The following is a 144,179-nucleotide window of genomic DNA, read 5'->3' on the forward strand; positions in this document are numbered from 1 at the left end:
TTTCCCCTGCTTGCACCAAGGCTCATGTAATTTTTTCTACACTGCTGTTTCCACACCTGTATTGAGTGGCAACCGTGAAAATCGAACCAATTTTATTGGCCAGAAAAAACGACCGGTAATATTGCTTAAGGGTCGGGTAGGGGGTACGGATGCAAGCGCAGTTTAACCCCTGCCGAATCTCCTATGGCACGCAGGGAGTGTGGATTACCCCCTCCAGTCCCCTCTCTCCAGCAAACCTGAGCTGCCCCTGACACCCTCCTCACCACATACCTGCAACCCCCCCTTCCATTTACCCTGAAAGTGTCAAACCCTGAGGAATGAGGGATTACAGGCACATGTCTGCTCGGTAAACCTGTGTCCACGCTTTTGTTATTCCACATTTCTTGGGATTTAACTGGTAATCACAGGCTACTGGAAATGATGGGAGCGGAGCCTGCGCACTGCTGCTATTGCACTGTTTTGCAGGTTCATAATTGTCAAAATTCAAAGGCCAGGCTGCAGGGTCCTTGCTGCTGAACCCCCACGAGCTTGGAGGGACCACTGAGTTTTAAGGAGCCAGCCCCCACCACCACCTCCTCTGTTGCTGGCAGGTCTGTGCATGTCTAACTCAACCCGGCGCCTCTCACAGCTTGGCCAGGAGGAAGCAGATATTCGACATCGGCAGACGCGTGACTCCTGAATGTTGTTCTGTGACATAGAAAGTGCATAGGAAATTAAAAAGTACCACAGTGTGCAGCATGTCATGACACAAACGGACGTCTGAATATCAGTTGGAGCCTGTAGGAGAGAGAGACTTGTGTCCTGCACACAGTATCTTTGAAGCTGCAGATGGCCTATCCCTGGTAGGAGGAGCACGATTTAAGGGGTGGGGTGGAGGGAGGATGGGTGTATAGAAGAGAAATGGGATGGGTGGGGGAGAGGGCAGTGCGGACTCGGACCTAGTAGCTCTAACTGCATGGAATTGAAGAGGAGGATGTGGTGTAAAGAGAAAAATAGCGACTGGGAAAGTGCAAAATTCTGCCATGTGGGGCGAAAATGTAATCATCAGGAGGACGAGAAGCACATTTTGCGGGCAGTTTTGTCGAAATCGCGGCATTTTTACAAAACTGCCGATTTTGCGTTTTTTTTCAGCTTGGGAAATCCTGGAGGGTCTGATTTTAGCTGAGTCCTGCAAAGATAACAATTATCTTTCAAGATAAAACATATTTTTTCATCTGAAGTGAAGGCCAACAAGTTTCTGGAGAAGCTGGAATAGTCTAGAACAAATTTAGAAAATATTATTGGAAAATTATACTTGCCTCAAGAGGCTAGGAATAATCTAACTTAAGGGGTAAAAAAGGGGAAAAGAAAAAAGGTCAAAAAATGTGGGAGAGAAAGAATTGGGAAATGGATGTATTAACGGTTTTTGGGCAGGGGAGTACGCTGGAATGAATGTTTTCATTATAACTCTCATTACCCTGTTTAATTAAATAATGTTTATCTTCATTCAAGAGGGAGGGACTGGAATGAAATGAGCATGTTGTCTGATTTCTAGTTTTAATTTTATATATATATATATATATATATATATTACCTACTGGCGGTCGCCAGTAGGTAGTTATAGTTAGGACCACGTTTCCATAGGAAAACCTCAACATTCTATTTTGAATAACTTTGGCGCCGGTCGACGAATCCTCGCGAATTTCTCAAAATAGGTGGGGCGCTACGCTCCGCTCCTACCCTGAAAGTCTCGGGGGGATCCGTCAAGCGGGGGCTGAGATAAAAGGGGGGTCCCAAAACGCGTTTTTCCCATGCATTTTTCCATAGGACCTTTAGAACGAGCTACAGCCCGAACGGCTGAACAGAATTACTCAAAATTTGGCAGAGAGGTAGTCCCTAGGTCAAGGAAGTGCCTTTTGTAGGTTTGGTGTAAATCTGTTCAGTAGATTCTGAGAAAATAGCCTTTAAATCAATATATATATCTGAGCCCGCTTACGGTACGCTTACCGTACGCTTACGGTAAGCGTACGGTGGCGTGCGCGAGCGCGATTCTGATTGGCTCTTAGATCTTAGTAAACATTCGAATCGGTTGAAACCAGGAAGCGGCGGCCGCCATTTTGTGTATTTCACTCTGAAAAAAAAGAGTGAAAACAAGGAAAGGGGGCAATGAGGAGAGTTACAGACCCCCTAACATTTGTAAGGGGGTCAAAGAAGGACAGAAAAGTACAAAAAAAACATTTATTGATTTTAAAAAAAATCACGGGGTACGCGTACGGTAAGCTTACGGTAAGCGTACGGTAAAAAAAATAAAAAAAAATAAATGAAAAGCAGATTTAAGAGTTTAGATATTAGGGAGCTCTAAAAAGAGCTGTTGTGTTTATGAAGTAATTTTTTTAGTGGTACCTACAAGTAAGTACCGATGCAGAGTCTAAGGTTCAAGAGGAAGACTCTGTTCCCTTCATCATTGAAGTGCACACCATCTCCATCTCCCAGAAAAAAAAAAAATAAATAAATACATAACTTAGCATTTAAAAAACCGTACAAATTCACTGAAAAAACCATAGGTTTCACACACGTTATAGTTAGGAATTAGCATTTAAAAAACCTTGCAAATTCACTTAAAAAACCATAGGTTTCACACATGTTATAGTTAGCTGTACATTTCACTCGTAAAAAACCAATGAAATTCCACGTTATAGTTAGATCAGGTAACTATAACTTGCGCGCCCACAATAAACTGCTGATGACGTCACATATTACATCACTCATGACATGGTCAGTGACATCACTCATCACATCAATGATGACATCTGAAATGACACATTGTGGATTGCGGTCGCGCAAGTTATAGTTACCTGATCTAACTATAACGTGGAATTTCATTGGTTTTTTACGAGTGAAATGTACAGCTAACTATAACATGTGTGAAACCTATGGTTTTTTAAGTGAATATATATATATATATATATATATATATATATATATATATATACACTGAAAAAACAATAGGTTTCAGGGGTGTTATAGTTAGCTGGACTTTTCACTTGTACAAAACCATTGAAATTCCCCCGTTATAGTTAGTTCAGCTAACTATAACTCGCGCGCCCGCAATGCACTGCTGATGACATCACATATTACATCACTCATGACATGGTCAGTGACATCACTCATGACATCACTGATGACATCTCAAATTACATCACTGATGACATCATCCAGTGAATGTGTGTTTTTCTGAAAATTAAATATGTTTTATATATGTATATCTCAAGGTCGATGGAAGAATAAATGGGTATATAAGTGTCTAAATGGATGATTTGTTTTTGAAAAATTGATTGTGTAACTGACTGATTAAGTGTATCATAGTGAATACATGGCTTAGTGAGTAATGTTTAAATATGTAAATATCTGTATCAGTCTCTCACTTTGTGTATAAGTGGCTGCATGGGTTGGTGAGTAGCTACATGGGTGTCTATATAGGTTATTAGTTGGTTTTTGAGTATCAGTCTGAGTGTCTGCATGGTTCGGTGGGGGGTATTACGTAGTGCATAGGTGCATGAATGAGTGACTCACTGTTTGTATGTGTTGAAGCCAGCATGTGTGCAGGACTGTATGGGTGGATGAGTGTGTGTATGGGTGTGTTAGTGAGTGAATGACTGTCTCAATAGTGTCTTTATGAGTAACTAGATATGTTTTAAACTAGTATATGTGACTATTGGTGTATATGTGAGAGTGAGAGATTGAAAGAGTTCCTGTATGAATAAGTATGTGTTTCTATAAGTGATTGTTTAAAAGACTAAGTATGTGTAAGTTTCCGTAGAAGTAAGTGTGGTGGTGTGTGTATAACTGTATATGCAAGTAAATGTATGTTTGATTCTTTATTAGCATGAGTGACTATGTGTGTGAGTAACTCTATGGATGAGTGGCATTGTGTAACAGGATGTATAGGTGTATGAGTACATATGATGAGTGAGTACATGTATGAGTGACTGTATAGGACTGTTGGTGAATGAGTGGATGTGTATGTGGATCTTAGAATTACTGAAGAGGTTGTTGTAACTGGTATTGGTATGTCCATTGTTTTGAAAATGTTAGTCTCTATTTTTGAATGTGTGTATCAAAGGTTATATTAGGGTGAGAGGAGGTCTGCCACTCTATCACAAGGATGATGTAATCAGTGATGTAATCAGTGATGTCATTTGAGATGTCATCAGTGATGTCATGAGTGATGTCACTGACCATGTCATGAGTGATGTAATATGTGACGTCATCAGCAGTGCATTGCGGGCGAGCGAGTTATAGTTAGCTGAACTAACTATAACGGGGGAATTTCAATGGTTTTGTACAAGTGAAAAGTCCAGCTAACTATAACACCCCTGAAACCTATGGTTTTTTCAGTGAATTTCTGAGGTTTTTTAAATGCTAATTCCTAACTATAACGTGCCTGAAACCTATGGTTTTTTCTGTGAATTTCAAAGGTTTTTTAAATGCTAATTTCTAACTATTCCTACAGAGATAGGACATGTGAAGAAAGAAGAAAAAATGCACAGAAAGAAAAAAAAGAAGTGCAGAAAGAAGCAACAGAAGTCCTCAAAGATGAAGAAAAGTGCAGGAAGAAGGATAACGTGCAGAAAGAACAAAAAGAAGAGCAGAAAGAAGCCTTGTTGCAAAAACATCCTGTACCCTCAACTTTTTCAGACGGTTACTGGTGGTAACTGAGTCTGACTAACCAGTCCTAGAGCCAGTGCTATGTTAAAAGACACTCAGAATACAGTGAAAACACCTACATACACTAGGGAACATTATGCGTTGGGGTCCCCCTGTGATTAGCATGACCTCCTCTGTAAGCCCCTAGTATATAACAGGGCAGGGGGATTAAAGCTACCTCTTAAAACAGGCCACAGGGCGTTTTTGCACACGTTAACTCAGGCCCCGTCCCCTCCCTTCACCACTGTGTAAACACGCCCTGTGTCCGTTTTTAGTTGGGAGATTAAGTTCATTTGAATCCTGAGGGTCCCTAGGGTCCAACTAGCCCACTAGGTACCTCCAGTAAGTGCCACAGAGCTGCGTTGCAGAGAGGTGTAAAAAGTGGCACGACCTGGACCACCTCTCTGCAATGCAGCTCAGTGGCGCTTACTGGAAGCACTTGGTGGGCTAGTTAGCCCCCAGGGGCCCTCAGTATTGAAGGGAAATTATATCCCCAATTTAAAACGTGCCATAGTGCGTGTTTGCACACGTCACCTCAGGCCCCGTCCCTCCCTTCACCACTGTGTAAACGCGCCCTGTGGCTGTTCTAAGTTGAGAGATTAAGTCCCCTTGAATCCTAAGGGTCCCTAGGGTCAAACTAGACCACTAGGTACCTCCAGTAAGCTCCACAGTGCTGTGTTGCAGAGAGGTGTAAAAAGGGGCTTGGCCTCAGAACACTTGTCTGCAGCGCAGCTCCATGGCACATACTGGAGATGCCTGTTGGGCTAGTTAGCCCTCAGGGACCCTCAGTATTGAAGAGGAATTAATTCCCCAACTTACAACTCGCCAGGGGGCGCGTTTGCAGAGTGCTGCAAGGAGGGGGCGTGGCCTCCGGCAGGATGCCAGTCTTTTATTTATTTTAATTTTTTAAAAAGGGGGGCTGTGTGGTTCCCCTTCTTATTCTAATTTATTGGCCCTGATGACCCCATCCCCCAGGGCCTGTCTCCTAATTATATTTTTTTGACCCCAATCCCCAGGGCCGGCCACTGTTTTTTATTATTTTAAAAAAAAATATATTTATAGACACACCTAGGACATGCTGGACAAACCGTACGTACCTATCACCATGACGATTTGCGTGATATTCATTAAAAGGCGACTATGCATACAATGAATCCACGTGGAATGTATTTACACCACTAGTGAAGCTCTGACATGTTTGATGCCCTGCCGTGCCTAATCCCGGTAGACACCCTTGTCGTTTATTTATACAAACATGGGTAGCTATTGACGGGCACATTTAATACACATGCACACCAAGCCATTCAAAGGGGATTCGACAAAAATTCGACCAAAACTATGCAAGAAACCCCTCTCACGGTTAATAAAACACACATCCACTGCCGGATGTGTAATACTTTTTATTTTACTCTCTGGAAAGGGGACGAACATCACTTGAGAGTCACAGCGCGCTCCTGGCAGAGCCCAATGCTGTGTTACACCCACCATTGCCTGCTGAGTGCCACACACCTCTGTGTTGTATTCCACTAGCTAGCGCATATGCTATGACACTCTCTAGCCCATGTGCACTGTAACACCACCCCATGAATATGTCATGCCACACTTGTCTTCGCACGGGTTATATTGCCCCATCTAACGTGCCTTCCTCGATGCCTATGTTATAACGCACAGTGCTATGCCATACATAGTACAATCTGGGATCCATATCTTTGTCACAGTGCATATGCAACGTTTCACTCCCCAGCACATATTTTATATTACAACTTTAGAGACTAGCTAGGTTACACAACACTGCCCTGTGCATATTACTCTCCAAGGCGCATATCGCATAGCACGCGCTAGTGCCTGTGCTATCTCGCGCTCTCCAATGAATCTGTCATTGCGCACAATGTATTGCATATTATATTTCACGCCCGGTTCATCTTATATCACACTTTTTGGTGCATAGTTTATACCATACACTATATCTAGTTTTCATTTTCAATCGTGCTCTCAGGACTATGTTCTATATAACACTGTGTTCACCTACCCTTTTCACGGGCATTACATTTTGCGAAAGGGGGTGGAAGGTCAGGGGGTGTTTCTGCCAAGTGAGCCCGGAGTCACAGTCACAAACATCCTCTTCTTCCTGAATAAAAGTGAGATTATGCTGCATACTTGTTCATATTTTAAGTTGTTCGCACAGACACATGTTTTAAAAACAATAAAGTTCCTAATACCCGCCTTCTCTGAACAGTTAGCTTGCTGCCCCATCCCCCTCCTCCCTATCCTCTGTTGTGTGAATCCATAGACTAGCCTCCTCCCTCCTGCCATGCATGGTCTGATGTGCTGCCACTGCCCTCAATTTAGTATGATGTACCAGTCCACTCCTCCTGCCCTCCATTGCCCAATTCTATGCCCCATCATTGACCTCCTGCTTAAACACTGTGCTTAGCTTGCTGCCCCTATTCTCCTTCCCCCTGCCCTCCGATGTCTTTGTGCATGCCCCTGCTCCATCCTTTTTGCCCACCATGTTCCATGGACCTGCCACTCCTATCTACTCTGAGTGTTCTGTTGAGCTGCCACTCCCCTCCCACCTGCCTAGCATTGTCAGATGACTGTAACCTGTCCCTGCCACCTCCACCCTGCCTGTCCACATGCCATGCCCCTATCCTCTTCCTCCTGTCCTACATGGTCCATTGTACTGCCACACCTTTCTGCCCTCCCTGGTCTGTTGTGCTGCAACTGCTCCTCCTGCCTGCCCTGTGCGGTCTGTTGTGAGGCCCCTTCCCCTGAACTTTCTTGTCTGTGCACAGGTCCTGACCCTCCCTTCTATCCTCCATCGTCCTTTGTGCATGCCCCTGCACCCTCCTTCTTGCCCATCATAGCCATTGTGCTGCCACTAACCCTCCCACTTGCCATGCATGGTCTTCTGTGCTGCCATGGCCCCTCCCACCTTCCCTGTGTGGTCAGTTAGCTGCCCCTGACCCCCTCCCACCTTCCCTCCATGGTCTGTGTGTATGCCATCACAGTCTCACTGTTGCTCTTCATGGTGTGTCTTGCTTCTAGTGCCCATCCTGCCTGACCTCCATGGCTATCTTGCTGCTCCTGCCCTGCCCCCTTGCCCCCAGCCCTCTGTTTACATGTGCAGACCCCTACTCCCTCCCTCCGGGCTTGTCTGTTCCATTGTAATGCCCCTGATCCGTCCCTCCTGCCCTTTATGGTCTGTTATGCTGCAGCTTTCTCTCCTGTCTGTCCATTATGGTCAGCTAGCTACCATTGCCTCTTGCCCCTCTGTTCTCTGTTGTCCATGTGCATGGTCCTGTCCCCTCCCTCTTGCTTTCTATGGATTGTTGTGCTGTACTCCCGTCCCGCATGCCCTGTGTGGTGTATTGTGCTGCTGCAAACCCTGATGCCTGCCCTGCAGGGTCAGTTTGGTGCACCTCTCCATGTCCCTCCTGTCCTCTGTTATCCAAGTCCATGTCCCTACACCATTTCCTTCCATGATCCAATGTACCATACTTGCGAACATTTTGAACTTGGTAAGAGGGAGATTTTGAAAAAAACTGGGGTATAGATTTTCCCCTTTGAGTTACATTGAAAAAGAGGAGATTGTAGACAGGAGACAGATCAAATAAAGCCCATTTGAGCTTAAAAACATTGGACGATTCCTGGCTGAATCGGGTCTGTTGGCATGTATGGTTGTACTACCATTGCCTCTTCCTTCTGCCCACAATGGTCTATTACATTGCCACAGCCTCTCTTGCAAGTCCTGTATTGTTGGTTTGTTGCCCCTGCCCCCCTTTCCACTGCCCTCCATAGTCTGTTGTGCTGCCACGGCCCTTCCTGCCTGCTCAGTGTGGTTAAGTTGTTGCCTTTGCACCCTCCTACCTGCCTTCAATTTTCAGAGTCCGTGCCCCTGGCCTCTGCCTCTCAACAGTATCCTAATGAACAACTAGATTGCTAACATTCTATATTTATTACAAAAGTGTGGAACGCCTGACGTCATCTTGATGTAATCAAAACTGTAATACCTAGAGCATTTCCTTTAGAAATTACATATATGAGAGGGTCTTATTGGCATCAAAATTATGGTTAGTGCTCTAAAAGACTAAAATAAGGACATATTTTCTGAGTTTTCAAATAGCGACAAAGCACTTTTAAATTATTTGTTATCTTTATGTTTTTTTATCCAGTTGACCACTTGATTAAATGTTGCACTTAGGGGAGAGGATGTGGTGTTACTTCCAGAACTGCAGACTTTGCAACTGGGGAACCAGGTTGGAGTTTCTGCTTCAGCTCGACATTCTGTGATTCTGGTCAAATCACTTAGTCTCCCCATGTCTACAACCAAAATGAATTTGTTCTTGTGTGATGGAACCAATGCTCATGTAAAGCACTCCAATACCTGACAAGTCTGCACTATATAACACTGCAAAAACACAAAATAATAAGTGTTTTGCACACATCTGTCATTGGGCTATATTTGGGCTACATCTGGGTGATTTTGGGCTACATTTGGGCTCTTTTGTCTCCGGTGGCCATCTTGGGAGATTTATTTGTTATGAAGTTTCCTAATTTCCTCATGTACTGCAGTCTCCTCAGTAGGAAATGCTTTCAGTTTTTTACTCTGATTCCATCATGAAGTATTCAGATATGTCACACATTTGCCATAAATTCTGAATGTTAGCACTCTAGTTGCTCATTAGATCACTGTAGTAAAACTACTGTTCACCATGGAAGTCTGCTCCTGGTATTAAAAGTGCATGTTTCAGTCTGCATGTCAGAATTGTTTTATGAAATAGAATAGGATTTGAGAAGTCACTCAAAATGTGCCCTCATTTTTTTCTTCAGCATTAATCATAATTTCTATGGCAAAATGAACCCCCTCATTGTGTTCCTTTTTAAATTAAATGTTTTAAGTGTTACCAGTTTATTCCAATCAAGATGGCTTCAGGTGTGCCATACTTTTGTCATAATGAAGACAGTAAGCGCTCTAGTTGTTTTTAAGAACACTCTGGGACATTCTGTCATTGGGCTATACTTGGGCTACATCTGGGTGATATTTGGGCTACATTTGGGCTCTTTTGTCTCTGGTGGCCATCTTGGGAGACTTATTTGTTATGAAGTTTCCTAATTTCCTCATTTACTGCAGTCTCCTCAGTAGGAAATACTTTCAGTTTTTTACTTTGATTCCATCAAGAAGGCATTCAGATGTGTCACACATTTGCCATAAATTCAGGATGTTAGCACTCTTTTTGCTCATTAGATCACTGTAGTAAAGCTACTGCTCACCAGGGAAAACTGCTGCTGGTATTGAAAGTGCATGTTCAGTCTGCATGTCAGACTTTTTGAATGAAATAGAAGAGGATTTGAGAAGTCACTCAAAATGTGCCCTAATTTTTCTTTCTGCAGCACTAATCATACTTTTTATGGAAAAATGAACCCCCTCATTTTGTTCCTTTTTAAATTAAATGTTTTAAGAGTTACCACTTTAATCCAAGCAAGATGGCTTCAGGTGTGCCATACGTTTATCATAAGTAGGACTGTTAGCGCTCTAGTTGTTCTTTGGAACACTCTGGGAAGCTGCAGTAGAACACAAAGGAATCAACTGACAGTCTCTGCCCTTGTTGGATGTACATGTTTTACTGAGAATGTCAGACTTCATTCTCACATGACTGAGAAAGATAATGTGAATTTACAGAAAATAAGCTCTCAGTTTAGCTTATAGATCACCTTCCAAACCTCTGTGGAAAAAGCATGAGAAAATATTTTTCTCTCAATCATGATATCCCAGCAGAAGGCTTTTTCACATGGTGAAATCACCTTAGAACATACCACAATTCCTAAAATGAGTATGGTACTATCAACAAATGGTTTATAATGTAACTAAAGTCTTAAAACCTTCTATTAACTGCAATGCTTTTTAATGAGGTGCTATCATGTATATTGGTCCCAAGATGGCTGCCAACACTTCTTGGATGAAGTGCTGACAGCCAATCAGATCTCAGGATGAGATGTGTGGTTAGGCTCCGCCCACATATATATATGAATTTACTTTTGATTTTCTCAGGAACTACTGAACAGATTGACACCAGACCTGCAAAAGGCACTTCCCTGAGCTGAGGCCTACCTCTCTTCCAAATTTCAAGTAATTCTGTTCAGCCGTTCGGGCTGTATCTTGGACTAAAGGTCCCTATGGAAAATTGTATGGGGAAAACGCGTTTTGGGACCCCCCTTTTTTCTCGGCCCCCGCTTGACGAATCCCCCCGAGACTTTCAGGGTAGGAGCGGAGCGGAGCGCCCCACCTATTTTGAATATTTCGCGAGGATTCGTCAACCGGCGCCAAAGTTATTCCAAATAGAATGTTGCGGATTTCCTATGGAAACACGGTCCTAACTATAACTATCTACTGGCGACCGCCAGTAGATAATATATATATATATATATATATATATATATATATATATATATTCACTGAAAAAACCATAGGTTTCACACATGTTATAGTTAGCTGGACATTTTACTGATAAAAAACCAATGAAATTCCCCCGTTATAGTTACTGTAGGCAACTATAACTCACGCGACCGTAATCCTCTGCTGATGCTAATACTGTATTTAGACACTTATTTGCCCATGTCTTCTTCCATTAAATTTTAGCTATACATATATTACAAATATTTTTTTTTCATAAAGACACATATGTCATCAGCAGAGGATTACGGTCGCGTGAGTTATAGTTGCCTACAGTAACTATAACGGGGGAATTTCATTGGTTTTTTATCAGTAAAATGTCCAGCTAACTATAACATGTGTGAAACCTATGGTTTTTTCAGTGAATTTGCAAGGTTTTTTAAATGCTAATTCCTAACTATAACGTGTGTGAAACCTATGGTTTTTTCAGTGAATTTGTACGTTTTTTTTAAATGCTAAGTTACTTTACGCCATTTGTGGCGTGCGCGCCTACTTAACGCAGTTCGTTCCGTGCGCGCACGGTGCGCTTCGCGCACCGTGCGCGCACAGTGAGCACGCGGTGCGCTTCGCGCACCGCGTGCCCACGTTACGCTAGATTGCCCATGAACACACGATGCGCTTCGCGCACCGTGCGCACATGGAGGACATATGATGAGCATCGTTGTGACAGGTAAAATATATGTTTTGTTTTGATGTAATAAGACATGCACAAATAGTGCCCTGCGGGCACAATTTGCACACGGGGTGGGGAGAATGTGGATATTTTTTTTTTTATTATTATTGATTACCGTACGCGTACGGTAAGCATAATCGGCGAAATTTTCGAAAAAATTAAAATTGCCTTTTTTCACTTGGGGGATCGTTGGAGACTCCCTCTACATGGCTAGGTGCTTGGGAGCTGTCTAAACAGCCCCTTTACATGTTTTTGCACTTTGTTTTTCAACCCCCTGTCAGAGTGCGAGAGAGAAAATGGCGGCCGCCGCTTCCTGGTTTCGACCGATTCGAATGTTTACTAAGATCTAACGGCCAATCAGAATCTCGCTCGCGCACGTCACCGTACGCGTACGGTAAGCGCACCGTAAGCGCACCGTAAGTTGGCTCAGATATATATATTGATTTAAAGGCTATTTTCTCAGAATCTACTGAACAGATTTACACCAAACCTACAAAAGGCACTTCCTTGACCTGAGGACTACCTCTCTGCCAAATTTCATTAAATTCTGTTCAGCCGTTCGGGCTGTAGCTCTGTCTAAAGGTCCTATGGAAAAATGCATGGGAAAAACGCGTTTTGGGACCCCCCTTTTATCTCAGCCCCCGCTTGACGAATCCCCCCGAGACTTTCAGGGTAGGAGCGGAGCTCAACGCCCCACCTATTTTGAAAATTTCGCGAGGATTCGTCGACCGGCGCCAAAGTTATTCAAAATAGAATGTTGCGGATTTCCTATGGAAACAGGGTCCTAACTATAACTATCTACTGGCGACCGCCAGTAGATAATATATATATATATATATATATCGCTGCTCCGTGGTCTCGCCTGCTGCTGCACTCGTGAGCGGGTGCCCGGTCCAGCGGTGGCAAACCGCTAAATATCAAGCTCCTTACTTTCAAGTAAATTCAGACCAGCACTCACGTTGGGTATAAACTTGTTACGGTTTATTTACGAGACAAATAATAACAAACGCGTTTCGGCGTCAGCCTTCGTCAGTGTCGACGACCGCCGTTGCCGTGACAGCTTAAATTCAAATCAATTTCATGCAATGGACGAAGGACTGTTGCCTGACGCGTTTCAGAGCTATCGAGCTCTTTCCTCAGAGGCAGTTCAGATGCACATCTCATTTGGGGTTCCCACAATTCCTCACGTGCTTTTAATCATTTCATGAGCCTCCGGTGTGCTGTTTCAGGTAAGTTCATTTTCATGTGCATTCTGGGAGTTGTGGTTCAATTACCCTGATCCCATGCCTCAAGTGGTCGTGTGCAGTCCAAACCTATCTATGGATCAATTGCTGCCCTCCTTTGGGCTCTGAGAATAAGTGAGCAGGAATGACTGAGCAAAAGGTTCTGTACTGTTTCCATGATCCCTGAGGGGTCAAGGTTGTCATGTTCAGTGGTTGCCAGAAAAACATTCTCCATCTGATAGGTTAGGGGGCTTATGGTGGCACTGTGAGGTAGCTGATCTTCAGGCCCACACAACCTGCGGGGGTGTCCGTTATCGATCTAGACACCAACTACACAATAAAACACAAGACTGAAGGCTGAGTGGTTTGTAAATGTCACTAGAACCCTGAGATGGCAATACAAGGCAACTTCACATGTTCGTTATCTGGTCTGTATTTTTTATATTACATTCTTATTGATAGGGCAGTTAGTTTTAGACCTTTCTTTTCTTTCAACTGTAGCTATTAATGATTAAAGTGAAAACTTTGAGGTTTGCCTCTCACAAATACATTGTTGGCAAAACATGGACAACTGCGAGGGTTATTATATTTGTGTAATTTAGTAGCCAAAGCTTTTACCGAATAATCATACATTAACAACAGTCACCATATATTTGCAGATTTTACAAAAAATGTGTTTCCACCTCAAGTGGTTGAAAGTAATGCCATCAGAGAATGTGCCACACAATTTGCCCTTTTAAGCATAATTCAGACAACCTTTCAATTTAATTTCGACTCAGATATCCTTGATTCATAATCCCAGTGGCCTTGAAAATAGTAACACTATGCAGAGCAGTTTGGGAACTGTCATTGAGATAATGATCGTATTTCTTGGGCAACTGCGAAATATTCCCCATGTTTGACGGTTCCCTGTGAAATATGAGTTTCTACAACATCTACATCTCATTTATGTAAGATGTAGAGGGTATAGAAACTCATAGCACCCAAATGTGTGATAGATAGATAGATAGATAGATAGATAGATAGATAGATAGATAGATAGATAGATAGATAGATAGATAGATAGATAGATAGATTAGATGATAGATAGATAGATAGATAGATAGATAGATAGATAGATAGATAGATAGATAGATAGATAGATAGATAGATAGATAGATAGATAGATAGATAGATAGATAGATAGATAGATAGATAGATAGATAGATAGATAGATAGATAGATAGATAGATAGATAGATAGATAGATAGATAGATAGATAGATAGATAGATAGATAGATAGATAGACTACCCACAACATGTGTGAAATATGTCTGTCAGTTACACCAGGTGATGGTTGGGTGTTAAATCAATTTCCACCAGTTTTGTAACAGTGAAGAGTACTAGGATACAAGTGCAAAGTACATTCCCTCCAGTTTTGGCCATGGCAAATGAAAAATGTGGTGTAAAAACATGGGCAAGCAGTCGAAAAAACCTTTATCACCACAAAGATCTGCATTAATGGCACATTATCTAAGGCAGTTGCAATCAAATAAGGTGCACGCATGTCTGCCTTCTCACGCCCATGTTGTGCGCGTTATAAATTGAGCCACTAGAAATCTAAATTTTTTTAATAGTTGCAGCTAAAGGGGAAGGGTGCACAGTCAATATAACTGCATATGTAGACAAAGCTGTGGTTTATGCCACAAATTCCATAATCCCAAATCAAGGAATATAAAAACAGGCTGCCGCGCTTGGGTATTTGTCTGGAGACAAGCGTAATCAGTTTAAGTCGCTGGTATTACTCTCATGAGGCTTGTGATCCAGTGAATCACAGGTGCTTCAAGAGTAAAAAACATTGGAGTGATCCTAGCAAATAATAATGATGAGACATTCAATAATGATTGTGTACAATTTTATAGGGAGTATTTTTCAACTGTTCATAAGTGGATGCAACTACCGGTATCTCTGGCTGGAAAGAATAAACATCGTAAAATATATAATGTATCTGAAGCTGCTTCACAGGTTGTTGGCCCTCCCTGTTTACGTTCCATTGCTGTTTTGTTGTTTGCTCGAAGCTTTAGTGTCCAACTTTATCTGATAAAATTTCAGATCCAGGAGATATCTGAGTTTACTTAATCCTCCATGGATAAAAAAGGGATGGACACTCCCGACATGGTTGCTCTAATATTGGGATCCATAGGTTAATCCAAAATGTCAATCCTACACTCAATCTTTGATATCTTTCCTTCTCCAGATAGACACTTTGTTTTGGTTACATTTTGAAACCCACCATTCTTTAATCAAGTACAATTTTAGTAACTATGGATATTTTTGAAGTGTGGCGAGAGACAAAAAAAATTATACAAATACCCACATTACATGCAAGTAGTTTTCTACGGGAGAATACAGAAATGTCAGTAATTTTTAAAGATCCCTTTTGCAATAAATGCCCGGACTGACTCTAGGAAGGAGGGAGATGGAAAAGTTTCAAATAATTGCAGATTAGAGACCAGTTCAGTAAGTTGATCCTGAGTGAAATGTGGGTCACGATTGGTAAATGCGACTCTCCTAATGCTTTTTCCTTATCTAGTTAATTAAATATAACCAAGTTTATGACTTGTTGATGCACATATAATTCAGATGACTAATGCAAATGGGCAAGGATATTGACCAACTGGACTGGCTCGCACCCTGGGTGAGGAAAGCCTACAGGGAACTTTGATATTTGAAATAGGTACCCACTCCAGTGCGGTTACAAGTCTTGCACTATAAGTCCATCTTTGACTTCTACTGGACTCCGGACAGGATAGTTATGTAATAAATGAGGGCGATGGCTATGTTCCCGATAGGGAGTTAGAGTAAGAGTAGGCTCTTCAGAAACTTTGAAGAGCGGTATTTGAGGCAATTAACCCCATTTCAGCCAAGCAAATCTACCCTATGCTGCCACAATAATCTTTGGAGATAAAGAAACACCTATACCTCTCTATGCATCTGCAATTTTCAAGAATCTGATTCCTAGAAGGAAGACAAATCGCCTTCCACCAAGTAATGGTGGAGGGAATTGAGATAAGCTCAAGACTTAGATTATCAGGTTTCAGTAGCAAGAGGTTGCATTAGAAGAGATACGTAGGTGTCTGGAGCATTTATACTAGATCTTAATATTGCTAATATTATTGAATCAAATAGGTCTTAATGAGGGTAGTGTATTCTCTTTTTTCTTTAATTATATCAGTATGTAGCACGGCTGTTAAGAGCTGCATTTAAAAATAAACAGGTATGTATGTAAATGTTAGTGCTATAAATATTTTTTAAAAGAACATGCAAAGTCATATCAGACTGTATGAAATACAAAAGAAAATGGATGATTTAAATGTATTTTTGAAAAAAAGCATTAATGACAACCGAAGGGTCAAACAGCATCCCCAAAATAAGCTATCTGGGACATAAGGAGCAAGGTGGCCAATAGTGACAAGTATCATACAGTAGTTTGCAGTAACTTTAATATCCATGCATCCAAAGGCCTGTGGGAGAAGTCACCATGCGAAGAGGAGGCAAATTGGGGGATTCCATCACCACATTTGGGAAGCTTTATCCCACTCAGCAGACAGGAAAGGGAACATTTTCATTAACCTCTTCTCTGAATTGTACCTAAGCTTCCTAGATGGCTGAACTACCTCGGATACCCTGTGGCACCTACATTTCATAGCAGCAAGAGAACTTGAGTGATTGATTACATCCTGCTCCCAAATGAGCAGTTGGATTTGGTATTGGACATGGAAGTAGTCCAGCGACCTAAGAGTGATTTTGACCCTCTGTGTTTCAAGTGTGAAATCTTGGCTGGACAGAAAAGTGTCAAGCGGTTCACCACTAGCATTGCACCCAACAATAGTAGAAGAGTGGGAAAATGGAGTGCGTAGAACTTCCTGAATGGCACGCTAATGGGACCTATAGGCCAATTCTAGCCCAGGATTTGTGTCATGAAGAGTGAAGAGTATGATGCCATATTAACAAACTACAACATACTGTCAACTGAACTTACTCGCTACTAGTCTGCTCCACGGGCATCGAGGAAAAATGGTGAGAAACATATGTAGGGAGTGCACAGCCGCTAAATGCGAACTGAAAAGAATGTATTAGGAATGGCACGCTTTCTCCTGAAAAGAACAAGCATTTAAGGATGCAAGGAACAGATACAAAGACTTACTGAGAGAAAAGAAACTCAACCATCAACAAGGATGAAGTAAGATCTGATTAAGGCAGAAGAGGAAAAAAACTGTAGATCTTTCTAGGGGAAAATTGCAGAAATATTCGGGAAAGGCTCAAGGAACCAAGACCATCGCATCCAAGTGCAAACCAACAAGTACATGTCACAACTGACGGAGTATGCTGCCCCCACGCAAACAGGGCAATTAGCGATCTTGCAGCTAGAAGTAGAAATAGCAATCCTGGAACAGAAGCCAAATTAAGCACCTGGCCAGATTACGACCCAGCCAACATTTTTAGCTCTGACTTCAAGCCCTGGTCAACAGCCTTGACCAAGATCTTAAATGCTGCCCTGGGAAATATCACACCCCCTGCTCCTGGTGATCTGCCATAATAGTACCATTCCCCAAAAAAGAAATCATGTCATTGTCCAGCAATTGTAGTCCAATATCATTGTTGGACAGCAGTGGTAACATACTTGGCCTGAACAGGGTGCATGCCTGGGCAGACAAAAATACGATCCAGGTAGAGGCACAGGCGGAGATTCACCAGGGCATCAGCACCATTGACCAAGCTTTAAAACCATGCATGGTGTGGATCAAGTATGCAAAAGTACTGAAGTCTCCACTATGTTTATCTATTAAAGCTCTCAAATCTGCAATTGACCTGGTGAAAAAGCCCAAGCTTCGGCAATGATTGGAAGAAGTGGAGGTGGAAAAGTCCCACTTGCAAGCTCTCAAAATTCTTCACATAGAAAACCTGTGCCTGTGATCGCAATGAAAGTAGAGGGAAATGTACTCCATATTTTAATATTCTCTTGGAGGCACAGAAGGGATGTGTTCTCGCCCCGTTGCTGTGCTCTCTCTTCCTGAATGATTCTGAAGAATTCCTCAGTAAGGGGAACTCGGTTGTCACAATGCTGTGCAACAGAAAGATAGTCACCCTCCTGTTTGCTGACGGCCCTATAATATTGTCCTGCAGACAAAATGAATTGCCCAGGAGGCTGGACTGCTTTGAGAGCTAGTGCCATAGCAAAGACCTGCATGTCAAAACGCAAAAAAGCAAATAATGCCATTGCGGACATCACCATCCTTGATAAACCCCGCAAGGATTGCAGGCCAGGTGTTTGAAACTGTTAAGGAATATGACTACTTGGGGATTTGCTTCAACAGGAAACTGACTTGGTGAGACCATGTTGATAAGGTAGACAGTTACATCGTCCGCGTTTTTCCCACGCATGGCTTTACATCGCAAGTCGTTTCTACGACTTGCACTAGATATCGCGCTGGACTTAGGAATAGTATAAATTACTATTCCTACTCCAGTTAGCGCAACAGCAGGAAATGTGTTGGATTTAAAATCCAACACATTCCCTGGTGTTGCACGCCATCTAGCGCAAGTCGTAGAAACGACTTGCGATGTAATGACATGCGTGGTAACAACGCGGACGATGTAACTGTCTACCTTATCAACATGGTCTCACCAAGTCAGTTTCCTGTTGAAGCAAATCCCCAAGTAGTCATATTCCTTAACCTACCAGCGTAGTATTGACAGCGTTGTAAATGCTGTTTCCCATCTGAGGGCCAAGTATAAAATCGGATGTCAGGCACTAAGGGCTTGTCCACGGACGACCAGACTCATGGGGGCACGGCGGTGTTGGTCTCCCGACCACCCTATTGCAATTAGGGCAGTCAGAGCACCATTGACCCGCTGCAGCCACCAGGGAACCACCATTCCCTGGCAGTGTTGCAGGACCGCTGCGGTCCCGCTAAGCATATTACAAGTTTCCTCTCAGCTGTGGTTTTCATGGCAGTTCCACCGCCATGAAAACCGTGACAGAGAGGAAACAATGGGGGCTTTACAGGGTCCTCATGTGCTTCTGCACCCTGGGGTGCATGCATGGGGGCACAACATGTGCCCCCCTGTATGAGTGCACCACAGTTCCTGTAAGCATGGACTTTACAGTCCATGCCGTTCAGGAACTGGTTTTGGCGTTCCCATTGCGGTGGCCCTATTCAGGGCACCGCTGTGGGAACGTGAAAAAAAGCCTGCCAGACACGGGAATAACTCGGAATCTGGCATGCATCCTGACCACAGGTTTGGTGGTGCGGCGGCGGGGCAGATCTGACGCTGCATCCCCAAACTCATTATCAGCATCTAAGTATCATTCTTCAAGTTTATAGGCAAAAAGCAATTGCAGCAGCAGTTTATGGCGAAGCGCTATGGGGATGTAGTGACTGTAAACATCTCCATAAGATAGAAAATTCTTTCCTGAGGTCGTTTTTGAACCTGGACTGTGGTGCACTGCTTCTTTCCCTATTTTTGGAGCTGGGTCGGACTCCTATCTCCGATACTGTTCCCCTTGCTTCGGTCTTGTACTGGTTAAGTTTCAACCAAATTCGCCACGGGGAGTACTATCTGAGAGTAATACTATAAGTATCAGTTCCAGGAAGGATTCGTCACAATCCCTGGTCAAACTATATGAAAAACTGCCTTAAGGAAGTCAGTCTTGTTTAATTTTGGTTGGACCCAGCCCTTATTGCTGGAGACACAGCTGCTCAGGTCAAAAACACTTTCTTATGTGAAAAACTCAAGATGTGCATTAAGCTTGCCCATTCCTCCAAACAGAGCCAATGGTGCAATTTAAGTAATGTGAAAATGTCTGTGCAAAATTGCAGTGTCAATGATGTAATTTACGTAGTCCAAATATGTTGAGGCAGTATTTATTTTCTATTTTTGCATTTATATAGTGCATTAAAACCCTGATTAGGCATTGAAATGCAAAAGCGGACAAGTATCACACTACACTGAAGATGTGCTTGTTTATAGGAGTATTGAAAGTTCAGGGAGTCCTATATGGAAAATGTTTTGGTGTTGTGTGTGGGTGACCAAAGTGATGCACCTATCTTGTCTTAGATCATTGCATTCAGAGATGTAATGGGAGGAGAGGTACGGAGGAGTGAAAGATAGAGTTCATGAATTTTACATCAATTTATTTTTGACTCTGCCAGACTATGTGGTTCTGCATGGGTGTATCCATGGACAAGAGTTGAACTGTCTTTTCTGGATGGTCTCTTTTATGCCTTCGGAAGTGAGGAAAGTGACTTTCCAGGGAGGCATACATTCAGTCATGGTGGATGGTTTCAGGCAGTCTGTGGCTTGCACTGAAAACATGGCAGTTTTGGTATAAGTTTATGTAGTTCCCCGGGAACAAGAGGCTACCGATCCACAGCCATGGTGTGCATAACGTCAACTGTGGTAGATGACCATGAGTCCATCCAGATGCACCTTAATGTGACTCACCAGGGAGGCATGACACTGCAGTGGTATTGGTGCAACCTATTCAATCCCATTATAGAATTCTATAAGTATTAACCAGCCCCTTACCTGGCCAAAATGTTAAAATTACAATGTTAAAAAATAATCTAAAGCTGTTTTGCTCCTGTTTAGATGGATGACATATGCCTGGGTGATTTTAAATATATGCGGGCACATTTACTAAACTTTCACACAAAGCAGAAACTATGGGAGCCCAAGGCCTTCCCAGGATGGTTTCTATCTTAATATACACCCACTTACAAATCTCATCGTAGAGTATCCTTGTGGCTTGGGAGAGCTCGACGGACCTTTTCCACCGTAGATGAATTACAGCTTATCAAATCAATTAAAATATCAATGACATTTATATTTTCAACCAGTCAATGATGAGAGGGCTGTTGAAAGTTTCAAAACCTTGATTTATCTTAAGGTTAGAGTATCCATGTCTCTTTATTCAGATTAGTAAGTTTACAGAAATATAAAATAGAATTTGTTAAGAGTCAGCATTTGAAAACTATACACAGTGTTCCATAAAGAAACTCTGTAAACTAACTAAAGGATCTAGTCTAAATCGAACCCATGAAGAGTTCTTCTGGAGAAGAGCGAATCAGAAATGAACTCCTCATGAAGAGTAGATCTGGAAACTCAGCTGAGTTTCTTACAGCTGCAGAAACAACTGTAAATAAGAATGTGATCTTTGCAGTAGCTTTGAGCATCAAAAAATCCAAGTGTAGTCACCTTAGAGAAATAGATGAAGAAATCAACTCTCCAAAAAGAAGAGTTTCAGAATAAGGAGAGATCCAGCAGTGAGACCACTGGAAAAGGGGTCTGAGTCTGAGTCTGTAAAACCCAAGAATCTCTGTCTAACTACCTAGGAACACTTATTTTAATAGATTCATACATTCGTAACATTTCAATAGGCTGTCGATATCCAATAGGAATAACGTTTGAGGTGGTGTTGTCAGTCACACAATGCTCCTTCTTCTTCCGATTCCCACAGTCTGCACATTTGTTGCCATTAGTTGATACAATTTATTTAATACTTGTTACATAAAGGAAGGTTCTCATGAGAACCCGCTTACCTAAGCTAAAAGATGGGTGCTGTATGAGCTCGATGCATCAACAATAGCTAGTCAGTAGGAAGAAAACATCTATCAATGTTATTCTGAAACATCATTCATAAAGTCTCTAAGTCATAATTTTGCATAAACAATTTAAAGGCTTGTTGTATTCTAACACATAATCTAACATGGGATGAGGAGCTAAATAAACACAATGTTACAGTCAGCTCATTTTTGGAAGATTTCCCTAATGGTAAGCAGTTTTCTAAATCTCTCATTCCTGTAACTGTAAGCAAGAGTCTTTAATTTACTTTACTTTAGAAACTTTGTTCGATCTTTTCTGTTAAGATCATAAAAGTACATAAAACAGAAAACTGCCAAGAGACTACAGCAGTCAACATACAATCCTCTTTCATATTATTAAAATGAAGCCCAAGTAAAAAGTTCATTATGAAAATTCCTGATACATATGCACTGATATAGTCACTTAAAAAATGAGTCAAAATACAATTTCTAATATTATAATGATGACAGGAAAATTGCAAGGAGCACCATAGCCAATTTATGAGCCCAACTGCTTCCTGTGTTTCATACATGCCCACAAAAATGTTGCTACCACAAAACAGACTTAAGGGTCAGACAATGATTTTAGGAAATATAGTGCAATCCGGCATTGTTTAGAATTGTACTGCTTTAAAATTGTAGCAATATATTCCTTTCTTTCCTTCTGATATAACCTGCAAAAAAATAATAGGTGAAGATCAGTCTGAGAAGATTGCTTGACACATGGACACTGTGACAGTTATGAGTGCTTAAACCTTTTCCCCGGCAAACCTAACATCAATGGTAAACACCTGGAGGAAAATCACCTCTTACACCCTAACCAGGCAGGTTTTAGGGCAAAACACTCCACAGAGTCAGCCCTTCTACATACTGTAGAGACACTTAAGGTGGCACTGGATCAAGGAAAAAAGGCTGTCCTGATCCTGCTCGATCTATCGGCGGCCTTTGATACGGTTTCACACCCCGTATTAATTGGCCGCCTGGCAGAATCAGGACTAACAGGAACCGCTTTCAAATGGCTGAAAATTTTTCTAAGCCATAGAAAACAAATCACCATATTAGGAAGCTATTGCTCAGAGGAAAAAACTTTAACAACAGGGGTACCACAAGGCTCAAGCTTGAGCCCGGTCCTTTTTAACCTTTATATGTCCCCTTTGATTGAACTGATTACATCATTCAACATCAGTACAATATCTTACGCGGATGATACCCAACTCATCCTTGTATTGGACAACAACTCAACTAAAGCAGAAGAAAATCTGAGAGATTGTCTCACCGCAACCTTTGAATGGATGAGAACTCACCACCTTAAATGCAATTCAGGCAAGACTGAGATCCTCCCTTTTGGTCAGAATAACCTCTTTTCCCCTAACAACTGGTGGCCCCAAGACGCCGAAGTTCCACCTAATACCATCACGTCAGCCCGCAACCTCGGGATAAGGTTTGATGAAGCCCTATCCTTCAAAAAACAAGCAGGGACTGTGGCAGGGTCCTGTTTCAACATTATTAGAGGCCTCAGAAGGTTCTTTGACCTCCTCCCCCTGACAGCCAGAAAAACGGTAGCAGTAGCCCTCATTACATCGCGGCTAGATTACTGCAACAGCATCTATGCAGGTTCCAACAAAGCTGTCTTACACAAATTGCAGATGGTTCAGAATGCTGCTGCCCGCTTAGTGCTAAGACTACCCAGGAAATCATCTGCATCCATGGCACTCAAAACCCTGCACTGGTTACCCATTCATAAGAGAGTTTTATTTAAAATCCTACTCATCACTTTCAGAGCTTACCACCAGTCGGGCCCCTCATACCTATCCCAAAGGTTTGGAAGATACACTCCCTCCAGGTCACTCAGATCATCCAACTTAAACCTATTAGCTGTCCCCAAATTCAGACTGACCACAAAAGGTGGAATATCCATCGGAGTGCTAGGAGCTAGAGCCTGGAACAAGCTCCCACCCCAGATGCGTCTGATTCATTCAGAGAATCTGTTCCGAAAAGCCCTTAAAACATGGATTTTTAAGGCCACTGACACACTATGTCTAGCGTTAATTTAATTTATTATCACTCACCCTCTCTGTACTAAGTACTTCTCCACTTTCCTTTATGTTTTCGGACAACTCTCCTTCCCTTCTCACCTATGACACGTGATGTTTTTAGCGCCAAGATGCTCCATGGAGTGTAAGTTGCGCTTTATAAAAGCCAATTCATCATCATCATCATCATCATCATCATCATCATCATCATCATCATCATCATCATCATCATCAACAAGTTCAAGCGGAATCTTAATAAAATAAATCTGTGCTGTATTGTAGGGATATCCACTATGTAAGAATACCCTCCCTCTAAGATGAGTGGAGTTAGTTGATAGGCAAGGACCGACTGTTTATTATAGTTCCTCTCCCTTCAGATATATTGGGCCCTCTGCATAAATATGTCAACCAGGCTCTGCCTTGACGTCTTTCTACAGGCAGTTGGGTCCATAAATATTTATTTTAGAACCATAACAGTCAGCTCCCGTTCTACATAGTTCAGCCATCTGATCCTGCTTTAGCTCTCCAGTTTTAGGCAATCTCTAAGTATATTTTGGGTTAGGGTCACTGTATCCCTACACCATATGGAGAGCCACAGTAGGAGCGGCGCTAGTCTGATTGAGTATGTGATGTAGGGTAGGCCCTGTTCTATGTGTGATATGTAGTTTGAGTCAGATTGCGGGAAAGACACCAGGGACTTAAAGAAACTATTCTCAGTTGTCTGAAGTGAGTCAATCGGTGACTACCCCAGACTCCTGCCCCGTATGTTGTTGCAGACTTTGTGTTAGCGTAATAGATCTGTTTAATGGGAACTAATGGCTTTGCACACAACATACTGGAAAAGGAGTTTATCACTGTTAGCCTCCTCTCCATTCCCAGAGCCCTTCCCTCAACCAGCTGTGACCATGTTTGGTTTTTATCAAAGAGAACCCCCAGGTGAGGGAATTAGTCCACCACCTAAATTTTTCCCAAATTCATATGGAAATGCGGGGTTTTCTCTTGTTTACCAGCCCCAGCTATAATTACAAGTGATTTTGTTTCATTGACTTTGAGGTCCAATGGGTCCATAAAAGCCGTGTAGGCTGATATGAGAGATTGGAGGCCTAACCCTCTTCTAGCCATCAGTACAGCACCGTCAGCATAGGCCAGGATAGTTAGCCATTGGGAATCGGACACAGGAACATCCGGGGTTGCGCCTGCGAGCGCCTTTTCAACGTCGTTCGTGTAAATAGAAAAAAGGAATGGGGAGAACGCAACCCTGCTTTACCCCCCTTGAGATCTTGAAGGGGCGGGTGCTTTTCCCGTTTTTCCCACAGCGGACGCATGCAGAAGCATTGGTGTATGATTGGCGAATAAAATCAATTATAGCCAAATCGAACCCCATCTCTTCCATTATAAACTAGAGCTTGGAGTGGGACACGCAGTCAAATGCTGCTGAGAGATCCATGAATGTAAGATAGATTTTCCCACCCTTCTCTCTAGTATATTTGTCCATAATTATTAAGAGATCCAAACACTGGTCTATGGTACATTTTTCTCGCTGAAATCTGTATTGTGGCTGCATTAGAATGTTTCTTTCCTGCCCCCAGGACTCCAGCCTAGATAAAAGAAGTCGGGACATCAGTTTGGCTGTTGTAGCTAAAAGCAAGATTGGCCTATGGTTCTTGGTCAATAAAGGGACCCAGAGAACTACATTGTCTTGAAAAAGGTCTACCGTCACCCCATTGGGGCCCAGGGTGTTCCCGATACTACAGGCTGCTAACCCACTTCTAACTTCTGCAAGTGAGAAGGATAATGTATCCTGAATGCTGGGTTGGATGATAGCGGGAAGTAGAGCAGAGGAAGTGGTGGGAGAAAAGATGTTTACGAAGTGGGCCACCCTCTTCATCTGCATTAGTGTCTAGAGTAGGGTCCCTATTGGTTTTAAAAAAGGGTGAGTTGATTATCTCCCAGAACTCTCTGCTATTGCCTGTAGTTGTTGCATACTCGAGTTTGGCCCAAATCTCCTCCCTCAGGAACCTCTCCCTTTCCCTTCTTGCAAGTTTGTATTCAAAACGAAATGAGGCAATTTGGGCCGCATTTCTGGGTTGGACTCTCAGGGCTTTGATAAGAGCCTTCCTACTTATTCGAGCAGGGTGAGTCAAACCAGCCTTTGCTCTTATCGGTTTTATCTGATTTATATCGGGTAAGTGCCATCTTTATTTGCTCTAGAAATTCTCTAAAAGACAAAAACAAAACTGCTGGAGGTATTTTTAAGTTTAAACAGTTACTGATGTTATCCTGAGTATTCATTATTATATCAGGGATAAGCTTGAGCTTGTCCATGTGGGCCGACTTTAGTTGATAGCCATTCTTCCTAGCCAGTAGTGGGGGTCCTATTTTTTGCTGTTTGATCACTTCCCTGGGGGTCAAAATTATCTCACAAGTTGGCATGGAATGGTCACTTAGCCTCGTAAATTGAGCATCTACGTGATTAAAACTACCCTTAAGAGAGCTGGAGGCCATTATAAAGTCAATAGTTGATTCATGGGCATCTCAGCAAAAGGTTTTCTTAAGGGAGTCTGTTGGGGTGTTTAAGTTGATAGCTATCGCCATGTTCCTGGTAAATAGTGTCCTATTGAGACTATTTCCATTTTACAATAGGAGAAGTGGTAAACCGGGTGTCCCGCCGAGTCTTCCACGCCACAGACACGGTCTTGACTGTACTTGCATGGATGGTTAAAGTCTCCCACCCAGATGATACTTAGAGCCTTGTTTTTCCTTATTGAGCTTGAGGCCTCCTCAATTGCCCTATTTACCTAATCTACAACTCACTGCACGTTTGGGTCAAAGTTGTTGTTATAATAGTTTATTAAAAACCAAATACCTTCATTGGCCATCTCCAAAATGAGAAGATGGAAGTAGGGGCTAGTGCCCTCAACCTTCTTGACTTTCATTGCCAATGTATTGGGAATTAGTGTTAGAAGGGCCCCCATTAGCCCTCCCTGATACTGACGGGATTGCCTTTGTCTGTAAGCAAGAGTCAAGTGCAGTGGTGGCTGGTGACATTTGAAAGTGGTAGGGCGTAAAAGTTGGGTATGAGTGTTCCGCCTCGAGCTTACGAAGCGTGCAAGCAAAACCAACAGAAAAGGTGTTTGGGCGTTCTCCTCCAAAGAAAGTTTTGAAGAAAACAGTGACAAATGGTGCATTTTAAAGCAATTTTGAGAAAAGGAAGGAGGTTCATAAAGCAATTGTGAACGTGTAGTCTTGAACTATTTAAACCTATTAAAAAACTGACCCACATCTTAGTGCATTAAATATGTTCAACAGTTACTATAGTGTGAAAATTGTACAGTACGCTGAAACTATGGAAATGTTTCACAAGCAATCTGAATATCCAGATTAGACAAATTTGCTTCAAATATGAATTTCACCATCAACCCTGGACATAACTGCCAATTAACAAATAAAAAAGCACTGAAGGCCAATTCCGTTGATTCAAATGTGAATCTCACAATCGACAATTCTGACTAGCTTTCCCTTCTTCAAGACTGTGTGGCATTATTTATGTTTACTATCACTCTACACACTACAGCAGGCAGCAGTAAACACTCACCGGGAGAAAACATTTCAGCTTAAAATGTATGTCTTCACAACAATAAAAACAATAATTTACAGAGCTTCAGATCAGATTCCTTAGCGCTCCATACCTCAGAGGTGGAGGAGGAAGAGCCTACATATACTGCAGGGGTCCAATACTTGAAAGATACACTGACTGCCTCTATCTATCGCCCCTACCCAAATCTGTCAGTATGAAGGACCCTCAAGCACATTAACCCAATGGGATAAACAGCCCTCCTGTGCATTAACAGCAAACTCTGTCCGTGCACATGATCCGTTATAATGGAGTCAATGCCCATTCGCGCTTCATGCACACGATATGTTCACACCAGGGCAGGGGGCACCCATGCACACTTCACGAGGACACAGGCCAGAGACCCACCCCGACACACACACATCTTTCCAAGCACAGACTGTGTCAGAAACATGCATACATTAATTCTTTAAACGAAGCCTCGCAGAATGATTTTGTTTTATAATAATGAGGAATGTGGTCATTCGTGGCTTCTTTTTGTTTGACTACATATTCTGCTTAGGAGGACAGATTTACCATACAGTTGAACTTTTGCATCACGTCCAAATCTTTTGCAGTTACATTCATCCACAGTACCTTTATGCTGATCCCGCCCGGTGGCTGACGGGGACTGCTCTCACTTTCTACCACCTTCAAAGGTTGATCAGGGCTCCTTGGTTTTTTCTCGCGCCGGAGCCAGTTCTTTATCTTTGCTGCCGGTGCTGGTTCTGGTTTGGTTGCAGGTTTCCCCAAGGGTTTCTTGACTCGCAAATTCACTCCTTCTTTGGTGCCATGGTGCCGAACTTGAGCTGCCTTGTGGAAATGTGGATTTTCCTGATCAGTTATGTCCCCTATCTTGGACCCCAACGGTTCTATATGCATGTTACAAATACATGTATGTTCCCTCCAGTTCCAGTTTCTAAGACGCAAACATATGTGTGTCTACCGTCGACATGTTCTCTGTCAGATCCGCCATCGATGGGCTGGATATTCGATTCCTAAGTATGAAAGGCCACCGACTTTATATGGCTAAGTTACTCCATTTTTACAGTTCAGGCAAGTAGGCCCGATTCTGTCCTCAAAGCCTTTCCCTGCTCTCTGTCTTTTGACAGCTTCAGCTTGAGCTCGCATCTGTATCCATGAACTTTGTCCTACTCCCTGTGCAGCTAACGGTGCCTGCCTCGGCCAGTTTTCGCCTGCCTGCCAAGAAGCTGTATTTCACCTTCGAATTATCTATCTTGCTCTTCAGCCGATGCATTCCTGTCTAGTGATTTAGGTAAACATTTCCTTTAGCTCACAAGCAAAGGACTCAGCCTTTCCGTCCTCCTGCAAATGATTCATAGCCCTGTTGCCATGGCAAGTTTTCTGCCCCTCGCATCTCATATAGACATTTAGGCGTTTGTGCACGCACACAGTCAGTATAGACTAGATTCTGTCCGAGAGTCCTTCCTTGTGGATAACATAGTTCTTTAAACATAGGATGTTAGATATGATTTGGGATTAGGTTGACTTGACCCCCCAGACTTCTCGTCTCCACATGTAGAGCTAAATGTCAAGTCCCCTTCACCCCCTAGTTGCACGTCACTCACACGTCATGCTGCTGCGCGCGCATCTATGCCAAGTATTATCTTATAGATCCACCTATGTCTGATAATCCTAACCAATCATGTTTCTTTTATTCCTTATTACGCCTAGTTTCGATTACGTACCTGTTTTGTCACTTTTCTTATCAAATGTTACGCCTTCTACATTCGTTTCATTGTAATGTACTTATTATAAAAATGCATGTCTGTCAATAAAGTATTGTACTTCACTTCCTGAACCCTCGTGGTGACGGAACCTGAAGGCCGCGACTCGAGTCGGCCATTTTTGATGGAATAAAGCCCATTTAGAAAACCTCTTATACCACGGATTCTGCCTCTTGTTATTTTGAGCTATTTTATTTTATTTCAAGATCCCGTATGAAATTCAGTCCGGTAAAGAAGATTTTATTTACCACATAATGGCGCCCGAATAGGGACACTTTCTCATCTCACGCGCCGGCGGTGCGTTGCAGGCCCGGTCTCCTGCCACAACTGGACGGACCATAAACGCGTACCAGCAGGATTTCCTGTAAGCTCCCTCCGGTCAAGCGGGGGCGACTGAGGCTGCGATCAACCCAGACGAGGCGGTGAGAAGTGCGAAGTATCCCGACCAGAGCCTAGCTGAGAGAGCAAGATCCGAGGTATACAGAGGCCCACCAGGTTTCTCGAAATCCCGATGTCCAGAGGGTCCGCTGTCCGCAGTCATCGAGTCCTGTCCATTCTCTGAGGCCTTCCGTTTCAAGGAGCTACTCGGTGAGTACCATCGCCGGGGAGGCGTGTTGACGCGCACATAGGTTGTGCCGGTCAAGACGGATTTGGGTACACAAATCCGGTCTGCACTGTTTAGCAGTGTATATGTACTGTTTAGCAGTATATCAAGTATTCCGAAGTATTCAGTTACTGTCAAGAATTCAGCGTGGTGATTAGTTAGGCAGACTGTCATCATTGTCGGTCATTGTTAAAATATTTAATGTTCAATATTTAAAGTGTTTAAATGTCTTGCATATTGTGGTATGAATGATTGTTTATTGTTCACTGTTCATTATTGTGTTTTTCGTATTAAGTGAATTCAAGAGTAAGTATCGGATCAGTTGTCAATATGCCGCTCTTCTCGAAGTTAAGACAGATTACTACCAGAAAAGGGGTGCTTGAAGAAGCAGTTCCTATTCCTCCTAGGGACACTCCAGGGCATTTTATGTACCATAAGCATGGCTTAGATGCCATATTGTTTCTTGATCTATGGGTAGATTATACCAAGGGATTGCCGGAAAGTCAAAGGTGGCCCGCAGCGGGAACCTGGGATGCAGAGTGCATCATGAAAGTGGAGGAAGAGTTATGGAAAAGAAAGGTCAGACAATCACAGAAAGACGCTGTTGAGTTATGGCGTAAAGAATCTCATAGACGAACAGAAAAAGCACGTAGACAAGAAGAGAGGAGTAAAGAAAGTTCAAATAAAGTTCAAGAAAATCTATTAATTGAGGAAGGTATCCGAGTGAAATCAGAACAAGTAAATAGACAAAGAAATGCTCTTATGAATGGTATGTATCCCCTTCTAGCCGAAGGACTACCTAAGGCTGTTACAGAGATGCCAAAAGACTTGCCACCCCCATTATTTCCAATTAAGGTACATCAAAAAGGGCATCCCAGAACCGCAGAAGATGTTTTTCTTTCCTCATATCTAGACGATGCAGCTCCCGAGTATGCTAACGCCGCACCACATAGACCGTCTGGTGTAGGGGTTCAACGTCAGGATCAGGTATCTGTACCCGTGCAACAGCAAGTCCCGACACAAGCTTCGGCAAGCACATCTGTTTCCGCATCTGTCTCCGCAGTCGACTCTACAGAGGTATCGACACCCATAGTTTCTGTGTCACGTTCAACGAACCCATTCACACCCGACGCCCCAGATGGGGCCACGGGAGGTGCTAGCATTACCTTTACACCACCTAGAATAAATAAACTTGTCTTTCAAGAGTCAGCACATTCACGTACACCTAAATTCGTAAGTGAACGTACGCTTAAGGAACTCCTTGTAAATTGTAGATATGACCCGGTGGTTGGTAAAGAGGACGAAATGGTCCTGGCATCATTACGTATCAGGCGAGCCGCAGAGTATTTAGCAAGGTTACCAGGAATGACTACGCATCTAGATAACATATATCATTTTGTTCAAACAGGACGAGATCCAGGATGTATTAACAGAGCTATGGAATTCCAGAAAGTAGAGATACAGGGGGAACTGTTACGTTTCCTCATAAACTGTGTGATCAGAAATCAAGACCGTCCGGGGGTAGACCCGAATGCAATGCTTATTCTTACAAGATGGAGTCAGAATATATCAGAAGGGAGACACGATAAGCAAAATTGTATAATAGCCATGTGCCGAAAAATCCGTAAAGAAATAGAGCGTATTCATGAAGAAAGATTGGGAACAGACGAGTTTGAGCAAGATGAAGTGTCCGAATCAGGGAATTCCGCAAGACAGTCAGAGACCATAGCCTATGTAGGCAGAGGAGGATCCTGTGATAATGCTAGATGTTTTTCTGATCCCATACACTCTGTATGCCCAAATAATAGCAGAACGTATCCGACGCCTGTAATGAATCTGAAGTCTCCTGAACATTCGTTTCAAGCCGCAGATAAAATATTACGAGAACGAAGGGGTTACCACCTCCTCGATTCCATGGATGAGCAAGAATTAGCCAGATCAGCCGTTCACTGGATTGACAGTCCTGAAAAATACGGTGATGAAACCGTAGCACACACGTTTTTTAATCTCAGTACAGATGAACAACGTTTAGCTGGAATCTATATGATTCAGCAACTCCTCATATTATATAAGAGCCAACATGCTGACCCTGGTCCTTTACCTGATATATTAACGGAACTACTCACGAACAGATGGAGAGGTTCTAGTAACAAGCTAATTAAAGAGATATTAGTGTCACGTAAACAGTATGTCCTTTTTGTAAGTCCGGATTCTCTCTCGCTGCCCCGCAGAGAAAGAGCGCCGTACTATATGGATAGACAAAATCCCCTACGAGAAGTGCACCCAATAAAAGGCGAAGACAATGAGTTTCACCGTGTATTTGTTTACACACCCATATCAAAAATGGAATTATTGGAAATGAAGAAAGTAGTACCTAGTCATGACAAAGACCCAGCGGGTTTCCACCGAGAAATTAAAGACATGTTACTGATGGGAGAGTACACCTTTCCTGATATTATGACGATATTAAAGGTGCTTTTGCCTGCTGGCATTTATGAAAAACTGAAAGAAAAAGAGTGGGAAGTGGGTGACCAAAAGATAGACTGGACAGCATTAGCAGAGGAAGAAAGGGGCCGAACTGCAGGTTCAGGGCTCGGGGATAAAGTTAAACTGTTACCAGGTTTACTAGTACAGGTACTGCCACGTTTATTAACTACAAAAAAGGAAGATTGGGGTGCAATCACAGCCTGCAAACAAAAGCAAGATGAAGACACAAGCGATTATTATGCTCGATTTGAAAAATGTTTTGGTATAAATAGTGGTATAAAAGCAAGTAGTGACTCATATCCACATCTATTTGTGACAAAATTAGTGGAAAATGCATTGCCTCCAGTAAAGAATAGAATATTGAAATTCGAGAGTACCTGGCAAAGTAACACTCCGTCGCAAATGCTACAAATGTTACAGTATCATCACAATAGAATTAGGGATGAACAAGAACACGAGCATAGACGCATGAAGGATACAAAAATGAAAATGCTAGTTTCTCAGACAGTACCAGCAGATGGTCACAAAAAGGGTGTGACACATTCTGGTGATTCTGCAGTTCCTGTAAAGGGAACCTGCAATTACTGTAAACAACTGGGCCATTATGTACACGATTGTCCAGTCCTGAAACGTAATATAGCTACAGGTATTGCAAAGGAGAGACCACGATTAGTTAGACAAGATCAGAATGAACAAGGAGCTATGCAACATGGACAGTCCATGCCAGTTCAACAACAGTCCATGCCAGCCTCACAGCAACCCATACAGTTTGTGCCAGCTGCACCACCGTTGCCTGCTACTGCCACACAAACCACAACACGACAAATGTATCAGACTGCACAGTATGAATATCCTGAGTATCAGCGTTACGCATGAACAAGCCTAGAGAGGGAAGTTGACTTACCGCTTATCGAGATTCCTGTAGATCAAGAAGGACCTTATGTACATAGTGAATTATTAGGTCAAGATAGAAAATTCTTACTCGATACAGGGGCAAGTCGAACAACCATAAAACGTAGTGAAGTTCCAGGGGCACCCCTCTCAGGCTCTCAAAATGTTTCCCTTGGTTTTTCAGGAAAACCTATTGTTAATGAAGTATCACAGCCTCTACCACTTACGATAGGACCTTTGACACGAACTACAGATTTATTGCTTACTAAATCATGCCCAGAAAATCTGTTAGGAATTAAAACTCTGAAAGCACTAGGAGCCATAATATGTTGTTCTCCGGAAGGAGTAAGGTTGTTTTTGCGTGATTTTAAAGGTCACTATGTGTCTAGAGACATGGATCCCCGACTACAGACTTTACCAGTACATCTATGGGCACAAGGCCCTACGGATGTTGGCTGCATGAACATTACACCCTATCGAGTCACACTGAAAGCAGGAGTGGTACTACCACGAATGCGACAATACAAGTTACCGCATGATGCTGTAGTGGCTTTGCTGAAAATCATTGATGAGCTGATTGCCCAGGGAGTAGTTGTAGAAACAGACTCCAATGTATGTAATTCACCGATAATTCCGATTCTTAAACGAACTGATCCTACTGCCCCACCAGTGTACCGATTGGTTATTGATTTGCGTGAACTAAATAAGTGCATTGTACCACAATTCCCTGTGGTCCCTGATATATCATCATTGTTGACAGCAATTGATTCCGAAGCAACATTCTTTACTGTAATCGATCTCAAGAATGCCTTTTTCAGCGTCCCAATAGATCCGGAAAGCCAATACTTGTTCGGATTCAGTTTAAATGGGCGCAGCTTTAAATTCTCACGCGCTCCCCAAGGATTCACAGAAAGCCCCAGCATCTACAGCCAAGCACTGAAACGAGAACTTGACAGTATCCACATGCCAGTCAATACTGCACTGCTTCAATATGTCGATGATCTGCTGATCACAGCGAGAAGCGAGCCAGAATGTGAAAAAGCTTCTCTGACAGTTTTACATTTCCTAGCCGACAAGGGGCACAAGGTGTCTCCTTCTAAGCTGCAATTCTGTGTCCAGCGAGTTATTTATCTTGGTCACTCGCTGTCCAAGGAGGGAAAGCAGCTTACACCAGATCGCATCCAGTTAATTGCTAACATGTCAATACCCCAGACACAAAAGGAGGTGCGGGCTTTCATAGGCCTCACTTCATATTGTAGGCAGTGGATCCCTCAGTACGCATTTCTAGCAAAACCACTCATTCAGTTAACCACACAGGAGGCAGCCACATCGACTGTTCTCCCTTGGACTCAGGAACATACACAAGCTTTTGAAAGCCTAAAGGAAGCTTTATGTCAAGCACCTGTTTTAGCAACACCATGTTATAGCAAACATTTTACACTCTTTGTCACAGAACGCGAAGGTACTGCCTTGTCAGTACTCACTCAGGATCAAGCAGGATCACGCAAGCCATGTGCTTATTTTTCCAGTACATTAGATCCCGTAGCTCAGGCTTTGCCTGCATGCCTGAAATCAGTGGCAGCGACAGCTTTAGCAATCAGACAAAGCGATGCCATAGTATTAGGACACCCATTGACAGTACAAGTACCACATGCAGTAGAGGTTCTTGTGAACCGAACACAAACACAACACTTGACCATAGCAAGACTTACCGGTTATGAACTGACATTGTTTCAACCACACATAGAGATCCGACGGTGTAATACATTGAATCCTGCTACACTATTACCTGTAATTGGAACAGACCCACTAGCTCATGATTGTGTTGAAATCATTGAAATAAAGACGAAACCTAGACAAGACTTGACAGACGTTCCATTGTTAGATCCAGACCTGACGTTGTATGTAGACGGATCGTGCATGAGAACAAGTACAGGAGATTTAGTGGCCGCGTATGCAGTCACAACAGACACTGAAGTTATTGAGACAAATTGTATAGATACTTTGTCAGCCCAAGCAGCAGAACTTATTGCTCTAACACAAGCCTGTATTCAAGCCACAAATAAGAAAGTTAATGTATACACTGACTCACGTTATGCATTCGGAGTTGTACACGACTTCGGCGTGCTGTGGCGAGAGAGAGGTTATTTAACTTCCCATGGTGCCCACATTCAGCACGGACCCCTCATTCATGCTTTGTTAGACGCAATACATCTACCCACTGCTATATCGATTATGAAATGTAAAGCACACACGAAGGTTACTGATATCATTTCTCAAGGCAATGATTTAGCTGACAGAACAGCTAAACAGACTGCTCAGAATCGCACATTAGACATGACAAAGCCAATAGTTCAGACACCAACACAGTGTATGACAATTAAGGATCCCGCACTTGACGTAATTGACATACAGACACATGCCACAGCAGAAGAAATAAAGAAGTGGACTGAACTAGGAGGGATCCAGACAGATCAAGGATGGATGACGAAGGAGAAATCTGTATGGTTTCTCCCTGATTCCATGGTTCAAGCCATTATAGCTACAGTTCACAGTCCAGCACATTTAGGAGAGAAGGCTATGCTAGACAGCATTCAGCACATTTGGTTCAACAAACATTTACGAACAGCAGCTAAACAAAAAGTTCGTACCTGTATGATATGTTGTCAGTTTAATCCAGGAAAGAGTGTTCCCGTAGAGCAGGGTGGATTTCAGCCTCCTGACCATCCTTTTGAAGTCCTCCAGATGGATTATATTCAGATGGAACGTTGTCGAGGATTCAAATATGTTCTCGTAGTTGTCTGCGCTCTCTCCCGTTGGACAGAGGCGTATCCCGTATCAGATTACACTGCCCCGACTACTGCCAAGCAGCTAGTTCGAGAATTCTTCCCACGGTACGGTTTACCACGTGTTGTATATTCAGATAACGGCCAGCCTTTCTCATCCGAATTAATGAAACATGTCTCACTTTTGTTGGGATATCAGTGGAAATTCCACTGTGTCCGACACCCCGAGGCAGCAGGTCTCGTGGAACGACATAATCAACTTTTAAAAATCAGATTGTCTAAAATATGTCAGGAAAAAGGTGTGGACTGGATAGTAGCCTTACCAGTTGCGCTATTTTACATGAGAATGGTAGCACACTCTCGAACAGGGCTATCCCCTTATGAGGTGATCTTTGGTAGACCACCGAATATGTGGGGGACGCCTATACCCCGTAAAATAACTGATGTTGACTGTAATATGCTGACAGATTACCTGGCTTCCTTGATGTCTGCACTACAATCTTGTCGTTCACAGGTAGTCGCAGCTTTTCCCGACAACACCGAGGTGAAACCTCATGACGTAATTCCCGGCGATTATGTTCTCGTCAGGAATTTCGATCGGAAAACCCAACTGGAGCCAAGGTGGAGGCTTCCTAAGTTGGTCCTGCTGACGACCAGAACAGCTGTGAAGATCGAAGGGAGAAAAGGCTGGGTGCATTCCAGCCATATCAAGAAATTTCATGGACTTCCTCCTGACACAAACAGTACTCCCCGTGTGTCTTCCCCCATTGACTCAAAGCTACCCTTGGCTGAGGCCAGTAGCACCGAACTCTATAAGCAGAAACTCAGGTCCAGATCCAAACTGTCGGACGATTTGATTGTTTAAGTCCTCTCCAAGGTGAAGCGGTTGAATCTGTCCCGACATGTATCCCTTAGGTCTGAATGATGTAGAGTCCAGAATCATAATGAAACGACATGCTTATTGTAAATTACTGTGTAGCCACTGTATTGTGACTTTATTAATTTTGTTTTCCTTGAGTTTTTTAATAGTTACTGCAAGTATATTGTTGCATATGTATTATCCTGTTTCTAAACGTGCTTTCAATATAACTGATGAACATTCTTTTAGTGAATTACCCCCACATGAGTTGTCCTATAGACTTGCGCTGCGCAACAACACCTTCATTAGTATGTTACATCATTCCCATCAGACTAGTAATGCCACCAATTGTTGGGTGTGTGGCCGACTCCCTCCCTATCAGAATAACAAAGGAGTTCTGCCTTTCTTTCCACATCCGTTCACACACAATGGCTCCTGTGGAGCATGGTTTAGTTTATTAAATTCCATAGACCCAGACACAGCAGTTTATCAACAACATTGGATATGGGGAAATCTGAATCTAGTTTTATTCAAAGTCTGTCACCCCAATAAGGAGGGTCACCCCAGTAGAACAGGAACTGATTTAGAAAATGAAGTGTATAAATTAGGTAATTTTACGCCTAATCTTATGATTTTGAATGTCAAAACCGAAGTTGAACTAATTCTGCCCACTATGTCTGTATTTCCAGTTAAGGGTGAATTATGTGTGAGAAAAGTTGGTTCCATACATATGGGCCATAGCCAATGCGTTACTACAGTAGAATATAGTGATCAAGGTAAATCTTCATTTAGAGCTTCTCGCCATTCTTACTTTATATGTGGTCAGACTGCATATATGCGTCTGCCTCTAGATTGGGATGGTACCTGTTACATAGCATTCCTTCTGCCACCTGTTTTTCTAGCTCCCCCTGATTATTATCGAAATGTTCATTTAGTACACAAAAGAGAGCGTAGAGATCTCCCAGTTGTCGATTATACTGAGACGGCATGGGACAAGTATGTAGATTTCAATAAAGGTATCTTTCCCTATATAGGTACCATATCAAATAGTAAGCTGATACGCAGACTCACCAAGACTCTTGAAGCTGTAGTAAACGAGACTATAGCCGCCCTAGGCAATCTGACAGAGGAACAATCAGTGATGAGAATTGTTGTTCTCCAGAATCGTCTTGTCCTTGACGTCATCCTGGCCGATAGGGGCGGAGCTTGCAGGGTCATCGGATCCAGCTGCTGCATATTTATACCAGAAAATTCGCCATCTGTATATAAAGCTATAACACGCCTTCATAAGATTGTGAGCCAGATACACGAGAATCCAGGCACTTGGACGTGGTCCGGGTGGTTTTGGAGTGTGATATCAGCCTGGGGATGGAGAGTTCTATCCTTCCTAGGTATTGGCCTTCTTATGCTCTTCAGTTGTTGTTTATGCCTGCAATGTGGACCAGCGATTTGTGGTCTGTGTGCCACATCATGCATTCCATATCACAGTTCTCGTTCAAAATACCGGAAGAAGAAGGAAGAAGAAATGATGCTCCATGAGCAAATCGATGGAATGATGAAGATTGATATCTCTTGAAGGGCAAGTAGGGGACAAGGAGGGAATGTGGAAATGTGGATTTTCCTGATCAGTTATGTCCCCTATCTTGGACCCCAACGGTTCTATATGCATGTTACAAATACATGTATGTTCCCTCCAGTTCCAGTTTCTAAGACGCAAACATATGTGTGTCTACCGTCGACATGTTCTCTGTCAGATCCGCCATCGATGGGCTGGATATTCGATTCCTAAGTATGAAAGGCCACCGACTTTATATGGCTAAGTTACTCCATTTTTACAGTTCAGGCAAGTAGGCCCGATTCTGTCCTCAAAGCCTTTCCCTGCTCTCTGTCTTTTGACAGCTTCAGCTTGAGCTCGCATCTGTATCCATGAACTTTGTCCTACTCCCTGTGCAGCTAACGGTGCCTGCCTCGGCCAGTTTTCGCCTGCCTGCCAAGAAGCTGTATTTCACCTTCGAATTATCTATCTTGCTCTTCAGCCGATGCATTCCTGTCTAGTGATTTAGGTAAACATTTCCTTTAGCTCACAAGCAAAGGACTCAGCCTTTCCGTCCTCCTGCAAATGATTCATAGCCCTGTTGCCATGGCAAGTTTTCTGCCCCTCGCATCTCATATAGACATTTAGGCGTTTGTGCACGCACACAGTCAGTATAGACTAGATTCTGTCCGAGAGTCCTTCCTTGTGGATAACATAGTTCTTTAAACATAGGATGTTAGATATGATTTGGGATTAGGTTGACTTGACCCCCCAGACTTCTCGTCTCCACATGTAGAGCTAAATGTCAAGTCCCCTTCACCCCCTAGTTGCACGTCACTCACACGTCATGCTGCTGCGCGCGCATCTATGCCAAGTATTATCTTATAGATCCACCTATGTCTGATAATCCTAACCAATCATGTTTCTTTTATTCCTTATTACGCCTAGTTTCGATTACGTACCTGTTTTGTCACTTTTCTTATCAAATGTTACGCCTTCTACATTCGTTTCATTGTAATGTACTTATTATAAAAATGCATGTCTGTCAATAAAGTATTGTACTTCACTTCCTGAACCCTCGTGGTGACGGAACCTGAAGGCCGCGACTCGAGTCGGCCATTTTTGATGGAATAAAGCCCATTTAGAAAACCTCTTATACCACGGATTCTGCCTCTTGTTATTTTGAGCTATTTTATTTTATTTCAAGATCCCGTATGAAATTCAGTCCGGTAAAGAAGATTTTATTTACCACAGCCTCACAAACTGAAGTGAGGTGCACAGTGCTCTGCTGTCCTCCAGCTGTCTTTGAGTACCGCAGCCTGGGGTTCCAACAGCGTCAATGTCGACTGCCCCCCATGGTCACGCCGCCATTGCCAGGCCCGGCAAAGATAGTGGGAGGCCAGTCGCTGCACAAGGGGGAGGCCCTCGCCGCACTCAGGGCTCGCTCCATCTCTCAGGGGCACCCACTAACCACTACAGCGCTTCCCCCAATGGCAAGGGGTCGGAGTATCCTCCCTCCACTCGGCTGTAGTTCAAGGCCGTCTCGCGGGCACCATCCTGAGGGGCAGTTGCAGAAGCTGTGTAGGCTCAGGCTGTGTCAGGATCCCTAACGTGAGTTCCAAAATGAAGCGCAAGGGATTAAGTTCAAGAGGCGCTTCGGTGTGGAGTAAGCTTCAATGGTCGAGTTGGTGGCATGCCCGCAATTCCAAGATGGCCGCTAAGGCGCTGGGGTCTGCGGTCTAGTTGTTAGGAAATTCAGAGAGACTGTGTGACGCGCGCACGCCTGAAGTATTGTGCACTTCACTAAGACATTCCCTCAGAGAAGTCAGGTTCCGCGAGTGTTCCCAGTTTGAAGTGAATTCTTTTAGAGTAGAAGTTTTTCTTGAGAGCAACCCTTGGTGAAGCATTCTTAGACAAGAATCCGATACTTACCGAAGAAGAAAGGAAGACGCTTGGAATCCGAGAAGGACTACTTACGGGAGTCGAGTACGGAGTCACCTCGTCTCTTCAGAAAACGAGTGAAGACTTCAGCCGAGCCCTGAAAAAGAACAAGTAGAAAGCTAAGTGAGTTATAAGAAGAATTTACAGGCACATTAATGTCAAATAATGTTTAGTGATGAAGAACCGCTAATAATAATTAAAGACTTACTGTCGTGAGCAGCGATAAGCGTTCAGAGTCCTGTAAGAGAAAAAGAGAACATTTATGAATATTGTGAAAAGGCCTAGAGAGATGAAAAGACAACAAACAGACTAAGAAAAGTAAACTAGAGAAGAAACGAGATAGACTCACCTGAGTTAACCCAACACAGTGATAACCTGAGGAGAGAAAACACAGGAAGAGATTATCAAAAAGACGACAGCTTAGAATATAAAAGAAAAAGCAGAATAAAGAAAAAACTACGAGAGGAAAGAGAAAGCTACCACTAAATTAAAACTACTGGTAGGTTTTAAAAAGAGAAAGAGTAGAAGCATAACACATAAAAGATCGAAAAGGTTTGACTAATAGATACATGCTTTACAGATAAGTAGCAACAGCAATAACAAGAAAAGAAGAAGTCAGAGTCTGACAGGAAGAGCAGCACAGAGTTCAGGATTCTGGGTAGGTAGCAAACACAAGAGAAAAGAAAGGAAAAGAATACGATAGAGTAGAGAGGGAGAAATAATAAATTGTTGTGTGTTTAGTTACCTTTAGGAGTCTTCAGTAGCAGACCGAAAGCAGAAGAAGAATTCCAGATAGGAAACCAGAAGGTCCAGAACCAGTCTCTTCTTATTGTTTATTATTCTATCCACTTTCCCCCTTCCCCCTCACTAATCAGTTGGCGCCAAAGCATATCTTGGGGCCGAGTGGTTGGTAGGTGGAGTTGGGAAGCTAGCGACTTATGTTCCTGTGCAAGACAACAGTAATCAGCGAGAAGCTGAAGGTGAGCTCTGACAGAGTGAAGTGCCCACGTCCTAAATCTTGCACCCGAACAGAAAAGAAGTGGTTGAAGGAATAAATTTACAGACCTTAGGGTCGGTCCTAGAGGCGATACAAAAGGAACTGGTAGGAGTTAAAGAAGAGAATCAAAGCCTAAGGCAGGTGGTTATGAATTCTAGGAAAGAGACGGCAGAGTTAGCACAGAGAATAAGGCAACTGTATTCAGCCGGAAGGGAGGGTCCCACCACATCTATGGGAGACACAAATAAGCTGGCAACACAAGTAATACATTCCTTATCGCCAGTGATACCGTTGGCAGCGCCCGAAAGATTTAGTGGGGACCCACAAAAGGCGCAGGTGTTTATTACACAGTGCTCACTTCATTTCCTGTGTCGCCCTTCTATTTTTCCTGATGCGCAATCTAAGGTAGCCTTCATTTTGTCATATCTAAGTGGAGATGCCGCGGCATGGTCGATGCCGATAGTTTCGCGAGATGATCCATTATTGCAGAATTTTGATGAGTTCAAGAAAGAATTTCTGAGAATTTTTAACCGAAGACGGATTTCTCAAGCTGTAGATAACGAACTATTGGAGCTGAAGCAGGGAAGTAGAGACTTAGGGCCATATGTAGGTAGCATCACATTTACCGATTCATAAATACCGAATTTTACCGATTCGGTATTTATGAATCGGTAAATGTGATGTAGGTAATGATTCGGTAAATTTTACCGAATCGGAAAAATTCGGTAAATATGAATCGGTATTTACCGATTCAGTAATGAGGCATACCTTCCCATTGATTCCTATGGGCCTGGAGGCCCATAGGAATCAATGGGAAGCCAGTCACTATTACCGATTCGGTAAATACCGATTCGGTAATGGGGTGAGCATGTACAAGGGTGGCAGGGTGTCACATTGACACCCTGTTGCACCCCTGATTCTTGCATGTGTGCACATATGGCGCACATACATGCCCTAAGGGCATGTATGTCTGCAAAATATTGCGTTTTGCAAGGTATTCGTTATTTATCACCAACCTGTATTTGGTGGTAAATAACGAATTCTTAATACTAATTTGCACTCTTTAGAGTGCTCCCTACATTCAGGATTCGGTATTTACCGATTCGGTATTTTACCGATTCGGTAATTTACCGAATCCTGAATTATGCCTCCTACATCCCAAATAGCTAAATACCGGTCGGTAACGGGATATTTACCGAATTTCGGCTGTTACCGACCGGTATTTAGCTACCTACATGAGGCCCTGTGTGGCTTATCTTGCTCAGTTCAACAAACTAGTAATGGAAACAGATTGGCCGGAGAACAAGAGGACAGCAATATTCTATCGAGGCCTGCGAGATGAACTAAAGGATGGGTTGGCTCAAATACCGAACCGTCCAAATGAAATTTCCGCCTTAATAGACCTGGTACTAGAACTGGATTTCCGGCAGGGAGAGCGAAGTGGAGAGAGGAGACGAGAATACAGAAGTACTGTTCCGCGTTTCGACAGAGCGAAAGCTGAAGCAGGAAGGGGCACAGAAGGAATCTCAGGATCTGAACCTATGCAAATAGGAACCATACGGGGGCTGCTTACTAAAGAAGAAAAGGAGAAAAGGCGAGTCAGCAATTTATGTATGTACTGTGGATCTAGTGGGCATTTTGTGCGGAATTGTCCAAAAAAGCCAAAGAGTTCATTTAAGCCGAAGGAAAACTCGCAGCACCACCTGTAGAAGGAGTTGTGCAGGTGGATGCGAATCTAAAATCAACTCCCCAGGAACATCGGTTGGCGAATACTTTACAGTCGTCTTCCCCCCATTTGATTCTATCTGTGACAATCCGGTTCAGACAAGAAACTATGAAAGGAGTAACGGTGATGGTGGACTCAGGAGCCACAGGTAATTTCTGCGATCTGAAATTCGCGGCAAAAATTGGGCTGCAAGCAATCCCCAAGGATAGAAGTGAACCAGTTAGAGCGATTGATGGTACCAATCTATCCTCAGGGCCTATCACAAGTCACACAGAATTAGTGGAGCTGATTCAAGAGAATGGGCATAGAGAAGCTTTACACTTTAATTTAATTGATGCCCCTCAATTTCAACTTATATTGGGGCTTCCATGGCTCACGGAGCACAATCCTTCAATTAATTGGAATGACAGAACAATTGAAATGAACTCAGCATATTGCAGAGAGAACTGTTTTGGAGCTTTCAAGGAAACAAGTAAACTGAACCCGGCTCACGCCTTATGCTCAGCAGAAGTTTCTGTGTGCGTAATAAAGACGCAATCAATACCACCAGAATATCAAGATTTCGAGGACGTTTTCAACGAACAGGAAGCGGAGCAACTGCCGCCTCATCGTGTTTACGACTGCAAGATAGACCTAGAGCCAGGGGCGAATTTGCCTTGCAGTCGAGTGTACGCCTTAACCGAACGAGAGAATCATCACCTGAGAGAATATATCGACAAGTACCTGGCCAATGGATTTATACGTCCATCCCAATCTCCAGTGTCCTCGCCACTATTTTTTGTGCCTAAGAAGGAGCAGGGAGAGTTGAGAATGTGTATTGACTATAGAGCCATCAACCGAATAACAAAGAAGAACAGGTATCCTCTTCCTCTGATCCCCGTCTTATTGGACCAGATCAAAGGAGCACAGATATTCACGAAGTTGGATTTAAGAGGAGCGTATCACCTTATTCGAGTTAGAGAGGGAGACGAGTGGAAGACGGCCTTCAGGACTCGCTTGGGCTATTTGAATACCAGGTTATGCCCTATGGGTTGTGTAATGCACCTGCAGCGTTTCAACACTTTATAAATGATGTACTCAGTGAATTTATTGATCAATGTGCAATTGTGTATATTGACGACATACTGATTTATTCAAAGGATACGCAGGAGCATCAAACACAAGTTCGAGGAGTTTTACAAAAACTGCGAGAGAACAAATTATTTGTCAAGTTGGAGAAATGTGCCTTTGGAGTTCCACAGGTAGAATTTTTGGGCTTCGTGATTTCGCCAACAGGAATTCATATGGACAAACGGAAAATTCAAGCAGTACAAGAATGGAAGTCACCCACTAGTGTCAAGGAAGTCCAAGCGTTTATTGGGTTTGCAAATTTTTATCGGAGATTTATTGGAGAATTCTCTCGACGAATACTACCTTTGACTCGACTACTGAAGAAAGGGGCACGATTCGAATGGTCGGAAGAAGCAGAGCAAGCCTTTAAGGATTTGAAGATAGAGTTCACCACGGCACCCATTCTCCTTCATGCCGATCCGATGGAGCCCTTTTATGTTGAGACTGATGCCTCGGACCTAGCGATTGGAGGGGTTCTCTCTCAAAGGAATAAGGAAACTGGCCAATTACACCCGGTGGCTTATCGTTCTAGGAAGTTGACACCAGCTGAAATTAATTATACAATTACAGAAAAAGAGTTGTTGGCAATAAAAGACGCCTTCAAGGAGTGGAGATATTATCTAATGGGAGCCTACCATGTGGTAACAGTTTACACAGATCATCGTAACTTAAAATTCCTGAAGTCAGCCAGAACCTTGACACCTCGCCAACTTCGTTGGTCACTGTATTTTGCTGATTATGATTTCGTGATAACTTATCGTCCGGGTGCACAGAATGGAAAGGTGGATGCCTTGTTCAGGTTGGAAACCGGAGAAGAAAGAAGACCACAAAATGCTCAAGTGATAATTCCGGAAGCCAAGATTGTCGGCGCCGCAGACATACTGAACTTTAAAGAAAAAGTAAAGCAAGCTCTAACCCCAGAAGAAATGCAGAAGTGGGCGCAACTAGAGCCTGGGAGAGAAGTTTGAGATGAATTACCATTTAAAGAAGGTGCTTTGTATTTGCCGACTACTGCATTGCAGGAACAAGCCCTACAGGAATGTCATGATCACTTGTTGGCTGGGCACAAGGGAGAGTTCAAGACAGCAGATTTAATCAAAAGAAAATATTGGTGGCCACTGATGAGTAAGGACATTGAACAATATGTAAAGACTTGTGAGATATGCGCTCAGGGAAAATCACGCTCCCCAGGGGCTATTGCAACCTCTGCCCATTCCTCCTCATCCTTGGCATACAATTACCCTAGACTTAATTACAGACTTACCATCCTGTCATGGGACAAATACAATACTAGTAATAGTAGATGCGTACACGAAGATGACACATTTCTTGGCCTTAAAAGGAATCCCTACAGCGAAACAGTTACAAGTCTTTTTAGTACACAGATTGTCAGGTTACACGGAATACCCAAGGTCATAATATCTGACCGGGGAACCCAATTTGTCTCACATTTCTGGAAGGCCTTTATGAAAGGTTTAGGAGTAGAAACCCGTTTCTCCACCAGTTTCCATCCGGAAACGGATGGACAAACAGAAAGAGTGAACCAGGAATTGGAGCAATATTTACGGTTGTTCTCGCTGAAACAGGATGGAGAATGGCCGGACTACTTGTGGACAGCAGAATTCGCTCATAATAACGCGAAGAATGTGTCCACTGGGTATTCTCCGTTCTACTTAAACTATGGTAGACATCCAAATTCAGTAGTACAAGATGTGGAGCTGTCAGTCCCAGCAGTCAAGGATTTGGTGACTCATTTAAATTCAGTACATGAATTAGCATCAAAGAATCTCGAACAGGCTAAAGAGAAATATAAGGAGAACGCAGATAAGAAAAGAAAGATACCTCCTCCACTAGAAATAGGAGATAAAGTCTGGTTGAATACAAAACATTTACGACTAAAAGGGAACCGAAAATTCCAGCCACGATTTATTGGTCCTTACCCTATTGCAGAGCAGATTAATCCAGTGACTTATAAATTGACCCTGCCCTCCAAATTCAAGATACACTCTGTGTTTCATGTTTCCCTTTTGAAGAAGGCAGTTCCTAATTTGAGAAAGGAATTAGTTCCAAAACCAATTCAGCTAGATACAGGAGTGGAGTTCGAGGTAAAAGTAATTCTGGACTCAAAATTAGTTAGAGGAAAACTGTATTATTTGGTAGATTGGAAAGGCTACGGTCCTGAGGAGCGATCTTGGGAATTAGATTCAGGTGTTCATGCTCCTAGACTAATAAGACTTTTCTATCAGTGCAATCCAACCAAGCCCAGAGTGGGAGGACCATCCTTGGTGGGGGGTACTGTCAGGATCCCTAACGTGAGTTCCAAAACGAAGCGCAAGGGATTAAGTTCAAGAGGCGCTTCGGTGTGGAATAAGCTTCAATGGTCGAGTTGGTGGCATGCCCGCAATTCCAAGATGGCCGCTAAGGCGCTGGGGTCTGCGGTCTAGTTGTTAGGAAATTCAGAGAGACTGTGTGACGCGCGCACGCCTGAAGTATTGCGCACTTCACTAAGACATTCCCTCAGAGAAGTCAGGTTCCGCGAGTGTTCCCAGTTTGAAGTGAATTCTTTTAGAGTAGAAGTTTTTCTTGAGAGCATCCCTTGGTGAAGCATTCTTAGACAAGAATCCGATACTTACCGAAGAAGAAAGGAAGACGCTTGGAATCCGAGAAGGACTACTTACGGGAGTCGAGTACGGAGTCACCTCGTCTCTTCAGAAAACGAGTGAAGACTTCAGCCGCGCCCTGAAAAAGAACAAGTAGAAAGCTAAGTGAATTATAAGAAGAATTTACAGGCACATTAATGTCAAATAATGTTTAGTGATGAAGAACCGCTAATAATAATTAAAGACTTACTGTTGTGAGCAGCGATAAGCGTTCAGAGTCCTGTAAGAGAAAAAGAGAACATTTATGAATATTGTGAAAAGGCCTAGAGAGATGAAAAGACAACAAACAGACTAAGAAAAGTAAACTAGAGAAGAAACGAGATAGACTCACCTGAGTTAACCCAACACAGTGATAACCTGAGGAGAGAAAACACAGGAAGAGATTATCAAAAAGACGACAGCTTAGAATATAAAAGAAAAAGCAGAATAAAGAAAAAACTACGAGAGGAAAGAGAAAGCTACCACTAAATTAAAACTACTGGTAGGTTTTAAAAAGAGAAAGAGTAGAAGCATAACACATAAAAGATCGAAAAGGTTTGACTAATAGATACATGTTTTACAGATAAGTAGCAACAGCAATAACAAGAAAAGAAGAAGTCAGAGTCTGACAGGAAGAGCAGCACAGAGTTCAGGATTCTGGGTAGGTAGCGAACACAAGAGAAAAGAAAGGAAAAGGATACGATAGAGTAGAGAGGAAGAAATAATAAATTGTTGTGTGTTTAGTTACCTTTAGGAGTCTTCAGTAGCAGACCGAAAGCAGAAGAAGAATTCCAGATAGGAAACCAGAAGGTCCAGAACCAGTCTCTTCTTATTGTTTATTATTTTATCCACTTTCCCCCTTCCCCCTCACTAATCAGTTGGCGCCAAAGCATATCTTGAGGCCGAGTGGTTGGTAGGTAGAGTTGGGAAGCTAGCGACTTCTGTTCCTGTGCAAGACAACAGTAATCAGCAAGAAGCTGAAGGTGAGCTTTGACAGGCTGCTGCGAGCAGCCCCCGTTCGGAACTCCACTGTGGGCCTGGCCCCAGCTCAGGTGCCCTTCGGTCGAGGCAGTAGCAGTGCGAGTCCAGGGCTTGGTACCTGCATAACTCGGGCGCAGCCTCGCGGGTCGCGCTGGATCACTGAGCCACCAAATGACCGCCGCCTCCTCCCAATTACAATGATGATGCTGTTGGCTCTTTTAGGCAGTTTCCTGCATAGGGACTGCCAGAATCGGGGCCAAGAATCCCCTAGTATTCGTGTCTAAGGAGGGAGACAGAGCTACAGTCGCGGCCGGCATTACGGAAAGGCAGCCTCCCTCCCTCCCCTCCACCTCCGCCAATCACAACGCTGCAATGGCAGTGTTGTGGTTGGTGAGGCGCAGGGGAAAGCGCCCCAGTCGCGCCATTTTCTCCTACATAGGAAAAAAGGGAGAGTGGGCCGTCGCGCTCGAGGGCAGGGGGGGAGTGGCTTACCCACTGTTGTGGGTACTGACTGTTCGGTCGCCTCCAGGGGCCGACCAAACAGTCAGTACCCACAACAGTGGGTAAGCCACTCTCCCCCTGCCCACGAGCATGACCGCCCACCCTCCTACCCCCAACCAGGCACTTCTGCTTTCTCGCAGTGCGAGAAGCAGAAGCATAAAATGGTAGTTTTTACCATTTTATGTTTCTGCTTCTCGCACTGCGAGAAAGCAGTGAGGCAACACCCAAACGCCCTATGGAAGAGCCGCCACTGATCAAGTGAGAAGACTTTTGGGCCTTGTTAATATACACATTAAGAAATAGTTGCTTTGCGCAAGAAAATGTTCTTTAAAACAAGCATTAATATACATATATTTAGTTAATATATTTTCACAGTTTGATTTACAAGTCTTCTAACCATCATCCATTTATTTTTCTACTAATTATTTCCAACATAAACATTTCTACAACATTTAAAGCATTTTACATGCAATTCTAGAAAGGTGAGCAAGACGGTTTTCTAAACACGTGGTCAATTCTTCCACAGGTTAGCAATCAAAGTTGTAGCGCTTCATTGTGTGAAAGGGAGAGAAAAAGAAATGCTCTCTCCTTGCTCTAGCCCACTATGTACAGCCTTGCGCCACTGCAGGCAGCCTTGCACCATAATGCAAGGCTGTAGGAATGGACACCTTCCTGCACAAAACCAATCCTTAAAGACATTTTCCTCCTGCGATATCTACTGCAGAATGCAACACAGAGGAAAAGAGGAAATAACGATGAGAAATAAAGATATTTCTCCGTGTTACGCCTTAGTTGGTAAGGCATTGCATTTTGACACATTCCCAGGTTTATAGGTCTTTGTAAATCAGGGAATGCCTAAACATCCATGGTTGAATGTATAGAAACGTCCATTCTCCAGCCCATGGAACGCCTCCCAAGTTGAAATGTAATGTAATGCGGCTCAAGCAGCTGTCTGGCATTATATTTCTTTACTAAGCCACGCAAATCAGGACTTGCATGGCTTTGTAAATATTACTAAAGCCTTTGTGTTGTCTGTGTCACCTTGCATGACGTAAGGAAAACGCAAAGGCTTCATAAATATGGGACGTATTGTCTGCACTTCCCATTTTATTGAATTATGAGAGACAAGTTAAGCATGCACAGGAAGCACTGATTTACCATTCTTAAGTCAACATCTATGACATTGACAATATGTTGGCAGTCAATGACATGGATATAATATTTTCGGGGGGGGGCGAGATTTAAACCACAATGTAATGGTACACCTCCCCAATAATTCATGTAGCTAATCGGTGGCTTTTCAAGAGTATTTCTCCAGAAATCAGTGGGATTTTGTTCTCTTTGCCTTCCTCCTGCTTGTTATTATTCTGTATTCTTGGCTGTACCCTACCTGCTGACAAGTAAATCTATTCTGATCCTTCCTTAAAGCCGTATCACCGAAACCCCTCATACAGAGGGAGCCTCAGCAGCCTCTTTCTTATCCCAGAAAGAAACATGTCACTTCCACCCATGACATTTACACCCCCTGCGAGCTGGCGATCAAACAGTGCAAATCCATATTTGAACTTGCACATCTTCAGCCCAGAGCTTAAGGCGGCGCCTCGAACATTAATACTCTGCTGACTTTTGATCGCTTAAAAGGATGAAACGTGTCACCTCGATAGCTGCAAAAGAAACCAAGGTTATTAGAAAGGGATTTTATTGCAGCGCAATAGCAGGCAGAGCCGTGATTATGTTTGTGCCTTGAAAATCAAGTTCATGTTTGAAGCCTGCACCGGAGAATCTATCACTGTCTTCAACAGAAGAGCTATAAAAATAAAAGAAATCTTCCTTTCCCTGCGTTCAAGCTGAGACTCTGGTGTCAACCGATGGGACATTTTGCAGCCTCAGAAATCAGCAGTAATGAAACATGACAACCAGCAATCTACAAGTCATGCTCCTGCTTAGGAAGAGCGACAGGCTTATAAAAAATACATATTTTACCTGCTCTAAAAATACCATTGCTTTCGATTTCAAAGACACCTGCCTGACCGAAATGCAGCACCATCTGCTCCCCAGACACCTCCCATCATGGGTGAAATCTGCTTCTCATTGGTAGCCAAGAAGACTATTTTGAAGATATCGGGGCACATGCATCAAGCAATTTACTTCTTGCAAACGGGACGAATCGCAGAATCGGCCCGTTTGTGACCGGTAAAAAGCCATTTCGGATGCATCAACCCAAAATGCATTTGCAAAGTAGGTCATCACAATGTTTGCGATTACCTATTTTGCAAATGCATTTAGGGAATTGCAATTTGTGATACCCTAAATGCAATGCAAGAAGCATTTTCAAAATGCGACTTTGCATTAAGGAATCGCAAATTAACATCAACTTCTAGTTGATGTTAATTTGGAAATCCTTAGAAAAATGCATACAATTTTATTTTTCTAAGTGCCATGTGATGCATACACATGCCATTACGGCATGTGTGTGTGCCACATCTGCACACTTACCTTTTTTGGGGGTGCATCAGGGGGGCCATTAGGCCCTCTAGCATCCTTGCAATTGCATTCGCAATTTGCGATTACCTATTTGGTAATTGCAAATTGCGAATGCTTTCCCATTCAATCCAGGCCCATAGGAATGAATAGGAAAGCATTCCCTAATAGCGAATCGCAATTTGCCATTCACTATTAGGGAATGTGTAGGAATCACTATAATTTTTGCGAAACCTATATGTATAAGGAATTGCGATTTCTAAATAGCGATTCCTTAAAAATCGCTATTACGAAATTGCAATTCCTTATCTTGATGCATGTGCCCCATTGCCCTTATTATTACCCTTGTCACTTAATCATATAGGCAAGTTATCATCACTGCCTCCTTGAAGGAAATCACTGAACGTGTTAGTTCTAAAGTGGTTACTCTTATCATTTCGTCTTACGTACCCACATTGTGGTGCACATGGCATAGCAGTCCATGACAGAGTAAGCTATCAATTGGCATGCGTACAACCACGTACTTGCTTACACATGCGTAGTAACTAGAGATACAACTAAATGGAGACAGGGATCTACAAAGATGTAACAAATAGTATCAGGTAATACGTTTACATTGGGCATACCAGGCTAATGTGCTTTATGATGAGAGGGATGCATTGCTTAGAAATATCATGTCCCTACTTTCAGTTATACAAATTTGTTGCCACAGTGACAGCCTCGTCTTTGTGTGTCTCTGGGGCCGTGTCCTGGGGCTAGCTCCTCATTGTGGTTGTGCAACTTTCCAAAATATTCCAGTCTCACTTTATATAATCAATAGGTGATGAACTTTAAGCCCACTCTGAAGTGTTGTAGCTCTCTTGGATGCACCTCTGACATCCCAAATGGGAGTTTATGCAAGTTCTTAAGGAGTGACATGAAGTTGGTGAAAGCTGGTGATTCGTCTAGTAGTGACAATATATCTAGCAATATGATTGATCAAGGTGGGCCCATCCACCAACTACCAGTTCCAGCGCACTACTATAAATGCCCTTTTTACCTTCTACTGGTCACAATTAATGTGCATATTGGGGCATCCCTTTGCTCTGCCTATCTACAATTCTATGATGCCTGCGAAACCCACTCATGTACGGACAACTTGAGCAAGAAGGGAAGTGCTAGCAAAAACCCACTTTGAAAAAAACACTGCTGGTAAATAGTCTTGATAGGCTATATCATTTACCAGCCATACCAACGCAAAGAGGTCAGGTGCAACCCTACTCTAGTTATACTCCCAGGTTTGGAAACATCCTAAATAACCCCACCTTTAGGTGGAAGAAATAATAGACATTCAAGGTGGGCTAGATTCATGGATACCAATTTCTGACAAGGTACCCAGGAGGACACCTATTCTTGATCTGCTGAGAAATAGTGTGTGGTAATGTCAGATGTAAACAAACAAAATGCCTGAATCAATTGTATTCTCAGTGTCCCACCTTCCTGAGCTCAATCCTTACCGGATCTCAGTCATCCTTCCACATACAAACAAGGCAGGCTATGTTCAGCCTTGTCAGTCTTGTCAAGAGCCTGAGGTGTTGGGCTCCATCGACGATTTTTGTAGTGGTGTAGTGGTGGGCGTCTTGCTACATGAGACTATTGCTACATGAGATTGGACAATGTAGATCATAAGGCCTAACATGAGAGCCCAAACCCTAGTTAATAAATCGCTGTAGCCTTAAAGTGATCTGCTGCCTTTTTATCCCTCCTCACTCACCAATGGAAGATGGATTGCTTACAGCTTTTCAGGGCCTTGAGACGTAGTGACCTGGTTTGCTCATTATTCCCAAGTGGTGCTAGTGATCGCTCACTCAAGACTGGATCATATGACCAAACACATGAAGCAGAGTTATGTGTGATAAAAGTGTTCCTTCCTCGACCTTGCATATGTTATAGTGAAGCTCATCTAAGTGCACAGAACCCACCCTCTTAGAGCAGTCAGCAAGCTGTAGGAATGAAGTCCCTTACATCTATTTCGATCATTCGTTTGTTAATCAATTATTTTTTATAGACATATTACCATAGTTGAATTGATTTGTTTCTACTCTGTAGTCACTGTTGTCTAAAATGTATCTATGCCCACCACTCTGTGGACTTTTAATCAGCAAACACAAGGAGATGATGGACGGAGCGATGAAACTTTTCAGACACTCACCCCCAGTCACAGATCTAGGTTGAATACATCATCGTTCTTTTGCAGACTTAGCCACCCCAGTTCAGACCCAGCCATATACAAATCAGTCTTGACCCTATTCCTCATGAGAATAGTCCAACCAGAACTGCCAAGCCAGATCTTCCCTAAACCAGTATCGGTTTCGGGGTAACACCCCTCATCAGCCAGGCTAGCTTGAATCCAGTGGCAAAGTGAGCAAGGAAACCATGTCTAGGCATACCCTGCCAACTTAGGACAAACAAAGCAAACACAAGGAGATGATGGATGGGGAACTGAAAGTTTTCAGACACTTACCTCCAGTCACAGATCTGAGTTGAGTCCATTATCATCCTATAGCTCACTTCCCCACCCCAGTTCAGACCCAGCCAGATGCAAGTCAGTCTTGGCCCTTTTTCTTCATGGGAACAGTCCCGCATGAACTGCCAAGCCAGGTCTTTCCTGGATGAAAACAAGCATCCTGGGACCGGTTTCGGGGTAACACCCCTCATCAGCAGGACTAGCTCGAATCCAGTGGCAAAGTGAGCAAGGGACCCACGTCTGGGCATACCCTGCCAATTAGAGGGCGAACAAAGAAAACACAAGGAGATGATGGACGGAGCGCAGAAACTTTTCAGACACTCATCCCCAGTCACAGATCTGTGTTGAATCCATCATCGTTCTTTAGCTCACTTTGCCACCCCAGTTCAGACCCAGCTATTTGCAAATCAGTCTTCACCCTATTTCTCATGGGAATAGTCCAGCCCCAACTGCGAAGCCAGGTTTTCCCTGGACCGGAAACAAGCATCCTGGGACTGGTTTCGGGGTAACACCCCTCATCAGCCAGGCTAGCTGAATCCAGTGGCAAAGTCAGCAAGGGACCCTCATCTGTGCATACCCTGCCAACTTAGGGTGAACAAAGCAAACACAAGGAGATGATAATGCTTGTTTCCAGGCCAGTGAAGGATTTGTGGTGCATACTTACCCCTTTCCTGTTCTTTCTGTCAGAGTTCGACGTGGATCCCTTTCTTCAGGTACCCCCTTCACAGCAGAATTTTCACCCCAGAGAATATGACCTTGATTGTGGTGAAATACAGGTAAATTCTTTTTGTACCATATACACATTGCCTGGACTGTTCACATATGGGCCACACTCTGGGAATGGGTAGTTGGTATTTTTCCACATGTATCATGCATATGTGTGCAATCGACACATTTGCAGTCAAAATGCTCACACTGGAATCAATACATATGGAAAACCGTTCACCGCTGCCACAAGATCGCTGCAAATCCACACCATGGTCACCACAGTCAACTCATAATATGGCAGTAGAAAGACTGCCGGCACTGCGGTCTTCTAGAGGCCGCCGTGGCCGAGCAGTCAGACCACTGAATTTGTAATCAGGCCCTTAGTGTACTGAAGAAAGATTTGGTGATATTAAGTTTGCTAAAACTTATTTCTAACATAATAAAATACATAAATAGGCCAGTTTCTTTTCTTAGATTTTAACTTCTTGATAGAGGCTAGGATCACTTTTTGATCCCATGTATTTGTCCCTCTTAACCTACCCTGTCAATCCGCCCATCAGACAAATCATGGAACTTTATAACAAATCCTTCATTTAAAAACATAAATTGATTCAAATTTTCTGATTATTTTGAGACCAGCTGATTCTTTCTTAGATTCTACAGTCTCTAAGGCCCACGTGCTAACATATCAATGTCACTGAAATGTTTTTACTAATTCTAATGTAAACTGATCCACTAACTGATCAGATCGCTTAAAGAGCGGATACAGGAACACTTTAGAGCTATACGGAACAACAACATCAATTACCCCCTAGCATCCCACTACAATACGGTACATAGCAATGTAGAGGTACTACGAATCAGGTTCCATGGGATTTCCACAGTACAAGATGATCCTCGGGGAGGTGACAAAATAACTGCAATAAGAAAACTTGAATCAAAATGGCTAATTAAATTAAGAACGGTGGAGTTAGGGCTCCATACCGATAGAGAACTTCATGTTTTCTTAAGAGACTAAAGTCCCACAAGCACTGAAATGTAATAGAGCCGACATCAGCTACTCGTCCTTTAGGGCAGGGGTTCCTTATTATGTTAACCACTTGTACCTCTACACTAATTAGAAAATAGTGTGAGCTGGGGAAGAATACCAAGAATGTTCTATGTTGTACACATTGAGACTGGGTTATTATGTGAATGTGCAAATGTGTACACACAGAATCTGGACATCTCAAAGTGTTTATCAACTCCCACATAAGTAATATAACATGATGACTTGGTATTCTAATATTGAAAACATGCAGTTCTGTGTTTATTCAAACTTGTGTCTGCCATGTAACAGGATCTATAAATATGTTTTGACAGCAACTGTACACACGATGCAATGTACCTTGGTTATTGGACAACTAATTGAATGTGATATGGCAATATATGTCACAGTCTATAACAACCTATTTTCCACAAGGTGTATTTCCTTTAGATCATAATCTATAGAGAATGGTAATGGGATACTATCCAAGCCACTGATCCACCTATCTAGTATATTTTTAAAAAAAACAATTTTCTCTACAGTTGCGGGTACTGATACCATCAACTATGGGTCTCTGGACGATCTTTATCTTGACTACCTTACCATTTCTTTGTTTCTCTATTATGGTAAAACCAAAGCACTTGCATGGTTTATCATGTGGGATGTATATTTACATCTTTCTGTTAATTGATGTAGTAAAACCTAATGGCCGGCGTATTGTTTTGTATAGGAATACACATGACATATCTACTGACTTGATGATACTACTCTACATGTGCAGTGTACGTGGCACATATTGGACACAGTGTATTAGTGGGTGTGTCCAATGTGATTAAGGTTCTCTATATAACCTTGCTATGATAATTCGTTTTAACAACTTGTTTGTGGAGTACGCTCTTCGAGCGGTCTGATTGATAGGGCAACTCTACAAGATGCGGGCTATTTTTCGCCGACCACAATGTAGGTCTTGGCAATAGTCACTGGAGTCTTTTGCTCCCGGAGATCACGTGGTCGTTAAGTAATAGACACTGTTACTATCGGTAACACGGAATCTTATATACTTGCCGCGGCATTACATCACAGTATTATATCTAGTCTTATACCTAGACATATCGACATTTTTTTGAATGTTAATATAGACCCACCGGACCTTGTTCCGTGTTTTAGCTTCAGCAACAACTTGCTTACTATCTTGACAACAACATTATAAGATGGCAGATAACTACCGCCTTCTATAACTGGCACTCTGCATATGGCATAATGAATTCCACGCCCACACAGACCATGTGACGGGTTAATAAGAATACTTATTTCCAAGATGTCTACGGACCTCTCGGTTTACCTTATGCATGCGGACTGCCGTGCTGCTAGCCAGTGAGGAGTCTTTGATCATAGGGGTGAGTACTCATTTATGTACATGTCAATTCATTTTGCATCAGTGCACGTACCAACAATTCTACTGAGCTGGCCACATTATTTGTTTATTTTTAGGTACAATCTTATTATGGAGGAGTACCTGCATTGTTGAAACCTTTTTTCGGAGTCACAAATACAATTTGACTTTCCGCGTGCCACACACATACCGAGGGCCTTGCCTATCTAGAGGCACGTTCTTTTACAAGTGGTTGTCCTTAAACCAGGAGTCATGCAGTTTCTCATTAGGAGACCATTATTTTTAATCCATTGTATTTTGTCCCCAAATAGAACAACACCAGTTCGTCACTGAGCGGGGCCGTTCAGATACTTGAGCATCACCATTATTTTGAGTCTTTATTGATCCAAGTTTATCTAGGTGAGCATCACCACCATGGATATTTATTATTTATATACGGTCTGCCTTTCTCGTTCTGTAGAGCCCGTAGTTGCGCGCACTCACATATGGGCCTTTATTGACCCTACTTGCGATGAGGTAGTCACTCACATGTGTGTTGATGCTTTAGTTCATCGCTGCTCATTACAGAACACCAAATTAACTTTACTTCCAGACCGTTCGGTCTCATCTGCAGTTTACTTATCCGGGTAAGAATGAGGCACCCTATTTAAACCGCCTTGTAGGGACGCATACATTATATTGGCTCCGTTTTTGTATTGCCACTTTGGCTATATATCAGGGTCACTTATATGTGATTTGAGCACATTGTTCCCTAGTGCTGATATGACAGTGTGACCTTTCACTAGTGCCTAATGCCACAGTAATGTTATTAGATACAATTGTGACAGTTTGTTTGTAGTCTCCCTGTTCAGTAACACCAGTCCTTGCTATAACTTACTGATTGTTTTTACTATATGTTACTAGATCTACGGGTATTCCACACGACAATATTAAGGATAACTCACACACAGTCTGATGCACCCGCGTGCTTCTTCTACATTTAGATTCAACTGCTACTATATTCCCATACGGGTGGGTGTGTAGACTTTCTGTTTTATATTTTTTGTTCAATTTTTGGATAATGGTTTATGACTAATACACCTTTCAAGTGGTGCACTGGTGTCGGGGGACTCCTTTGTCCCACAGATAGAACTTTCAAATGACTCACTTTCTAATTTCATTGGTTCTGTTTGACTGGGGAGGTAACTTTCTTTCTGTTTATCATGCTTATAAGAATGAGTCTCTCTTCTCTTGCCTTGATGTGCATGTTATCGAGCACTTGCTTCTCCTCCTATTACGAGTTCTGGTCTATAACACCAGATTTGCTAGAAATTAATTGTGTCTAGAACTTTGAAATAGCCACATTTGAAAATGTTAATGATGATTCTCCCATTCTAATGGCTCTGATCACTGTAAAACAGTTGTAGAAAATAGGCCTCAGCTAGGCCTACCAGTGCAAGGGGTTCGCCCTTCTCTGCACAGAGTCCTCAGACTATTAGAAAGAAGTTGGCACAGAAACTGGAATAGAAAATACAGAGTTTAATAAACCTCATGAGGTGGAACCACATTCACCCAGCACCCTGTGGTGCTGAATGAAGGTAGCACACAGAGTAGAAGAACCATGGGTCTTTTATACCCACACAGGGGCTCAGAAAAGGGTGGTACAAGTATACATGAGAAGAGTTACATACATAAATGGTCATACAAAAATGCACAGTCAACAGTAAAGGTGGAGCTAGCAGTTGCTGACTCTGGTAGAAACAACCTGATAGTTACAGACTAAAAACAGATGCATGGACAATTAGATATTCCTGCGCATGTGCAGGGTAGCAGAGTCTAAGTATAGCCAGTCCTTTAAACAGAGCACAAGGGAAGACAAAATGGCTGCCAGAAATACAAAATGGATTCCACAAAATGTACAGGATAGCCTCTAAATACCAGATGGATTCTGCTAACGCTAATTTAATCGCAGCCAATTTACGACACAGTAACTTCCACCTTTCCTTTGTAAATAGGATATTTCTCAAATTTTGTATGTACCTGGAATTTTTATTGTATATATTTACTTTTTCCAGCCTTGAAAAAGTCTGAGTACAGACGAAACACGTGTCGGCTAGATCGTGTGCTGGGAATCTTTTAACAAAACAAAAAGAAAGATTAAAGACAAGGATTTGAAGATTGTTTAACATCCTACACTAGAGTTGGACTGACAAATACAAATAAGGGTGTACTGTCTCAGCTAATAGAAGTTTTTAGTATACGCGTATTTAGTTTAATGTGCTGACAACATCTCCAGGTAGTAGATGTTACAAGCTGCTCTAGCACCCCGTCTCAATTCTTGGAATTTAACATTACACGCTGTAGACTACAAGTTACATATATTAGTTCATTTCTTGATGTGCATTTTTTCCCATTGGGGAACACTACTACCTATCTTTTCGTCTGGTTCTGATCCTCTAATATAGACTGGTAAGCATCCCTATCCTTGTGGGCTCTTACATACTGATGCCTTGTGAGATAAACAAGAGTATGCTGTCCACTGTGAGAATCTATGGCTAGCTTTTGACCCCAACGTGTGCTAGTGTTTTTCCATTTGCGCCGTTCATTAAGAATCCTGTGTAAATACACCTAAGCTTTATATCTGGAGGAATGACTTGGTTCTGCAGCAAATCAGTGAAAACAATGTTGGACCAAGAAATCTACATATCCTCCCCACACCCTTATGACTATTTCTTCATCTGAGCATGCTGACAAGAGTAACACATTCTTTTCAGAAAAGATCTAAATAATCTGGACCCCTAGTTCTGGCAGATGCCTCAATTTGCTTGATTCCCACTTTGATGACAACAGTCTATTACTTCTGGTGAGAGTTAAAGATCCTTGCTGAATTTCATTTCGCGACCTGCTCATTTAACTACGAATGGGTGCAACATCCTATGGCATTCCAATTTTAAATTAAGAAAATACTATTGTCTAATGGTCCTATTTTGGTTTACTTTACTCAGATCATTATTGGTTCTGGAGATAATTCCTCATTCTTCAAGGCTGTCTTCTACAGTCTCTATTGAAAAATTCAAAACAGTCATTCCCTTTTGAAGAATTTCTAATCCAAAAAATTGAAATAAAAAGTCTTGTCCGCTCTCTTTCTCATTACATGCTTGGTTAATGCAGCTACAATACATCACCTTACCAGGAACACATAGAACGCCGCTTTTCTTGCTGTAGCAAACAAAAACATTAATGGTTGAAATGCATGAATCAATCCCATCCCCTGGTGATCCCTCAGATTGCATTCCAGTCCATAATATTTTAACCAATGTGCCATGACAGGCAGCGACCACCCGTAAGCAAATCACTTTTGGTTCTATCCTTGTAGTCCGGCACAGCTCCACCCCAGAAGGGAGCCCAATAACCTCGGAGTGGATTTGGAATTTTGGGGCCATCAACCCAATTTGAGATAATGGGTTGAATGCAGGTGAAATTCTCAACCACTGGCAATCACTTAGAGTTGCCTAGGGTATATGGGCACAGTTCATGCATCATCAGTCCTAGAGGGGGAAGATCATGCTTCTTCTGGTATACCTTTAGGTCTCTGCAAGTGGCAGATGCAACCTTCTGGTCTTTAAGTACATTTTAGCCTATTAGCAGCTCTTTCCTTATGTGGGTGGATGGTGTCATGACCTTGAGGTAGTTAAGTTTGGGGAAAATAATTTACAAAAGTTTGTAAATACTGAGTGATTACTTCCTGACCCGTCCTCTGACACATCTCTGGGAATGCCCAGAAGTCAAACTTAAGAGACAACTGCATAGTTTGCGAAATGGTTGGATACACACTCAAAGTTGCCCCAGCTGGGCTGCTGCCAGAGGATCTTAATTTCTGATGAGAGGATTGAGTGAAAGTAACTCCAGGTGAAGTTCACCTTATGATGCAAATTTGATGGGTAATTGCTGCTGTTCATGCAACTGACCTGCTATAAAGGAACTGAACTGTACACACTCCAGATGGAGACCTTCTGAGTTGTAATTTGAGCAAATATTGGAGAATTCTTCCTTCTTAGATTTTTGATGCCATTATCTCAAAATGCCTATTTGTATTCCTCTAGTTCACAGCAATAGGCCGATTCCACAAGATTAGGCAACTGAGTGACAGCTTCATATCATGAAAACTAGTCACTAATAGAAACTGGGACAACCACAATTTTGGGTTCTATTTCCTATCAAACAACATGAGATGCACCTGGGAACCTGTAGATAAATTCTGGAATGCTCCAAAGCCTTAATGCGTAATTCCTTCCGGTGACTAGGCACCAGGTTCAGGAACTTGCAAATGCATCAGTTCCACAGTCAGGATTCTATTTTTCTCCCCAGTTTTAGGATTAATCTTATCACAGCCGACGATCTGAGAGGCTTTGGATTCTGGCTGGTGTATACCAGCACTGCTCTATTATATTAGTTTATTTTATAATTTTGAGTTGAATTTGCAATCATGAGATAGTAATGAGCGTATCTACAATACCATGGAAAACCATTAAGCCATACAGTCATGTAGTCTCAGAAGTCCATTTCTGAAAAAAGTTGTGGATTACATCTTCTAATTTCAGCAATCCTCTGATTACGCAGGAGCAACTTGTGAAGAATGCAGAAAAATGTAGAAATAACATTTACCTTTACACCTGTGACCCATCACAGCTCTCTACTTTGATTCTCTTGGAGCTGAAATGAAAGTCAATGCATGCAGACATGCCAAATCCAATCCCAGACCCAGTGAATCCTACCTCGTAGTTGCTGAAAACGAATACAGGCCATGATGGCGATCCCAAAATGGCCAGTAGGATCACTCCCCCAAAGGTCACGCACCCACAGCCTAGAAAAGAGCATGCAGCAACAGCTCCTAATCGGTAAAACAGTCCAGGAGACAGACAGTTACTGATACAACGGGTTAGTTCTCGAGTACTCCTGGTGGTGGGGATCAAGTCATGGACTCCCAAGCTGATCCCCACTTAGCGTGCCCTCAACCACCCATGCTTAGAAAAGCGGGATAAGGATCTAGTAAATTGCAAACATTGTGTTCCAGGCCCAGCAGGGCCCTTTCAAAGTACCTGCAGAATCCTTGCCGCAGAGAGGCAGAAAAATACAAGAGGAATACTGGTAATGCCAGCCCTTCTTTGATGTTTAGCTCGCCAGTCGAGGGTTATATTTTCAGCATTTCTTCTGATATTCCTATAAACAAGTGGAGTTCACTTCACAAGGCCTATGATAAGGGTGATTAGGCCTTAGAATAATGAACATTACTAGTCATTAATTGGGGTGTTAATCCCACCTCTCCCTCAGCTGTCTCTGAATACCATAGCTAATACATATGGTAAAAATGGCCTTGTAAATATACTGGTTAATCTCATTTTACTTAAAAAAAAAAAAAATGCTTGTGGAGATCCTCCTCGAACCCCTCTACTTATGTTTCAGGTTTCTACTACACTTGTTGGTGTTCATATTTCACAGGCTGAAAAGTCATGTGATTGTGGACAAATGGTTTGTTACAACTCCCTGTGCACCCACTCCAAGTTCCATGTTTATTGATAGTTTGAAATAAACATTTCATAATCAAACATGAAACTTGGACACCGCTACTACCACTATCGTTGAGGTATCACTTTTCACATGTTCTGTAGGCTTCTCTCATCTCTGCTAAACTAAGGGATCAGCACAGGGGCACTATCTACCTGCTCTTGGCTTTTCACCATATGGGGGGCAGAAGAATAGCAGATGTTCATCTGTTTCCAAGGCAGTTTTGCAATAAAAACAATATTTGTGACCCCTGGTAAGAGCCCCCCATGTGGACCCTTGGACAAATTGCTGCCATTGGAGAGGACCCTGGTCTTCCTGCAAGAAAGAAACACTCACTTCTGAGCAATTACTGAGGCACACGACAGACCAGTTGCCTAGTGGCAAGTGGACCGGCACAGGACTCCACTTAGGGATTGTGGGATCAAAATCTGAGGCTGGGGATGACTCCTGAAGTTCTTGAACCCCGGGAGTACTCACTGCATCTCTTGTGCAGCTCCAGCATCTTCAGAATTCTCAGCATATACTCAGCGTCCTACATTTCAAACATCAGGACATCTTCTTTGCTGAAACTGCGATTCAGGAAAAATCTTCTGTGAGGGCCCTGAGACTGCTGTATCCGATAAGTAACTGTCTCCCTGTACTTAAGTGGTCCCCTGGGAAGACGTATTAGCTGAATTGACTGTCTATTACCCCCTATCATGTACCACAGCTAGGTAAAATTAAGATACTTAAAGAAGCCTCAAATAATTGACCATAAACTATTAGCCCTAGATGTTTTTTTCTAATTTATGGGACTCCCTGATTGTTATTCAACGGTTTTAGGATGTTAAAATACTTATATATGAATTACAGAACCAATCAGACAAAGGGAATTGGATTTTGCATCTTGTTTTATGATGTTGTACACAATAATTTTAATTTGATCTTCTTATGACAAAAAGTTGTGCGTATTAAATTATGATGAAAGCTTTTACGTACTTTTATGCAACAAAAACCATGCGGCTGACTGGTTCTAGTCCCCCCTTCGTGGTTTTTAGACTATTGTTTTTATCAGACAGAAAAAACTACAACACTGTTTGTATGTAAAGCACTTCAAATTTGAGAGGATTGTACTGACATAAACATGTTCTTGAAGTTATTACTAAAGAATGGCATTCATTTTTCAACTTACATTGGTTACCAGTTGCCAGAAGATCCACCTTCAAGCTGCTTCGTATCACCCGAAAAGCAATATATGCAGTAGGACCACTTTCAATCAGGAACAAAATCACCAATCCTTATTACCAAGGAACCTCCGCTCCAGATTGGCACCCCACCTCAAAACCCCAGCATACAAGAACAAAAACATGGGTGGTAGGTCCTTCTATGTTCAAGCGGCCAAACTATGGAATTCATTAGCCCCAAACATAAGATCCACGGATAACTACCTTATCTTCAGAAGACTTCTAAAGAGTTTGCTCTTTTCTACATGACCTGCATACTAAAAAACAAAAATAAAGCATATGCATGTATTTATAAACAAATCGAATTTGATTATATGTATGTATTTAGATATGTTCATTTCTTTATACAAATATATGCTACTTATGGTTTAAAAATATATATTGGTCTGCTTAACAAATGTATATATGACTAATGGTTAATATACAAATATATATAGGTATGTGTACATGTATATGTATATATGCCGTGAGGGGAACGGCTTACCTTTTTGTCCAGCGATAGTTGCCAGACGCCGTGAGGGGAACGGCAAGGCTCCTACGCTCCACGCCGTGAGGGGAACGGCCAACCATTGAACTACTGTTCCCAGCAGCCTCCAGGAACCAGCCTCGTAGCGGTGATGCGGTACTGCCACAAAACTTAAGCCACGCATGCACCCCGCAGCGCGGGTCCCATGAACGCAGTGAGGGGAACGGCTTACCTTTTTGTCCAGCTGTAGTTGCCAGACGCCGTGAGGGGATCGGCAAAGCTCCTACGCTCCACGCCGTAAGGGGAACGGCCAACCATTGAACTACTGTTTCCAGCAGCCTCCAGGAACCAGCCTCGTAGCAGTGACGCGGTACTGCCGCGAAACTTAAGCCGCGCACGCACCCCGCAGAGCGGGACGCGGGCAGGTGAGCCTGGGCCACGCCCGGGCGAAGCCCAGGCCAAGGGCGGGCCCGTCAGCGCCCGTCAAAGACCGGATAAGACTGGGCTGGGCCATACCCCTTGATATACATTTTATTAAGATATATCTCAAATATAGCGGTAAGACTACATATATATTCACGCGGGACATGATTCACCCTGCATTTTATTAATACTGTCCAATAACACATTGAGCAATTGTTGTTTCGATTCTAGCATCTTTTAAGAGAATTATTTGTTGAATTATTCTTTGGGGCTTATATATTGCACTCAGGCACAAATATTCAAACTTAGGACACTAAAGTAAATAGATGGACCATTGTGTTAACCCAGGGTGTCATCTTGTTATATCGTTTAGGGACCGCATTGTCGGATACAAGTGTATCCACCTTGTAATTTGTGTAAGCTGCCAACTGATATTATCTCCCTTTTAAATTAACCCTACTATAAGATACTACTCTGACTGTAGCTATAGAGCCACAACAGCTATACTAGTAACTTTTGTAAAATATCATTAGGGCAAAAATGGGGAAAAGGAAAGCAGCCGAACCAATGACAGGAAAAAAAAATTAACCCTACTATAAGATACTACTCTGACTGTAGCTATAGATCCACAACAGCTATACTAGTAACTTTTGTAAAATATCATAAAAGCAATAATGGGGAAAAGGAAAGCAGCCGAACCAATGACAGGGAAAAAAAAGATAGCAAAGATGAAAAAACTGGCCAAATCTGCAGCAAATAACTGTACTCTGGCCGCCATTGACGATTTGATAGAAGAGGTAGAAAATATGTTGACTTGTGGCAAAGAGCCCAGTACTAAGGGAAAAGATAACATTTCATCTTACTATGGTAGAAGAGAAAAGGTGGCCCCAGCAAAGCCTAATAGTCCAATTATCATTGTCCACCAAACCCACAATAAAGTCCAGCCACAATTGTTAACTATATCTCCTCTGAAGCTAGGATTGGGTACTGATACAACTTGTTCCTCTAGATCAGATAATACTGACAATATAGATAGGAACCAAGGAAACACCACTTATAGAGAGGTTATTAATGTAGAGTGTTCAAATAGATATTCACTCTTAGATGATAACACAGAGGGAATCCATATGGACCATACGAGTGGAAATGATGGAATTGGTCCAACTAACTCTAGTATAATTGAGGAACATAAGCAGGTACAGTCACATGATACCCATTCACTCGTGGTAGATCTTTATAAAAAAACTCAATGTAATTCAAGAAGAGGTTTTGACAATTAAAAGAATGTTAGAGGCATTAACTTCCACACTACCAAGTCATTCGGGAGTTCCAACTACTGTATTGGGGGAGAATATTCAAACAGAGAAGAAATCTCATTGTACCAACATGGAGAATAATTTGACTAAACCATCACCTAGAGTTACTCTAAATTATCCCCGAATCAAAATTTAACTCGGAGTAAAAATACATCTCCAAAGCCATACTCCCCATCCATTTTGGGAAGATATGCGGCTAATAGATACGATCAATCTAGATTCCACATTTTACAACATCAGGTACAACACATTTATGCAAGCTCAGAAACCCCACGCCCAAATGCAGGGACATCTTAAGGATTCTGGGGGCCCTGGGCCAAACATATTTTGGGGGCCCCTGTTCAGAACAGCTTTGAATTTATGATCCAATTTGAGCCCCTGTTTCCCACGCAGTTTCCGCTTCCTCAGCTGCGTTAGCGATCCAGTTTGCATCATAGGCATTAACCTATATATTCCCGATGTAAACGGACGCGTGCAGCTGACAGCGGTAGCATTTAGTGTTTTCTGCCCTGCTACTAGGTTTTTAATACTTTTAAAATTGTATATGTGTGGCTGAATTACTCTGTGCTTTTTAACAATTTCTCCTACCTACGCGCCCTTGCACTTTACTTGATTCTGCTTGCCTACACCTTCTTATCTGCTCCGATTCGCATCTCGCTTTTCCTCCAGTCCAGGTCCGCCACGGCTGATACACCGATTGTGCGGAGGGCTGGGGTTACTATCAGGCTCCTCACTTCCACCCTTGCAGTTTCTACTTCCTCAGCTGCGTTAGCGATCCAGTTTGCATCATAGGCATTAGCCTATAAATTCCTGATGCAAACGGATACGTGCAGCGGGCACGCCACTGGTGCCCCAAAGGCAGGCCCGTCTGTACCCGTCAGCATCCCGGAGGCATCTGGCACCGGCCATGCTACCCAGTTCTCCTTCGGTGAGTTTCTTACACTATATTACAATAGGAAAAAACTGCTTAGCCTTAGGCGGCTACCATTACGTCAGTGTACAGTGGCTGATCCGAGCCTGGAGGTAGACTTTCGATGCAATAAGTGCAACTGGTCCCTCCTCCAGCCCAGGAAACTTGCACCCAAGATCTTTCCACGCAACAATAAGTGTAAAAACAATAAGAAAACATAGAACTTAAAGGCCACCCTTTTGAATTGTCGCTCTATGCAAAAGCATGAGCCACACATGTGTCACCTACTTTTAGACGAACAGCCTGATCTTTTACTTCTCACTGAGACCTGCCTGTCTGAAGCCTCCAACCCTACTATCACCTCGGCCATCCTTACAGGTTATAAAATCCTTAGGAGGGACCGACCGAGTGGTAAGGGGGGGCGGTGTCGCCATAATTTACAATAAAAAACTAGACTGCTCTCCCATCCCGATGGAAAACATCGAGGGTGCAGAGTCCTTAGGCTTCCGCTGTACCTTAGTCCCCCATTATAGCATAGCTGTTTTTCTGATTTACAGACCTCCCGGTGCAATTGGAAAATGTATTACTACGCTTAAAACAGCCTCCACCTCCCTGGCCTTAAAATACAACAACTGCCTTATTCTCAGAGATTTCAATATACATATGGACAATGGAAAAGGCCCTCAAACAATTTCCTTGTTGGAGACGCTGCAGGCCTGCAACATGTTTTCATCTATTTCTTCGGCCACCCATGAGAAGGGCCATACCCCAAACCAAATCTTTCACAACTTTGACATATCTGTAAGCCTACCTCTTACCATTACCTGGTCTGACGACCTCATATTAAAATGTGTCATTCCCAACTCTGCCACAGCCCCTCAGGCTAATGCAGGGCAGAGGGTCCCTAATTACAGGAAGTTCCATAAAATATCCATCCCGATGTTAGCAGATGCCCTTGGTCATTCCTCAACAGAGCTGTCTGGCTGCCACGACTCGGACACCCTCTCAATAGATTCATGGTTCTGAACCAACATTGGTGCAGCTGTACCAGTTGTTTCCCGCTCCTCAAAGAGGTCGGCCCCACCAGCTACATGGTTAAACGATTCCCCCAGATCTAGCAAAACAAATTGTAGAAAAATGGAACGGAAATGGTGTAAATCCTATCGACCCGAGGACAAGAAGGTGTATAAAGACACCTTAAAAGATCATTACATTCTCGTGAAGGCAGCCAAGAAAAACTTCTTTCAAACTAAGATAGAAAATGCCCAAAATAGGAGTAAGGAAATCTTTAGCATAGTTAAATCCTTTACCTTTACCGCCCGAAAGCCAGCACAAAGGAAGGGCCATGCACGGAAGAATGGTATAATCAAATAGCTCAATTCTTCCACAAAAAGATCTCTGTGATCCAACAAGCCTTCACTGACATCTCAGAGGAAGAACTGACCTTATACCTTAGTTCTTCTAGCAAATTTCACCTCTTGGATGCTCCATCTTTACTAGCTTTCCCTGAGTTTCAGCTTGAAGAGTCACTGACCCTTCTCCAAAGCATTAGGTATGGCTCTCCTACTAACCCATATCCAGCGAATATCCTGAACCTATTAGTTCCCACCATAAACCCCATGGTAAACCAGCTCATTGATGTTTCCCTCTCCTCAGGCAACATGCCGAAATTATGGAAGAATGCCAAGATTCTTCCACTGATAAAAAAGGCTAACGCCAAACCGACAGACCCTGCCACCTGCAGGCCAATCTCCCTTCTTCCGGCCCTCTGCAAAGTATCAGAAAAGCATGTAAACAAGGCCCTCCAAAACACGGTTTTAGGGCTAACTACAGTACAGCGTACGCTCTGCTGGAAGTGACTGAATTTCTCAAGGGTAAGCTGGACCAGGGAGGCAAGGTTGTTCTGATACTGCTCGATCTGTCAGCGCCAATCGATACGGTCCCACATGAGAGGCTCCTGGAAAGACTTGCTAACATCGGCCTGGGGGGGGACCGCCTTAATGTGGATGTCATCCTTCTTGGAAAATAGATCTCAAGACATCTGGCTCCCCTCTTTCTCATCCCCGGTTCTGGCCATGAATGTAGGTGTCCCTCAGGGCTCCATTCTCAGCACCCTTTTAATATATATCTATCCCCCTTGCATTTCTGGTAGAGGAAGAGGGCGCCAAAATAGTTTCCTATGCTGATGACACTCAGCTGATTTTTACATGTGAAAAAGGAACCGACTTTGACGGGGCAATGATTAGGTCTTGCCTCACAAAGGTTTTTAACTGGCTTAAGATCAATCAGCTGAAGTGCAATCCTGACAAAACTGAAGTTGTTTTCTTTGGTTATCCAGAAACGCCTGACTGGAGCTCTTGGTGGCCAAAAGAGCTGCCACCCCCACCCGCGGAAACGCAGAAAGTAAAAAACGTATGAATTGTCATAGACAAGACACTCTCTATGCACTTTCAAATCCAAAATCTTGCTTAGGCATACTCCGGATGCTAAAAAAAAATCCTGCCACTGTTACCGCTTGAGAGCAGAACGATCGTGGTGCAAGCCCTGGTGACATCAAAGCTTGACTATGTCAACAGCTTCTACCTCGGTCTTCCCAAATCCCTTATACAGCACCTACAAGTGGTACAAAATGCGGCAGCCAAAGCCATCCTGAGATCTAAACACAGATCTAGTATGACCCCTATTCTTAAGTCTCTAAACCGGCCCTCCATAAAAGAACGGATCGACTTCAAAGCGATGACCATCTTCTTTAAAGCTTTCCCCGGCTTAGGAGCCGGCTACCTAAATAAGCGTGTTAATCGCTACACAACATCTAGACCCCTAAGATCTTCCAATGCCAACCTGGCCATTATGCCTAAAATATGCCGTGCCCCAACTGGAGGCAGATCCCTCGGCTTTCTAGGTGCAAAATTGTGGAATAGACTCCCTGAGTTTCTGAGACTAACCACAGACCTACTCTCTTTCAGGAAGAACTTAAAAACCTGCCTTTTTAATAACTGATGGGTCTTTTATGCACATTTTCTTCCTGTTGTCACTCGCCAGGATACTGTAGTCTGAGTAGCTGCATGCTTTATTAAATACACTATTTCATTTGGTCCCTGACAGTGCAAAGGAACACTCGTCCAAATTCTAAGTACCTTATTTATGAGGCCTTGCTTTACTTTTATGCCGCCGGTGCGTCTCTTTTTGTGACGCACTGGCAGCATAAAAAAATGTGCCATGTTGAGCCCTATTTACAAAGTGACGCATCTAGGCCGATACATTATACCAGCGCCAGGTATATTGTATGCAGGGTGGGTGCTCCCCTTCAAAAAGCCTCAGAAATGGCGCATTGAAATCTATGAGAACTCAGTGTACCACTTCTAGGACTCCATTGCGTCAATATCTTACACCTGCAGGTGTAAGACTGATGCATTCCTTTTCACGTGGGGCTTGCCCCATGTGAAAGGACACATTGCTGGAGTTGCGTCTATTTTCAGACACACCCCAGCAATGCATCACTTTTGCGCCGACAGATACGTCAGAAATACTGACGTATCTGTAACTCCTTGCGACATGATGCGTCATACAGTAAATATGACGCATCCATTATGTCGTAAGGAGGGCGCACTAAGGAGTGACGCATCCCTGTTTTCACACAGCGATGCATCCCTTCTCATAAATAAGGCCCTAAATGTGTTTACATCTAATATTCAGGGATAGGTATGTGTGTTTTCAATATTGTAACAGCAGCAGCTCACCAATATTACTGCAAATAATCTCTGTGACGCCCTCCGATTTCTTATATGTTAGGCCTTGTTTTGATCTAAAAGAAACTTTTTTATGTATATTGCGTGAAACATAAACACAACATTTCTCTGCAAAATGGCTGTACTAGACTCACACATCAGGTACATAAAAAAATAAATGAAAGGAAAACAGTATTTAAAACAATCAGTTTAAGAAATATTCAAAGGTCATTAGGGCAAAACACTGGAGAACAGAGCTGACTCTGTCAGGGGGCCTCCTGAAAGGCTGGGGCCCTGGGCCAGAGCCCACTTTGCCCATGCATTAAAACGTCTCTGCCCAAATGGATTATTACGAACTGCTCAGGATCCTGGGAGGGAGTATAGGGGATCAGAGTTGAAATATGGATTAGACAAGGCATCTCATCCCCCTATTAGGGAGGAACCCAATTTGTGTAGTGTGTTCCTTACTAATGTTCCTAGATTAAAGCTAGGTAGCAGGGAGGATAGGGACTCCCTTTTAAACAAAGCCATACATTGGATTAGGAAGGAACGGCAGTGCCTCTCCATAATAAGATCAGATATCAAAAATGCCGAACGGATACAGCAAGATGAGGGAGATCTAGATGACATAAGGCTAACTTTCTATTCTAAAATCATTGCTGAGAATTTAATAACTATGAACTTAAGAACCCATTCTCTTTCCAATTCTAAAATCGGCATTAGGCAAAACAGAACTTGTATAAATAGCCGCGACACTGCGCTATATATCCCTAGGGAGCAAAGGAACCTTGAAGCTATAGACTGACTGAATCAAGTGTGGAACCAGCATCCCCCGGGGGGGAAACACTGTACTTAACGGCTAAGGCTCGAGGTGTAACTGATGTCCAACTCAATGTGGATATTTCCTGTGAGGTATACTGCCCTGACGAAAGACAAACAATTAATATTGTGGAGTCTGGAGGTTTTAAGCGCGTTAACGATGAGGGTTATCCCACTAATCAATTAATGCATATAATACCAGGTTGTAATGGTCCCACTATTAAATCTACATGCCCAATCCCAAATTGTGTGAAGATGGTGTCTTGGAATATAGCTGGTCTTAAATTTTTTTTCCAAGAACCAGATTGACAGGAGTACATTGACACATTTGATCTCTGCCTCTTTCAAGAGACATGGGCAAGGGAACCATTATACAAAATAGGTTATAGAACATTTAGTATAGAGGCTCAACAATCAACCAGAGGAAGACCATCAGGAGGACTCCTAATTTGGGTAAGGAATAACATAAATGCTTCCATAGAAATTTTATCTACTACCACAGATGAAATCCTGGGTTTAAGTCTTACATTTTCAAACAAATCGTGGTTATACCTATTTAATATATACATAAGACTAAGAGAAAGTTCAAAGGAATCACTAATATTACAGTATTTAGAAGAAGCCGTAGATCATATACAATTTAATGGGCCTATCATAATCAGTAGTGATTTTAACTGTTGCTATGAATCCTTGTCGGGTTTAAATGCAATCTTCGAGGAAGAAGATCTAGCTTTGGGTATCCCGTCCTTAAGGACGAAAAAAACTCTGGGATGCTCTGTCTCTGCATTGCAATTACTTAATTTTACTGTAGAGAAAGGAGAAAGGTCATGCAACGGTAAAACCCCTTCTGATCTTGGATGTTCTCACACCTTTTCGAGAGGCCTCTCTTAATCTCGGATCGACTATATCATGATAAGTGCTGCTCACTGGGCCTATGTCAAGGATTTTAAAGTTGATAACAGAAGAGAAAGTGACCATTTCCCTCTGTGTTTAGATCTCACAGAGGAATACTTTTAGCTTCATCCATTGATTCAACGTGGATCAGGCACAGAGGTTATACATCCCAGAGTGAGTAACAACAGGAGGGCAGTAAAATGGCCTTCCATATTAGGAAAGGTAGAACCACTTACTTGTATTTATAACATCTTTAGTGACCTGGTATTGTTCTATTTAAATGAGTGCCCTAAGACTATACCTATAACACAGATCCACCAAAGACTGGTAGAAAACATAAAACCACATTTAACTAAATCGGTGACTGGAAAGCCTAAATATAATAATAAGATAAGGTCGTCTAACCCCTGGTTTGATAAAGAATGTGCAGCGACGAAACAATGCCTAGTTAAGGCTCTGCAAGCCAAGGACATAATCATGATCAGGAAAGTAAGGAAAATATATAACAACGTTTTGAATGTAGCCCATAGAAACTGGGAGGATGCAAGCTGGGAAGAACTGATAACAGCATTAAAATCATGTGATCAATTTTTGTTTTGGCCAATCACTGCAAATGGCAGTAAATTAAGCAACCCGGCTCGAGATTATAATCTGGATCCTAGCACCTGGCATAGACACTTAGCCCATCTATATGCTCCTTTGGCCCCATCGACCAGTGACCACCTATGCAGTATTGAAGATCTCAAGTTATCAAATGAGATTGCGCCATTACATTTTAGCATAGAAGATACCATCTTGGCCTTAGCTGCTATCAAGTCATCAAAAGCACCTGGCCCTGACAAGATACCGGGTGATCTTTTTAAACATGCGCCTGAGGTGTGGGCTCCATATATTAATTTGCTATGTAATGCAATTGCTAGAGGGCAGCCCATCCTCAAATCTTGGAAGGGAGCGGAGATCGTCCCTATATATAAAAAGGGCAGTAGGGATGATCCCGCTAATTATAGACCTATCAGCTGGATAGATATATTACAAAAGGTCTATGCCAAACAGATTTTGGATAGGCTGAATGATTGGATGACTGCAAATGATGTACTCTCTCCATGCCAAGCTGGTTTTAGAAGAAGGACAAGTACTATAGACCAGGTGTTTAGATTGGTAACTATAGCCTGGAAATACACAAAGTTAAGATCTGGCCATTTATATGTGGCCTTTATTGACCTAAAGGATGCATTTGATTCAATTCCCAGAGATCTTCTATGGCTAAACTTATTACAGCAGGGGGCACCAAAAAACATTCTAGTACAGCTGGTCAGACTCCATGAGAATAATTTTGCAAGAGTGCGCTGGGGCAAAGGGGGAGAACTTACAGATGAGATACCTGTCAAGAGAGGTGTGCGCCAGGGCTGTGTCCTGGCGCCTACTCTCTTTCTTTTATATGTCAACGACATGGTTGAGTTCCTGCAAAAATCTAATCATGATTCCCCGAAACTGGGTGTGAATCATATTTGTGCATTAACCTTTGCCGATGATACAATTCTGCTGTCGCAAACGCCAAAGGGCTTGCAATGTCTCCTAAATTCACTTAACGAATATTGTAAATTAAAAGGCCTGGAAATAAATCCTGTAAAAACTAAATATATGTCGATAAGGCCCCATAAGTGCTTTAAGAATGATATAAAGTTGGATGGAGCGACCTTAGAGCGTGTCTTTAATTTTGTTTATCTTGGAGTAACCATCGATTCCAAACTTTCCTGGAATCCACAGATAATGAAATCAAGATCAGTTTTAATACAAAACTCTGCACCAGTCATAAAGAAACTCTTTGCAACCACGACAAAGGCCATCACGCCAGCCCCAGAAGTCTATAAGTCCAGGGCCCAAACCTCCGCCCTATATGGCTCAGAGCTGTGGGGGGGGATCTCTTTCGAATCTAACAGTGGGGGAAAACAAGATATTGAGAAAGTTAGCTACCCTTCCCCAAAACACACCCGTGATCCCCTTAATGCTTGATTTGGGCTTAAAACGAATTAGACAAAGGGCATTCTGGATGACCTTGTCATACTGGATAAGAATATGGACCACTGAGGAATTTACACCTATAGACAAGCATTGAGTGAATTATTGGCTCTTGACATTCATGTCACTTTCCCATGGTTGGCACATATTCGTAAATGGCTCTTGGATTTGGGCCTGAGCAGGTTTTGGGAACAGCCGAGTACGCTGACCCCTGACTCAAAGCAGGAAATCAAGACCATCTATTGGAATTTCATTAGGCACAGCGTCACTTTAAATTGCGGACTTGGTACACTTACTACCCAATTTTTAATGTTTAAAATAACTGCCTATTTTGAACAATTTCTAGATGAGATTGAACCCCTACTTGCTAAGGTACTGTATCTAAAATGTAGGTATGGCACTCTCCAGATAAAGTCTTTTACATCCAAGTGGGGGACAACGCAGAAAGGGGGAAATGACTGTAGGTGCACCCAGTGCCATTTAGGAAGTAATGAGGATATTGCGCATGTTTTATTTTTCTGCCCTGCATATAGATACCACAGAAATAAATGGATAAAACCTTTGGGCAGGAAATTATGTATTAGGAAATTCAATGAAATGTTGCGCATTCTCAAAACTGACAGTTCCAAGCTTATTGTATTTGGTATTAGTAGATTCTTATTGGCTGTAAATTTTATAATTATGAAGAAAGAGCTACAATTTTAACTTTATGAATTTTAATACATTGGACTTCTAATTCAAAGGTTATATGTTTTAATTATATGAGACCTACATAAAATTGAACATGCTGATTTGTTGATAGTCGATGACAGCATATAATTACAGTTTAGACGAAAAATGCTCAAACTATGTCATGCAAAAGGTATGATACCCTGCATTTTGCATTTTATGGAATTAACTAGATTCTTGTTAATTCCAAAATTTAGTTTTGAAGTACTACTGAGTAATTTACATGACAAAGTATTCCTAACGATAAAGTATTTTGCACTATGCACCTTGAATTCTACAGAATTAATTATGTTGCTGCTATTGACAGAATCAGGTGTTATCCACTGTACTGTAAATTATTAATGAGAGGATCAATGTATTGCACATGTATATATACTTCTCCTTTTCCTTTTTATGTTTTTGTATTTATTGATGCTTTTATGATTCTGTGAATCGAATAAAGACGTTTTATAATAATAATATATAATTTTATGTTTAACATGCATATAGCTCACTACACTGAATAGTTTACATTTAGGTTGGTTGATTATATGTTGATGGATCTCAATTTTTTTAATTTATGTCTTTCAAGGTGAGATAAGTTATACAAGTTAGTTGATTTATCATAAATTCACAGAAAATAATAAGAAATGAATTAGCTTTATGTACATTAACACTTGAAAGACTGAGGCCCTAATTATGATGCCGGTCAGACGAGCGTCAGTTTACTTTGAGGTAAAGGGATCGTCCAACAGGTAGTCCGGAGTCCCGACCACCAAAGTAGGAGCTGACCACCGGGGAGGCGGCCCGAAACCTGCCTCTTTGCATTGAGGCTTGTGCTGCGGCTCGTAAAAGGGCACAAGCACAAGCCACAATCCTAAAAGGCATCTTTTTAAACATCCCTGCACCTCATGGTGCTTGCCACATGGGGCATGGGTGTTTGTAGGGCACCTGTTGTGCCCCCTGGCCTCATATCGGAGGTGCCAGAGGGACAGGGCCCTGCTAGGGGCCCCCAAATTCAGTTTCTGACAGCCCTTCAATAGCAGTCGGACTGCCATTGAAAGGCCTTCAGAAAGAGCCATCGTAATCTGTATGGTGGTGCCTGAGGAGGCACCGCGCTCATTGTAGGGATTACATTCCGACTGCTGGGCTAACGGGCTTCTTGAGCCAGTTGAAACCACAGAGGTCAGTTCCTCATTCATGCGGTGAGACTGACAGCATCGTAATGCGTCGGTCTAACGCTGCTTCAGATGTCGGTGGCTCCGACACCGACATGCTGTTGGTGTCAGTCCCACCGACATCGTAATGAGGCCCTTAGTTTCTAAATATTTATCCATGCATGCACATATGGGACTTTATTTAACACAACTGTATATCTCTGTATTATTTTCAATAAACGTGTATACCTTTTATGTAGTTATGTATCTATATATTTATCACTTTACTACCACTGTGGAAAAAATAAAACATAAATAAACCTTTAACTCTCTCCAACACATTACTCTATGTTTCATCCTATCACTCTTTCAATATATCCTCTACCTCGCCTCTCTGACCCATCCCAAACCTCATTCTACTATTATGATCTCCCAAATAACCATTTCTATACTCCTCCCTCCTTTATCCCTTCTTTGACTCATCCCAAACCTCTTTTTAATACCATGATCTCCCAAATAAAACCTTCTAGACTCTTCCCCCCTCTATCCCTCCTTTATCCTATTCAGTCCAACTAACATACTCACATGTCCACCCCTGCTCTCCAAAAAGCACTTCAACGCCTTATCATGGGTAGCAAGCGCTTTATAAATGCAATTACAATTAAAATACAAAAGAACTTAAAAAACCTAGAGGTGTTATAATTACCTAATTCAATAGTACTTAATTTACTGATCCCAGAAAGATGGAAGGCTGAGTTGGCCTCGCCCAGATTATAGGTGGGGGAAATATTCCATTCTGCCAGCATAATTGGCAGAATGTTATTCTTGCAGGCAGCTCCAGAATGGTAAATTGGCAAATGCGAGTGGGATTTGGCATCTCCTAATTTGATTTACGGTCACTAGGAGGAAATTATGCGAGATTTTTCTAATGTGGGCAGTCACGGGTGGTTGCGACCGTTTGCGCTCAGAAGGCTGCCGCTAGAGTAGAAAATCTACTAGAGAGGCAGGAAAATCAAATCAAGGTCCTGCACCCTCAGGCACGTCGCGTGGTGCAGTTCGTGCTGATTTTTCAGTGCAGAAAGCCCTCCCTTCTCCAAATCACAGTGCAAACAGCACATCGTGCCCATTTCCGCCTGTTGGCAGAACTCCGCTGAATCTCGTGCCATTTTTATGCAACTCCACCGTGCCAAATTCCACGAGTTCCAACCACCCCCAGCTGACTTTCTAAACTGTAGTGAGCAGATCATCGAATATCTCAGCAGGCATCGTTCAACCCACTGAGCCAATCTTTCAAAGAGGCATTTGTTAAAGGCTTACGAGTAATAGAGTCCATACATGCTTAAAATTTTGAAATAAGATTGAGGGAGATTTTGAAAAAATCGGGGGACTGTATTTTCCTCATATACTTTCATTTAAGCAGAGGCAATTTCAGGCGGGAGACGGCTAAAATTAAGTCGTTTGTGGCTTGAAAATCGGGATTCTCTGAATCGTGTCTCTTTGCATGCCATGCAGTGTCATTAAAGCAGGAAAGCTTCCCTCTACCGCTAGTCAGTTGACACATATAATTTTTTTCAAGGACAGGAACAGATGACCGAATTTTATCAAGAAGAAAATATGTTTCAGAAACTGCGAGACATTCGCCTGCTTCGTTTACTCACACAATAAAGTGGGTCTAAGTTTATTCTGTGGCAAGATAAGTCATCATTTAAAAGTTTTCTTCAAAGGCTATAGGATATAACACTTCAAAGCAAAACAAAATGGGTTCTGGCTGAACTAACACTACTCCAAACTGACTTTCCCATCAAAAAACCATGATCACAAATAGAAGGGATTGTTTAATTATATGAAAAAAAAATCTCTTTAATCACTATCATCATCAAACAGTCTTTATTTCGACTTCGTGTCATAAAAGACAATTTTAAAGACAAAACTCATCATCATTTACAAAACCACATTTAAAAAACAATTCATCATCAAATGTTTCCAGTTTAGGCTACACGTTTAGATTATGTATAAAATTCATGATACTAAAGCTAGAAGCAGCATGATTTAGATTTACTACAAGTGTGGCTTTCTGACTCGACCAGATAAAAAAATAAATATCTGTCTTTCATAAAAACAAGCTAAGAAGAATACAAAAATTCCACCATTATACTGGGTTTCTTTTAGGGCGGCTGGAGGGCTTTCAGTTTCCCAGCTCTAATTAGCCACATCCGTTTCAGAAATTTAGCTAAAGCTATCACTATTATTTCGGAACTATCAGTTTGGAATATTCTCAATGCAGTAATCCCCGTCCTAATACCCTTTTGAATACAGACTGCTCTTATCCATCTTAGGCGAGGGACCTTATATTCTGGGCAAATAAACAAAATATGTGCTATGGTTTCAGGGTAGATTTTACAAAAAGGACACATTTGATCATTTTTACTAGAAGCCCATTTACAGGTGACCGTGTTCAGTGGAAGAGTACCTACCCTGAACTGGTGATATAATTTCCTATCAAGAGGCAATGTGATCAAATCCCAGTACAGCTCATACCCAGTAATATGTTTCAGCTCCAGAAAGACCTTGGTATGTGATGGATCGGTGTGTGACTGGAACTCCACCTGGGATATGTGTGACCAATAAGCCTCTTTCAGCTCTGATTTAGTAGGAAATGATGTCCCCTGTGGGTTATCCCAAAGATCCCTCATTCCTAGGGACTTTAAGAGAGTTTTTACCTTTCTAAACCATGGAATTTTGTCCCCAAGATCCATGTTACGCGTCTCCAAAAGTGCTAACGCATAGTGATTCAATTCAGGGGTGACCCACAGTCTTCTCCAGTAGGCAACTGGTCTAAATCTACATATATTTTCTAGACTCTGACACCCCAAGTCCTTGCGAAGGGGTATTAGTGGTGTAGAGTGTGGGAGGCCTGTTATACAGCGAAGAAACCTATTATGTGCTTTTTGTAAGCCTGCTATTTCAGACGACCCCCACAATTCTGCTCCATACAGCATGGAAGATCTTACTCTCGAGTCATAGATTTTTAATACTGGGGCTATGGGTTTGGTGGCTGATAGCTTAAATTCTCTTAACAAAGCGCCGGATAGTTGCGCGTGCTTGGAGATTAAATGGGCCACATGTGGCTTCCACTGTAACCTGGAGCCCAATGTGATACCCAAATAGTTGAAGCTATCCGTCTGCTCTAATAGTTCCCCATTCATGAAAACTCTACCCCTAATGTTCCTATGCCTATGCATTGTCATGAATTTAGTTTTGGAAACATTAACAGAAAGGCCGTAATCGTTACAAAATTTTTCAAAGCAGTCTATTGCCTTCTGTAACCCTTCCTGAGTCTTTGATAGTAGGAGGGTATCGTCGGCGAACATTAAAAGGGGGATGGGGATACCGTTCTGTTTGGGTGGATCAGTTATAGAGTCCCTATAATAATCAATAACTCTGTTTATATATAGTGTGAATAGTGTGGGTGCCAGCACGCATCCTTGCCGGACACCCCTATCCATTGGGAAGCTGTCAGTCACCTGACTCTGGTTACCCCATCTGACCTGCGCGTAATTGTTTTCATGTAATGTAATCAAAATTGCAAGTAATTCAGGTGGGATGCCCTGCTCGTGGAGCGCTCTCCACAGCCTATCTCTCGGAACTAAGTCAAATGCAGCCTTTAAATCAACAAAGGCTGCATATAATGTGCCACCCCCCAGAACCACCCATTTCCAATATATTGTGGAAAATCTAAAAACTTGGTCCACCGTGCTGGTCAGGGGTCGAAAACCAGCCTGTAAGGTGGACATAACTCCCGATTCCTCAATCCAGGTCTGGACCCTGAGAAGTACCATTCTAGCCACAACCTTCTGGATGCAGGCTATTAGGCTGATTGGCCTATAGTTTCCCGGGTCAGCTCGGTCACCCTTCTTAAAAATTGGTATGATTTCTGCTCCCCGCCATATATCCGGCACCGTGGTGCCTTTGGCCAGAGTGTTCACCAGTAATTCAATGTAAGGGACCCAGACTGATCTACTATGCAAGAACAAGTCTGCAGGAATTTTATCTAGGCCCGGGGCCCTGCCCTAGGGAATTAAATTGAGGGCACATTCAACATCTTTTTTGGTGAACACTAGCATAGTTGCTGGCAGAGGAGGGCTAAGAGAGGCTAGGGCGGGTATCGGGACATTATTTATATTGGCAAACTGGGACTTAAAGTGCTTTACCCATTGTTCTGGCGGGACATGATTAACCGGGGCTGGTTTTTGGTTCCCCATGCCCCACCTCACAAGATGCCAGAAGTCCGTCAAATCTCTGGACTGACTGGCTGCCAGTAACTCCTCCCAGTATTTAGTGTCCCAAGTTTTTTTCGCCTCATTTTGTGTCTTTTTATAATAAATCCTTGCCGCCCTTATAGCTTCCCTATCGGTGGATCGCACTGCGTCAGCTAAAGATTTATAAGCAATCCTACAATTTTTGTCAAAACCAAGATTCCTGTTTTCTTCTCCCCTTACCAGGGTGCCTTTTCCTAGAGATATTAAAAAAAGTACTAAGTTTAAAAAAAAGGGTCGAGTGAATATGGACAACCCTACTGCAGCAATCCTCATAATCCGACTGCCCCAGCATTTCAATTGTTGCTTCTTTTACCATGTCGTTCATTTTATTGATAGATTCGGGCTTACCCAGACACTCGGCCCATCTAACCCGCCGGGTATCATTTGTCATGATGATGTCATCTATCAAGTCAACTTGTGATGACCCCTGCCCTTTGTGTAGCTGCAACTCAAGACTTAAAGGATTATGGTCACTTTCAATACGCTGAATAACTATCATATCAAGTATAGCGGACCAGAATTCGAGATTGACCAAAATATAGTCAATTCTACTGGTGCTCAGTCCATTGTTGAAGGTTGGATTGCCCTGCTTATCACCTCGTGTCCTACCATTCACTGCTCTCAGCCCATGTTCTAAACTGAAAGTCTTAAGTTGAAGAGCAGCCTGGGTCCACCGTTTGATGGGGGTTAGATTGAGGGTGGGGATTTGCCAACAGATATCCTCTGCCTCCGTGAGCTCTAGATCAGTTTGGTCCAGAGGCTCATAGGAGCAATTAAAATCACCGCAGATTAACAGATTGGCCCGTCCCCTCCAAATACTAACATAGTATCCCAGTGCCATCACAACTTCTGATGGTTTCCCTCCTGGCTTTCCTCTGGCATACACATTGAAAATGATAAGTTCGCCAAACGATGGAGATTCTAACTTAACTGCCAGAATGTCCCTTGAATTAATTTCAAGTTGTGAAATTGTAAAGCCATCATCCTGTTTTACCCAGGTAGTCAATCCCCCTTTGGGTCTCCCTCTATTTGTTTTGGTTGCGGCTATTGCAAAGTGGAGATACCCTGATCTATACTGAGGCTCTAGTGCCCATGTTTCTTGCAAATTGACTACCATAAAATTATCAATAAAAGTAGCCCAATCCCTGGAGGACAACTTGTTTTTAAGACCTGCCACATTCCACGAGACCAAAAACTGGGTCTCCGCATTGCAGGTTGTGATGTTTTGACCAGTTGCAGAAACTCCTGTACTATTGATATCCAACTTTCCCTCTGACTCTATTCCACTACCCTCCACCAGGCGGACGATATCAGTTAACTTCCCTGGAAGGTTACTAGGTATAGAAGAGCCTGTGACCCCAGCGTGAATCTCATGATTATTTAGACCATAGTTAAATGTATCATTTATACAGTCACCTTGATTATTTATTTGTGTACTGTGCTCAAGGTTAATTGGCACATTAATAGTAACACCGGTCAGATTAAGATCTCTATCGGGTATGTTTAGGTCAGTGAGTGAAATCCTATCCAAGACCTCAACCACACCCACTAACTCCTCCCCGGGTAACTGTAGACTTCAATCACAAGCATCCAGACCACTGAAGATGTCAAACCGGTTAGACACTTCCAGTGGAGTGAATAATGCTGGATAGTCCAAACTCCTACGTGCAGGGAAACTTGACCTAGTAGGTACTGTATTCCACCCAGAGGATTCTAGAGTTATGGCTGCATGTTGCCCATAGGCGAGGTTCCCGATATTCATTGTGCTGGGGATTTTAATACTGGGTAATGTATAACCCCTGGTCTGATGGGTTGAAAATACTACATATCTTGGGTAAAAATAAGTCAGAGGACGTGGAATAATGCTACTATCTAAATTGACCTCTGGCCAGTTCAGGATTTAGCGTACTGCTTTTTGGTCTCTAAAATTAATCACAACCACATCCCCCCCAATATCTTTGGGTCTACCCCCCAACCACTGGAGCCGGCGTACATAAATTATTTCGCCATCTATATTACTGGCGATTGGTCTGTGTAGTGCCAGCCAGTGTGTTATTTTGTTCTTCAGTTGGGAGAAACCCTCTCTCTTATTCACTGGGAGCTCGGGAACCCCCGTTAGAATCACAACATAAGGTACAGCCTCGGGCGGAAGATCCGGTAATGGTCCCCTAGACTGATTCCCCCGGGTCTGCCACAAGCCTCCCTCCTCGTATCTCTTTGGTCCATTCAGACAACTACCCATGTCTCTGGTGATGTTATTTTCAGAGATTATTGGATGACAGTTAGTATTAACTAATGTGTTACGCACAGGAGCATTTGTCAGATTGGTGGTAAGATTGCTCTCAGTGGGTTTGGGGGCTGGAACTGGCCCTCTCAATAGATGGCTACTAGGAGACGGAACATCCAATGATGGGTTAGTTGGAACTGTGTTTACAACTGGCCCAATTTCGGTCAATGGTGGTCGAGATTTATTAGTGGATTTTTCCCCAAGGGGGAGAACTGGGACCTGGTTAAATTCCGAATGACCTTTTGATTGTGTAGGACTAGACTTCCTACCCAGGTCTACTTCTATTTTTCCTAGTCGGATCTCAATTTTTTCCAATCTTTCCACTATTGCGAGGGTTTAAGAACGCATAATCAACTCGATACTATCCAGGAGATGACTAGTAAGTTTGGTGTTAAACCCATTGTCTTTAGGGCAGTGTTCAGAACTATATTCCCCCTCTGTATGTATGAGGTCATCGAAGGTATAGGAATAATGTCCAATCCGGTCACATCCTTAGAAGTTACAGCGGATATGACTTTAGAACTGGAGGGGATTGCCTTCTTCCCAAAATCGGTGTAGCTCATCCTCTGTTTAGTGAGTTCCTTCCCTTTACGTCTCCTCTTGGTAGGTGGTGGGCCATGTTTTGTAAATTGTACAGCTTTCTTAGTTTTTTGTCTATTAGACTTGTGGGGGGTAGGTGTCACTGTTGTCGAAATTCCTAGAGAGCTGGGTAGATCAAATGATGGATTAATGATATCAGTTCCAGTAGAAAGAGTACTGGATGCTACACATTCTCTCAACAAAAGTGGAACACCTTCCATACTTAGGGTAACATCAGCAGGGGCTAATACAGGAGTATTCTCGTTTGGAAGAATGGCTATGGGGTTAGGCTCGAGCAGTGCCCTATTTTTGATGTTTTCTATAGAGCGTCTACGCTCAACTCGGCGCTCTACTAGAGAGAACTCTGTTATGCCTGCAGATGGAGTCTTGGTAAAATAATTGTCCAAAGTGCCATTCATTAAAGTTCCCAGTCTGTCAGCCACCATAGAAACAGGGCTCGGCACAAACGAGGTCATATTAATAGCTGCGTCGGGTATATAAATTGAAACGATAGGATTAAAGTGGAACTTACAATGCGACGTGTTCTTATGTCATTCAGTGTGACCAGAGTGCTGTGCCCAGTCCGGTCTCGGCGGTCCTCGGAGGGCCACAGAGGGCCCGCCCTTTGCCCGGGCTTAGCCCGGCGTCGCCCGCGCGCGTCCCGCGACGCGGAGGAAGCCTCTGCCTTTTCTGCACCTCCAGGCGCGAAGACAAGCGGAAGTGGCCGCTAAGCAGGCTGGGAGCTGTAGTCTCCCCCTGTCACGGGCGCGATTGCGTTGGGCGCCGACAGAGGAGACAAACAGCGTGGGCACCCCAAGAACGGCAAAGCAGCAAATAGTTCACCAGCAGGACCTCCGGTAAGTGAAGCAGCGACGAGTGTTGCACCCCCGCTCCACCGAGGAGCCTCTGCCTTTTCTGCGCCTCCAGGCGCGAAGACAAGCGGAAGTGGCCGCTAAGCAGGCTGGGAGCTGTAGTCTCCCCCTGTCACGGGCGCGATTGCGTTGGGCGCCGACAGAGGAGACAAACAGCGTGGGCACCCCAAGAACGGCAAAGCAGCAAATAGTTCACCAGCAGGACCTCCGGTAAGTGAAGCAGCGACGAGTGTTGCACCCCCGCTCCACCGAGGAGCCTCTGCCTTTTCTGCGCCTCCAGGCGCGAAGATAAGCGGAAGTGGCCGCTAAGCAGGCTGGGAGCTGTAGTCTCCCCCTGTCACGGGCGCGATTGCGTTGGGCGCCGACAGAGGAGACAAACAGCGTGAGCACCCCAACAACGGCAAAGCAGCAAATAGTTCACCAGCAGGACCTCCGGTAAGTGAAGCAGCGACGAGTGTTGCACCCCCGCTCCACCGAGGAGCCTCTGCCTTTTCTGCGCCTCCAGGCGCGAAGACAAGCGGAAGTGGCCGCTAAGCAGGCTGGGAGCTGTAGTCTCCCCCTGTCACGGGCGCGATTGCGTTGGGCGCCGACAGAGGAGACAAACAGCGTGGGCACCCCAAGAACGGCAAAGCAGCAAATAGTTCACCAGCAGGACCTCCGATAAGTGAAGCAGCGACGAGTGTTGCACCCCCGCTCCACCGAGGAGCCTCTGCCTTTTCTGCGCCTCCAGGCGCGAAGACAAGCGGAAGTGGCCGCTAAGCAGGCTGGGAGCTGTAGTCTCCCCCTGTCACGGGCGCGATTGCGTTGGGCGCCGACAGAGGAGACAAACAGCGTGGGCACCCCAAGAACGGCAAAGCAGCAAATAGTTCACCAGCAGGACCTCCGGTAAGTGAAGCAGCGACGAGTGTTGCACCCCATTAAAGCAGGAAAGCTTCCCTCTACCGCTAGTCAGTTGACACATATAATTTTTTTCAAGGACAGGAACAGATGACCGAATTTTATCAAGAAGAAAATATGTTTCAGAAACTGCGAGACATTCGCCTGCTTCGTTTACTCACACAATAAAGTGGGTCTAAGTTTATTCTGTGGCAAGATAAGTCATCATTTAAAAGTTTTCTTCAAAGGCTATAGGATATAACACTTCAAAGCAAAACAAAATGGGTTCTGGCTGAACTAACACTACTCCAAACTGACTTTCCCATCAAAAAACCATGATCACAAATAGAAGGGATTGTTTAATTATATGAAAAAAAATCTCTTTAATCACTATCGCCATGTTGCCCCGCCCAAAATATAACTCATGGTTTACTGAAAGAAACTCAAGAGCTAACATGGTTTATTTGCCTCTGACCCTTTAATTAAATCTGTAGGGCGAGGTAAATAAACCCAGCCTTCTGCCTTTGTGGGCCCTGTCTTGTGACTGGTTCAGCTTCTGGAGAAACAGTTTAATAGCACCGTTCCTTGAGTGTTTGATCTTACCGCCTGTTTGCTCAAAGACCAGGCCCAGCTTATTTAACAAAGCTCGTGCAGGCCAAACAAATCAAGGGTGGGATGCAGGGCGATAGCTCTGGTGGCTGCCTGCAGCCCAGGATTGCTTCCGCCCCTGGCTCGTTTGACTGAGCCTGCACTATCTCTGTTTCTGCACACTGCAGTTGTCATCACATCAATATTTCAGACAAACGTAGCATTACCCTTTGCAATGTAAAATGCAAAAAAAACGTTTTACACGATGAGCTCAAGAACTAGATCAGCTGAGGCCGCGAATGAAGTGCAGGGAAAACTGTGGCATGTGTGCAGGGGCATGGCCAGGGTGTCAAGGGCCCTAGTGCAAGGAAGGAAATGGCCTCCCCCCCACCCCCCACCCCCGTGGTGCTGTCTGAACTGTGAAATACAGTAATACTTAAGATTCAGTGGGCCCCACCAGCTTCTGCGCCCTGGTGCTACTGCACCTGCTGCATCAATAGAAGCTATGCCCTTCCATGTGTGCCCTCATCAGATTAATGTACTTTTCAAATGTTATGCTTTTTTTGAGTATGGGCGGGAAAGCAAATGAAAGCTCGAGCTACGTTGGAACCAGATACCTGGTTCTGGCTCAGCTCGATTTCTGCTTGGACCCTCTATATATGTATTTTGCATTTCTATGGCGAGAACCTATTCTAAAGGCAGCAGAACGCTGTACAGGGTCAAATTCTAGGTTTGTAGTCAGCTAATACATAGGGATCTTTAAAAAAGTGTGTTTTCAAATCTTTCCTAAATTTGAGCAGTGTTAGGACGATCCTGAAAGATACAGGGGTGTAGTTCCAGACCCTGAATGTATAGGCTGAAAAATGCCCGCTGCCTTGTTTTGTATTTGTTGCAAATCTTAGTGTGACGATGTCCTCGCAACGAGTGTGCCAAGAACCACCAGAGATGGTGAGCTTGTCTGCATAATAAGCAGGGTGCTGGTCGTGATGGCTTTATAAATATAGCAGCTGGGTTTGAAGGTGGTACGGACTGGCAAGGAGAGCCAATGGAGTTCCATCAGGATGGGGATGATGTGACCATATTTCTGGAGGTCTGGGAAAGGACATGCTGCAGCTTGCAGGATGCCCTTAAGAGGTGCCACTGGGAAGCCATGGAGCAGGCCATTAACAACATCCAGATGCAGGAGTACCCGGACCTAAACAGCAGCTCTGAAATTGCTGTGAGAAAAGGTTTCATTTCTTTAGAGGAGGCACTTGGTACCAGGCTGTCTTTGTTTTGGTCCAGTGTGTTCCATGAATGTGAGGTTTGGTGTCCAGGGTGAATCCAAGTATCTTGGCATTCAGTGGAGGCTGGACTCCAAAATAAGCTGAGCCTTCATGTGGCTTCTGCCTGCCACCCACACTCTAAACTTCTACACTAAGAATTAAAGACAAAGCAGTGACTTTTGATATAAAATGTGCGAGAAAGAGATAACCATTGTAGTGATTGATTTGATCATTGTGAACAAGAAAATCTGGGATCATTACTGGCTTCCCGCAAATTTTGTGATTATATGCAATTATTACATTTCACCTAGCTGACCTAACAAAGGATCCAAAAAAACTATCACTGCACAAAAAGTCAACAACAGACTATCTGTACCCATAGCATCCTCCTTAATAACTCTGATTGTTCTGCAGCGATTGGATTGCAACTGTACAATAAATTACTTTAGGGGTGGTAACAGACCACTTTAGCATTGCACAACCAACCCACTGCAGAAGGCGCAGGAGCTAGGTATGTGCCTACACACCTCTACTTGGTTATTGGCTTTGTTCTAGCATGTACAGAGGCCAGTTTGTGCCAACAGATCTTCCTTCATTATTGAACCACGCTTAAATCCTGAGAACGTGACGCAAAAGACCAATTGTCATTCCTTAAATTCCTGCGTACATACAAACACGTATGTAAGTATTTGATTAGCACAAATCCATCCAAAGAGCAGTGAAGTGCTGTAGATGATCAAGATCAAAGACACAGTTAACATCTGTCTGATTGGAGATGTACCTGGCTTTTAAGAGTGAAAGTGGACTGTTACTGCATCATGATATAGAGGGGCATATTAGCAAGGGCCATATCACCGCTTTAGAGGCACTTTTTGCCAATAAAGCGGCGATTTTTCTATCGCCCAATTACCAAGCTGTTGCTAACAGCAGTTAGCGACAGCTTCCAGGTGATAGCGACTGGTTTGGGGCCCGCTTTGCATGTCAGCGATATTTATCGCTAATGACATGCAAAGTGGGCGTACCCAAACAGCTATCGCCTATTAGCAATACCCGCGGCGCGACAAAAAAGCGCGCTTACCGTGATTAGCGCCAGGATTTTACACCTGGTAAAAACCTGACTTAGCCATAATAGTCAATGGGAGGTGGATCCTACGGCTAAGTTCCCCCCTGCCTATTAGCAAGATATTCCTTAGCGATAGGATTTTTATTGCTGGAAATCTCACATTGAAGATGGGATTCGCCGCTATCACTGGATTTTTATCGCCGTGGAGATAAACGTTGGTAATACTGCGTTATCTCCGCGATAGAATCCAGCAATAGGAGGCGATAAAAAAAATTGCGCTAAGCGCGGTTTGCGATAAATATCTCAAGTTGTTGCTAATATGCCCTAGAGTTCTTTAATGAGGTGTGTCTGCAGCTGTTTTGTACAATGGAGCAGCATTGAATTAGTCATGGTGGATGCAAAGCTGTTATTCCAGATCCTAAATGCATAGCTAAAGAATGCCTCTTTTACTGTTTTTTTTTGCTGTTGTTCTCCTTTATTCTGATGAAGTACTGGCTGCGGGTGTACAGACAACCACCAGAGATGATTAGCTTGCCAGCGTAGGTGCTGGCCATGATGGTTTTGTAGATGATGCAGCTGGTTTGACAGATGGTACAGTCCAGTAAGCAAAGCCAGTTTAGTTTCACCAACGTCACAGTCATGTGGTCATATATCTTCAGGCTCTGAATGAGGGGTGCTATAGTGAGTAGGTTGTCTTTTTATGGGGCCGCTGTGCAGTCCTGGAGGCCATAGAGCTGCCATCCAGATGTGAGAGTATGTGGGCTTAAATGGCAGTTCTGAAGTGGCTTTCTGGAAGGAATGATTTTGTTGTAAATTGAAACAACGATGTGATTAAGCATTTACTAAAGACATTAATTCCCCTCTTATAGAGCATGTGTTCTCTGTTATGTTGACCGAAGTTCGGACTCCATCTTGTATTGTCATGCCTCCACATGTTCCCCACGAGAAGAGTCCAACCTCTGTGTTAGTTGCTCTTGTAATCTGCCTAGTAACAGTCTATAAATAGCTCCTTTGTCCATCTGGCACATGCCCAGACTTGACCACATCTGTTATCAGTTAGCCTTGCTTGACCATGTTTTCGCGGGCTCAAGGAGTGTGTTAGCTCCGCCCACATATTGATTCAGTATTGAAAATGACCATAAATGGTAATGTTCTTCGGCCTCATGTTGTATCCACCCACTTATGAGCCCCTCTGTTGTGTATAAAAGGGGACCATGTACGAAGGTTCTTTGTGCTACTCTATGCAATACTGAAGAGTGTTGTGTGGATTGTAGCACCACCCTTAAGGGTTATTAAATGCTGTCTTTGTACTTTGCAGTTTCCGTGCCAACTTCCTTATAGATTCCATTACAGGAGAGCGAACCCTTGTGTCCTGCGGGCCTAGCTGGGGCCTGTATTCATCAATTGGCGCCCGTCACGTGGGGCTCATCGGCGACTCGGATGCTCGAAGGACTGGTCGCGACGAAGGTGAGGAATTTGACCGGGGACGTGATCACTGCCCGCGGCGTCTTAGCCCTGGCATCCCGAGGTTTTTCTTCCTTCCCTTCCGAGCTGACCGTCTGGGTGGCGCCGGTCCTCGACTGAGACCTCTTCTGTCGGTCTTGCCGTGAAAGCCGTTTGGGCGATTGTGGAGCTTGGCAGTTGGAATCTGGACTCTTGATTGGTAAGAACCGGTGTACGGTACTTGCTCCGAGTTTTTGAAGCCTGGTCCGGCTATTTGAGTTTGATTTGTGATGACTAGTCATATTTTGTATTTGTCTTTGTGAAAATATATGCGTTGCAACACATATAGGCAGGTAATGTGGAGAGATTTCTCCGGAGCTGTGTACCTTTGAACGGCGCAACGATTAAGTGCCATTTTTCTATAATATTGCATATTTTGCATTATTTCTGAGCATGCCTGCTTTCAGCGCACTCCGTAAGTGGTGTTGCTGTTTCGGAAACCGGTTGAACCTCGAGGAATCTGCTCCAGCTCCCCCAGAGGGGACTCCTAATAGGGATATGTACGTGAAGCATGGTCTTTCTTCCATAATGTACAGCACAGTATGGAGGAAATACACTAAGAAAGATCCTGAGTTACGATGGCCTTTGTATGGATCGTTTGATATACGTAAGATTGAGTATGTAGAACAGTGTATGTGTAAGCGGCGTGCTCGTCAGGATATGTTTGAGTGTGTGCGGTTGTGGGTGAAGGAGGTGCGTGAGCGAGAGAAACGTGAGAAAGCGCTGTTTGATAAGGAACAACGGAAGAATGATCATGTGCGAGCACAGGAAGCGAGGCGTCGGGAGGACAAAGAACAAACGGAGAGGCAAGAGAAAGAGCGTAGGCTGCAAGTTTCGGGTCAATATGCTGTTCGGCAGCCACTTTATCCTGTCCTTAATAATCTTGATGATGATTTTTATTTACTAGATCGCTCTCCGCCCCCTTATGTTGGCGCATCTGATCCGAGGCCACAAGATTCTGTCCCGGGTCCGGGTAAGGTAGATACGCGGTCCATGTTATCGGCTGAGCATATGGCTGAGCTTCGGCAACTTTCCTTCCGTGCACTTAAGGGTAAGGTGTCCGTGGATGAATTGTTCCATACTTGGGGGTCGTGGCAGGATAGAGAGAGATTGTATTTTTTGAACCATTTCGCTGAGGAAGTGATTGCTGCTTTTCGGAAATATTCTAGTGTCTTTGAGCCTGAAGAAGTGACATCGGATGCTAAAGCATTGCATGATGGTGTTTTTTCTCCCTCTAAGGCTCCTGATACGGCTCGGCGGTTATTCGCCTTGCGGGACGCGGTGCTGGCCCATAGAGAAAAAGCGCGCCAACGAGCAGGGGAGGAGACGCAGTCGGATTCGTGTACCGCAGAAGGCCACTCATCCACCTCTCAATCAGATAAGAGCGATCTAGTGCATGCTAAGCCAATGCGCGAGGCGGCGCCTTTGTATGTTCCTCCTAAAGGAGCGGGGACTAGCTCGGACATTGCCTCCGCCGATGCTAAGGGATATTTTGTGTATAATTGGGTTTATACTCCGTGGCATAGAGCTGATGTGATGGCATTAAAGAATGCGCTGCCTGACCCCCGCAAGAATCCAGCGGCCTTCTACGAAGAAGTCGAGGGGGCCTTGAATTCTTGCGTTATGACTTTAGCAGATATCGATTTGTTCTTTGGCCTTATTCTACCACCGGATATGTGGCGATCTGTCCAAAAGGTAGATGATGTAGTTGCCTTTAAGGCTCGGTGGTCTGACCTTGAGGATGAGGATAGGGAGCGGAAGCCCGCGCAGAAACCGCCTCAGAGTATTTTAGATCTCCCTGCTGCTATTGTGGCTAAGCTGAAGACAATTATCCCCCCCAAAAAGATTGATTGGAATATGTTAGCTGCATGTAAACAGAAAGCTGACGAGTCAGTTGTGGACTTCTTTACGCGCTTTGAGGAGACGTTTCATGATTTTAGTGGCCAGTCGCTTACTGACGATACGGGCCGCCACCTTTTTGCGGATAAATATGTGGCTAATCTGCTGCCGGCAGTTGCGGCCCGTTTAAAAGCGAGTGAGAGTTCTTGGTCCTCCGCTACACCGACGGCCCTCCTGACTATCGCCCAGTATTATGAGCGTCAGGAGCAAGAAGCAAAGGGCCAGGAGGAAAAGAAATCGAAAGATTTGAAAACAAAGGTGATGTTGGCACAAGTCTATGGCCCGCCCCGACGGGGTAGTAATAGAGGTAGGGGAGGATCTTATGGTCCTCCCTTGGGCCGATCTGATTTAAATAGGAACCAATGTGCGTATTGTAAGCAATCGGGTCATTGGGCTAGGGACTGCCCGGTGTTGCATGCATCGCGTCAGGGGCATACCTATGGTGGCCCGCGAGGTAGAGGGGGTTTCTCGAACTTTCGAGGGAATTCTAACGAACAGGCTCGTTTTGACTCTGCTGGACAGCACTGCGATAGATCAAACGTTTTTGATCGCCAGCATCAGTACCAAGCGTCGGGGATTGACCGGTCGGGGTACCATGACTCTCAGCATGCATAGGGATGCGTTGGATGGGGGTTAGAATCAGTTGAGGTGCCGGTCGATCAGCAGGGCCCTTATGTATCGGCTGAGGTTTTGGGCTCTACTGATCAGTTCCTAGTGGATACAGGAGCGACACGTAGTGCACTGTCTAAGCAATTGGTTCCGGGGGCTCCCCCAACCGGCTTAATGGTCACATCGGTAGGGTTTGACGGTACACTCTCCCGAAGCCCTCTTTCACAGCCCCTCATGTTTAAGGTTGATTCTTTTTCTGCACCCTGTCCGTTTCTGCTTGCCCCGTACACACCGGACAACATTATGGGTCTTGATATGTTAAAGCATTTTAGGGCTACGATCCGTTGCTCCCCTGCTGGTGTACGGGTAATATTGAATGACAATTACCCCCGATCTGAACGGATGTGTACGATGTCAGAGGATGCGCTGTTAGCTACCCTCCCTCGTGCTTTGTGGGCAACTTCGGATACTGATGTGGGGCAAATGGTGATTCCACCGGTCCACATTAGCGTCAAGGAGGGGGCGGTGTTACCACGCCTCCCACAGTACCGTATTTCCCAGGAGGGCGAGGAGGCTCTCATACAGATAGTGCAGGATTTGATGGCGGTAGGGGTAGTGGAGGAAGTCCCCTACAACATTTGTAACAGTCCGATCCTTCCCATACTGAAAAAGGATACGGATGCCAGAGTTTATCGGTTTATAATTGATTTGAGAGAAGTGAACAAGATCGTGATACCTCAGTACCCAGTGGTTTCCGATATCACGACGTTGCTTACCTTGGTCCCGCCTATGGCGACCATGTTCTCAGTGATTGATTTGAAGAATGCCTTCTTTTCCATTCCCATTCACCCTGATAGCCGATATCTTTTTGGGTTTACATTGAATAATAGATCTTATCGTTTCTGTAGGATTCCCCAGGGCTATACAGAAAGCCCTAGCATTTACAGTCAGGCTTTGAAACGACAATTGGATTCCTTTGTTCTGCTTGAGGGGGTCGCCCTCATTCAATATGTTGATGACATCTTGCTGGCGGCTGACACTCTGGAGTTGTGTGAAAAAAGTACGTTATCCTTACTTTCTTTTTTAGCGTCCCACAATCATAAGGTATCTAGGAAGAAATTGCAATTCTGTAGACCAAAGGTGACTTATTTGGGTCACCTTTTGTCTAAGGAGGGACGTGCACTCACACCGGATCGTATCCAAGTAATTTTGGATACACCGAGACCGTCCACACAGAAGGATGTGCGTGCATTTTTGGGCCTTGTTTCTTTTTGTAGACAGTGGATATTGGGGTTTTCAAACATAGCTAAGCCATTGTTAGCCCTTTTGACAAAGGACACGCCTACCCCAATCCCTTGGTCAGATGAGTGTGATACTGCTTTTCAGCAACTACGACAGGCCCTTTGTTCAGCACCAGTGTTAGGGACCCCTGATTATGCAAAACCCTTTTCGTTGTATGTGCATGAGAAAGATGGATGTGCATTGTCAGTTTTAGTGCAGATGCACGGCGATAAGCAGCGCCCTTGTGCATATTTTTCGGCTGTACTTGATCCTGTCGCACGAGCATTACCAGGGTGTTTTCGCTCGGTTGCGGCGACAGCTGTGTCAATACGCCAAAGCGAGGGAATTGTGTTATCTCATAAGCTGTTGGTATTAGTCCCCCATGCTGTCGATGCCCTGCTCAATCAAACGAAGACGCAGCATTTGACCAGCGCCCGTTTAACGGGATATGAGTTGACGCTTTTGGCTCCTCATATTACGTTAAAAAGGTGCGTAACGTTAAACCCGGCAACATTGTTGCCATACCCCGAAACCCAGCCTGAGGCGCGGAAAGCGCATGATTGTATTCTCGTGACTGAGGAACAAACAAAGGGTCGTATTGATCTCCAGGATACACCCTTTCCAGATGTAGATGGAGAACTGTGGGTGGATGGATCCTGTCTGAAGCTACCAGATGGTACGACTTCAGCAGCATATGCGATTACCACATTGCAAACGATAGTGGAGACAGCACGCATACCACAGAAATCAGCTCAAGCAGCGGAACTGATAGCATTAACACGAGCATGTGAGCTCGGTACAGGACTATGTGTGAATGTTTATACAGATAGCCGCTATGCCTTCGGAGTAGCGCATGACTTCGGCCTACTCTGGAAGGAGAGAGGGTTTTTGACGTCACATGGAGTACAGATAATGCATGGAGAGTTAGTTCATAATCTTTTAACCGCATTGACATACCCAAAGAAAATTGCCATCGTTAAGTGTAGCGCCCACAGGAAAGTAGTTGATAAAGTTGGAGAAGGGAATGCGTTGGCAGATCGAGTAGCACGGGAGACTGCGATGCAGCCCGGTACTACTGCCGTGTATGTAGTAAAGTCGCAGGTGGAAAGATGGCATGATGCGAAGGAGGAAGTGCGAGAAATGCAAAGGACCGCTTCTGACAAAGAGCGGGAACAATGGGCTAGTGAGGGAGAATTGGATGATGAGGGTTGCTGGAGAAATAAGCAGATGGATAGATGGAAATTACCCACGGCTTTTGTACAGCCAATGGTTCAGATGGCACATGGGCTAGCACATGTTGGAGCTTCCGCAATTGTGAAATTGCTTACCCAAGTCTGGGAGCATCCAGAGATTGCTAGCACAGCGAAGAGGGTGGTGCAGACCTGTATGATCTGCCTGAGGTACAACCCAGGAAAGGGTACTCGAACTCCAGCAGGAGGGTTTGTGACACCTACTGCGCCCTTCGAGGTTTTGCAGATGGATTACATCCAGCTTGAGCGCTGTAATAATCTGAAGTATGTTCTAGTAGTGGTCTGCGCTTTCAGCAAATGGGTTGAAGCGTACCCTACGAAAGACAATACTGCAATGACTACTGCGAAGCTGCTGCTGAAAGAGTTCTTCCCTCGATATGGCGTCTGTAGACTTCTGTGGAGTGATAATGGCCCTCACTTTGTAGCGGATGTTATAAAGTATGTCTTGAAGGGCCTAGGCATCACTCAGAAGTTCCACGCCGTGTTTCACCCTCAGTCTGCAGGCCTAGTTGAGAAGTATAATGGTACACTGAAGCTTAAGATCGCTAAAATTCAAGCTTCAACGTCTTTGACTTGGCCAGACGCTCTGCCACTGGCGTTATTGTCAATTAGATCGGTACCACACTCTCGAACTGGCCTTACACCTTATGAAATCGTTTTCGGACGCCCAATGAATATTTGGGGTCCACCAAGACCTAAGGCTGTGTATGATGTACCTTGTGTAATGATGAGCGATTATCTGGCACAGTTAACGGATAACTTGGTTTCTATCCATCAACAGGTCCGAGAGGCGCTCCCTGATCGGTCTACCGGTGAAGGACATGGTCTCCGGCCTGGGGACCATGTGATGGTGAAAGTTTTCGACAGGACGAACAGCTTGGAACCGAGATGGGTGGGCCCTGAGCAGGTCCTCCTCGCAACGAGGACGGCTGTGCGAGTCTCCAACCGAAAGAATTGGATCCACTCTCTGCACTGTAGGAAGGTGCCGCCCGGATTGGTGGAACCTGCCGTGCTGACCGATCAACGAGAAATCTTGGCTGCAGAGACAGGCCGTGCTGCGGAGCCAAACGCCACTGAGGAGCTCTTTCCGGACCACGCGACTCCTGGAGGAAGGCGATATCATCTTCGACCAAGGAAGTGAGTTTCCCAGTACCGGGACATACTGTCAGAACGGCCCTTGGGTTAGTGAAACGGAGAGCCGATGAGGCAAGGGGGGGGGATCAGCCCTGCATTAGTGTAGCGACACCCGTCTTGGCCCGCTGGTGAAGAAATCAACCGCTGCCCAAGGGGAAGAGTTCTGACAGACTTTTAGTTTCAGGAAGATATTGGGTTTCATTTTTACCTTGACATGGAGAAAAAGAAAATCCTTTGTGCATTAGGGTTCATGTTGACAGTAGCCATTGTTGGGATAACCACATGGTTCGTGGAGGATGTAACTCCCGCTCGGAAGATTCTTGTGTTGACAACTCCGGTGCCTGAGGAGCACTACTTTTATACATTACCGTATCAAGAGTTGAAGCATCGACAATCTTACTTGAATAACACTTTCATCCAGATGCTGCATCATACCCACGTTGCTACGAATGCTACGAACTGTTGGATATGTGGGATGATGCCAGCTCATCAGAAGAAAGGAGGAACGCCATTTATACCACTTCCTTTCTCTCATAATGGCTCTTGTAGAGCATGGTATACTTTGCTTTTTGCCACTCGGAAACCGACAGTGGGACGATTGCTTTTTAGACTTAATAAAGAATGCCATCAAGACAAAAATGGGTATCCACAAGCGAATGGGACAATTTGGGAGTGGGAAGAGTACCGACCAGACAATGAATCCATCCCCTATATCTTCACGAACACCAGAGACACTGTGGGAAAAGACAAATTTGTGATCCAAGTAGCACAAGCTCAAGCGGACCTGTGTGTCCAGAGTGTGGGTTTTATTCCTGTTGGTGTTAGTGATTGCATTACTGTTTTGAATATTGATGGGTTGAACAATAGTACCTTCTTGGCCTCCCATAATACGTATTTTGTGTGTGGAAATAAAGGTTATTACCGTCTGCCGGCTGGGTGGTCTGGGGTATGCTATGTATCATTTCTATTACCTCCTGTATTCCTAGCACCCACATCTTATCATAAGGATCTGAAATTATTGAATAATGTGACTGTAAATAGGTATAAACGTACTTTATCAATTGATGATGTAGATCAGACTGATACCAGTCTGCAACAGTATATTGATTTTAACTTAGGACTGTTTTTCTTTGTTGGAGCTGCCCTGAACAGTAGGAAGATCCGAAGGTTAACAAGAGTGGTAGAAGCTGTGACAAATCAGACTGCTGCTGCTCTTGGGAATCTTACGGAGGAATTGCAGATTACTAGAATTGTTGCATTGCAGAATCGTATGGTATTAGACGTTATGCTAGCTGACAGAGGAGGAGCATGTAAAATTATTGGAAGTAGCTGTTGTGTGTTTATCCCTGATCATACGCCATCAGTTTATAATGCCATCAATAAACTGCATAAAATTGCAGCTGAGATCCATACAGAAAACGGCACTTGGTCCTTTTCTGGATGGTTTTGGGCGTTAATTACTGCTTGGGGATGGAAGGTTCTAACTGGTCTCTGCATTATTGTAGCGGTTCTGTTTTCATGCTGTGCCTGCGTTCAATGTGGTCCTTTACTCTGCTCATTATGTGTATCATTTTGTATCCCTGATAAGAAAGCTATTGCCGATGTTGCTCACCAGAAACGTTTAGCTAAAGAAGTTGAAGAAATGATGACGATTGACATATATGACGATTATCCTAACAAACCGGATGTCTTCAGTAAATGCTGAAAGGGTCGTCTGTTGTAAATTGAAACAACGATGTGATTAAGCATTTACTAAAGACATTAATTCCCCTCTTATAGAGCATGTGTTCTCTGTTATGTTGACCGAAGTTCGGACTCCATCTTGTATTGTCATGCCTCCACTTGTTCCCCACGAGAAGAGTCCAACCTCTGTGTTAGTTGCTCTTGTAATCTGCCTAGTAACAGTCTATAAATAGCTCCTTTGTCCATCTGGCACATGCCCAGACTTGACCACATCTGTTATCAGTTAGCCTTGCTTGACCATGTTTTCGCGGGCTCAAGGAGTGTGTTAGCTCCGCCCACATATTGATTCAGTATTGAAAATGACCATAAATGGTAATGTTCTTCGGCCTCATGTTGTATCCACCCACTTATGAGCCCCTCTGTTGTGTATAAAAGGGGACCATGTACGAAGGTTCTTTGTGCTACTCTATGCAATACTGAAGAGTGTTGTGTGGATTGTAGGACCACCCTTAAGGGTTAATAAATGCTGTCTTTGTACTTTGCAGTTTCCGTGCCAACTTCCTTATAGATTCCATTACAGGAGAGCGAACCCTTGTGTCCTGCGGGCCTAGCTGGGGCCTGTATTCATCAATTTCACTTTCTTTAGTAGAGAGAGCTGGTATCAGGCTGCCTTGTTTCTTGAGGGTTTTAGAGGTGTTTGTTGGGAATGCAGGTGGCTTGGCCGTTAGTTGGAAGTCTTGATGACGTTCAGCTTCTGGTAGGTGCTTAAGACCCAGGGCTGGATTATGTGTGTGTGAAATTAGGATATTTTGCTTGCGTTTGATTGCACAAAATGTCTGCAAATGTATGCAATATTACACATATTTCTGTGAAATACATATCCATCATTTTGCGCTGTATTTGAGTGTGAAATGCACGAGGAAGCATTTGAATACAAGGCCTACAAACAAAAGCTGCTCGCATTCTGCTGTTCCGGTGCATCAACAAATTGCACTTTCGCAGTAATGTGCATAATTACATGACCTGGCATAATAATGTAATTTTAAGAACTTTGCCTAACAAGCGTAACACGAAATTACGCCACTGTAGTTTATATTTCGCAGGGCCTAGTCTAACAAGTCCAAGCAGTATTTGAAGTACTGGGTCTCTGGAGCTGAAGTGACTTTCAAATTTTGTTGTGTGTCATCGGCTTATTTGTGAACTTTGATGGTTTTATCGGCGAGTACAGTCTCAGGGTGGTCCATGTACAGGTTGAATATGATAGCGGACATGATGGAATGATTCCTATCTAGCCCTTTTAAAGAAATAAATGTGGAGCAGCTGGACTCATATGATGAAAGAGGCCTTTCTGGTGATATGGGTGACCACCGTGAAGCTTGCTCTTTCACTTGTGCAAGGTTTCACCTGGCAGATAACAGTGAAAGTTGCACATGGTTCAGTCAACAACATGCACAGTCCTTGGGGCAGACCAAACCCTTAGGGTACAAATGAGTAAAATTGGAAATGTGCACAAGTGTGGGGCCACGTATGTACATGTACACACACATGGGTCATTCTTGATTCTTTGTGTTACCCAATTGGAACACATTTTCACTCACATTACCACAAATTGAAATTGCACAGGCAAAAGTGAAAATCACTTTCTGTGTTTCCACTATGTTATACAAAACAATGCACAAAGAGAAATGGAAAGTAGTATTGTCTAAAGCCATTCAACGCTCACATTTGTACTCGTTGGTTGGGACTATCTAGGGAAGCTAGAGCGTAACAGGAGTTTCCTCTCACCAACTTGACCAGAGGGAGGGGGCATTGATGTGGGGTGACTGGCTCATAGGTCCCTGAGTGGTAGCCGACCTAAGTTTGGCATCGAATGGACAAGTAGTTTTAGATACCCCATGGAATTTGTACAGGGTTCCCCACGCTGGTATGTGTATAATTGTTATTAGTGTGTTTCACCGGATGTTACAATGAATCGAGCACACCCCAATGAAGGTTTAATAGTTGCAATGCTGTCTTACCCATTCAGTATGAATAGCACTTTCAATTTTAACACTCCCCTACAAGGAACAATAATGACATTCTGGAGAGTTCCTGTATCTCAGAAAATTGGCGAAAGAGCACACAGCTACCTTATGCACAGGTACCTTAGGGACCAACAGAGTACGTCCGTGTATCAGTCTAACCTAGGTGTGGATTCCTTTCTCCAGTAGGCTTGTATGCATGTAAAGATTGGGCCTGTAGATGAGGCAGAGCACTAGGAGCCTGAAGATGAGATGGAGAGGCTTGGGTCTATAGAGCTTGAAGTCTCTTAAGAGAGAAACTGAGTTAGATTGTAAGGCTCCAGAGTGGTTGCAACTGGATTGAAAGACATCCTGTGCTCAAACATTGTGATCTTTCAGTCATGAGTGTAGAAAAGCCAAGAATGGAACATGAGCAGGCTGGAAACCGCTCTATTTGTCTCTAATCTAAACCTTTACCCGGGTTTCAGTAGTACGTATCAACCACACAAAATAGAAAAAAAGACAAAAGGAACATCCAAGGGCAGTGAACCCTCCAGATATTAACTGTAAAAGTCTAAACAATAGTTCAGTAACTGAGGTCATCCAGAGAATGGATGAGTTTTCCCCCATTGGACAGGAGGGGTTGATTTTCATCTGATTTCTCCTTTACACTCATGTATTATAAAGAAAGTTCTTACAGACTCTCATCGGAAATAAAATGTAAATTGAACTGGAAGGCTAGTATGCACTGGTAGCATAGTCTGAGTGTGGAAGTGTCTGGGGCCTTTTCTCCAAGAGCTGAGTGCTGCAGTGACAGCCTATACAATCCTAGAGAAGTCTTGTCCTCCTCAGGGACACTTCAGGCATCTTGAAGATAGCATGACGTTGACCTCCAGGACTAAATTATCAGCAAACAGCAGTCCAGCCTGACTGCAGCCATATATTCTTCTATGTGGCCTCACAGTCCCATGCCCAGAGTTTCTATATCACCTCCAGTCCTCGTGACAATTGTCAAAGAGGACGTTCACTTGGGTCAATTAGCTACCAGCAGACCTAAAGGAGTGTTTGCCCCTCTACCCCTGCTCACACACATTTGGAGTTTCCGATTTACATGAGGGAGCTAAGCTTCCTTCTTGACGATTGTTATGTTGGGGGTTCTGCTTCTTTTGAAGTGTACATTCTTCCTCTTGAAAGGCTGCCTGTCACAGCAGGAGAGACTTTCAAGCTGATAGACCCGCAATTTAGGCCAGGGGAGTGACTAGAGTTCACACCTGGATGTCAGCCATAGTGATATGTGCATCAAAAGACTAAATCTGGGGTCTTAGTCCTACTCCTAATGATTCCCTTATCAGCCCCATCTCCTTCCTGAGATGTTACAGGCCTTTTACTTGTGATCTCTCACTAAATCAAAGAGCACCCTTTGAAGTTGGGGGAGTTTCTCTCTCTTGCTCTCTTCTCTAGTGTGTCCCACCCATGTCACAGGAATGCACAATACACAACTCTGTCGTTGGTGATTCCTCTATTTTACATGTCTTCACCATGCAGGTCTAAGTCTCCCAAAATGGAACCCAATGTCCTCCATATAATATACTAATTCAGGCACACTCATACACAGTGTACATACACATCACACACACTGTCCAGCACTGTTATCTCCATATATTGTGCCACCCAAGTGCACATACATTCAGCACATACATTCACTCTGCGGGCACTGCTCAGTACTGTAGCCATCATGTATTGTGTCATGGTGTGCAAAAACACTCACTGCTAGCACACACATTCACCATGTGCGCAGTGCACAACACTTCACTCTTCATGTATTGCACTTCTTGCAAGCACACATACACCAAGCACATGCTTTCAGTGTGCACGCTTTGCACAGAACTACATCTCTCATGTAATACTACACCGAGTGCACGCACTCACCATTCATGCACTTCACAGCACTGTTCTATCCCTATACTGTACCCTTTCCAGGCACACATACATCCCGCGCAGAGTCACCACTCCATCACAGCACTTCACATCCAACCGGTGAAGGGCAAAGGGCAAGTTAAGCACACAGCAGCAGAATTTTAAAAAGTGAGTGAGTCTGTAGGACTCCCTCCAGTGACACTGGCTAAAAAAGGCTGGTTCACTTCTACTGATCACACATGATATGCTGCCGCCAAAGCGCTCATGCTGCTTAACTCTTGGAGAAGGCAGTAGCCTTCTACAATTAATAGGGTAGCACTTTGGCATCCTTTCTGGTCCAACTAGACTGCAATCCATGAAACAGGCCCATGTCTTGGCACACACGCATGATCAGTGTTTGCCCAAGATTACAAAAATCAGCATTAAGGATCCAGACAACAGTACAATTGGGCAATCAGGGTAGGGGTGAATGTCCAAAATTTTGCAGAGGGCCTTTCTATCCCAACAAAGCAATACCTATTCACTTCACCAATGCTTTCTAGATGTTACCAAAGTGAAGAATGAATAATAATAGGAGAAATCTAGTGAAGTGTGTCATTCAAAAGGCATAGGTGGACATATACAGTTTAATATTGCCCTGGGCCGCATGGGGTAGGGAAACATGAGACCTCAAACCAGTACTGGGCACAGAACTAGCATCCCAAATATCATCACAAAAGCAACACCAAGAACCTAAGCCCAAACCAGCACAACTGTTACAGAGCACAACAATTATTATTACATGATACCATTACCAGGCGATCTTTAGGTAGAAGCCTACAGATACAGTCTATCAGGACACTTATACTACAATTTGTTACTGGCAATGTAGGTCATCTCCTCTTCCACCCCAGCCACACTTCCACAAACCAAATTATGGCATCACCACCAGCCCTTTGGTGATCCCCATGTCTTTATAGAAGCTGCTGCAAATGCGGCTCCAGTGAAGGCACAAAACATTTGGTCCTCATCCTCCATGTTTGTGAAGTCCCAACCTTTTTTGTTTTTCAGAAACAAACTCCAAAAGCAAGAGTTTGTTTCTGAAAAATAAAAGAACATAATGGGCTCAAACCTTCTGAGTTTTCTGGGTGGCCATTGTGGTTTGTTTCTGTTCATGCCAGGCAGGAACAAAATTAAACCAGACCGTCTGCTCTAAATAGGGCAGGAAGTCTGATGCCCTTACTCTGGCAGCAGTGCTTAATTTGCAAAAGATATGTGCCAGCGCTCTTCTCAAAGGGCCACTGAAGCCTGCACCTCTTATTGCCCCTGACAGCACTGCCAATGACAGTACCAACATAACACTTAACCATCACACTCCTACAATTGTGACAATTCAGACTATTTCAAGCCACACAAAGCTATAGTAATGGTGTGAGAGGCTGGTATTATTCATTTTCAATGCGAATTGACTGAATAAACACATTTGTTGTGCTCATCTCAAAATTAAACAGACATCAACACCATGTGGTTTTCTGTCACTAGAGCCGTTGCTGACCGAACCCACTGGCTCTAACTAAGCAGTGTCTGGCAGGCTATCAGAGTAAGTTTTTTAACAGTGTAGCCAGCGAGGGAAATCACAAAAATAACAGCACCCCAACTTTTAATAGATCAGGTGAACCAAGGCGTTTGTAACAGCATATATTGTTTACCTAACTCTAAATCAGGTTCATAGTCATCAAAATGAAGACAGTCAAAATCTCAACCTTTAAAATTGCCGACTAAAATGTTATTCTTTACTCCAGCAGAACTCACTTTCACATCATTTAAGAAAGAGTAAATGTACTATTTCAACTCCAATCCTAGCACATTTAGAGACAGTTACTCATCAGTGCCTTTTGTTGCAAGTCAAACATTTTATGCAACCTTGAGATGTTGGTATTCCGAGTATATTCTCTGTTTTTGCAAAAGTTGTATCTTCCATCAATGTTTTCACATGCTACCTCATTACGGGGCATATCATCAACGAGGCGATAAAAAATTATCGCCGCTTTGCGTCCGTTTTTGGATGAAAAACGGCGATAATTTTATTGCCTAATCAGCAAGGTCACGCTTTCGCGTGAAACCTTGCATTAGCGCCTGTATTCTGAACGCCCAGCTTTGCATCTCTAATGAGATGCAAAGTGGGCGTTCCTGCCCTGACATAAGTGGAGAAATGTGGCTAAGCGACATTTCTCCACTTATCAATGGGCACGCTAACCTGCAGAGCGACAAGCAAAGTAGCGAAAACCTCTGTTATCGCTACTTTTCCTATGCCTGCTTCAAGACTGACTTAGCCATGATATCCTATGTAAGGTGGATATCATGGCTAAGAATGCCTTGCCCTATCATCAAGCTATCGCCAAACTTTGGGAAATTATCGCTGGATTTCCAACGATAATCTCACATTTGGCAGTTAGCGCTTGGAATTTTATAGCTTTTGAGATAAGCGTTGCTAATAGCACGCTATCTGAGCGATAAAATTCCACGTTACCCAGCGATAATTATCCTAGCGCTAAGTGCGCTTAGTGATAATTATCGCCGGTCCTTGATGATATGTCCCTACCTACGTGAGTGATGCACTTGCAAGTGTGAAAATCCCAGAAAATCAATGTGTTGAATCTATGTCCCTCATTGCAAGTTGGGCAAAATAGAGTGAAGTACTTAGCTCTCCTGGTAAATACAATAAACCTACTGTAAGGTACTTAGAATTGCCTTCTATTCTAAGGTTTCAACATGAAAATGAGGCAGATCAAGCAAAAACAAATGTTAACATACCGAATTCTGGATACTTCTCCTCTTTTTCTGGGACTGTTACAATGATATATTTGGAAGATATTACCTACCGGAATCTATTAGGGGAAAATGCAAGATTGTGAAAATTACCATATTATTGTAATCCCTTTAAGTTTTGCCAGTGCTGTTTTGCAGCTAAAACAAAAAATCCATATTTGTGTACATGGAAAAAGCAATAAACAATGTTTTTTGCAGCTGCAAAACATTATCATCTATCACAGCAAGAGAACAAAATGGTACACATTTAGAACAAGTAATACACTACTGAATAGAATGTTGGTACAAATTATAATCTAATGCGCCCTCTATGTAAATTGGGCACGTAATGGTAAATTCACGAATTGTTTGTGATGGTTACAACATTTTCCATTATGTTTCATTCAAGAATACATTCAGTTGTGCTAAGTGCCTTCATGTACGTCAATCAAATATCAACTGAAAAGCTGAGGTAATCTTGGAGCAAAGTTGACTTAAACATGCAGCCAACTGCTGTTTTTGATCCCAGAATTAAAGCATTACCTTTACATTTTTTTTAGCTCTATTATGTTAGACTAAACAAGATGAAAGCAGATTATGCAAGTGAATCGCCAGTCGCGCCACTACAGCATATTGGTTTCCTGAGTGGAAAAGCAATTCTCTACCCGTCTCCATAAATACAATGTGAGAAACACTTTGCTTCCTGTTGTTCCAGTATATAACTAATTCCCATAGAAAATGAAAGCTCAGGAAAAACCCTGCTGGTGCAAGGCCTTAAAATAACCTTACGCAGTTGTATTAAGGTGTGAGGATTATGACTTTGAATGCGCGCATTGTGTTTGTTTTTGAATTACTAAGTGCAATACCACATGTCTCTCTTCATATCTGATGGGTCTAAAAATGTGATTACAGTACAATCCGCACATGTGCATATTCTGTTAGATATTAAAACTCAGCCCTTCAAGTATTTATTGCTGCATTGTAAACTTCGTAAATGTGGATTAGCAGCAGCACATTTGAATATATTAATAAAAATTAATAATACCCACGTCAATATATATATATATTCACTGAAAAAAACCATAGGTTCCAGACATGTTATAGTTAGTTGGACATTTCACTCGTACAAAACCATAGAAATTCCAGCGTTATAGTTAGTTCAGCTAACTAAAACTCGCGCCCCCGCAATGCACTGCTGATGACGTCACATATTACATCATTCATGACATGGTCAGTGACATCACTGATGACATCACTGATGACATCATCCAGTGACTGTGTTTTGATAAAGTTTAAATATGTTTTATATATGTGCCAAGGTGTATTGAAGAATGAGTGGGTGTATAAGTGTCTGGATGGAGGATTTAGTAGGTACGTCACTGACTGTTTAAGTGAGTTATTACCTATGCCTTATTGAATGCATGGGTTAGTGACTAAACTGTGTGAATGTCTGTATCAGTCTGTCTGTTGTTGTGTAAGCTGCTCCATGGGTTGGTCAGTAGCTACTTTGAGTGTCTATATGGGTTATTGATTGGTTGCCTGAGTATTTGTATGGGAGACTGAGTGTGTGTGTGGGTGGGTGGGAGGTGTGTGACTCTGTGCATAGATGTGTGAGTGGTTGATTCACTGGGTGTATGGGTTCAAGAGTGCATGTGGAAGCAGCTGTGTGGGTGGGTGAGTGTGTGTATGGGTGTGTTGGTGAGTGAATTGATGTCTCAGTGGTACATGTCCAAGTAACAACATATGTAAAAGGCAGTGTATGTTAGAGTTGGTGTATATAAATGACTGTACGTGAGAGTCAGTGATTGTGAGAGTGGCTGTATGGATGAGTGTGTACTTGTATCAGTGATTGTATAAGAGAGTAAGTATGTGTCAGTATATGTATGGATAAGTAAGGTGGTGTGTGTATAACTGTATAGGTGAGGAAATGGGAGTGTGATTTATTCTTTGCATGACTGACTAGTTGTGAGAGTAACTCCATGGATGAGTGGTGGTGTGTGAGTGTCTGTATAGGTATATGAGTACATATGATAGTGTTGTATTGATGAGTGACTGCATGTATGAGTGATTGCATGGGTGAATGAGTGGACGTGTGTGTAGACCTAGGAATCAGTGAGTGCGTATGTAGTAATTGGTATTGGTGTGTCGATGGTTTTGAAAATGTTAGTCTGTATTTTACAGTGGGTGTATCAAAGGTTATATTAAAGTGTGAGGAGGTGCATCAGATTTTCACGTGGATGATGTCATCTGTAATGTCATCAGTGATGTCACTGACCATGTCATGAATGATGTAATATGTGACATCATCAGCAGTGCATTGCAGGGGCACAAGTTATAGTTAGCTGAACTAACTTTAATGGCGGAATTTCTCTGGTTTTGTACGAGTGAAATGTCCAACTAACTATAACGTCCCTGAAACCTATGTTTTTTTCAGTGGATTTCCAAGGTTTTTTAAGTGCTTATTTCTAACTATAACGTGCCTGAAACCTATGTTTTTTTCAGTGAATTTCAATGGTTTTTCAAAAGCTAATTTCTAACTATAAAGTCCCTGAAACCTATGGTTTTTCAGTACATTTCAAAGGTTTTTTAAATGCTAATTTCTAACTATAACATACCAGTCACGCTTCCATAGTGGTGGAGAAAGGTGAGTGTGGCCTCTGAAACACCTCTTAGCAATCTCACTGTGTGGGATTTACTGGAGGTTACAGGAGGAGTAGTTAGCCCTCATCAGCAACCTTGGGGGCCAACTGTCCTTTTTTTTTTACCACAAGTAAGTCCCATTTATAGTTATATCAGGCCCGCACCCTCCCTGCACCACTGTGCAAATGTGTCCCCGAGCACGTTGTAAGTTGGGGGATTAAGTCCCCTTGAATCCTGAGGGTCCCTTGTCACATCAGACCCCAACCCCGTCCCCTGCCTTCACCACTGTGCAAACACGCCGTGGCACGTTTAAGATGAGGGATTAAGTCCCCTTCAATCCTGACGGTCCCTGCGGTCCAACTAGCCCACCAGGTATCTACAGTAGGCGCCACAGAGCTGCTTTTCAGAGAGGTGTAAAAAGGGGTATGGCCTTGGACCATCTATCTAAAACACAGCCATGTGGCACTTACTGGAGGTACTTGGTGGGCTAGTTGGCCCCCAGGGACCATCAGGATTCAAGGGGACTTAATCTCCCAAGTTAAAACACGCCAAGGGTTGCGTTTGCACACTTGTCACATCAGACCCCACCCCCTCCCTTCACCACTGTGCAAACAGGCCCACTGGCATGTTGTAAGTTGGGGGATTAAGTTACCTTGAATGCGGAGGGTCCCTAGGGTCCAACTAGCCCACCATGTACCCCCAGTAAGTGCCACAGAGCTGCGTAAAAATAGGCACGGCCTCAGACCACCTCTCTGCAAAGCAGCTCTGTGGCACATACTGGAAGTGAATGTATGTTCTTATCCCGCAGTCTTTTTCCCCGCAGGGAATCACAGCGCGGTCGTTACAACAACCGTGTTGTGATTTCGCATACCATTACTCCGTAAGTCGGAACAACGACTTGCGAAGGGGGGGCACTGGATGTAGGAATAGTATAATTTACTATTCCAACTCCAGTCAGTGCGGACAATAGGGAAGGTATTGGATTTTAAATCCAACACCTCCCCCCCTTCCGCAATTCGTTGTTCCGACTGGTGGAGTAATGGTATGCGGAAGCACAACGCAGTCGTTGTAATGACCGCGTTGTGATTCCCTGCAGGGAAGAAGGTTCATGGTAAACGTTATTTACCACTGGAGGTACCTGATGGGCTAGTTGGCTCCCAGGGACCCCAGTATTCAAGGGGAATTCATTCCCCAACTTACAGCGCGCCAGAGTGAAGCACTGAGGGGGCGTGTCCTCTGGCGCGATGCCATTTTTTATTTTTATTTTATGTTTTAGAAGGGGGGCTGTGTGACCCCCTTCTTTTCCTATTTTTTGGGCCCTGGGGAGCCCACCCCGAGGGCCTGACCCCTACTTTGTTAATTTAAAAAAAGAAAATTTGGGAAGGGGGCCGTGGGGCCCCCCTCCTGAGGCCATTTTCGGCCCCGGGGACCCCATTTCCCGCGGCATGGCCACTATTTAAAATTTTCTTTCAAATATTTGGAGGGAGGCTGTGTGGCCCCCCTCCTCAGGCCATTTATGGCCCCGGGGACCCCATCCCCGGGGCCGGCCTTTCCTTTTTTTTGTGGAGGGGCCGTGTGTCCCCCCTCCCGGGCCACTTCTAGCCCCGGGGACCCCATCCACTGGGGCCTGGCCACTCCGTTGGGGACTGTGGGAGGAGCCCCAATGCCCCGCGGTCCTGCCGGCTCCCTGCCTCCTGCGAGAGCCGGCATTGCTTTTCCAGAAGGGGAGCTGCTAGCATGCAGCTCCCCTTTTGGAAAAGCAATCCTGCTTTGCTTCATTGAAGCGAGAGCAGGTTTCCTGCTCTCGCTTCAATGAAGCAAAGCAGAGTTTGCTATCACACCCGCCCTCTCATAGCAAACAGCAGTGTCCCGGGGGTGGGCAACCCAGGACACAGCAGGAGCCAGCACTCGGGGGTGGTGGTCCCCAGGGCCATCAAGGGCTCCAGGAGGGGGGCCGCACGGCCCCCATCCCTAACAGTGCAAAGGCCCAGGAGGTGGTGGTCCCCAGGGCTCATGGCCCGTAATGGACCCCCGCATTTCCATATTTAGTGCCCCAGGGAGGTGGTGGTCCCCGGGGCACGTGGGGAGCTCAAGCCCCCCACACAAGATAGATAGATAGATAGATAGATAGATAGATAGATAGATAGATAGATAGATAGATAGATAGATAGATAGATAGATAGATAGATAGACAGACAGACAGACAGACAGACAGACAGACAGACAGACAGATAGACAGACAGACAGACAGATAGATAGATAGATAGATAGATAGATAGATAGATAGATAGATAGATAGATAGATAGATAGATAGATAGATAGATAGATAGATAGATAGATAGATAGATAGATAGATAGATAGATAGATAGATAGATAGATAGATAGATAGATAGATAATAGATAGATAGATAGATAGATAGATAGATAGATAGATAGATAGATAGATAGATAGATAGATAGATAGATAGATAGATAGATAGATAGATAGATAGATGAAGTCCTGCATGATGTCAGTCACGTCCACCTCAGAGGGCCAGTGTGAGCAAACAGGTGCAGTTTCCTTTCATAATGCACAAACGTTTCTGCGCCGAAGATCAAATACACAGGAAGGCTTGCTCTCAACACTCTGATCTTAGTTAAACAATGATTTATTGGCTAAGCATTTCAACCGTACAGGGTCTTTGTCGCAGTCTTAGTAGCGTGTGGTTGAAATTTGTAGCCACTGGCACATTCACTTGCTCACCCATACAGTTACTGCCAGACCAACTCACTCAGCCATACAGACACTACCATGCCCACTTACCCATACAGCTACTAACACAGCATCTTACTTTACTATACAGCCGCATACACACCCAGTCACACACCTATACACTCACTGACACACCCACTTACTCACCCATATAACTAGCAACACACACACTCACTCAACCATACACTCACTCATCAATACAGCCACTAAAACACTCACTCACCCATACATCTACAAACATACCCACTCATACTGCCACTCACACAGCCACTCATTCACCCATACAGTCACTGACACACCCACTAACTTGCCCAAACAGATACTAGGATACCCACCCACAGAACCATACAGCCACAGACAAACCTACTCACTCAATCGCCCATACAGGTAATGACAGACCCACTCACTCACCCATAGAGACATTAACACAGTCACTGATGCACCCATAAAGTCAGTAATTCAGGCTCTCACTTTTCTATACTGCTACTTACTCACCCAGTCACACACCTATACAGTCACTGACACACCCAGTCACCCACCCATCCAGCTACTAACACACACACACACTCACTCACTCATACAGCCTGTCACACACCCACATGTCACTTAGCCATACAGTCACTGACCACATCCACTCACTCATTCACACAGTCACTGACGCACATACTCACTCACCCCTACAGTCACTGACACACCAACTCACTCAGCTGCACAGTCACTAACACAGCTACACACTCACCTATGCAGATACTAGCACAGCCACTCACTAACCTATACAGATGCTAGCACAGCCACTCACTCACCTATACAGCCACTCACAAACCCAGTTACATACCTATACAGTCACTGCCACACCCCCTCACACTCCCATACAGCCACTAGCAAATGTACTTACTCAACCATACAGCCTATCACAAATCCACTCACACACCCATAGAGTAACTGACACACCCACTCACTCACCCATACTGTTACTGAAACACCAATTTACTCAGCCATACAGTCACTAACACACCCAGTCCCTTACCCATACAGCTACTAGCGCAGTCACTTGCACATGTATAAAGCCACTCACATGCCCACTCACTCATCCAGTCACTCATAACCCACTCAGTAACCTATACATCCACTAACACATGCACTCACACAACTGGACAGTTTCTCACACCCATATACTCACCCATACAGTCACTGACAGGCCCACTCACTCACCCATACAGTCATTGACACACACAGTGAGTCCCCAATAAATCCACTAACCTACCCACTCACACACTCATACATTCACAGACAACCACTCACTCTCCCATACAGCTCCTAACACACACATACTCACCCATACAAACATTCATGTGCCCACTCACTCACCCAAACATACATTAACACATATGTACATCTACTCACACAAGCAGTCGCTCACTAATTCAGCCACTGATGCACCCACTTACATACCCATACAAACTCAGTCTTTCACAAACCCATGCATCCACTGTCACACCCACTCACTCACCCACATACCCACTCACTTAAACACTTAAACACCCACTTACTCACTTATGCACCCACTTACTCACTAGAACAGAAACTCTGCCATTCATACTTTTTCTTACAGATACACACACACAGTTTATCTTTTTTTAAACCAAGAAAGGTGGTTCTAACAAGAACCTTTGTAGTTTATTCGATTTTCCAGAACTCTTTGTTTTGTTTTTAACACTGCATTTTTTTACTAGTTAGAAAAAAATGGCAACTGGAAACAATATTAACAGAAAAACTCAGAACTGGGATCACAAGTGTAATTTAATGGGGATTGTTTTAGACTTGTAGTTCTTAGCTGCCTCTAAAACTGCAGCATCTGATTGTTCCTCCACCGTTAGTACTTTTTTACAGTCCAAACATAATGTGCCTATTTTTTGTAGCTCTGGGGACTCCTGCATGAACAGACTCCCCTGGCATAACCGGTGTTGTACCTTAAGTTGATGCATCTTCTTCAGTGTGCTCTTCCTGGGCTCTGATCAAGTGCTTGTTAAGGTATGTTTTCAGATGAGTCAACATACTTGTGTTGTTGCAGGAGTATTTTTTTATGTACCCCTGAATAGGGTCTTCTCGCATAATGAGCACTTCATGTGCTTCACCACTGTCTTCTTTTCCCCAGAGAGAATTGTAAAAATGTCCCAGGTGAATGACTGCCACTTCACTGGGGGCTCCTCATCGGATGAGTTGTGCTCCCCAGGGTTTGCCTCGTGCTCTCTACTGCCACCAGATGCTATTTTTTTTTCCCAAAACAAATGCAAAATAAAATCTTAATTTTGGAATTAGTATGTGCTGCAAGAAATACTTTCAATCTAAGTACTGAAAGTGTTAAGAAAAGAAAACTGGGTGGGGACTTCCTTTATAGAACAGTAAAAAGTGTCTTGGAATAAATCAGTGTTAAACCATAAAATTACTTATGGAAATCTCACTTTACATGTTATATTAATGAAGTACTTGCCTCAAACATTAACTACAATATGTGTATATATGTTATTAACATTTCTAAAAATCACGTTATTTTCAGATATTGTTGGATAAACGGGGAAGTAATGTTCCTTGCTGGCCCTGATGCTCATTTCACAGAAATTATATTTCAACAGGAAGCACTTACAGATATAAACATAGCAGGTGCCCCAGTTGAACTTCCACTTCTGTAAAGGATAAATGATCGGACTTCCTGGGCTTGACAAAGGCGTAGATAGTGTGTTTTCTCTGCAATTCAACATTGAAGGGTGATCTGACATGCTTTGTGGAGGTGAATTCATTGTTGATCTATTCGAGCGCTAGCTGTTCTGACTGTGACAGTGGGTTCTTTTTGTCCTTACCTGGTGAGAGCAGAGTCCATGGTTTTTCCTTTAAATGACTATGAGAATATAAATATGCTAAATCATCATACACTCTGCCCATTAGGCCTCGCCCCATTAACCCTGTTCACCTTAGTAGTATGCATTGGTCTTCCCACCTTTTGTCAGGATGATGGACAGCTTACCAAAAGGCCCCTCAGTGCGTTCCCTGCCAACTTTAGTGAGGCGTTCTTGATGCAGAGAATATCAGGACATGTCCATCTAAAAAAGAATCACTTACTTCATATAGTTAAGAGGAAGTACCCATGTTTGGTGGAGATTTACCTCTTTGTAGTTTAATTGCCTTCTCTATAGAAGGATTCATATTATCACAGATTTCTGGAGAAAGCCGCATGAGATACAATCACATCGCCAAAATGTACACAAGGTCACTGGACAAATTTTGTCGTGGTCCATTACACAACTGTAGTGTAGAATATACAGTAGATATTTACCCAACGAGGTAGGACTTACTAATTAACCAGTAGGAAGAACTCCAGTTGGGTAGACATTTTGTGCAAAGCTGCGGACTGTTGTTGGATAAAGTGGCAGGTGAGGTTTCGTTATGGCCCAGTCACTCCCACAGCCACTAACAAACCCATACAGACACTCAGACATCTACTAACACACCCATTCTGCCACTCTCACATCTGCTCACAGACCCAGTCACTCACACACTCTCTCACTGACCCATATAACCACTCACTGACACACCCACAAAACCGCTCACATGCCTGCTTACCTACCCATACAGTTACTCACTCACTGACTTATGCAGTCACTCACACACACACTCTCAAAGGTTACAGTTAGGAAATAACATTAAAAACATCTTTGAAATTTACTAAAAAAATAAGGTTATAGGGACATTATAGGTAGGAAATAACATTAAAAACTGTAGAAGTTCACTGAAAAAACCAAAGGTCACAGAGGCAATATAGTTAGACTGAGATTTCACTCTTCCAAAACCATTGAAATATAGCAGTAAATGTTACCTGAGCTAACTATAACTTATACCCCCGCAATACACTGCTTATGACCTCACATATTACATCACTCATGACATGGTTAGTGACATCACTGATGACATCAATGATGTGTGGTAAATAATTTAATTACCGGGACTTAATTTGATACAGAACATAATAAAAATAGCTCAGTAAATAAGAGGCAGAATCCGTGGTATTAGAGGTTCGGAATGGGCTTTATTCCAATGGACGATTTCGAAATCGTGGCCTCCAAGTTCCATCACCACGGAGGTTCAGGAAGTGAAGTACATACATTATTGATAATTATTCACTTTTATACAATAGGCATTACAGTGAAGTAAATGCAAGAGGCTTAACAATTGATAGCAAAGATAACATTTCACATGCGTAGCTGAAAAAGGCGTAATTGGGAGTAACAAGGAAAACGTCATTGGTTATGATGTCACATATGGGTGGACCTATGAAATAATTTCGCAATGTCAGCAGAAATACTTGGCAGAGATGCGCGCGCAGCAGCATGACGTGTGATTGACGCGCAGCTAGGGGGTGGAGGGGACTTGACATTTAGCTCTACATGTGGCGACAGAAGTCTGGAGGGTCAAGTCAACCTAATCCCAAATCATATCTAACATCCTATGTTTAAAGAACTATGTTATCCAAAAGAGAGGTCTCTTAGAGTAGAATCTTATTCTATACTGACTATACTGACTGTTAGTGCGTGTGCAAGCGTCTAAGTGTCTACACTAGATGCGAGGGCAGGAATCTTCCATAGTAACAGTGCTATGAATTACTTGCATGAAGACAGAGAAGCCGGGCCTTTGCTCGGTAGCTGGCAGAATGTTTACTTAAACTACTAGACAGGAATGCATTGGGCAGGGATCGGAGCAGATAATTTCGAAGGTGAAATACAGTTCTTGGCAGGCAGCAAGCTGAAGTCAGGCATCGTGAGCCGCGCAGGGAATGAGACAAAGTTCATGGTCACAGATGCAGGCTCGGACTGGAGCTTCAGAGACAGAAAGTAAGAAAAGCTTGATGACAGAATCAGGGCCTACTTGCCTGGACTGTAAAAATGGCATAAGTGAACCATATAAAGGCGGTGGCCTTTTGTACTTAGGAATGGAATATCCGGCCCATTCATGGCGGATCTGAAAGAGGACATATTAACGGTGGACGCACATGTATTTGCGTCTTCATAACTGGAACTGGAGGGAACATACATGTACTTGTAACATGCACATAGAACCGTTGGGGTCCAAGATAGGGGACATAACTGACCAGAAAAATCCATATTTCCACATTCCCTCCTTGTCCCCTACTTGCCCGTCAAGAGACATCAATCTTCATCAATCCATTGATCTGTTCATATAGCATCATTTGTTCTTCTTTCTTCTTCCGGGATTTTGAACGAAAATCTTGATGTGGAATACACGATGTGGCACACAGACCACAAATTGCTGGTCCACATTGCAGGCATAGACAGCAACTGAATAGTATGAGAAGGCCAATACCTAGGAAGGATAGAACTCTCCATCCCCAGGCTGATAACACGCTCCAAAACCAACCGGACCAAGTCCAGGTGCCTGGATTCTGGTGTATCTGGCTTACAATCTTATGAAGGCGGGTTATGGCTTTATATACAGATGGCGAATTTTCTGGTATGAATACACAGCAGCTTGATCCGATGACCCTACAAGCTCCGCCCCTATCGGCCAGGATGACGTCAAGGACAAGACGATTTTGAAGCACAACAATCCGCATAGCAGACTGCTCTTCTGTTAAATTGCCTAAGGCGGAAATAGTTTCGTTCACTACTGCTTCAAGGGTTCTAGTTAATCTACGTATCAGTTTACTATTAGTAACGGTACCTATATAGGGAAAGAAACCTTTATTGAAATCTGTGTATTTTTCCCATGCTGTTTCAGTGTAATCGACTATTGGGAGATCTCTCCTTTCTCTATTGTGTACTAAATGAGTATTTCTGTGATAATCAGGAGGAGCTAGGAAAACAGGTGGCAAAAGGAATCCAATGTAGCAGGTACCATCCCAATCTAGAGGCAAACGTACATATGCCGTCTGACCACATATAAAATAGGAATGGCGGGAAGCTCTAAATGTCGACTTGCCTTGATCACTGAATTCTATTACAGTGGTGCATTTACTATGGCCCATATGTATGGAACCATTCTTTCTTACACATAATTCACCTTTTACTGGAAATACTGACATGGCGGGCAAAATTGGAGTAGCTTCGGATTCGACATTTAGGATCATAATATTAAGCGTAAAATTACCTAATCCATACACTTCATTTTCTAGATCAGTTCCTGTTCTCTGGGGAAATCCCTCCTTGTTAGGATGGCAGACTTTAAGTAAAACTAAGTTCAAATTTCCCCATACCCAGTTGTCTTGATAAACTGCAGAATTTGAATCTAAGGAATTAATTAAGCTAAACCATGCTCCACAGGAGCCGTTGTGTGTGAACGGGTATGGAAAAAGAGGTAGAATTCCTTTATAATTCTGATAGGGAGGGAGTCGGCCACATATCCAACAATTTGTAGCATTGCTAACCTGATGGGAATGATGTAACATACTAATAAAAGTGTTATTGCGCAGCGCAAATCTGTATGACAATTCATGCGGAGGTAATTCACTAAAAGAATGTTCAGCAGTAATATTATAAACATGTCTAGAAATAGGATAATATATGTGCAACAATATACTTGCAATAATTATAAAAAGACTTAAGGAAAACAAAATTAATAACGTCACTGTACAATGACTACGCAGTGATTTACAGTACGCCTGTCGTTTCAACATTTTTCGGGTGCATTCTCTATTCAGGTCCAAGGGATACATGTCAGAGACAATTCAACCGCTTCACCTCGGAGAGGACTTAAACAATCAAATTGCTTGACTGATTGGACCTGAGTTTTAGTTTATAAAGTTCGGAATTACTCTTTTCAACAAAAGGAAGTTTCGAGTCAATGGGTGAAGACACACGAGGTGTGGTATTCACATCCGCTGGTAGTCCATGAAATTTCTTGATATGACTTGAATGTATCCAGCCTTTTCTGCCTTCGATCTTCACGGCTGTCCTTGTGGTGAGCAAGACCAATTGTGGCGACCTCCACCTAGGATCCAGCTGAGTCTTTCGATCAAAGTTCCTTACTAAAACGAGATCCCCCGGAATTACGTCATGGGGTTTCACTTCAGTGTTGTCAGGAAAAGCTGCAGCTACCTGTGAACGACAAGATTGTAGTGCAGACATCAAGGAAGCCAAATAATCTGTCAGCATATTACAGTCAATATCAGTTATTTTACGTGGTATAGGCGTCCCCCACATATTTGGTGGTCTGCCAAAGATCACCTCATACGGGGATAGCCCTGTTCGAGAGTGTGCTACCATTCTCATGTAAAAGAGTGCAACTGGTAAGGCTACTACCCAGTCGACACCTTTCTCTCTGCATATTTTGGACAATCTGATTTTCAGGATCTGATTATGTCTTTCTACGAGACCTGCTGCCTCGGGGTGTCGGACACAGTGGAATTTCCACTGATAGCCTAACAAAAGTGAAACGTGTTTCATTAGTTCGGATGAGAACGGCTGGCCGTTATCTGAGTAGACAGCACGTGGTAAACCGTATCGTGGGAAGAATTCTCGAACTAACTGTTTGGCAGTAGTCGGGGCAGTGTAATCTGAAACCGGGTATGCCTCTGTCCAACGGGACAGAGCACAGACAACTGCGAGAACATATTTGAATCCTCGACATCGTTCCATCTGGATATAATCCATCTGGAGGATTTCAAAAGGGTGATCAGGAGGCTGAAATCCACCCTGTTCTACGGGAACGCTTTTTCCTGGGTTGAACTGGCAACAGATCATACAGGTACAAACTTTTTGTTTAGCTGCTGCTCGTAAATGTTTATTGAACCAAATGTGTTAGATGCTGTCTAGCATAGCTTTTTCTCCTAGATGTGCTGGACTATGTATAGTGTTAATAATAACTTGGACCATTGAGTCAGGAAGGAACCACACAGATTTTTCCTTCGTCATCCATCCTTGGTCCGTTTGAATCCCTCCTAATTCAGTCCATTTCCCTATTTCGTCTGGAGTAGCATGTGTCTGTATGTCAATTACATCAAGAGTGGGATCCTTAACCATCATGCAATGTGTTGGTGTCTGGACTATTGTCTTTGTCATGTCGGATGTTTGAGTTTGAGCAGTCTGTTTAGCTGTTCTGTCAGCTAGATCATTGCCTTGAGAAATGATATCAGTAACTTTCGTATGAGCTTTACATTTCATAATTGATATTGCAGTGGGTAGATGTATTGCATCTAATAAGGCATGAATGAGGGGTCCGTGCTGAATGTGGGCACCATGAGAAGTTAAATAACCTCTCTCTCGCCACAGCACGCCGAAGTCATGTACAACTCCGAATGCATAACGTGAATCAGTGTATATGTTGACTTTTTTATTTGCGGCTTGAATACAGGCTTGTGTCAGAGCGACGAGCTCTGCTGCTTGAGCGGCCAAGGTATTTATACACTTGGTTTCAATAATTTCGGTGTCTGTTGTGACTGCATAAGCGGCCACTAACTCTCCTGTACTTGTTCTCATACATGAACCATCTACATACAACGTCAGGTCTGGGTCTGACAATGGAACATCTGTCAAGTCTTGTCTGGGTTTCGTCGTGATTGTAATAACGTCAATGCAGTCATGGGCTAGTGGGTCTGTTCCAATTACGGGTAAAAGTGTGGCAGGATTCAATGTGTTGCAACGTCTGATTTCTATATGTGGCTGAAACAATGTTAATTCGTAACCTGTAAGTCGCGCTATAGTTAAATGTTGTGTTTGCGTTCGATTCAAAAGAACCTCTACTGTATGCGGTACTTGTACTGTCAATGGATGTCCTAACACTATGGCATCGCTTTGTCTGATTGCTAAAGCTGTCGCTGCCACTGATTTTAGGCACGCAGGCAGAGCCTGAGCTACGGGATCTAATGTACTAGAAAAATAAGCACACGGTTTGTGTGATCCTGCTTGTTCCTGTGTGAGTACTGACAAGGCAGTACCTTCGCGTTCTGTAACAAAAAGTGTCAACTGTTTATTGTAACATGGTGTTGCTAAAACCGGTGCTTGACATAAAGCTTTCTTTAAGCTTTCAAAAGCTTGTGTATGTTCCTGAGTCCAAGGGAGAACAGTCGATGTGGCTGCCTCCTGTGTTGTCAACTGAATGAGTGGTTTTGCTAGAAATGCATACTGAGGGATCCACTGCCTACAATATGAAGTGAGGCCTATAAAAGCCCGCACCTCCTTTTGCGTCTTGGGTATTGGCATGTTAGCTATTAACTGAATGCGATCTGGTGTAAGCTGCCTTCCCTCCTTGGACAGCGAGTGACCAAGGTAAATAACTCGCTGGACACAGAATTGCAGCTTAGAAGGGGACACCTTGTGCCCCTTTTCGGCTAGAAATTGTAAAACCGTCAGTGATGCTTTTTCACATTCAGGTTCGCTTCAGGCGGTGATCAGCAGATCATCGACATATTGAAGCAGAGCAGTGTTGACTGGCATGTGGATACTGTCGAGTTCTCGTTTCAGTGCTTGGCTATAGATGCTGGGGCTTTCTGTTAATCCTTGAGGTGCGCGTGAGAATTTAAAGCTACGTCCATTTAAACTAAATCCGAACAAATATTGGCTTTCCGGATCTATTGGGACGCTGAAAAAGGCATTTTTGAGATCAATTACAGTAAAGAATGTTGCTTCGGAATCAATAGCTGTCAGTAATGACGAGATATCTGGGACCACAGGGAATTGTGGCACAATGCATTTGTTCAATTCGCGCAGATCAATAACCAATCGATATACTGGCGGGGCCTTCGGATCTGTTCGTTTAAGAATCGGAATTATCGGTGAATTACATACATTGGAGTCTGTTTCCACAACCACTCCTTGGGCAATGAGCTCGTCAATGATTTGTAGTAAAGCCACTACAGCATCTGGGGGTAACTTGTATTGTCGCATTCGTGGTAGTACCACTCCTGCCTTTAGTGTAACTCGATATGGTGTAATATTCATGCAACCAACGTCAGTAGGGCCTTGTGCCCATAGATGTGTAGGTAAAGTCTGCAGTCGGGGATCCATGTCTCGAGACACATAATGACCTTTGAAATCACGTAAAAACAATCTTACTCCTTCCGGAGAACAACATATTATAGCTCCTAGAGCTTTCAGTGTTTTTATACCTAACAAGTTTTCTGGACATGATTTAGTAAGCAATAAATCTGTAGTTCTGGTCAAGGGTCCTATCGTAAGTGGAAGAGGCTGTGATACTTCATTAACAATAGGTTTTCCTGAAAAACCAAGGGAAATATTCTGTGAGCCTGAGAGGGGTGCCCCTGGAACTTCACTACGTTTTATAGTTGTTCGACTTGCCCCTGTATCGAGTAAAAATTTTCTGTCTTGACCTAATAATTCACTATGTACATAAGGTCCTTCTTGGTCTACAGGGACCTCGATAAGGGGTAAGTCAACTTCCCTCTCTAGGCTGTTTCATGCATATCGCTGATAATCAGGATAGTCATACTGTGCGGTCTGGTACAGCTGTCGTGTCGTGGTTTGTGTGGCAGCAACAGGCAGCGCAGGTGCAGCTGGCACAAACTGTATAGACTGTTGTGGGGCTGGCATGGACTGTGCATGCTGCGGTGCTCCTTGTTCATTCTGATCCTGTCTAGGTGGCCGTGGTCTTTCTTTTGTAATACCTGTGGCGATATTACGCTTCAGGACTGGGCAATCGTGTATATAATGACCTGGTTGTTTACAGTAGTTGCATGTCCCTTTTACAGGTCCTGCTGAATCACCGGAATGTGTCGTACCCTTTTTATGTCCTTCAGCTGGAACTGTCTGGGAGACTAGCATTTTCATTTTCGTGTCTTTCATGCGTCTTTGTTCATGTTCTTGTTCTTCTCTAATTCTATTGTAATGGTACTGTAACATTTGTAACATTTGTGATGGGGTATTACCTTGCCAGGTACTCTCGAATTTTAATACTCTATTCTTCACTTGGGGCAAAGAATTTTCAACTAATTTTGTCACAAACAGATGTGGGTATGACTCGCTACTTGCTTTTATACCACTATTTATACCAAAACATTTTTCGAATCGGGCATAGAAATCACTAGTGTCTTCATCTTGCTTTTGTTTACAGGCTGAGATTGCACCCCAGTCTTCCTTTTTCGTAGTTAATAAACGTGGCAGTACCTGTACTAGTAAACCTGGTAGTGCTTTAGTTTTGTCCCCAAGCCCCGAACCTGGACCTCGGGCCTTTTCTTCATTTTCTAATGCTGTCCAATCTATCTTTTGGTCTCCCACTTCCCACTCTTTTTCCTTGAGTTTTTCATAAATGCCAGCAGGCATCAATACCTTTAATATTGTCATAATGTCGGGATAGGTATACTCTCCCATGAGTAACATGTCTTTAATTTCTCGGTGAAAACCCGCTGGGTCTTTGTCATGACTTGGTACCACTTTCTTCATTTCCAACAATTCTATTTTTGATATGGGCGTATATACATATACACGTTTAAACTGATTATCCTCGCCCTTTATTGGGTGCACTTCTCGTAAGGGATTCTGTCTGTCCATGTAATACATCGGTCTTTCCTTGATGGCCAGTGAATCATGTTCTGGACATACAAAAAGAATGTACTGCTTTCTGGATTCTAGTATTTCCTTAATTAACTTAGTACCTGAACCTTTCCATCTATTCGTGAGTAATTCAGTCAATATATCAGGTAAGGGACCAGGATCTGAATGTTGGCTTTTATATAGTATAAGAAGTTGTTGAATCATATAAATCCCAGCTAAACGCTGTTCATCTGGGGTGAGATTCAAAAATGTGTGTGCTACTGTATCATCATCATACTTTCCGGGACTGTCAACCCAATGAACGGCTGACCTGGCTAATTCTTGTTCATCCATAGAATCAAGAAAATGATAACCCCTTCGTTCTCGCAGTAATTTGTCAGCGGCTTGGAACGAATGCTCGTGGGACCTCATATTTATTATAGGTGTTTGGAAATTCCTGTTATTATCTGGACATATCGGACGTATCGGGTCAGTAAAGTATCTAGTACTATTACAAGATCTTCCTCTACCTACATAGGCTATGGTTTCTGACTGTCCTGTGGACAGTCCTGATCCTTCCTCCTCGCTTTGTTCGAACTGGTCTACCGCTAATCTCTCTTCGTGTAGGCGTTCTATTTCTTTACGGATCTTTCTGCACATGGCTATTATACATTTTTGCTTATCATGTCTCCCTTCTGATATATTCTGGCTCCATCTGGTAAGAATTTGCATTGCTTCCGGGTCTACCCCCGGTCGGTCTTGATTTCTGATCACACAATTTATGAGGAAACGTAACAGTTCCCCCTGTATTTCCACTTTCTGGTATTCCATAGCTCTGTTAATACATTCAGAATCTCGCCCTGTTTGGACAAAATGATATATATTATCTAGATGCATAGTCATTCCTGGTAACTTCCCTAAATACACCGCGGCTCGTCTGATACGTAATGATGCCAGGATCATTTCGTCCTCTTTGCCGGGCACAGGGTCATATCTACAATCTATAAGAAGTTCCTTAAGCGTGCGGGAATTTATGAGTTTGGGGGTACGTGGATGTGCTGACTCTTGAAAGGTAAGTTTATTTATTCTGGGCGGCGTAGAAAAAATATTGGTCGCACCTCCCGTAGCCCCGTCTGGGGTATCGGGCGTGAAAGGATTCGTTGAACGCGATACAGCAACTATAGGTGTGGACACAGCTATAGAAGTAGCTGTAGGAACAGATGTGGAAACAGATGTGCTTGCCGGAACTTGTGTCAGGATTTGTTGTTGTAAAGATACAGATACAGGATCTTGGCGTTGAACCTCCCCGGCCGACGGTCTGTGTGGGGCGGGGTTAGCATACTCGGGAGCTGCGTCATCTAAATATGAGGAAAGAAAAACATCTTCTGCGGTTCTAGGATGCCCCTTGGGATGTACTTGTATTGGAAATAATGGGGGTGGCAAGTCTTTTGGTATCCCCGCAGTAGCCTTAGGTAATCCCTCGGCCAGAAGGGGATACATACCCTTCATAAGGGCATGTCTTTGTCTGTCTACTTGTTCTGATTTCACTCGTGTACCTTCTTCAATTAATAGATTTTCTCGGACTTCATTTGAATTCTCTTTACTCTTCTCTTCCTGTCTACGTGCTTTTTCTGTACGTCTATACGATTCTTTACGCCATAATTCAATGGCGTCTTTCTGTGATTGTCTAGCTTTCTTTTTCCATAATTCTTCCTCTACTTTCACGATGCACTCTGCATCCCAGGTCCCAGCTGCGGGCCACCTCTGACTTTCTGGTAATTCCTTAGTGTAGTCTACCCATAAATCAAGAAATAATATAGCGTCTAGGCCATGTTTATGATACATGAAGTACCCTGGAGTGTCCCTAGGAGGAATAGGAACAGCTTCTTCGAGTACCCCTTTTCTAGTTGTGATCTGTCTTAATTTCGAAAAGAGCGGCATTTTGAGAACTGATCTGATACTTGATTTTGAACAAACTTAATACAATAAACACGATAATGAACAGTCATTCATACCACAATATGCAGAACGTATTAACACATTTAACATTTAACATTTAAATGAGCAAACAATGATGATAACGATCTAAGGAAACTTAATCTCTAAACATAATTCTCGACATTTAACGGAAATTATTCTGAATTTTATATACTTGATATGCTAGATATACTGCTAAACAGTACAGATACACTGCTAAAACAGTGCAGACCGGATTTGTGTACCCAAACCCGTCTGGACCGGCACAACTTATGTGCACGCCAGAACGCCTCCCCAGTAATGGTACTCACCGGGTAGCTCGGAACGGAAGGCCTCGGAACGGAACTGAACTGAACTGGACCGGACTGGACTCGACTCGACTCGAAAACTTCGGACACGTCAGGACATCGGAAACCTGGTGGGCCTCTGTATACCTCGGATCTTGCTCTCTCAGCTAGGCTCTGGTCGGGATACTTCGCACTTCTCACCGCCTCGTCTGGGTGTTGATCGCAGCCTCAGTCGCCCCCGCTTGACCGGAGGGAGATACAGGAAATCCTGCTGGTACGCGTTGTTATCCGTCCAGCTGTGGCAGGAGACCGGGCCTGCAACGCACCGCCGGCGCGTGAGATGAGAAAGTGTCCCTATTCGGGCGCCATTTATGTGGTAAATAATTTAATTACCGGGACTTAATTTGATACAGAACATAATAAAAATAGCTCAGTAAATAAGAGGCAGAATCCGTGGTATTAGAGGTTCGGAATGGGCTTTATTCCAATGGACGATTTCGAAATCGTGGCCTCCAAGTTCCATCACCACGGAGGTTCAGGAAGTGAAGTACATACATTATTGATAATTATTCACTTTTATACAATAGGCATTACAGTGAAGTAAATGCAAGAGGCGTAACAATTGATAGCAAAGATAACATTTCACATGCGTAGCTGAAAAAGGCGTAATTGGGAGTAACAAGGAAAACGTCATTGGTTATGATGTCACATATGGGTGGACCTATGAAATAATTTCGCAATGTCAGCAGAAATACTTGGCAGAGATGCGCGCGCAGCAGCATGACGTGTGATTGACGCGCAGCTAGGGGGTGGAGGGGACTTGACATTTAGCTCTACATGTGGCGACAGAAGTCTGGAGGGTCAAGTCAACCTAATCCCAAATCATATCTAACATCCTATGTTTAAAGAACTATGTTATCCAAAAGAGAGGTCTCTTAGAGTAGAATCTTATTCTATACTGACTATACTGACTGTTAGTGCGTGTGCAAGCGTCTAAGTGTCTACACTAGATGCGAGGGCAGGAATCTTCCATAGTAACAGGGCTATGAATTACTTGCATGAAGACAGAGAAGCCGGGCCTTTGCTCGGTAGCTGGCAGAATGTTTACTTAAACTACTAGACAGGAATGCATTGGGCAGGGATCGGAGCAGATAATTTCGAAGGTGAAATACAGTTCTTGGCAGGCAGCAAGCTGAAGTCAGGCATCGTGAGCCGCGCAGGGAATGAGACAAAGTTCATGGTCACAGATGCAGGCTCGGACTGGAGCTTCAGAGACAGAAAGTAAGAAAAGCTTGATGACAGAATCAGGGCCTACTTGCCTGGACTGTAAAAATGGCATAAGTGAACCATATAAAGGCGGTGGCCTTTTGTACTTAGGAATGGAATATCCGGCCCATTCATGGCGGATCTGAAAGAGGACATGTTAACGGTGGACGCACATGTATTTGCGTCTTCATAACTGGAACTGGAGGGAACATACATGTACTTGTAACATGCACATAGAACCGTTGGGGTCCAAGATAGGGGACATAACTGACCAGAAAAATCCATATTTCCACAGATGAAATCTCAAATGACATCACTCATGACATCACTGGTGATATCATCTACAGAATCACTCACCAATTTTACTCACACACCCATATAACCACTCATACACCCACTCAAACACCCATATAATCACTCATACACCCACTCAAACACCCATACAACCACTCACATATCCATTCACAGACCCATACCAATACTTACACAACCACTCACTCATCCACAGAGCTACTCACATTCCTTAATCACTCACTAATACAGCCCCTCATACAACTCACTCACTGATACAGCTACTTATACAATCATTCACTCACCCATACAGCCACTCACACTGCCACACCTTTACTGATACAGCTACTCAAACATTCACTTATTTACCTACACAGCCTCTCACGCATCCACTCACTCGCCAATACAGCCTCTCAATACAGCCACTCAATCACCCATACAACCACTCACTCACACACCCACACAATCACTTACATATCTATTCCCACATCCATGCAATCACTCACACATCATTTCACTCACCCATAAAGCCCTTCATACACACACCCTCAATCTCCAATACAGCCACTTGCACACAAACTCATTTAAAAAACACCCACAAAATCAGCCACTCACTCACCTATACAGCCACTTACATAGCCAGTCACTCACTCATACAGTCATTCAGACACCCACTCACTCACTCACCCATATAGTCACTCACAAACCCACTCACCCAACCATACAGCCCCTCTCTCATCCATATAGTCACTGACACACCCACTCACCAATGCAGCCACTCAGCCAATCACCCACGCAGCTACTTGCACACCCCCTTACACATCCATACAGCCACTCACATGCCCACTCACACACCTATTCAGCCACTCAGAGACCCACTCACACATGGATACACACAGTCATACAACCACTCACATAGTATATGTTAGAAGTAGTATCACTCATTAGTAGTACACCTTGCATACTAATTTAACTTTTGTAGTAACTTAGTATATATTTTTAACACTGATAAACTCTTAGAAAACACTCACACTCTCTGGAGGATGTCATCAGTGATGACATTTGAGATATCCTCAGTGATGTCAACAGCGATGTCACTGACTATATCATAAATGATCTAATATGTGAGGGCATAAGCAGTGCAGTGCTCAGGTAATTATAACTGCTGAATTTCATTGGTGTTGTATGGGTGAAATCTGAGCCTAACTGTAACGTCCCTGTAGGCTTTGTTTTTTTATGAATTCCTAAGGTTTTTATATTCTATATCTGAACTATAGCACCCCTGTAACCTTTGTTTTTGTTCATGTTTTTGTGAATTTCAGAAGCTTTTTATTTTTATTTCCTAACTATAACGTCCCTGTACCCTTTGTTTTTGTTCATGTTGAGAGCTTGTCAGCATAGCAAAGCTACCTGTTTACTTTGACCGAAAGCAGAAAGCACAACTGCAGAGAGAGGAAGAAAGGCAGGGAAGGTGGAGAGGGCTGCTTAAGAATGGCAGTGCCGGAGGGATGGGCGTAAACAAAAGCGACGAGGCCGTAGTGGATTAATAGTGGGTGTTTTATTCATCAATAGGACATTTACTTGTGAGGGAAAATAATATATATATATAGAGTTTTGTCCATGAGGCAACAGGAGAAAGAATGTTTTCTTCACGCTTTTCCTCTTCTCTCTTTCTTTTAGATGCTCCTTTATGGAAGTCGGGATCCTAGGAGAGTATAACAGTGAGGGGGGTATTCTTCCACCACACCCAGGTGAGGTAAAATAGTACTGAAGGGACGGGGAAAGAAAAATGTAGGAATATAACTTGCAACTTATATACAGGGTCTTTTGCTTTGGGCCCCCCTGTATTCCAGCTTTCAGATGTGCTAGCTCCGATGGGGCTCTCCTGTAAACTGGGTTAGGGTAGTGCTGGGTGAGCTGAAGGAAAAGAGGGAAAACAACCAAAGAGGGTGTCTAACCCCACAGTAGGGGCCTGTGCCTCTGCTAGCAAGGATGATATGGTGTGACTCCTTGTCCAACCCGCCGCCCACTGAGACACCCTTGTGCCCGCAGCACATACCGCCTTAAGCTGCAACTCTCCTGAGTTGCGGCGGCTCCTGCGTATCTCCCAGGGACCACCACTCTTCCCACCACACGGCCTGGTCTTCTCTGGTCTCCTCGCCTTCTACTGCCACAGCGTCTTTATCTGCTTCCTGTTGGGTGTTGTCCTCTTGCCCGGTTCTGCTTCCGACGGATTCCTCCTCACAGGCAACCTCCTTCGTGTCTTCCTTCCAGCCGGCTTCTTCTTCCTGGTTGTCCCTTCTTGCTGTCCTCATCTCCCTTGACCCCTGGGTAGGTCACTCCCCTGCCCTCACAGCGCCACCAGATCCCCTGCGCCTGCCTTCTCACTGTGTCTGTGGTGTTGCCTGTACCCCGAGTGCCTGTGATCGTGCTCCCCTTTACTTCTGTACCCCTGAGTGTCTGTTTGCCCGTTTGTGATCGCGCTCCCCTTTTACTTCTGTACCCCTGAGTGTCTGTTTGCCCGTTTGTGATCGCGCTCCCCTTTTACTTCTGTACCCCTGAGTGTCTGTTTGCCCGTTTGTGATCGCGCTCCCCTTTTACTTTTGTACCCCTGAGTGTCTGTGTGCCCGTTTGTGACCGCGCTCCCCTTTTCTCTCCCGTGTATCCCGAGTGCCTGTTGTTCTAACTGCCCCCGCCGTCCCCCTCGTCCTCCGCCGCTTTTCCCTCGCGTCTCGCTCGTCTTTGTACCTTTTTTTGGTACTTTTTGTTTTCCCAGGCCTCCTCGCCTTTCTCGAGGCCTACCGCCGCTTTTCCCGCTTTTCTCCCACCTACCCGCCCCCCTCCCGCCTCCCAGCTGACCCCACCTCTCCGGCTACCCTTAAATGGCGGCCGCTGCGAGGCAGTGGTAGCGACCCTTGACCCCTGGGTAGGTCGCTCCCCTGCCCTCACAGCGCCACCAGATCCCCTGCACCTGCCTTCTCACTGTGTCTGTGGTGTTGCCTGTACCCCGAGTGTCCGTGATCGCGCTCCCCTGTACTTCTGTCCCCTGAGTGTCTTTTTGCCCGTTTGTGATCGCGCTCCCCTTTTACTTCTGTACCACTGAGTGTCTGTTTGCCCGTTTGTGATCACGCTCCCCTTTTACTTCTGTACCCCTGAGTGTCTGTTTGCCCGTTTGTGATCGCGCTCCCCTTTTACTTCTGTACCCCTGAGTGTCTGTTTGCCCGTTTGTGACCACGCTCCCCTTTTCTCTCCCGTGTATCCCGAGTGCCTGTTGTTCTAACTGCCCCCGCCATCCCCCTCGTCCTCCGCCGCTTTTCCCTTGCGTCTCGCTTGTCTTTGTACCTTTTTTTGGTACTTTTTGTTTTCCCAGGCCTCCTTGCCTTTCTCGAGGCCTACCGCCGCATTTCCCGCTTTTCTCCCACCTACCCGCCCCCCTCCCGCCTCCCAGCTGACCCCGCCTCCCCGGCTACCCTTAAATGGCGGCCGCTGCGAGGCAGTGGTAGCGACCCTTGACCCCTGGGTAGGTCGCTCCCCTGCCCTCACAGCGCCACCAGATCCCCTGCGCCTGCCTTCTCACTGTGTCTGTGGTGTTGCCTGTACCCCGAGTGTCCGTGATCGCGCTCCCCTGTACTTCTGTACCCCTGATTGTCTTTTTGTCCGTTTGTGATCGCGCTCCCCTTTTACTTCTGTACCCCTGAGTGTCTGTTTGCCCGTTTATGATCACGCTCCCCTTTTACTTCTGTACCCCTGAGTGTCTGTTTGCCCGTTTGTGATCGCGCTCCCCTTTTACTTCTGTACCCCTGAGTGTCTGTTTGCCCGTTTGTGACCACGCTCCCCTTTTCTCTCCCGTGTATCCCGAGTGCCTGTTGTTCTAACTGCCCCCGCCGTCCCCCTCGTCCTCCGCCGCTTTTCCCTTGCGTCTCGCTTGTCTTTGTACCTTTTTTTGGTACTTTCTGTTTTCCCAGGCCTCCTCGCCTTTCTCGAGGCCTACCGCCGCTTTTCCCGCTTTTCTCCCACCTACCTGCCCCCCTCCCGCCTCCCAGCTGACCCCGCCTCCCCGGCTACCCTTAAATGGCGGCCGCTGCGAGGCCGCGCAGCGGACGCGTGCAGCGGGCGCGCCGCTGGCACGCCGAAGGCGCGCCTAAGGCAAGCCCGTCTGCGCCTGTCCACGACTGGACCGCAACCAGCGCCCGAACCCCTGGCCCCCGCAACCCCCGCCTGACCTATGACTCCGCCACCCTCGCCATCCTCAACCCCGGCCGCAAGCCGGGCTGCTACCGCGCCACCCCGAAACGAAGCCACGGACCCTTCACCTGCAGCAACTGCCGCTTCACCTGTCTACGGACTCACACCGCTCCCGTCAAAATCAACTCCCCCGGAAGCAATCTCCACTGCATCCTGGTCAACACCCGATCCGTCCACAGGCACGCCATCGAACTGTGGAACCTCATCAACTCAACGAACCTGGTCATCGCCTTCCTCACCGAGACCTGGATGAACCCCTCCTCGGCACCCGACATTGCCATAGCCATCCCCGACGGCTAGAAAATCATCCGGAAAGACCGCACCAACCGCATCGGAGGAGGCATCGCCATCGCACACAAAAGCTCCATCCGTATCTCGACACACACCGACAACTCACTCCCCGACACCGAACACCTCCACTTCGCGATCCACAGCGACCCCAAGACCACTCTCAGAGGCACCCTCATGTACAGACCACCAGGACCACGCACCAAGTTCTGCGAAGACATCGCAGACTTCGTTAACCCTCACGCACTCTCATCCACCGACTACATCCTCCTAGGAGACCTCAACTTTCACCTGGAGAACCACACCGACAACAACACCACCGCCTTACTGGACAACCTCACCAACCTGGGACTGAAACAGCTAGTCAACACCCCCACCCACTACACCGGACATACGCTCGACCTCATCTTCTCCTCCAGCAAACACACCACCTTCAGCCACACCACCGAACTCACCTGGTCGGACCACAGCTGTGTCCACTTCAGCTTCAAGAAGACCACCGTGCATCACCACACCCAGCAACCACCAAGAAGACACTGGAATCGAATCACCACAGAACAGCTCGCATCATCCCTCTCCCAGAACCAACCCACCAGCACCAACGACCCCAACAAAGCCGCCAACAACCTCACGAGCTGGATCGCCGACTGCGCCAACCTCCTGGCCCCCCTTAAGACTCAAGCTAACACCAACAACCACAAGAAAAACTCCTGGTTCACCCCCGACCTCAAGGACTCCAAGAAAGAATGCCGCACCCGCGAGAAGACGTGGCGCCTCAACCAGACCGAGGAGAACATGTCAGCTCTCAAGGACGCCACCCGCCAACACCACCAACGCCTCCGCGCCGCACGAAAAACAGCCTACCAGAACAGACTCGACAACAACGCCCACAACAGCAAGGAACTATTTGGCATCGTCAAAGAACTCTCCAACCCGGACGCAGAAAACAACTCCATCCCTCCCTCACAGGACCTCTGCGACTCGCTCGCTGCCTTCTTCCACCACAAGATCACCGACATATACGACAGCTTCACCACCACCAATACGAACCCCCCCCCGGAACCCGCAACCGACATCACCACGATCCTCACCTGGAGCCCAACCACCACCGAGGAAACCACCCGAGTCATGAACTCGATCCACTCTGGATCCCCTTCCGACCCCTGCCCGCACCACATCTACAACAAGGCCAACAACATCATCGCACCCCACCTCCGAGACGTCATCAACGCATCCATCACCACCGCCACCTTCCCAGAGAGCTGGAAACACGCAGAGCTCAACGCCTTCCTGAAGAAACCCACAGCGGACCCCACCGAACTCAAAAACTACCGACCCATCTCTCTCCTACCGTTCCCCGCCAAAGTGATTGAGAAAATCATCAACGCTCAACTCACCACCGCCCTGGAATCCAACGACTCCCTTGACCCCACACAGTTCGGCTTCAGGGCTAACCACAGCACTGAAACCGCCCTCATCGCAGCCACGTACGACATCAGATCCCTGACCGACAAGGAAGAAACAGTGGCCCTCATACTCCTGGACCTCTCCGCAGCCTTCGACACGGTCTGCCACCATACCCTGATACACCGCCTCAGCAACACCGGCATCAGAGGCAAGGCCCTGGAATGGATCATCTCCTTCCTCTCCGGAAGGACTCAGAGAGTCCGCCTGCCCCCTTCAGATCTACAGCCACGGAGATCATCTGCGGCGTACCCCAAGGATCCTCCCTCAGCCCCACTCTCTTCAACGTCTACATGACCCCCCTGGCGAACATCGCACGCAAACACGGACTCGACCTCATATCCTACGCCGACGACACCCAGCTCATCTTATCCCTCACCAACAACCCCACCTCAGCAAGGACCAGACTACACAAAGGCATGAAGGAAGTAGCGAACTGGATTACAGACAGCCGGCTGAAACTGAACACAGACAAAACGGAGGTCCTCATCCTCGGCCCCACTCCCAACGCATGGGACGACTCCTGGTGGCCCCCCGCCCTAGACAGCACTCCCCAACCCACCGACCACGCACGCAACCTCGGCTTCATCCTGGACTCATCCCTCTCCATGACCAGACAGGTTAACTCGGTGACCTCAGCATGCTTCAACACCCTCCGCATGCTCCGCAAGATCTTCCGCTGGATCCCCACCGACACCAGGAAGACCGTCACTCACGCCCTCGTCACCAGTCGCTTGGACTACGGGAACACCCTGTACGCCGGCATCACCACCAAGCTGCAGAGGAAACTGCAACGGATCCAGAACGCTGCCGCACGACTCATCCTGGACATACCCCGCCACCACCACACCTCCGGACACCTGAGGAAACTTCATTGGCTCCCAGTCAACAAGAGGATCACCTTTAGACTCCTCACTCACGCACACAAAGCCCTGCACAACCTCGGACCTAAACTCATCAACAGCCGCGTCTCCTTCTACACTCATCCGCGCACGCTACGCACAACTGGACAAGCCCTGGCAGCCGTACCCCACATCCGCAGAGCCACCGCCGGAGGAAGATCCTTCTCTTTCCTGGCAGCGAAGACCTGGAACTCTCTACCCAGCCATCTTCGCAGCATACCCGATCACCTCTCCTTCAGAAGGCAGCTCAAGACCTGGCTCTTTGAGCTCTTGCCCCCCCCCCCCCCCCCAGCGCCTTGAGACCCTTTAAGGGTGAGTAGCGCGCTTTATAAATGCGAATGATTGATTGATTGATTGATTTCTCCTCCCCTCTGGGTACTGGATTGGTCTTCCCGGCTCACGTGCTCGCTTTGGGCTTACTCGAACCTCGTAGTCACCGTATCTCCGCCCTGGGAAGGTGAAGGAATGTCCGTCATTAGTGTTTGGTTTGTTTCTGTGGCCCTGGTCCACATCCACAGCACTCAGAAACCCGGGTAGGAGATCTGGTGGTAAGTCTGGGTTTCTGGGGAGTTAATTGCGGAATTTCCTCACAGGCAAATTAGGTATTTATTCCACTTTTGGGTCAGGGAGGACATGCCATATAGATTCTATCTTTATTCAAATGTTTGCAAACATGCTCTCGCTTTCATATGAAAGACCTATGCACCAAGGATTTAACTGGTTTCTGGGAAAGGTGTTGATGTATAATAAGGAATAAAGTACTCCTGACAAACTTGATAGGGATATTTTATAAAGGAATTCTGCCTTCTCCCCCTTTCTTTATATGGTCATTGGAATGGAACTCCTTGGTGACATTCAATATCCATATATTTTTACGATATATAAATATATGTCCACTCACTATTACATTTTCCCTCGAAGAGACGAGGGTTGCAGTTAATATGAGTCCATAGAATAAGGCTACGGGCTTTAACAGTTTCCCTATGGGAAAATATAAAGATACAATGAGCTTCTGGGCCTCCTTACTGATGAATAGCATACATTCTGAATGTAAAACAGGCTTGCCTAAGTCCTAGCGCTTAGTCACAATTTTTAAAAAGGGAAACTGCCAGTACCCCAAATTCTATCGTCCAATATCTTTGTTAGATTCATCTGCAAAAATTGTACGGACAATAATTTTTGACAGACTGGTGCTCTGGACATTGAATTAAAACATCTTTACGGAGGTCCAGTATGGGTTGAAGAAAGGCTTGGGAACACTTGGGCAGTGCCTTAACTTGCACTTGCTAATAAGCAAATATATATGCAAAACAGAGCCCCATCTTATTTTTGCTATATATTAACAGACTAAATAATGTTCTTACCAAGAAAGGGAGTGATATGCCTCTAGTTAAAAATAAGCCTGTACCCATCCTCTTCTATGGGGATGATGCAGTCATTTTAACAAGAATACCTGATGGACTTTTAAACTACTTTTTGAGTTCATGGAGCTGTTGAACTTGGAAACTAACTGCTCGTAAACTTTCAGTAAGGCTTGGGGACCAAAGAAATGTGAAAAACAAGGATCTGTCTAAGAAAGGCAAACTATTAGAAAGGGTATTTAGTTACCACTATATGAGAGTAATCTTCAATCACTGAAGCACTTAGACTAGATGTCTATCGGCCTGGAAATTGCGTTTTACTCAAGTTGTAGGGTATATTACTTCCTAAGTCTGAGTTTGGCCTCAGACTGAGGAAGAAAACCCATCAGACCCCAACGGGAAATTCATAAAAGGAAACATATTCCAGTATTGACTTAAGGAGCTGTGCTTTGGGGATTCAGCAATGTTCCCCATCTGCAGGTGGAGGAAAATAGGGTTTTAAGATGAATCCTGGGCATCTCTGTATTCAGCCTACATTATGCTGTTCATCAAGAGTTAGGTCTGGATTATGTTGAGTACCATATCAAATTGACACCATTGTCACTTTGGACCTCGATCCAGACTAATGGGCATGCGTCCATTAGCAATGAAATCAATGAAGACTGTTTGTTGTATGACCTAGGTGACATGATTCCCTGACTTTATTATACCGAGTCTCCATCTGTTTATTTAGGTAGATCTTCCATATTTCTTGATCTATGTGAGTTGATGAAAGGGGACAGAGGCTGGCTTCTAAATATTTTTTAGCTGCGAGAATCAATTAGAGGGAAGCCGTAGGGTTCTTGAAGCTTCCCTACAAGATGATGTTCTCATTCAAACATCTACAAAGCATAAGCCCAGACAGTTTTTTGAGCAGCACCTCTGGATCCCTACTAATGCTCTCAGGACCTCAGGAAGCAGCACTAACATCGACACCTTTCCCAGTCAAAAACATCAATTATCTCATCATGTTTTACCGTTCTGCAAAGGTCCAGACATGAATATTAATTTGAACTTTGTATTGAACTGTCTCTATTCATTTTTAATATGGGCTTGTTGTCTTTATTCACTTTAAATATCAGAAAAGGGTCCTTAAAGCTGCCATAGAACACATTCTAAAGTTTTATCTTCTTCCTATTTAAAGTATGTAAAAATAAGGGGGGAAAAATACCGGCTTTAGGTGATTTTCCCAATTTCTTACTGGGAGGGGCAATGAAATACTGGGCATGCTGATGTATAACCAGCCAGGTGGCAAACCTAGAGACCACTTAGGTGCCAGGAGGCACTCCAACAGAGGCCACCAGCCGGGTCTAGTCCAGGTATATTTGTCAATTGATCACTTAATGAAAAAGACTTATTGTGGCTTTCTGTGTCCCTTTATGCAAACAGCATGTAAGCCACCTGAAGCTTGGAGCCTGCGTATTTGTTCTGAGTACAAGAAGAGGCAGGTCCAGTACTCCATGGCTTCTCTCAGGTCATAGCAAGCAGCGTTCAGTTCTCATCAGATCTTCTGCAGATCCAGAAAATGTTCTGAGGATGTTTTTTAGGGTACCATATTTACAATGTGCACATGCCAGTGGGTGGTGTGACTCCTGGCCCCTCCTTAACTAATGGGGTGAAAGATCCCAGGAGTAACTCTACCCACTTTCTCTGCAGTTCCTGTTGCAAACAATCCCACACCACACCTTGCTCCTAAAATCTGAGATGGCAGCCTCTTTTTCCATTTTACAGAGGCCGTGTGTGCACCCAGGGTGTGTGGCTAGGGAATGAGCAGTCCCCTTCCCGGTGTCCACTTCACACCAGTTCTGGGGGTAGCTTCACTCAGTGGATTTGGAGCCAGGCTGATAAGTGTGGGCCTGGAGAACAAAGGCTTTCCATTCCTCAGGTCTCCCCTTACATGAGGTTGTAAATGAGTGGGCTTCACCTCTGTCCTTTTCAAGTTAATAAAGTTCCTGGGTCCACTGAAACTCTCCTACCTGAGCTGATAAGGATCACATGCCCCACACCCAGCTCATCCTGTAATCATGCCTAAGCAATTATTCCACTCCGGCCACAGTTTTCACTCCTCATTAAGGTCAAGAGCTGCACATTTGTTTTCAGAAGCTTGCGGCAGGAAAAAGGGAACTTTCTAAAACATAATTTCCTAAATATTTATAAAAAATTTAACTTCACCACTAATTGGACTTTTAATACAAACAAAAATAGACCTTTAGTAATTACTATAGCTGAATCCTTTCAAAAGTTACAGATTAATGTTCATAATCTGTATTTTGGCATTTTCTGTGATACAGCTAAGTTAAAGTTAACGTTAGCTTTTGGGGGCTAGTCACTGCAGGAACATGCCATCTTTCATTTTGCACATTTAAAATGTTTATATTGATAGTTGATAGTTTTTATATTTGAGACAACCTACCTTGTGGAGCAACAAGGTGTATATACAGGGGTGACTTATTAACATTAAAGAGCAAGGTTTGCTACATGTCAAAAGGTTTATTTTGACAGGTTTAATGGCACATTTGTAGGCTGCTACAGTCAGGCTACACATTGTAGGCTTAAAGCCATGTTTTACAGGCCAATCTTGTGGAAGCCACAATAGGTGCTGCAGCCCACAAGTGGAATTTAACTTCTAGGCCATGGGTGCATTTTCCACACCACATACTAGAGACTTATAGGCAAGTTAAATATGCCAATCAGGTATAAGTCAATGTAACCATGTTTAGAGGGCTATAGCACATACACTGGGGCCTGGATAGCAGTGTCCCAGTGTGTAGAGTTTGAAAACCAAAACAAATGGGATCCAGAAAGAGGTGAAAAATCTGAGGTGACCATGCAGAAAAGGCAGACTTGCTACACAGGTATTGTCCATCGATGTGGGAAATTTGTATGTTGTGAAATAACCATAGCTATAGTTGCGAAAGATGGTGCAGCACTTAACTAAAAAAGAGCATCTGCTGGGGCTTTGTAGCATTCCACTGTAATTGAACTAAAAGGTTAGTGTTAAGAGTGGGTCAGAGACCAGAGCTGCTAGAATGGAAACTCTACCTTCATTCACAACCTACTTTAGTCCTTTTGTGCTGATGTTTCCAATTACCATTGCCCCTATTTCCAGGCCTGTAACATTTTCCTCCATCAGGTATCTGTGTTTAGCATCTAGGCACATAAACAGAACACTCATCACTAGTTCATCTGCTGTCTTCAGAACCTCCGCTGCTGCGCTCAAGCCAACCTGCACAGTCCCATTGTACGCAGGGAAGTTGCTGCAGTGCTACCTAATAATATGTGAGTAAGGTGCTGCAAAACCATTTGCAACCGTGCCTTCTGTTATTTCACAAAATCCTCATTTCCATTGTCAATGGGTAACACCTACTTGTCAAGCCTGACAGGTTTCACTTACGCCTTTGAGAAAATAAAAACAACCCAAATTGTAATTTTGATTATCTCTGCTGCAGCAGTGAAAAGGTATTTGTACATATTATCTCTAGAAAGGTTGGAAATATTGGTGAGTATGATCTGAAGGCAGCTGAAAAGGGTGACAATTGACATATGCTGTGTAGATGTAAGAAGTCATGGAAGAATGGTTGGGACACTCAGAGATCAGAGGTTTCTTGACCTTGCTAGACCTTTTATTCAGCCCAGGCTAGGTGATGAGGTGAAGAGTTTAGGAACTCTGGGTCACATTTATCAACATTTGGTGCAACACAACGCAGCAAGACAACTTACTGCGCTGCATCAAATGTAGAAAGCAGGAATGCACCATAATTACTAACATATAATGCATTCCTGCTCGCTCTCTGTGGTGGCAAAAGTTATGACTGCCAAGCCACAATGCAGGCACCCTTGCGACATGGTGCAAGGAAGCCGGCATTACAGCCAGGATTGTTTTTGCACAGGAAGGGGCACCTTCCTGCACAAAAGCAATCACAAGAGGCATTTTTCTCTTTCTATGTGTACTATAAAATGTAGCATACCTAGAAAGAGGAAATAACGAGGAGAAATAAACACATTTCTCCTCGTTACACCTCACCTGGTAAGGTGTAGAATTTTGATGCATTCCCAGGTTTCCTCTTCTTAGTAAATCTGAGAATGCACCAAAAACCATGGGTGGATGTGTGGGAACTTTCATGCTCCGCCCATGGAATGCCTCCCTGTCGCAAGTTAACACAAGGCAGAGAAATGCACTTTCTTGCGCTGCTCCAGATTTACTATGCAATGCAGAACCACGAAAGGTTACTCTCAGTGGCATAGTAAATCTGACTTAAAAGCTTGCATTGCCTTCCAAGGGCAACAAAAGCTCTTGATAAATCTAGCCCTCTTTCTTTGGCATATGGTTTTATAACACGTGCTAGTTGGGGGCGGTCTCCTATAGTGCTTGAAGGATATGACAAACCAGAACAAGGATTGGCTGATAAAAAGAAAAAAGATCACATGAATATTCCACTATGAAACTCCAGCGGGGTGTGGCTTGACCTACATAAGATAGAAAGATAAAAATGACTTTCTGCAGATGTTTATATCTGTGAGAAATCACTCATGCAACCAATAGGGTTGAAATTGATTTTTGGAAATGTTTTCCTCGTAATGCGGAAGAGTTATTTACGTCAAACATTTATCCACGGGTGTGAGAATGGGTACTATCATTGCCCTTCGGCCAAGGCCTCAAAAGTTACCTGTGAACAAATTCAAAAGTACTACACAGAAATAATGCCCGGTCCAATTTGTGAGCTATGAATCCTATGTGGTTATAGATACTTTGAGTCCATTGTGGCTGGTCATATGAGCTGAGGGGTATGACAACACGCAGAGTCAAAACCCGAATCATGGAACACAAAAGCACCATCAGGTGCGAGAAACAAGCTACCAAGCTTGCCAAACACTTTTTGGAGAAAAGACATCTTCCAGAGGACTTGAGATGGACAGTTTTGGATAAACCCAATCTGCTATCCACGACACCCAATTTGATAAAAACTCCACCCAGAATTGAATAAAGATGGGTGTTTAGTTTGGGGACTTCCGAAAGAGGTCTTAACGATGAAGTGCCTTTGCTCGCCCTCTCTCACATGGCATATCAATTTACAGCTCGCAGGATACACCACTGCAATGAGATGGGGCTCATTGATCAGACATTCTGACTGCCCCATGAGTTGTTTTGTTAATTTCACACTACATCTCCCAGAATGCTAGACCTGAGTGCTCGAGCACGAGGACATCAGTTTACTACACACTCCTCACTATTCAATTCATGCAAGTCTTTTTATTGTCTCCAGTTCACATCCTTTTGAGAAAGGTCATTCGAAACTAGAAGACTACCTTTACCAACATGTCCAGCAGCCTGATCAGTTGCAGTGTTGCCCATCGCGCCAACTCGCGATAGGCAACACTGCAACTCTGATTCACGAACCAAGAACAAGCACACAAGTGGTGATTTCCCCACATACAGGGGCCACGTTTAAAATGTAAAATTGCACAACACGGGACAAACCTAGGAACCACTTGAGGATCCGAAAGATTTATGTTGAGATTTTAAGAACACACTTTGGAAAAATCGGGATGGAATTATAATCGATAGGGAGGGACGATTCAAAGAGAATTTAGCCCTGAGGAAGTCACAGGAGAATTCTCCCTTCAGTGCAACAAAACACGTGTTGCTTTTGAATATGAAATAATATACCTGAACAGGGGAATAATAAAGAACAAAAGACAAAGAAAAGAACAATTCACACCTGTGTATATTTTGTATTGAATTTACTTACGTGTGCTGTGGGACTATAAAAATAAAGCAAATTAGCCGACGTACAGCAATAAGACTGTAAGTGACCTGGCTAGAGGCATGATCATGTTTACCTATAGAAGGGATCAGCTGTAGGGTTCGTGCAGGACAGAAAGCAAGATTTGCAGACTGAGAAGGAACACTTGGTGCTGGGAGAACACCATTTATGTTCATAAGCCCACATGTCATCAATGATTTCCTCAATGATGTCATTTAACATGTTATGATTGGTGTAATGTGCATGGTCAGAAGCATGATGGGGGTGCAATTTATAGTTACTTGACAAAACTATAACTGGCTAATTTCAGTGTTTTTTGATTTTCAGAGATTAATTATCTCATTTGAATTCCTATCTATAACTTCACTTTAACCCTTGTTTTTCAATGAATTTTTGTTTTTTCTACTTAAGATCCTATTTCCATACATAATTGTAATGTCACTTTAACCTCTGACTTTTTCAGTGAATTTCTGTGTTTTTTCATCACGTTCAGAGTTGCCCATACATCCAATCCCCTCCGGCGACCTTCAGCCAACTTCCACACTATGTGCAGCCTTCAGCTGTGTGCAGCGGGGGTTGCCTACAGGGCCTGGCCTATTGTCAGGCTCAGCGTCTAATCCCCTCGGACACTTAACCCCTGCTGCACATGGACTTTGGCAATGTGTAGCAGGTCCTAGTAGGACAACTTGAAAAGCTAGGTCTTCAGTGGTTTGTGAATTTAAAAAGTGAGGAGGAGGCTGTTATGTGTAGTGGCAGGCCATTCAATGGTTTAGGAGCAATGTAGGAGAAGGTTTGATCACCAGGTCTGATTTTCAGTGTGAGTAGTATTTGTGCAAGTAGGAGTCCAGGCAAGCAGAGGTTTTTGGAAGGTTTGTGAAAAGCAGATTCAATTGTTGAGGTATGCTTTTGTAGTTTAATGTAGTTACTTGAAAGTGTGGGTGATTAGTTTGAATTGTGTTCATTTGTGAATGGAGAGCCAGTGGAGCACCTTCAGGTGTGGTTTGATATAAGTGTGGGGTGGGAGGTTGATAGTGATTCTGGCCACCCAGTTCTGCTGGTGAGTTTTTTGTTGGTCCCGGCATAGAGTGCATTCCCATAGTCTAGCTTGCTTGTGACCAGGGCGTGTGTGACGGTTTTCCGGATGCTGACTGGGAGCTATTTGAAAAAAAAAATCTCACCATCTACAGGATATGGAAGTATGAGGTAGTAACAACATTGACTTCGTGGTCAACCCATTGCAGGCACCCAACCAGCACTGCACACGGCTTATGACCTGCACATTGGTGGTTGGCTTTGGGGTCTGGTCTATGGCCAAACTCTTATAATTTTCTATTTTTAAATGGTTTGTTAGTACCTGCTTACTGCTGCAACATGTTACTACTGTATCGTTACTGTACTACCACAGGGGATAGCAAACACAACAAGGTTATAGACAGAGTGCTGAAACTTGTTAACCACTCACCCCCAGTCAAGAGATCTAGGTTAAATCCATTGTTCTTTTGCTCACCGTGTCACCCCAGTTTAGACCCAGCCATATGCAAATCTGTTGTGGCTCTGCTCCCCACATAGCAAAACCAGCCAGATACTTGTTTCTGGGCCAGGGAGGACCTGGCCTGGCAGTTCGGGCTAGACTGTTCCATGGGGAGCAGGATCAAGAATGGTTTGCAAATGCCTCTGACCAAACTGAAGTGGCATAGTGAGCAAAAGAACAATGGATAAATAAAACAGATCTGTGACTGGGGGTGAGTGGTTGAAAGGTTTCAGCACTCCGTCCATCATCTTGTTGTGTTTGGTACCACAGAGGCTGCCATGGTGGTGCCAGCAGTATTAGAGGCTAATACTGTGGTACCTGCGACCCAAATTTCCTTTTTTATTTGGGTTCCTGCTGTTTTTCCCTTGACAATTTATTCTTTTACAGCCAATGCATACAAAAATGCATAACATGCTTCTGTGCATATTTTAAATAAAAGGTTACTATTCTGGATAATCAAAGAGACACAGATCCCACATTGTGGGTCTGTTCCTAAGTACTGTACATCACTTTACCTGGGTGCAACATGTTGCCTATGATTGTTAAGCACTGGATGGCAAAGGACCTAAAACAGTCATTTTGTTCTTTTTACATGATGCTTAAGCATTCTGGACCAGAGTAACTTGGGGAAAAGAAATATGTCCAAAATAACTATGGACAAGTATTCTATGGCTGAGGGTGGTGGAGGACACTATGTCCACCACTTTGAAGGACAACTCTCTGCCAATTTTAGCGATTGTCGCAGTGATCTCTGTACCTCAACAGCAACTGCCATCATGGCAGTGATTTCAGGAGTGATTCTCACTGGTTTGACTTGCTGCAAGCATTCTTCCCAGCACACTTTGTAATTTTGATGTACTGCCCTAATTGGCAAGGTTGTGGTCCTGTGCACACTGTGCGACTGGAACTAAGCTTTACCCAACTCATCAGGCCCTGTTAAGGGTGAAAATGATCTTGGGTTGCTTTTGTTCCAGTTCAGGGAGGACTTAGCCTGGCAATTCAGGCTGGACTATTCCTATTGGAGCAGGGTCAAGACTGATTTGCATATGACTGGGTGAAAACTGAGGTGCCATGGTATGCAAAATAACGATGAACAGGGATGTGCCCTGAGTATTTACCAGTGGCTCAGCACAATTCACGCATTCCAATCATCACTTTTTTGTGTAATTATGACAATAGCACGAAGGGGTTAAAGATTTCAACCACTATATAAAGGGCTGGTTGTCCCTGTAACAAACAGATGCTAAAATACCATTCATACAGGACATTGGCAGTACTTTCATTTATAGCACACAGAAACAAAGGAAGTCAGAATGATACATAAAAAGTTAATATTTCACTTTTATAAGAGAGTGTAGGCAAGAAACTTTTTATACTTTTTCATGAATGCCAATGTGGTTTAACTGTCATGAAATGGAGTCAGATATTTTGAATTCCGGGAAGTCTACGCATAACGGGAATGCATACTCAGCATGACTCTTAGAAATAATAGACATGTTTGGCACAGTAATTTGACCACGTTTGTCAAATAGGCAACACTTACAAGTAGAGTGTCATATAAAACATATAGCTCAAAGGTCTTCCAAGCAAGGGGGTCAGAGTCTTGGGCTATTTTCTTACACCGAACATGATTTTACCTGAGTGGAGCGTAGCAATGACTTTTTACAGTACATGGCGATTTGATGCGATAGGAACAATGATAGTCATTGCTGTACAAGTACAGCTATCAAACAAGACAATGCATTTGTGACCAATTCAGGTCTAATGCTATCCTGAAATGATGCTCCCTTCTCACGCTGTACACCACTGGGAAACAAACACAGTAACAGATAAAAGCACACATCGCAATGTAGAGAAGCAGGAAGCAGGGCAGCAAGGGCTCCCCTAAACGACTAAGTAACTTACAACATGGATTTGCATATACACAGTAGGGTTTGAATAAGTCCTTTATGGAATATTGTATGTCTTTGCTGTCTAATACAGATGTCTTCTCTTGCTTTGATGGCTATCCTCCCTATTCTTGTGTTTGAGAATTTTGATCTTACAGTGTTCTCACAGGATAGTTTGTGCTCCATGGGAGTGCATGTGTTTCCTTGCTTTCCCACCTTTTTCTTCTTGATCCCATCTACCCCACCTGCTCGCATGCTGTCTGTTCCCTCCACAGCAATGCTCTCATCCCACTACCCATCATAATAGTTTTGTTTAAAATGTATATAGTTATGTATTTATGTATTTTTGTAAGGCTCCAGATGCATAAAATTCTTCTAGAAAACTTGCTTAGTGCACACTTTTTTCACATCTCAATTTACCATTCTAACATGGCTTTACACTTTGTCTGAAGAGTAGGTTGCATGATGAAAGCAACAGAATGGGTCACAACGCACATATGCACATGCATTATTATGCATTTGTGTGCATTGACAGTCATCTTGAAATGGGTTTTCCATAATAGAAAAAGTTACTTCAAGAGGGATGGCCATGCATGTGCATCCAATTTGGCAAAGTAAATAGCTCAGAATTTAAAAGGTGAGACATATTGGCTTTGTAAGTGATTCTTATATTTTCTTGTATCAGGGAATGAGAATCATACCTTCAAGGTGGGCAGTGATCCCCTGCTGATCTCCGCCATACTGGTTCTCTTTGTACCCCGTCTTCTGGAAGCTGTGAGACAACCCCTACAGAATGGCTTTTGATCATAATCAACTGTAATGCCTACACTGTAATGCCTTAAACCTATCCATTTAGAATCAAAATAAACTCCAAAAACATGATTATAATGGTTATCAGTACACGCCTGAAAAAGTGATCAGAAAATATATAAAACAAATATGAAACATATTTATTGAACTGATTCAGAAACAATTTGTGTTGGCTGTTAAGGGTATTTATACAGCATGAACCTAGTTAAAGCCTTTCACCCAGCCTAAACCATGCACCTAAGTCTAACACTAACCTTAAGCCTGAGCTTAAGACCAAGGCTTGGAAAGTCAGAGGTAAAGAGACATGTCCATTTCTAATATTGAATCTGAGCCTAATCTTAGCTCTTACCTAGTGATTTACCCTTGGCATGACTCTAAGACTAGTGCTAACCCTAAAGCTTACTGTGGACTGCACCTCGACCCTATGATTAACTCTATTTGTAAGACCCTAGCTTTATGCTTATTTTATTTTTCAGTTTATTCAATGTTAGTTAAAAACATTTTTTATTTCAAAGTAAAGTGTCTGATTTAGGATTTGACAGATGGGATACTCTGTCAAAACATAATCGATATTCCGTATAACGTTAATACAAGTGTTATATCCTATGATGCACTTGTGATACGTGGATGAGATATCTGTCACGTTTGTGATGAGGTATCTGTTCTGCAAAACTCTAAATAAGGCCCAAAATGTTTCAGAACCAACATATTTAATTTTAAAATGTTCCTATATTTGTCTTTTAGATGATTTTCATTTATCTAGTAGGACTGCATACCTGCAAAATGGGGTGGCACCTTCGAGACCCACACATTTCCACACTAGTACATGTGGTGATGTTAGTGGAGTGTTGATTAATTCACTGTATTTAGTTCTTGAGTTGTTGAGAAAGTATGCAAAAGAAACAATCGATGGACGGAATGCTGGACAATGCAAACATTCAACCTCAGTCACAAGGATCTGAGTTTGATCCATCATTCTTTAGCTCACCACCCCACCCCAGTTTGGACCCAGCCATATGCAAATTAGTCTTGACCCTGTTCCTTATGGGAACAGTCCAGTCCGAACTGCCAAGCCAGATCCTCCCTGGAACGGAAACAAGCATCCTGGGACCGGTTTCAGGGCATCACCCTTCATCAGCCAGGCTAGCTTGAATCCAGTGGTGTAGTGAGCACGGGACCCACGTCTGGGCATACCCTTCCAACTTAGAGTGACATATGCAAAAGAAACACACTCAGAAAGCCATTTCTGGGAAAGAAAGGTTTGATGTGTGCCCCCAACCAATGCCTTTCGTATATGTGGTGCTAAATCTTGCACTTCGTGGGGCATGTTTTCGAACTAAAAGCAATAAGTTAAAGAACCATATCTGGAGGGTGGATACACTAATATTCCAGGACTTCTAGATCTGCCATAGTACCCATAATTTTATGTCTTAAAATAGGAAACATAACTATCTGAACATTACAGGCATTTTGTGCTCGGTGTAAACGATGGGCAATCAATATACACATGTGCCAGAGAAGAAATTGTGTTGTCAGAAAAGATTATGCTTCAGCCTCAATATCCCCCATCATACCCTATGTGTCAGGGGATGTATGTAAAAGCTATGTCTCTCAAAATAAAGCCATCAAAATTCATATTCTAAGACATATAGAGCAGCTGAATTCCTGTACTCATGTAAATATGGTCATCAGAATTACCCTACCTAAATAATTGTCCAACACAATCTATATTCCAGATACTATAGCACTCATAATTTGTGTAACACAGTAGTGGCTATGGGAGCTGTTGTAGAAGGAAAAGTTTGACAAAACCACTTTGTGGTCATAGCAA

This window comes from Triturus cristatus, chromosome 9 (genome assembly GCF_964204655.1).
Source record: "Triturus cristatus chromosome 9, aTriCri1.1, whole genome shotgun sequence".
Lineage (NCBI taxonomy): Eukaryota > Metazoa > Chordata > Amphibia > Caudata > Salamandridae > Triturus > Triturus cristatus.